This window comes from Gossypium arboreum, chromosome 10 (assembly GCF_025698485.1).
Source record: "Gossypium arboreum isolate Shixiya-1 chromosome 10, ASM2569848v2, whole genome shotgun sequence".
NCBI lineage: Eukaryota > Viridiplantae > Streptophyta > Magnoliopsida > Malvales > Malvaceae > Gossypium > Gossypium arboreum.
In genome coordinates, this window is record NC_069079.1 from 4847622 (window position 1) to 4961819 (window position 114198).

The 114198-nt window shown below is 31.5% G+C and overlaps 12 protein-coding genes across 19 annotated transcripts; 6 read left to right on the forward strand and 6 right to left on the reverse strand.

Annotated features, from left to right (window-relative positions):
• Window positions 1–14647: 14647 nt before the first annotated feature.
• LOC108487391 (histone H4) lies at window positions 14648–15233 on the reverse strand. Its single transcript, XM_017791723.2, has one exon. The coding sequence runs from the start codon at window positions 15147–15149 to the stop codon at window positions 14838–14840; it is 312 nt and encodes a 103-aa protein (XP_017647212.1). The 5' UTR covers window positions 15150–15233; the 3' UTR covers window positions 14648–14837.
• A 656-nt stretch (window positions 15234–15889) lies between these two features.
• On the reverse strand, window positions 15890–17284 carry LOC108487577 (uncharacterized). 2 transcript variants are annotated; one of them, XM_017791949.2, is made up of 2 exons: window positions 17093–17284; window positions 15890–16317 (listed from the first exon to the last, which is right to left on the reverse strand). In XM_017791949.2, exon 2 carries the CDS (start codon window positions 16276–16278, stop codon window positions 15994–15996), a length of 285 nt encoding a protein of 94 aa, XP_017647438.1. In that variant the 5' UTR covers window positions 16279–16317; window positions 17093–17284; the 3' UTR covers window positions 15890–15993. The 2 variants fall into 2 exon arrangements, with proteins under 2 accessions (XP_017647438.1, XP_052876660.1); XM_053020700.1 differs by lacking the exon at window positions 17093–17284 and adding an exon at window positions 16757–16981.
• A 3513-nt stretch (window positions 17285–20797) lies between these two features.
• LOC108489677 (ubiquitin receptor RAD23b-like) lies at window positions 20798–25084 on the reverse strand. Of its 2 annotated transcripts, XM_017794371.2 has the most exons (12): window positions 24718–25084; window positions 24422–24583; window positions 23807–23845; window positions 23623–23711; window positions 22704–22881; window positions 22484–22618; window positions 22308–22373; window positions 22153–22200; window positions 21651–21760; window positions 21494–21572; window positions 21271–21389; window positions 20798–21041 (listed from the first exon to the last, which is right to left on the reverse strand). In XM_017794371.2, the coding sequence occupies exons 1-11, from the start codon at window positions 24781–24783 to the stop codon at window positions 21273–21275; spliced, it is 1089 nt and encodes a 362-aa protein (XP_017649860.1). In that variant the 5' UTR covers window positions 24784–25084; the 3' UTR covers window positions 20798–21041; window positions 21271–21272. The 2 variants fall into 2 exon arrangements, with proteins under 2 accessions (XP_017649860.1, XP_017649859.1); XM_017794370.2 differs by having other exon boundaries at window positions 20798–21389.
• LOC108489103 (ATPase 10, plasma membrane-type) lies at window positions 24702–80029 on the forward strand. Of its 2 annotated transcripts, none has more exons than XM_053020695.1 (22): window positions 24702–24712; window positions 74269–74367; window positions 74560–74636; window positions 74761–74880; window positions 75041–75157; window positions 75240–75377; window positions 75462–75600; window positions 75678–76060; window positions 76191–76310; window positions 76409–76528; window positions 76629–76751; window positions 77043–77147; window positions 77321–77465; window positions 77635–77796; window positions 77944–78182; window positions 78271–78303; window positions 78396–78477; window positions 78570–78730; window positions 78819–78992; window positions 79073–79255; window positions 79340–79509; window positions 79586–80029. In XM_053020695.1, exons 3-22 carry the CDS (start codon window positions 74571–74573, stop codon window positions 79680–79682), a joined length of 2877 nt encoding a protein of 958 aa, XP_052876655.1. In that variant the 5' UTR covers window positions 24702–24712; window positions 74269–74367; window positions 74560–74570; the 3' UTR covers window positions 79683–80029. The 2 variants fall into 2 exon arrangements, with proteins under 2 accessions (XP_052876655.1, XP_052876656.1); XM_053020696.1 differs by having other exon boundaries at window positions 75059–75157.
• On the forward strand, window positions 27436–38819 carry LOC108488087 (uncharacterized). The gene is made up of 23 exons (XM_017792397.2): window positions 27436–27648; window positions 27959–28039; window positions 28329–28504; window positions 28796–29050; window positions 29395–29519; window positions 29772–29816; window positions 29905–29986; window positions 30065–30133; window positions 30219–30389; window positions 30491–30556; window positions 35939–36007; window positions 36096–36215; window positions 36360–36439; window positions 36616–36846; window positions 37132–37241; window positions 37385–37491; window positions 37550–37591; window positions 37929–38051; window positions 38136–38184; window positions 38274–38335; window positions 38520–38581; window positions 38683–38734; window positions 38787–38819. Exons 3-23 carry the CDS (start codon window positions 28346–28348, stop codon window positions 38817–38819), a joined length of 2112 nt encoding a protein of 703 aa, XP_017647886.1. The 5' UTR covers window positions 27436–27648; window positions 27959–28039; window positions 28329–28345.
• LOC108488088 (fasciclin-like arabinogalactan protein 14) lies at window positions 39870–40950 on the forward strand. The gene has a single exon (XM_017792398.2). It carries the CDS (start codon window positions 39916–39918, stop codon window positions 40948–40950), a length of 1035 nt encoding a protein of 344 aa, XP_017647887.1. The 5' UTR covers window positions 39870–39915.
• On the forward strand, window positions 42881–47370 carry LOC108488525 (putative glucose-6-phosphate 1-epimerase). 2 transcript variants are annotated; one of them, XM_017792805.2, is made up of 8 exons: window positions 42881–43182; window positions 44380–44454; window positions 44999–45055; window positions 45136–45296; window positions 45449–45589; window positions 46203–46305; window positions 46403–46502; window positions 46701–47370. In XM_017792805.2, the coding sequence occupies exons 1-8, from the start codon at window positions 43084–43086 to the stop codon at window positions 46931–46933; spliced, it is 969 nt and encodes a 322-aa protein (XP_017648294.1). In that variant the 5' UTR covers window positions 42881–43083; the 3' UTR covers window positions 46934–47370. The 2 variants fall into 2 exon arrangements, with proteins under 2 accessions (XP_017648294.1, XP_052876659.1); XM_053020699.1 differs by lacking the exon at window positions 42881–43182 and adding an exon at window positions 44230–44286.
• Window positions 48565–50165, reverse strand: LOC108487531 (uncharacterized). Its single transcript, XM_017791899.2, has 2 exons — window positions 49624–50165; window positions 48565–49011 (listed from the first exon to the last, which is right to left on the reverse strand). The coding sequence occupies exons 1-2, from the start codon at window positions 49703–49705 to the stop codon at window positions 48803–48805; spliced, it is 291 nt and encodes a 96-aa protein (XP_017647388.1). The 5' UTR covers window positions 49706–50165; the 3' UTR covers window positions 48565–48802.
• On the forward strand, window positions 61078–64814 carry LOC108489612 (4-coumarate:CoA ligase 1-like). The gene is made up of 4 exons (XM_017794275.2): window positions 61078–62201; window positions 63774–63972; window positions 64058–64271; window positions 64356–64814. Exons 1-4 carry the CDS (start codon window positions 61203–61205, stop codon window positions 64573–64575), a joined length of 1632 nt encoding a protein of 543 aa, XP_017649764.1. The 5' UTR covers window positions 61078–61202; the 3' UTR covers window positions 64576–64814.
• Window positions 65577–66761, reverse strand: LOC108488810 (small polypeptide DEVIL 22-like). Its single transcript, XM_017793096.2, has one exon. The coding sequence runs from the start codon at window positions 66267–66269 to the stop codon at window positions 66093–66095; it is 177 nt and encodes a 58-aa protein (XP_017648585.1). The 5' UTR covers window positions 66270–66761; the 3' UTR covers window positions 65577–66092.
• A 1-nt stretch (window position 80030) lies between the features above and the next one.
• On the reverse strand, window positions 80031–82782 carry LOC108489104 (triacylglycerol lipase OBL1). Of its 3 annotated transcripts, none has more exons than XM_053020697.1 (5): window positions 82210–82782; window positions 81698–81882; window positions 81522–81555; window positions 80669–81393; window positions 80031–80573 (listed from the first exon to the last, which is right to left on the reverse strand). In XM_053020697.1, exons 1-5 carry the CDS (start codon window positions 82538–82540, stop codon window positions 80340–80342), a joined length of 1509 nt encoding a protein of 502 aa, XP_052876657.1. In that variant the 5' UTR covers window positions 82541–82782; the 3' UTR covers window positions 80031–80339. The 3 variants fall into 3 exon arrangements, with proteins under 3 accessions (XP_052876657.1, XP_052876658.1, XP_017648877.1); XM_053020698.1 differs by having other exon boundaries at window positions 80669–81237; window positions 81698–81942; XM_017793388.2 differs by having other exon boundaries at window positions 81698–81942.
• A 15426-nt stretch (window positions 82783–98208) lies between these two features.
• LOC108489360 (protein STRUBBELIG-RECEPTOR FAMILY 6) lies at window positions 98209–104375 on the forward strand. Of its 2 annotated transcripts, none has more exons than XM_017793865.2 (16): window positions 98209–98623; window positions 99331–99463; window positions 99561–99632; window positions 99715–99780; window positions 99887–99958; window positions 100057–100128; window positions 100238–100309; window positions 100390–100455; window positions 100568–100630; window positions 100721–101025; window positions 101739–102022; window positions 102322–102593; window positions 102858–102990; window positions 103459–103598; window positions 103701–103857; window positions 103952–104375. In XM_017793865.2, exons 1-16 carry the CDS (start codon window positions 98521–98523, stop codon window positions 104105–104107), a joined length of 2166 nt encoding a protein of 721 aa, XP_017649354.1. In that variant the 5' UTR covers window positions 98209–98520; the 3' UTR covers window positions 104108–104375. The 2 variants fall into 2 exon arrangements, with proteins under 2 accessions (XP_017649354.1, XP_052875916.1); XM_053019956.1 differs by lacking the exon at window positions 98209–98623 and adding an exon at window positions 98670–98876.
• The last annotated feature ends 9823 nt before the right edge of the window (window positions 104376–114198 follow it).

Here is a 114198-nt window from a genome sequence, read left to right on the forward strand (position 1 = left end):
ACCTAACCAGCCAACTGGTGACTCGAAGATGATACCAAAAATGCAATTCTTGATGTACAATTATGCGCGAAATAAATTTTTTCCCTAGGACAATCATCTAAACAAATATTAAAGTGCAACAATACAACTATCATCAACTTATTTAACTAGTTAGTACATGGCAATTTTTACAAAAACTATTCAATACCAACCGTTAGCATAGAATTAAACAAGTAGTTACTGATAATAAAGTATACAAGAAGACATAATGTAACTCTTGGCCGAACATTAACTAACAAGTATATATATATATATATACAAGGTTTGTCTAAGTACAACAAAAGAATACGAAGTCAAAAGAAGGTCGTGAGCTACTAGAGACAATGCTCAAAAGAGATGAGGCTAGGATTGGGATAGAGGGTAGAGGGAGAATGGTTTCTTAAAAGGGAGCGAGAGGTAGAGAAAGATCCCATTTCTGCTATAGTTGTGAGCATTTATATCTTTAGCTATGGCTTTGATATTACATGTGTCATGTGCCTATTAGTAGGTAAAAAATAAGTGGCCAAGTGATTTACTATTATAGGCTAGGTAGGATAGTGATTGGACATGCTATCAATCATTTTAGATAGGAAATGGTAGATAAAGTTAGGCGTGGTGATTAGCAAGTAGGGCATTCATGGGTGCTAACTCGAGGAATGCTTCTTAGGGGGTGTGCCTGTGGCGTCCATCTAAGGGGTATATCTAAGGGGTTAATCGAGTTCACTGCTCGATCCCAAGGATAAGGGTAAATAATTGCCCCCAATCAAGAGGGAGTTTTACTTTGGCCTTCCTCAAGACACTACTGATTTAGTGCTAACAAAGGATAAGTTTTTGTGAATAATAACAAATGTCCAAAGTTTGAATTGTTGGACTGTTGTTGGTTGGCTGCACGTTTGGTCCACATCATTACAAAAGATGCGTGTTTACCCAAGTTTTAATAATGGTGCATTAAAGTGCATTTTCGAGAAATCATAGTAATTATTACTTTTGTTTTGAATGTTTGGTATTTTCAATTTTTCAGTTTTTACTAGTGTACGGGCCCAAATTTGCCCGGCCCTTTAAAAAACCTAATAATGATAATAAAACTCAAAATTCAATGTCCAAATTACAAACAATTAGCAGACCTAAATTACCCAACCTAAACCCAACTAAGCCCAAACCCGGATGGCCTGATAGGCCCAAGCTTAAACTGAATCCGGCCAAACCTAACCCTAGCTCTCTCTCGAGCGCCACACCTCACGTGCCTCTGTCAGCGTACCCACCACCCAAGGACTGTCGCCTTGCACCAAAATGGAAGCTTTTGCCTGTTGACCTTCCTTAGCCCTGTAAAACAATCTAGAAACTAGCAAGAACACAGCATAAGGCAACACGCAAAGGCAGACAAAAAAGAGGAACATAAATTGGAACAATAGGTATTCGGCTATATAGCTAAGAGCAAAAGATGTAACCTTTTTTTACACGGAGATTGAAATAAAAAAGCAGTAAAAAAAATCAAAAGGTGATTTTGAATCTCATTTTCCTTTTGATTTTGCTCCTATTTCGTTGATATTTGTTATTGCATGCAAAATAAAATGAATAAAAAGGGTAAACACTTATCTGTTTTAAGAGGGCTTCGAATCATCATTTGCTTGGTAGAAATCGAAGCTTAGATGAGGCTTATGAGGTTTAAGCTAGCAAAATTCTTGGGTTTGTGGTCGAACGAGGTCAGAACGGGCCATCGCATGTCACCATCCGTCGTGTAGGGAGGCGAACGGGGCGATTAAGTGTGGAGCTTTGATGTTCGGCCGATTGAAAGGGGAATGAGGCTCAGGGTTTTTGTTTTTCTTTTGGTGGCTGAGTGTTTAGTCTAGGGTTTCTTTTTCCTTTTAATTTTGTTTTGTGGAGGGCATAAAACGGCACCATTTGAGGCCTATTCCAGTGGCTCCAAAACGATGCCGTATAGGCTTTAACCATGCGACCCGACTCGATTGCCCCTGGGATCCGAGTGTTTTAGCGGTGAGGGGATAATTACATGATGGGTCCTCCCCCTTTTGCATGAGCATTCAATCGCCTTCATTTATTTTGTGTCATTTTTTAATTTGGTTCTGTAGTTCGCGCATGTTTGCAAATTGGTCCATGCCTTAGCGTAGCGTTTTGGGACATGGAAAATTTCCAGATTTGATCCCTGTTAATTCGCACGCGTCGCACGTTGGTCCCTCTTGTCTTCCCAATAATTTATTTTATTTACAGATCATCCCTTTTATTTTAAATTTATTTTAATTAAGTCATTATCTATACAATGTTTATTTTTTTTAAGGAATTCTCTTAAATCTTTTATGTATCAAGATTATTTTATTTTGTAAAAATATCATTGCTTTAAAATTTCCATGTTATATTGTCCTAACATTTTGTGTAATATTCCATTTAAATATTATTGTATATATATATTTGTACATGTATGCTATTTTAATTGAACTTTTCATGTAGAATACTTATTATTTTAAAGTTCTTAATATTTTCATACATATGTTGACCTATTTTGATAACTCTATTTTGTTTTTATAAAATCGTCATTTTTAAGTTCCTTTTATATTATATTAATATTTTATGTAATATTTCATTCAAACGTTTTTATGTTTGTACATGTATGATTTATAGTAAAACTAGTTTAATCCTATATACATATTTAATCCCATGTTATTCTCGCATATATATATATATATATATATATTTTTTTAAATTCATTTATGTATATATATGCTTTTAAATCTATTATATGTATAAGTGTTTCCTAATCTCATATTTCATTATATATTTTACTCTCCTTTTATATTCTATGTATATTATTAATCTCATTTTATTTTGCATACGTAATTTCTTTTAAATTTATTTACATAGTATGTATTGATGTTATTTAAAGAAAAATTTCACATGTCTTATGTTTTTTTTACATTATTATTATACGTATATATATTGGTATTTATATTTGATCTATATATCACTAAATTCGTGTGTTTATACATATAGTTTTATTATATACATAATTATGTTTTTTTTAAATCATCACATATATGACTTATGGAAAATTAATTTAGTCTTATATACGTTATTATGTTTTTGTGAACCTATTATGTATATTTCTTAAAATTATATCTTATTATGTATCCTTGCTATACTTTCACATTCTACATATTATCAAATTTTTCTTTATTGAGTGTATTTTAATAAATATTTTTACATGCATATATTATTTAACTTAAAAGTTTTCATACTATAACGCATATTTTAATGAATACATAGATATCTTTTGTTTGTTTTACAAATAGTTTCAAATTCAATAATTCATTTATAATATATCATGTGTTCATCCTTTTAAATTTGTCTTATACATATTTCTTAACTTTCATTTTGTTTTGCATATTTTGCATTTGATTGTGTTGTCTTAGGTTGCGTATATTATTGTTGTATATTATTTTCGTCTTGTATTACTATTATATTGATTATTCTTCATTCATGCTTAGGAAATTGATAATGTTTTTTAGATTGGTTGAATTTAATCGTTTATCTTGTTAGTTGATTAAATGAACTATATTATCTTCATTCATTCATCATAGTATTTCATACATGCATATTATCCCATGTTTTATGTTTCCTTTTTGGTTTACAAATATCACTTTATACTTTCCAACTCTTTAAAACTAATTATTCCATTTTATTTCAAGTCAAATTGATGAATTTCAAGCTAGTTTTATAAATTACTCGTTTAAAAATTCCTTAAAACGAAGGCAATGTTTGATGTTTGAAAATTCGGGAAATCGTGCCCTACCGTGCTGGGTTTCAATTTCCCGTTTGTTCAAAATAATCGAACCTTCCTTTAGAATTTCATTCGTGTTTTTTTCCTAAATTCTAAAATAAGGCAATGTTTGACGCTTGGAAATTCGGGGAACCATGCCCTATCGTGCTGGGTTTCGATCTCTTGTCTGTTCAAAATAATCAAATATTCCTTTAGAATTTCATTCGTATTCTTTACATTCTAAAACAAGGCAATGTTCAATGTTTGGAAGTTCGAGGAATCGTGCCCTACCGTTATGGGTTTCGATTTTTCGTTGGACTAAATAATTGGGCATCCTGTTGTAATTTTCAATATATGAATTTTTTTTTTGAAATCAAAATTTATCGTGTTCTCAAGGGAATAAAGGATTGTGTCCTATCGTGTTGGATATGATGCTGCATTCCTTTGAAACAAGAGAATTTTGACGATCAACTTGAGCTATTCAAATGTTTTCGAAGAAACCATATTTCAAAAATAGTTTCAAATCTCAGACATAGGGACAGTACTTAATCAATTTGGTACCAATTTTGGGCGTAATGAGGGTGCTAATCCTTCCTCATACGTAACCGGCTCTCGAACCCGTTTTCTCAAATTTATGTAGGCCAAAATTGATTTAAATGGAATAAAATGTTTTATCAGGTGAGCCAATCACGCCTAAACAAAAGATTGGTGGCGACTCCGCGTTTTGTTTTCACAAAAGTTGATCACCGTTTTTAAACCTAAAAAAATGGTTTCAACAACTAGCATTTGGGATACCACTCTTACTGTGTTTTAGAAGAGTCTTACAACTTAGGTGGTGTAAAAAGTGCTCAAACGTTGTACTTTATCATGCTTACTAGAGGTTTTTTTTTTTAAAAATTCTAAGTTTTCATATCTATTCTTTAGTCTTCAACTTAAGATTTTGTTTTTTTGGCACAGTTCAGGGCGACTTGCTAGGTTTTTCTCTTGGTAAGTTTGATTATTTGTTTTCTCTTGGTAAGTTTGATTATTTGTTGTAGCTTTTTAGGGTTTTATTTATACACTATTAGAGAAAAATGGTGGAAGGTAAACAGGATAGAGGGGCATGTAGCAATATGGGTGATAAGGGTCAAAGAAAGTTAATGGTAAAGAGGCCGTAAAGGAATGTCTATATTGACGTCCTAGTTAAATGTGCCATTGAGCATAACGAAATGCAACAACTATTGAGAGTTGGCATTTTGGTTTTAGGGTGTGTATGTAACGCCCCTAACCCGAATCCGTCACCGGAATAGAGTTACGGAGCATTATCGGAGTTACCGATTCATTTATCAGATATTTCATTAATCCAATATCTTTTCTTTACCACGTTCAAGTCTCGTATTCAAGTCATCCGGATCTTTATAAAGAAATTTAATCGTCGTTTTCATTTATTTCATGTTATAATACATTCAACTAATGCTCTAAACAAAATCATCATTTTGCCCCTAAACTTTTAATTAATGACGATTTCATCATTAGGTTAAAATAAAATAAAATTATTGCAATTTAATCCTTATTTCCAGCCGTTATTCTCACACAAATTGATAACAACCTATGAATTCTATAAAATGTCATTATTTTCCATAATTTCAACACTTTTCAATTTAATCCTTAAAACATGTTTTTCCCTGATCTTGAGCTAAATTAATAATTTCATTCAATTTTGTAATTTAAATAATAAAATAATCCATTTCATGCAATTTGGTCATTTCTGACATTTTTACAAAATTACCCATAAAGTTTTACTTTTATTCAATTTAGTCCCTGAGCCTAAAACATGCAAATTAACCATGCTAGATGAATATTCATACATATTTTTCCTTCTCCTCCTCTCCATTCCACATCCTTAATTTATATAACATGCAACAAGTAACATTATCAATAATTTCACTATTTACTTATGTATATTCAAAACTGTCCATTTGCGTCATAGTCACTAAATTATTTATATCTTAAGCTAAAGAACTCGAAATTAAGATCCGCTAATTTTCCATGAAACTACACTTACTTATCTTATTACCATAAAATTTTCAGAATTTTTGGTTTATCCAATAAGTACAGTTAATTCTTAAAATTTTCCCCTGTTCTGCTGTCTAACAGTTCCGACCCTTCTTCACTAAGAATTAATTATCTCATCGTACGAGATTCGGATGATGTTCCCGCTTATTTCTATTGAAAATAGACTCTTTAAGGATTTTAAACATATAAATTTAATCCCTTAATTATTTTTCTCCAATTTTTTATGATTTTCTAAAATCAGAACAGAGGAACCCGAAATCATTCTGACATTGTCTCACAAAACTTATTATATTTCATGATTTACAATTCGATTGCTTACACCGTTTCTTCTATAAGAAACTAGACTCAATAAGCTTTAATTTCACAATTTTTCATCCTCTAATTAGATTTCTAAAATTTTTTGAGATTTTTCAAAGTTAGACTATTGCTGCTGTCCAAAACTGTTTTAGTGCAAAATGTTGATTTTCATTTTGCCCCAAATTTCACAATTCATACAATTCAGTCCTTACTTAATTAACCCCTAAATTAAACTAATTTTCTCAATTAATAATTTTCCTAGACATTATAAGTTATTTCATAACTATTGAAATTCAGAATTTCCACATAAAACTCTAACTTCAAACTCTTTTACAATTTAGGTCCCAAACATTCACATTCTATTCAATTCTTTCAATAAAATCAGCATATAAACAATTTAAAGCTCTAATTCTATATCAAATTATCATATACTTCTAGCACATATTCATAGAAACTTTCAATTTCTTTCATAGAATCAAGAACTAATGAATTCAACAAATGGACCTAGTTGTAAAAGTCACAAAAACACAAAAATTTCAAGAAATAATCAATAATTGAACTTACTTGCAGTAAAATATGAAAAACCAGCTTAAGGGAACTCTCCATGGTGTTTTTTCTGATGAGAATGCAGAAAAATAAAGAGAAATCTCGATAATTCCACTTTAGTCCTAGCTTTATTAAGTAAATTTTGCAATTTTCCAATTTTGCCCTTATTTTCTTGGTGATTTCATGCTCTTGCCGTCCAGCCCAAATAGACCTTGGGTATATTTCCTTTTAAACCCTCTTTCTTTTATCATTTAAGCTATTTAATCATTTCCCACAATTTTGCATTTAATACAATTTAGTCCTTTTTGTTCAATTAGCTATCAGTACTTTAAAATTTCTTGACGAAACTTTAATACTAACTTATTAACACTCCATAAATATTTATAAAAATATTTATGGCTCGATTTAAAATTCCCGAGGTCTCGATACCTTGTTTTCAATTCTAATTATTTTAATATATATATATTTTTGTACATTTCACTGTTTCAAAATTTTTCCTAACTTCACATTTAACTTATACTCACTAAATTAATAATATTTCCTACTCATTTGTCGGATATAGTGATCTCGAATCATCGTTCGACAACCAATTTAAAAATTAAGTCACATTAAGGTAAGTTTGGTTTTGGTAATTGGGATACGTTTGATACTACCTCTATTATTACGAGTATGGTGGGGTATAATAATTGTAAGGGTCATAATAATAGGTTTTGATATTTTGGTTTGTCTAGGCTTGATTGACATTTTGACTTTGATTAGTGGGTATATTTGTTTTGAGGTTTGCCATCGAAAAGATATCATAGTAGGAATGAGACTATGCTCATTGCTCCAATTATTGATGTTGGATCTGATCAGCAAGAGAATGAGATGAGGATAGGTGGTTCACCTCGCTTAGAGTAAGGCAGAGAGTAACCGAAGACGGTGCTTAAAAGAGATTAGTTTAGGATTGAGAAAGAAACTAGGGGGAGAATGGTTTCTTAAGAAGAGAGAGAGGAAATGAGTCCTGTATTTCCTGCTGGAGCTGTGAGATTTTATAACCTTAGTTGTGGTCCGAAAGTGCCATGTGTCAAGTCTCTATTAGTGCATCAAAGGCAAGTGGCCAAGTGATCCGCCACTAAAGGCTTAGGTAAAGGGATGATTGAACATGCTTTCAATTATTTTATATGGGACATGGTAGTTGAGGCTAGAAGTGGTAATTTATAAGTGGGGCCCTTACAGGTATTAAGTCGATGACCGCTTTCGAAGGGTTGTGCTTGAAGGGTCTATACTAAGACTCCTTCTGAAGGGTTCATCAAACTCGATACTTGGTCCCAAAGATAAATGTACAATAAAAAAAACTTAAAATTGGTGAATAAGATAAAATTAGTTTTTATTATTTATTTACTAAAAACTAAAAATACATAATTTTTATATTTATGAATTAACCCGATGAATTTAACTTTTATTAAATTCTGAATGACAAATTATTTTAGTTAACAACTCAAGACATAAGGTAATATACATCCAATATTATTTGCATTCAATTTAGTAGGTAAAAATTTAGAAGAAAAGTTTGAATATTATTATTTTCTTTTACACTATTATTAAGGCTTGAAATTTTTATTTTTATAATATTTTATAATCAAAATAGTTAATATATTTACAATTTTATTGTTGTAGTATTTCAATTATCAAAACAATTAATATATTTACTTTAATAAATAGTTAAAATAACCATTTCAAGAAATTGAATAATATTATGTTTATTTAATATATTTGCATAAAACAAGTGGTTACATATTAATAATTTACGCTACATTTGTTTCACTGGAAATATTTTTGTAAAATAATTTTATAAAATGGATTGATTTTCTAAAAAGATGATATTTTCGATATTTAGATGATTTTATGTAAAATATTTTTCATAGCTTGGGAAAATTTTCCTAAATAATTTTCTAAAAGTTGTTTTAGTGAAACAAACACAAAATAAAGATATATTACACAATTTATAATAGCATTTCTCTTAACAGTCAAAATTTATTTTATAATAAGATAATTTTGTATAACAATTAATATCGTATATAAATTACCGACTGAGTCTTAACTCAATTGGTATGGGTATTGTTACTAATACAGGAGGATGTGGGTTAAAGTGAGCTAAAGCACGTTATACTCTTACTTATGGGTTGAGGAGAGGCTAGGGGTAGTTTTAGCTATTGTCTAGAGCAAAGCCTGAACAACAAACACGACTGGCACGACTCGAGCCTAGACCACATTTGGGACGATGAACACCCTTGACCATCAGGCCATCACATAGGGTTTTAATTAAAACTTAATTTATTTACATATATGACACAAATGCTCAAATTTATATATGGAAAATATTTTGTACACTAGGAGTTTTTAAATTGCACAAGGTTAAGGGGCTGACAAGTGTACTATAGGAATATAGTAAAATATTTTAAAACAGGACACATGATTTTTAAGACTACTTGTGGAATAAAAAATACTACTAATGTATTAAAAATTAACTCAGTTATATAATTAAAATATTCATAATTTATACTATAAAAATTTACTATTAAATATTTATAAATATTAAAATATATTTATTATTATATTAATATAAATATTTTTCAATAATATATTAATAGTATTATATAAAATTTAAAAATATTACTGTTAAAATGTACTATTAAAATAAAATTGTAAAGTTAGAAGGAGAATATTTGTTACACAGCAAATGTGAAGTTTTAAATTCTACAAGTAGAGTCGAGAATTGACATGTGTCATATAGGGTATAGTAAAATATTAAAAAAATATATTTTTAAAAAATTTATCACATGATAATTTTTAATATTGCTTATAGAATAATAATAAAAAGTATAAGTACCAAATACTAACCTATAAATTATTATATTATTAAACATAAATGATTAAATTTATAAGTTTAATAATATTAGATACTAATATTTTAATATCTAAAATATTTTTTAAAATAAAATAATTATTATAGTAATATTAAGCTCGATTTAAGTTAATATTTTTATTAAAATAAAATTACTCATAAACAAAAAAAATTAGTAAATGATATAAAAAATTTAATAAGTAAGTGATTTATCAAAATTAAATTTATTTTTATTGCTTGCAAATTATTTTTCATTGATAAAATTATTTTTCACGAACACAAAAATAAAAATAAAAATATTTTTGAAAAATAAATGCACTCTTCATTCATCAATGATGGTCTTAATTATATTTTTTAAAATCTGGGCAAGGATTATGTTGAAGTTGATAGGAGGACAGAGTGGTGGCAGTTTAGAAGTTAAAGACAATGATAATTGTTTTCACAAATCAAATCAACCTTCAGTAGAATTAAATTAATTTCTACATTAGATGATGATTGTATATTATTTTTTCTTTCCAAATATAATATTTAACCCCTCTCTCCCTTCAAATGCAAACCCTGCTGCTGCACTTTCACCCTACCAAACTACAATATTTTAGTCATCACAACAATTATTATACTAAAAAAAAACTTTAAAAACTTCTCTTTTTTTCTCCAAGTAGTTTGCTTCTTATCTTTTGTTTTGTTTAACGACGATACCAGTTTTTAGCTTAGCTATCGTCCGTCTTTTTCCTTTTCCATCAACTCTTTCTTTCTTTCTTATTCTCATTCACTACACACGTCTTCTCTCTTTTCAGTTTACTGATTAATTTTATGGGTATCTTCGCAAGTTGTAATGGACATGTGATAGTGTTTGTTGTTTGCTAAAACTCCATTGACTACTAGCAGTTTTTTCTTGGAAAGTGGATGGTTTTTGTCAACTTTTTAATTTGTTTATGATTTGAGAGAATTTCAAAATAATAAATTATTTCACTTGTCGATTTGGGCTCGTGTTATCTTAAATTTTATATGTTTTTATATTTGTTTTTTAATTATTTAATAAGTCTTCAGTTATAAAAGTTTTTGTCTATTCTTATAGCACATTTTTTTAGCCATATTTATGCATGTAATTTTAGTTTTACAAGTGATTTTAGGGATGACTTTGTTGGTGTCTTCTCTAGTTTAATGAATGCGTGATTCGTTTATCAATTTTGCTCGCTACTTTGGACCATTCGGGGCTAATTTCATTATCGAATTAAGTGCTTAAGTTGTGACAAAGCCAAATACCAAAGTGTCATTAATGCTCTCTTAATGCTGAGGCTAAAAACTTTGTTGTGTTGATGGAGCTTGTCCTTCACCATCTACAATGAGTGTTTGCTAATTTTTTTCTCTCTGAATTGTACGATTCCTTTAAACTGATGAATAAAAATTTCAAAAACTTTTTAAATATATTTTTACTATATCATTTAAAAAAATTCCCAAAAAGAGTATGTCACTCTCACCCACTAAATAATATTGCTTATGAAGTTTAAACTTTAAATAGTTTTCCCAAATATTAATGGGATAAAAAAAAAAAAGAAAAAGTTAAAAATGACAAAATACAAACTTTCTAATGCATTTTGAATCGATTCATTTTAAATGAAAAGTGGATAAAATGTTGGGTAAGGTGGGATTTTTTTAAATAGTACCCACCTCCTCTTACCTCCTACCTCAATCCACTATATAAATTTACTATTTTTCCTTTTATATATAACTATTATAGTGATAACTGTGTTAAAAAAACTTACATATTTTCAGTTTAAATATATGTTTTAATAATTATGTGTAAATATTTACTTATCTTTAGAACAATTAAAATATTGTAAATAACTAATAAAAATTAAATTAAAGAGGAATGGGGCGAGGCAAAAATACATGCTGGCTTGAAGGGGAGGTTGACAGGGCTCCCTAAAAAGTAAATTTATAAAAGTTTAAGTTTGTATATGGTAAATTTGTAATTTGCCTTCTTAAATGATAAAAAAAGATTTAATTTTTTAAAAAAATTATAAAATATAAATCATTAAAAATAATAAAATTATATTAATCTCTCAGAAAATATAAAATTTAATTTCAACAATTAAATTTTTTTTTCCTTCACCTTTATAAAGGGAATAATGACTTTTAGTATAACATTTATCATAAATATGAAACAAATATATTAATGGTGAAACGATAATAAATTTAACAACATTCACCTGATCTGATTTGATGCGATCCACCTCCACTGGTAATGTAGAAAGAATAGGTGGCCTACCCGAGAGACTTTTTATATATGTTTAAAATATTGGATAGAAAAGTCATAAGAGATTGCATTCCACTGCAGTCGTTTTCGGATGTAGGTGCACACAGTGCAGCCATTTATGAAAATCGTTTTTCACTGTAAAATGGTTTTCAAAAAAAGGTTATTTGTTAATGTTGTCCCACTTTCTACCCCCATCCTTTTCTGCAATTGGATTCATCTAGAATGAAAGCGCGTGCTTGAATCGTCACATTTCAATTCCTTATAATTTGGTCCTACTAGTTTAATTATGCTCTTTGTTTCTCATTTTCTAATCAGAGAGGTGTGGAGTTGATTGGCCTTTGTTGATTTTTATTTTTATTTTTTTTAACGTACGTTTAGGGTTACGTGAATTTGTGGCCCTATTCTATCAATCATCTTTCATGTCCTCAATTATTTAACCCTTCTCATTTTCGTACCAGATGTTAGCTCTTTTCTTCTTCTTGTTTTTTTGAGGGTCCAAATGTTTGCTTTTAATATGATTGTTTATGGTATTATTATTGACTATCACTTAATTAATGCATGCATTGACTGCTCATTATCCAAACCTTTTATCCAAAGTTTAAAGTTGAAATTTCATATTGATACTGGAGTTTGATTAAATTATATATTGATGGTGCGGTACAAGCCGTGTCTGGTCTAGATGCGGTTGGGGGGGTCTTAAGGTATGAAAATGGAAATTGGATCATGAGATATGAGAAATTTTTAGGTAAATGTTTTGAATTGCGGGATATTCTTGATGGGCGGACCCTTAATTTGATGATTCAAGTTGATAGTTTAGAGGTGGTCAAAACTATTCAAAATTCCTCCTTTATAGTTTCAAACTCTAGCCTCATTAGAAGAATTTTTAGCGAATATTGGACATTGAGTCATATAACATATTCCTAAGATAATAAATGAAATTGCGAATTGCTCCCTAAATATATAATCGATAACTGTTTTCTTTTACATCAATTGGCATCTAAGCTGCAAATATAAATATAATACACTTTTTTTGTATTTGAGGATGTAAGTTTAAATATTTAGAGTTTTCATGAAACACTAGTAAAAGTTTTATGTAGGATCCTATATCAAGAGTTAGATTGCATTTTGCTTTCTTTACTCAGAAAATGAAAAAAAAAGAGTCATTATACATTAGATTTAAGGGCAAAATGATTATTTTGTTAAAAATTTCATACATTTCTACTGTTAAAAACTAGCCTTTGTATATTAGTATGCTGTATACGTGGCACGCCATGTGTCACTGTCTTGTTATTTCTTTATCCACACTAATTTTTAATAGTACAAATATATGAATTTTTTAATAAAAGAGACCAATTTACTTTTTGATTTAAAGCATACGGATTAATTTACCCATTTGTTGAGTAAATGAAACAAAATACAATCTGACTTTTAGTACATAGACATTCATAATGCTTTTACCCGCAACAATAAATGGATTAAGTCAAGTCACAACAAGCACATAATCAATAGATTAATGATTTAAAAATCATTGTATTTTTTGAACATACAGCATTATTGTGGTTCAATGGGCTGGTTTTATGAAATTGAATATGAAAACTGTTTGGGGTAGATAAGGCAGGAAGATAGGATTAGGTGCCGCAATAAGAGATGAATTAGGTTCTTCAGTAGCTGCTAAATCATGGGTCAAAGGAGGAAATATGCGAATTCTTATTACGGAAGCTACATGTACGCGTGCTTTTAGGTATTAAATGGTTAGCTGAAATTCAGAATATTTCTTTCATTATTATTAGCCATTTTACAGGTAGCATCAAACCCTAATATATTAAATTAAGGGCTAATTTTCATTGCTGTCCCAATAAAATGTGCTTTTTAAAAAATATATTTCTGAAAAATGTAGTAGAAAATATCGTGAAAAAGTGTGATTTATTAATATTTAGTATTCGTTATTATTGTCAAAATTATAATTAAAGGTTAAAATATTTTTTAGACATGATAGTGGAAAGTTAAAATTAATAAAATTATATAATATTTAAATAATTTAATATAACGATACATGAAGCATAAATTTTAAATGCTTTTAAATATAAAATTAATGGTACATAAAATATTTTAAAATCTTGAATATAATAATACATTATATTTAAATAATTTAATATAATAATACATAAAATATAATTTAATTTAATTTCTATATATTTTAAATAATTAATATAAATAAAAGTATTTTGATAATTATCGTTTCCAAACGTAAAAGTTAAAAGCTAAAAGCAATTAAATCCATCTTATTTCGAATTAAATTATTAGCTGAGTTTGTAAAATGAATAGGAAATTTACAAACTCGTCCAATACAATGAATATGATCGAAAGCCAATAATTTCTTTGTGGTATGGACTTCAACCTCAACCCAAAATTTACATTGAGAAGCCCATTGGTGTCTGTTTCTTACAAGGCCTAAATCAGGTAGCCTGTAATCATTTCGGCCCATCTTTAACCAGTTTGATGAACAAATTCTCTTCTATTTTTTCAAATATAATGATTTCAGCAAGGTGAAGATGGAAGTAACCATTTCTAATACCAGAGTAGTCTGAGCTATCATATGTTCAAAGTTCAGTAATCTCCCACTTACCTCAGATTTATATGTATATTATACACTCTTACAATGTTTGCTAACCGCACTTATTAGGAAAAACCAAAGACATACAGGCGAAATAATAATTCACAAATCAACCATACGTTTCCTCTTTGTCAATCGAGATTCCTTAGTATGTCATTGCGTTAAAAATAATCTTGGAAATAAGAAAACAACGACCGATTAATGCAAGAAAGAGTTCCATTTTCAAATTTACTCTTACTATATTTTCTTAGAAGCCAAACAAGGAAACCGACAATACAAACGCCAATGATTTGAATCAAAAATCAACTTATGCTACTTGACCCCCCCCCCCCAAAAAAAAAAAAAGGAACAACGAGATCTAAATCCAGCTGCTTTTGTAAAAGAAAAGTTAGCCTCCAAAGCCGTAAAGAGTTCGGCCCTGTCTTTTCAGAGCATAAACTACATCCATTGCAGTAACCGTCTTCCTCCTAGCGTGCTCAGTGTAAGTGACCGCATCACGGATCACATTTTCAAGGAAAATCTTGAGAACGCCACGCGTTTCCTCGTAAATGAGACCACTAATCCTCTTCACTCCACCTCTTCTAGCCAACCTCCGAATGGCCGGCTTCGTGATCCCTTGAATATTGTCTCTTAGTACTTTCCTGTGTCTCTTCGCACCTCCCTTTCCCAATCCTTTGCCTCCCTTCCCACGACCTGACATTTTCGTTCCCTCCTTTTTCTTCTCTCTCCCAAAGCGAAATTTTGACTTTGATTTGAATTTTAACAAAGGAACCCAGGCTTATTTATATAGCAAGATTCATTGGTTTATAACCGTTGGATGGTTATTTTAATCGGACGGCTTAGAGCATTGATCCGTGCGATCTGGCGCCTATTGGCGCGGGATAAGCCGGAAGTAGAAGGTTTGTGATTATGGATTTGGAAAATTTTCCAAAAACCGCGCGCCAAACACGTGAGATAAGCATAAGCGTTGTTTGAACTGCAAGTGCAAAAGCCCGGTCCTCTTGACCCATGTAGATAGAGTCGGACACTTACACCGACTTCTACTTATGAAAATTAAAACCCCTAAACCACAACTTCTCCGAAAGGGTTTCTTAATTTCTTTCCTGCAACAGATCAGTGCAGAGCTTCGATTTCTTTGCCATCAATTTTCAGCCATGGTATCTTCTCTATCTCTTTCGGCCTTAAATAATTAATTATTAGGTCAAATTGAATATATGCTCACTGAATTTTGCTTCTAGTTGTTTCAGCTTGTTAAGGTGTACTTTGTTGGTATATTAAATTTGAGAACTTTTTGTTCCTAGTGAATTGAGCCTTGATTTTCTTAGATGATAGAATGCACTAATCAATTTTAATTTAAGAGTTGAGAAGTCAATTTTCACTCGTTCCTTGGCTTAGGGTTTTACTTGTTTGTGTATAATAATATCGAAAAAGAAAGGTCGATTTTTCTGCTGCAATTTACGATGCTTTAAGTATATATATTAAGATGCTCAGATTATAAGTTTAATTAATAAAAGCAACTTGTAAAATACATAGCATGAAGAATGTCACAGGAATTTGAGTTTCCCATGGGAGACAGTGGAGCTTACATGCTGCAGATTACATGTTGCTTTCTCTGTTCCTTTCAACCCAGAACATGTATCCGTGGCCCCTAAAGTAACGGCAAAATAAAGGTAGATAGTACAGAGGAATGCTAACAGTCCCAATGCTGTTAAGAGGAACCTATGCCTCTCAACAAGTGTCGACCAGCTACCGAATTCATCTCTCGAGGATTGCCTCCTCGTTGATGCTGACCTTCGAAGGGGAGATGATACAATTCCGTCCAGAACCATTTCTTAGAGAGACGATTAAAAGTCCTCAACCAATGTGATCTGCAATCATGCAACACCAGAGTTAAAAAGACAAAAGGCTCGAAAGACCACAAGATCCTCATGATCAAGCATGATCCTACTAACAAAACAATGTAAAGAAGAGATGCAATTATAAAGAACTTACATTAACCAAGTGTTTATGTATATATATAAATATATATATATATACAAACAATTTTCACTCTTTGACACTATCATATCTACTGAGGCATACATCAGAATATATAAAAGATTAACAGTCTCTTAACAGATTACGAAACATATTTAGACCAGTCTAACTCGAATCCGAGCTTGAAGCCTGATAAAACCTTCAAATGTGTCAAAAAGCCAGGAAACCACAACTGTCAAACAAATATATACATGTATGTGTGTGTATATATACTTATGTATGCATAAATGTAAAGAATTTAGGTTTGACAATGTTGAATTGTGATATCACCTGAAAACCCTTGTATGCTTCAATTGTTTCTAAAAGATGGACGTAGAACCCTAAACCGTCCCTAATTGTGACAGATCGTAACAGATCCTTTCTATTTCTTGATCTCAAATTCCCAATAGTGAAATCAATCATCTTGTTAAAACTCAGATCCTTAAAAGCCGAAAAAGGGAAAAAAAACAAATTCCACCACAAACAATTAACCAAAAATAACCTTGATGATCAATGGATATTTCCGTCAAACGAAGGTCAAATTCAAAAACTCATCTCTACCATCAACAAAATAAACAAATCCCAGATCTGTAAAACAGTAAAAAGAAAAGAATAGATAACACTTACAGATGAGAAAATCAAGGCAGGAAGATCAAAGGGAAGAAGCAAACAATGAGTATTTATATTTAATCGATCTTTTTAAACCCTCTTCTCCATTTGTCTTCTCCTTTATTTCTCAGTGGAAGGGGGACGTTACCATAGAAACGAGAACAAAACAACAAAACTGGTGCTTTATGGGCAAATGCCTCCACCAAATACGAAATGAATTAAAGTTTTTTTCTTTGTCTAATTATGCTCTCAGTCCCTGTATTCTTCTCATATTTAAAATTTAATCCATAACTTTTTATTCTAATAATTTACTCCTTCTACTCCTTTGATTTAATATCATTTTAGTTCTTTCTTCTTCTTTTTTCGCTTCATCTAGTCTTTTTAATTTTTTATTTTGTCAAAATATCCAGAATTGGATGGAAAAATTAACAGTCAATTAACTTTGATAAAATAGATGATTGATGCTGATGTGGCATCCATGTGGCAACCAGCCACATCATTAATTAATTATATTTAAAAATAAAATACTAAAAAAAAAAAAAAAACTCTAAACGTTTTATCGTTTTAGCACCATTGCTGGAACTTGCTTAAGATTGCCGCTGCTGCTCAAATAGTCAACACCATCTCTCATTGTCCTCCATTCAATCCAATGTTAGCAACAAACTAAATCTCGTCTCTTTTCTTTTGCTTCTTCATTTTGGTTTTCTGAAATCTTTCTTGAAACCTTACCACATCTCCTCTCTAGCCTCGAAAAATGGAAGTTCGATCTCTTGAACCCACCTTCGGATTATCTTTTGATTCTAGACATAGCCTTCTCTCCACCAAGACTTTCCTTTGACCTCTCAGATCATTAAAAAAAAATACTCGAAGCGTATAAATTGGATTTGGGCGAAAATTATTGATTGCTCAAAAAGATTACTGAAAAGTTTTGCTTCTTGTCTTAAACCATGTTTTTTGCTGATTTAGGCTTTAGTTAAAGGGATGGGTTTAGGCGATCAATGAGGGAGGAGAGATGGAAAGAAAAAATGGAGGTTTTACTGACTGTGGGACTTATGTTCTACAGTTCTGGTATGGAGGTTTGACAATGGGGTGTTGTGTTGTTGGCAACGATGGTGAAAACAATGGGAAACAAAACCTGATTGATGATTCAATGAACAAATTTTATTTTTCTTTTAGAATAAAAAGTTGCAATTGAGGGGGGAAAGGGGTTTGTGGGGCGTGGCTTGAAGTCTTTTACTTGGTAGGAGAAGATGGTGATGATAAAGAAGCAGGAGCGAATATGTTTTTTGAATTTTTTCTTCTTTTGATTTTTTTTTCCTTCTGAATTTTACAAATTATTATATATAATTTTTGAGTTTTTTTAAATTGTTATACATTTTATATTTTTTCTAATTTGAAATTTTTACCTATTATTTTTAAATTATAATTTTATTATTTTTGAAATGTTAATATTTTTTTAATTTGAAATTTACATGTGGATTGCAATATTGCAATATTAGATGCCATCTCAGCATCAATTTTGGGCAATTTGACAAAAACCAAAAGTAAAAAGACTAAATGAAGGGAAAAGAAAAGGATTAAAATGAACTTTTTATATAGTTTGAGGATAAAAATTATTATGCCTTTTTAAAATAAAAAATTGGAAATTCAGAGAAGGAAATAAAAGTGTTCAATATTAATTGATTAGACAAATAATTTTTATTTAAAAATATACATAATCCGATTTAATGTGCAAGGACTAAAAATAAAAAATTAAATTTCAAATGTGAAAAATTATATTTTTTCAAAAGGAAAAAAAAAGTGAAAAGGGTTTTAATTGGGCCAAAATTCGGAGGACGGTTTTGAACATTTTGGAAAAGTCCAAAGGTGGTTTAATCATAACAAACAAAAACCCGAGGAGTGTGGGAACATGGATAGTGCGGTCCACATTTCTCCACCATTTGGCGTTTTCATCTCGTTTTTATGATTTTTGTTTTTTTTCTTAAGTTAAATAACCCTAAACAATGAATACACATAAAATAATATCACTAGATGCACAAATATCATTGTTTGTCAAAAATATCCAAATAGTAAAAAACAAATAGAGTAATAATAACATTAAAAAATTTAAAAACATGGATCAAATTAATTTGACGATAAACATAAATTAATTAATAAACTATTGTCAAAAGCCTCAAAAACTTGCTACATCAGATGCATAAAAAGTTGAATATTAAATGACCTATCGTCGTTAGTATTTGGAAGTCTAATTTTACGAAGACCCTTTTAATTATTTTTACTAAAACATGGCGGGCAACAACTACCATAATTTTTAGATAAGAGAGAGTAAACTGAAACTAGAAAAACTAAAAACTTAAAGAATATTTTCAAAAAAAGTCACAGTCTATAACTAAATTAGATTCTAGTGCAGTTACAAAGATCAAGTTTTGATTTAAAAAGGTTGAGGTACTAAATTTTATGAATTAACAGAATTAGGTTAATGATAAAAAGAAGTTTTGTGTATTACTAAGCTAAGTTTTTATCTCATCTATTTAAGTTTTTTATTAAATATTTTGCTTTAATCATAAGATACAAATTTGGTTGACATCTCTTTATCGATATAAATTATATAATAGAGATAAATTTAAGGCAAAGTTAGAATTTAACTATATTTAATATATAAATAATTTTTATAACCAATTTTCATATAATAACAACCTTAACTACTACCAAATATATGGCACAAGTGAATGAAAATTATACAATAAATATGTTTATACGCAACGGTTATTTACTTATTTACTAACCTTGAGCACTTGTAATGGGAAATAGTTTAGAATGTTTCTTATCTAGTGTGCCACCATAATAAAAGATATCTTGCATGTCCTCGGAGACTGTTAGGTTACTAAAGAAATTTAGCTGAGCATAGTGCTCAAAGATCGTCAATCAGACTTTTTCTTAGGTAGTTTCTTGAAATGGGTTGAGCGAAATTTAGGAAATCGGGAATGGGTGCCAAGAGTTAAGGTCCCTTGGGCTAATCTCTTTGGTTTGATAGCATGGCACTTGTGGAAAAACAGGTATTTATTTGTTTTTCAAGAAATTTTATAGAGTTGTATGGAAACCATTAAGATATTGGTTAATTGTGCAAAGCAATATATTGACACTTAAACGTGAGACTCATTTAGAGAATGTGATTTAGATTCGATAGGAACCTTAAAAGAAGTATCAATTTTTCCAGATAGCAATAGTCTACTTTTAGAAATATTTAATCATGAAATTTTACACCAAAAAGAAAAGTAAAAAAAATATACACATGATGATGTCATATTTGGTTCAAAATTATGAACAATTTTTATTAATTTATAAAAGTATGAAAAGATACAAACTTCATCATAATAATATAAAATACTTTGTAAATAAAATAATTTTTTTATAATCCCTGAATTGAGACAGGACTAGCTGATAACACAAATACAAATAACATTTGTTGCTTTGTTTATTTTTCCAATTATAGTATGTGATTTTCAATTAATCATGTTTAGCTAATATTAACTATTTATCAATTGAAAAATTTAACAGTTTGTATATTATTAAAATCAATATAATAAAATATATTTTTAAATAAATTTACCAAATTACAAAATTATACCTTCTAACAAAATCAACCAAATAAGACATATTCAAATATATCCATCTAACACTCTGTCATATTTTGTTAAGGAAAACTACATTGACAATATGATATTTATCCAACTAAGTTAAAATTTGACTCTTTAATTTGTAAAATCTTGATTTCAAATGGAATTTCAAGTTATTACTGTTGGATTTACCAAATCCAAATCCAAAAATTTAACTCAATCCCAAGTTACCTTTAAGTGGATTTCTTTTTAATCCATAATTAAATAAAATCTCACAATAAAAAAATTAGAAATTTAAATTTTGCCCCCTGAAATTCATTCATATAATTATGTTGATCCCTCCAAGAACCCTGTATCATCAACATCAGAAACAACAATAGGTTACTCTACAGAACATGTTTTGACGAAATAAAATGAATTTTTGATAAGCCTATATATTAGAAACAATTTTGATCAAACACTCATTAGTTTATCAATGCTTAATCCCTAATAGTGCCCATTCAAACATGCCAAATTAAATTAACTCATATCCATCTACTTCGATCAAAACTATGAATCAAACCAAGTTAAAGATTCCACCTTCAGTCCTCAAAATCTCCACCATTTTCCAACAAATAGTTTGCTGCCAATTCCTCGTTCCGATCACAAGCCAAAAAGGCTTCAATCACAAGGGCTCTATCAAATCCCATTGCTTCAAGCTACAAACAAAAAACGAAATACTAATCATTAAACGTTCAAGTTGATCCAAATAAAATAGATTACAAAAAAAAAAAGAAAAAGGAATAGCAACTGGTTAGCGTACTCGTTCAATGGCCTCCTGTTCTGCCGGGGTAACATTGACAGCATGAGGCATTTCTTGTTCAGCCTGATCAAATATATCCCTGAAAGCACCAGTTTTAAGTTTTTAACAATGCTAAGTTGATGCATAGATGGCATGACGATATCTAGTAAGTACTCACCCTTCAGAACCTTCAAGAGGCTCATTTATTAGCTGAAGAAATTCTGCATGATGCTCTTGAATTAGTCTTAAAAGCTGGGGGTTTTGCTTTCCAAGCTCTTGTAGCATAGGCTGCAATAGAAGCAGATCATGCATCTACTGAATAAAACTTCTACTGATGTTTTGCCTGTTATTAAGTGGTGTTATCATGCATCTACTGAATAAAACTTCCATATGGTTCTACAATCATGTTGAACCTTCTATATTTCATCAATTTGTTTTAGGGTAGATGCTTGTATCATATAGCCCAGTTGCGTTTTGCTCTTCCTGCGTACTTGACTAATCCACATACAGTTGTCCATGTATATGCCTTTATTGAGCTAAAGGTGGGAGTTAAATGATATTATCTCAGATCTATTGAACTTGGTTTCCTGTGATCTTATATTCAATTTGAGATCCTCCACTTATTGCAAATAGGTTCTAGGTTCAATGCTTAATACTAGTTAAAACATAGAGATACGAACCTGCAGAATTTGTGGGTTCGATTGCACCATTGATCGCAACGCTTGGAACTAAATGCAAGCAAAGATGCAGTTAGTATTTGTAAAATAAGTTAAAGTAAAATAAGTTAAAGTCTTCACAGTAGAGGAGAAAGCAAAAAAAAAAAAAAAAATGAAACCTGTTGGTTGTTCCGGAGGAAATCCAGGGATCCATCTCCACCAGCAGCAGCCCCAGAAAGTGTTTCCTAGTATTATCTCAGCAAGTTAGGAATAAAAATAATAACCAACAAAAATCACCCAAGAACCAATAAAATTTACTGTGTAATTGAAAGACATCAACAATATAACGTTTTACCTGAGGAAACATATTCAAAGGTGAAGAATTAGGAGCCCCTGAAACAGGAGCAGCAGGGGCAGCACCAGTTTCAGTAGTCTGACTTGTAGAAAAATGAGCCACTGGCACTGCCACTTCTGCTGATTCAGGAATCCCCTGAAGATAAAACAGTACCATAATCACATAAAAATTAATGTTAGAAAATAGCCTTAGATGCATTCATAAAGTTTTTTGGACATACAGAATATAGATAATCCACTGCTCGCTCTGGGTTGTTATAAGCAGCCCGAAGTGCACGAGTTACAGTTTCTTTGTCCCAATTGCCTCCACCCATATCCATCAATTGTTGGATAGTCTGCTCAAGATTATTACCAGCAACTAAATTCGAAGCAGCTTGACTATAGGTATTGGTTTGTTGACTGCAACAAGTTAAGACAATATTTTCCAATTAAAAAAATCTTCAGAAAATACCAGAAAGGAGATGTGGTAGAGAGGTAGAGGGAACTTCGATATACATTCTTTAAAGGAAGAAAGAAGGACAAACAATCAGATAACACCTGGCAGTTTCTTACAACTTCTAGAATGGAGAATACTTCTAGTATTGTTGGTCAATAGACAATCAAAATAAAACAGACAACTATATACCTATTACAATAACAAAGCTCATAATAAAAGTACCAAGCAAACTAAAAATCAGTGCATTATTTTTCAATTAACAGTTGTACTGCTGAGTTCAGGAAAAAAAGTTAACAGGTCAGAATTATGCAAGTTCAAAGCTGCTCTTACGAAGCCAACCTAGGAGGAAAAAAATATGACCACCACATCTTTTATTTTTTCGGGTTTCAATAAGGGGAATAGCAATTGTCAACTTCAGTACTGAGACATGGAAGAAATAATATGTCAACTTTCCGGGAAAAATATTCCTAATCTAATCGAGAAGTAATGAAATAACTGATTCTTCATATAATTGTTAGGTATACAACAAACAAAAAGGATGAGAATGTAAGTAATAAGTGCTGTCTTAGCTGCATTGCCAGCAATGTGAGTCTTTTATTTGGCCCCCTAAATGAGACCATAATGAAGTTCTTGAAAAGTTGAAAATACCAACCAAATGGAAATCAAGGAACTACCTAGGAACAAAAATATCTGAATGAACTTACGATGCTTGTGCAGGAGCTCCTGTGGCAGGTGTAGAATTTGAAGAAGGCGCAGAAGCAGGAACAGTGGTAGATGGAGTTGATGAAGCAGGCTGTTGGGGAAGACAATCAAAAGGTTGGTTATATACATAAACTGGAACATAATGCTCAACCTAATAATAAGAATGATTAACACGAATACGGAAACCTGAGCAGAAGAGGCTCCAGTTGAACCCAAAGACTTGCTCTGCCAAAAAACACCAATGAATTGGAAATATATAAGAAAATAATAGAAACTTCAAGTGCATACAAAGAGGTCCGGATAAACCAGAATAATTTTAAAAAAAAAAATTATTCAGAGATATTAAACTACTTCACTCTATAGAAGAAGATAATAAAATGCAATCATGAAATATGTCACACTGTTTTTTGCAGAATAAAGCCTAAAACTTCCAATGAAAGCTCTCTAGTATACCATAAACATCACTTTCAAACAACCAGGGCAGCTTGTTAACAGGAATTGCAAGCAAATAACTAACAAGTATCCTCAGGATCCAATCTGAGTCTTCCTTTAGGTAAATTCCTTGCTAAAATCAATTCAATTGCCAAAATTAACCCTCCATAAGGATAATGAATTCATTAAGCTACCCAGAAATTATATTACTTAAAACACCTTTTCATCAAATTCCCATCATGGAGATCATATCACATATGCAAGTAGCTATCAAAGTAAAGGAAAAAAAACACACTAGGAAAAAGAGAATAAAAGTAAATATATATATATATATACTAATAAAAAGGTTTTTTTTTTTTTAATATATACCTTGCTAAGCATGACAACCAGAAAACCATCTTCAGATACTTTATTTTCAGCTAAAGTAGTTTCATCTTTCAAAACCTTCCCATTATGAATCAACAGCTGTTGCCCACATGGATAATTGTCTTTCCCTTGTATATCCTCTATGTTTTTCTTCACAGCCATAACCTGGTTTAATAAAAATAGCAAATAAACAAGAAATGAACCTTTCAGCCAAAATTTTAAACCCTAATAGTACCATAATTAAACAGCGACACAAAAGTGGGAGGATGTAGTGAGAAGTAGAGAGATGGGGGGATTACGGTATCATTGGGCTGAACCCTAATTTCAAAGTGACTGCCTTTTAGGGTTTTGATGATGAGCTTCATTCCGGCGAATTGAGAAAGGGGCAGGCAGGTGGCTTCAAATTGGGGATTTGAATCACAGAAAGGAAGAGACGGAGCCCTAGAACGGGGTTTTTATAGTGATCCTAAAATAATCAGAATAAAGGGTTGTAGGCTGCCTTTTTCTAAAATACTTGCCTAATTTTTTTTAATAGATTAATTTTACTTATTTCTTTTTCTGAAATTATAATTTACTTAAATTATCCAAGGAAAATGAGGGAGCTTTTTTTGTTGCAGAGAATGAATGAGTGAGGGGGGTAGCTCCAAGAATTTGCCTTCGCTGTTTTGAGAATCCCCTACCTCGTGCTTTGCACGTGACTAAAATCTTGCTTTTATTTGTGATAAATATATATTCCATAAATCAAATAGGTAGAAGTACTACACATGTAATTGAAAGTATATTTTAATTATTCTATTTTTGATATGAGCACAAAGATTTTTCTTTGTTAGAAATCCAGCAAAATGATTTTTTTAAGTAATTACATTAATTCATTTAACGAAAGGAACTATATAATTCAAGAAAAAATAATAAATATTTATTGTAAATGGTGAAAATTAATTTTATTAACACAACAAATGTTAGAATTAATAGAATATCATGACACGTTGACAATTGACTTTGTCACAACTCAAGATTTACATACATTAAGTGATTGCAAACACTTAATACGATAAGAAAATTAACCTCGGATGGTTCAAAGCGGCGAGAAAAAATGGACAAAAGAGTCGAGCATTCACCAAACTAGAGAGGACGACAATAAAACTATCCTTAAAACCACTTGTAAAACTAAGGTTACATGTATAAACAACAATAAAAAACGTGCTACAATAACAGAAAAAAATTTTAAAACTGAAAACTTATTAAACAATGAAAAAAATATAAAACTTAAAACAACACCAGTCTAATTTGACTCATAAAATTATTTATTATTTTGAAATACTCTCGAAATAGAAACAGATTAAAAAGCTGACGAAGAGCCACCCACTTTCCAAGAAAAAACTACTAGTGGCTAATGGAGTTTTAGTGAACAACAGAGACTATCATTTGTCCATCACAACTTGTGAATACAATAAAAATATCCATAAAATAAATCTACAAATTGAAAAGAGAGAAGACATGTGGAGTAAATGAGGAGAAGAAAAAAATAAATGGTTGGTGGGAGGAAAAAAAAAGATGCGCAATGATCAACTCGAAAGATTGACACCGCCACTTGACAAAACAAAAGACAAGTAAATGGCTTGAAAAAAAAAAAGAAACAAGTTTTTATTAGCACAACTTTTTAGCACTAAAAAATATGTTAATTTTATAAAAAAAATTTAAGTTAGTGATATCACACAAATTCAAATTTTAAAGACAATATTATTAATAAGGATAATCACAAGGTACTAAATATATACGGTAAAACGGATATGAATTTCCTTTTTAAAATCCATTGTTTAACTTATAAACAGTATATGAAATTAAATTAAGTTCAATATAACTCTATGAATTTAAATTATAATGAGTCGAATTAATATGCTAAATTATATTTTAAACCAACATCTTAAAAATTAATTCAACCCATCTAATAAAAAATAATTATTTTACTTGTTTTTATAATATAAATTTTTATTTATATAATAATATAGATAAAAAGCGACTAATTTAAACACGTAAATTTAGCTGTATGTAATATTAAAAACTAGTTAATTTGAAAGTGTAAAGGAATAAAATTCAGTTTTCACCATATAATAAAAACCCGTAGAAAAATTTTGTCATATAGAGTGTGTTAAATTATTTAATGCATTATCATTGGAAGTAATTTTAAGTAAATTTAATTGTATAATTATTTGATTATATATCATTGTTGCAATTATACATAGGTTTGTGTTTGACATCTTTGGGGCTCTGGGTGAAACAATAAATTAGACCCCTTTTTTTTAAAAAAATAAATATATATATAATGTAATATAATAAAAGTTGAAAAATTTTGAGGCCTTAATAATAGCAGCGGAGGTAGAAGTTTTTTTTAGGGGGCCGGAATTAAATTACATATTTTTATGATTGTAAAAATGCAATTTCACCATCTTAATAGTCTATATTTTTATAATTTTTAAAAGATTAAATTAAATTTTTATTATTTTGAGTACCAAAGTATAATTTTATTATTACTAATTTAAAATTTTATTAATTATAAATAGCTTAAATGAGAAATTTTCTATTTTAGGGGAGTCGATGCCCTTGCCAGCCCCCTTTCACTTCACCATTGCTTAAGAAATAAGCATTTGTGATGAAAAATTGAAAGTCATGGGAATTTAATTAATTAATTATAGTTTGGAATTTTTTTCCTAACATTATAAGTTGAAAAAATATTTTGTTTGAGCCCTTTCCAATCTTAGGCCTTAGACAACTACACTTTCAAATAACTTCCAAGATCGGATCGGGCCTGATTATACAACACAGTGTTTCCATACATAATTAATTTATAAATATAGATATCTAGAATCACACATATTAATTTAGTTAGATAAAGAACTAAAATATCACTATTTTATAAAATAAATTCTATTTTTATTTTTTAATATAAAAATAAAAATAACTTTATAATAAAATCTATTTTTATAAATCTATTTGTTATATTTCAGGTAAATACAATTTATTTGGGAGAAAATGAGTAGTGATGTCGAATAACATAGGTTTAAATGGACAGATAGGGAAAAAAAAGGGAAGGAAACGGAGGAACCAAACACAAATGGCGGGATTCTTGCATGCAAATGTTATTTATTTCTCAAGTTGAGCGGCGACCCGATACCCTCGCTCTCTCTCTCTCACGACATGACGAAGACGACAATAACCCCTCCGTCCACAATGTCTCTTTCTCTTTTCCACCATTATTTTCTTGTTCACTTCTCTCACCTATCAATGAATGCCAATTACCTTTCACATTAGTCAATTATATACCTTTCAAACCTTTTGGTTTCATGAATATCTCTCACCTATCAATGAATGCCAATTACCTTTCACATTAGTCAATTATATACCTTTCAAACCTTTTGGTTTCATGAATATCAAATATTTCTTCCTATAATTGTCTTTTTAAAACCCCTTTTTTTTTGCTCTGGGTTTTCTTTTCTATGTTTACATATCATGGTGACCACTTTGTTTGCTCATTGCATGCAGAGGAATTTTATTTTTAATCATGGGATGTGGATTCTAAATCAGCTGCTACATATTTGAGGGTTTCAATAGACTTCACTTCGGGTTGGTTTATTGATGTTGAATTTTTTTTGTCTCTATTATGATATTTTTTTATTGAAATTGCTCTCTTTTTGGGACTAATTCCTTCATAATTAAGCACTTTTGCTTAGTATTTAAGAGAAATGAGGTTAACTTGTATGTAATTCCATTGATTGGTTTTTCATTATTAATGCTAGCTTGTAACCTGCTGCAATGCAAATACTTCATCATTTCTATGGATTTGCATTGGATTTTATGCTCTTTTGAGGAGATTGAAAACCTTTTTCAATGTGTAGTTTTGTGACATTGTTAGGAAAGGTGTAAACTATAATGGAGAAGAAGAAATATCCAATTGGGCCGGATCATTATACATTGTACGAGGAGGTGGGGCAAGGTGTTAGTGCTTCCGTGTACCGTGCTGTCTGTATACCCTTTAATGAAGTTGTTGCAATCAAAATTCTTGATTTTGAACGTGAAAATTGTGATCTGGTAAGCCCTTCTTTCCAATTCTGCAGTTTTTTTTTTGTGGGTGTGTGTGTGTTTAAAGTTGTCGTTTTGTTATCTGGTTGGGGTTATATGTTACGTCAAATTGGATGAAACATTATCTCTTTAGCTACACTAGGATGAACTACTTTGATGAACTTAGAAAGTACGCATTTGTCTTGCTTTTCTTGTGATTATTGAAGAATGATACTAGATTTCTGTAGATGCTGCATATATTCTATTGGAGATCTATCAAAACTTGTTGCTTTGACATTTTTCTCTAATCCACTTTCTCAGAATAACATTTGTCGTGAGGCGCAAATAATGGTCTTAGTTGATCATCCAAATGTTCTTAAATCACACTGCTCCTTTGTCAATGATCATAACTTATGGGTTGTCATGCCATACATGTCTGGGGGATCTTGTCTTCATATACTGAAGGCTGCATATCCCGATGGTTTTGAGGAGGTAGTTATAGCCACAATACTTCGTGAAGTGTTGAAAGGTTTAGAGTATCTTCACCATCACGGGCACATACATCGGGATGTTAAAGTAAGTACTTGGTCTTCGTTCGCATAATTTGAGTTCAATACACTTAATCCTTGGTTTTTAAAACCAAACTCTTAATGTTTGGGTTACAGTTTTAGCTTACAAGTTAAGAGTTACATACATTCTAAAACTCAGTAAGTGAATATATTATTTTTGCTCAGAAAAAGGCAATTCTTATTTCTACAGTATTTATTTGAGTCGGTTATTTAGTATTGCAATGGGAACCATTTGATTATCATGATTAGCAGATTGTGAACTCCATTAATTTCATAATATCTAAAGCAGTTGTTTCTCATGTGCGAATGAAACACTTTGGTTCTTAGCTCCTCAATGGTCTTTTCCAATAGGCTGGGAATATTCTCATTGATTCACGTGGTGCAATCAAGCTGGGAGACTTTGGTGTTTCGGCTTGCATTTTTTATTCGAGTGATAGGCAACGCATGAGGAATACATTTGTGGGGACACCATGTTGGTATGCTTACACTTCCACATTTATATCCTTAGATAAGAATCCTGAGTGCCAAATACTTTTGTGGTTAACTCAGGCCAACTATATCTTTATTAATCCATAGAAATATAGATCGTAGAATAATCAACCAAATCCTATTCAAATAGCATCTTAATTTTGAACTAATGTCCTACTGGACTTTTTCATCGAGTAAAAGTGTCAAAGGTTCAGTGCTTCTTATCATCCGTAATCTAATTTCCTCTTCGTTGTTTGTAGGATGGCACCCGAAGTTATGGAGCAACTGCATGGTTATGATTTCAAGTCAGTCTATTGTTTTCTCAGAAAAATGTCTCGTTCATGCTCCTTAAGTAACATTATGTTGATGGTTTATTTGGTAAAATCCCTGCAGGGCAGATATCTGGTCGTTTGGTATAACTGCACTAGAGCTTGCTCATGGCCACGCCCCATTCTCAAAATATCCCCCAATGAAGGTAGATAGATTCTGTGACCCCCCTTAGCACAATTAAAACCAAATTTATGTTTATTTAAAGCATATCTGTTGTTCTTAGGTGTTACTTATGACCTTGCAAAATGCACCCCCAGGCCTGGATTATGAAAGAGATAAGAAGTTTTCTAAGGTAGGTTACCAATCAAACATTTTTAATAGTTGGATTAAATTACATAATGTTATGCGTTCATCTTGTGTTTCTCTTCTCTTTTCAGTCTTTCAAGCAAATGATTGCTAGTTGCTTGGTGAAAGATCCTTCAAAGAGACCTTCAGCCATGAAATTATTAAAACATTCATTTTTTAAGCAAGCGAGGTCAAATGATTATATAGCAAGGACACTTCTAGATGGATTGCCTGTTCTTGGTGATCGTATCAAGGCATTGAAGGTTAGCATGCTATTTTTAATCATATGGCTCTTATTTGTATAGCCTTACATTATGTTTCTGTTACTATCTTATACTTATAACTTTATCATTTTTAAAAATAGAAAAAGGAAGAAGATATGCTCGCACAAAAGAAAATGCCAGATGGTGAAAAAGAAGAGCTATCACAGGTTAGAACTTTCAAAATTTTAATTGAAACAAGTGGATGTTTCAATTCTCTTGTGCAGTCGCAGACATCTTTGTTTTTATTGTGGCTATCTGTTATGTGCCTTGGCGTAAGATCTAGTCACAGGTCTAGACGAGAAAGTATCCTTGCTTTGACCTATGGTTACTTAAAGGCAGATTCGTCTTTGATTGAACCCCCCTTCCTAAACTAACGTTTGTGATAAAAAATAAACTCCCCTTTTATTTCATATTGGCAGCCTTTTTATAGGCTGTTAATTACAAAGGAAAATCCTAATCTAATTCCTAATTTAAAGTCCTAATAGAATTCCTAATTTAAAGTTTATAAGGAAATAAAAAACCTAGTAAAACTAAAATTCCTAAAGAAATTAAATAAATGTAGAATTCTAATTCCTATTCCTCCGTTGATATTATTTTCCAATGAAAACATCTATATCATTACTCCCCCTCTCGGAGTTGAGCTTGTCCTCAAGCTCAAATTCAGGATAAGCTGCTCGAAAATTATCAATTGGTTCCCAAGTGGCATCTTCTTAAGGACATCTTGTCCATTGCACTAATAGTTCCCGCCGACCCCGATTAAGCCTAGTATTAATAATAGCTTGTGGAGTAGGCAAGGCCTTACCATCATATACTAAGGGCAAGTCTCCTACCGCATCTGGTTGAGGTCCCTTGTATTCTTTGAAGAAAGAAACATGAAATGCATCATGTATGCTGCTGCCTGTAGGTAATTCAAGCTGATAGACCACTGATCCTATTTTGTTCAAGACTTTAAAATGACCAAAATATTTTGGCAATAACTTGTGATGCTTCTGTTTAGTTATCGTCAATTTTCGATACTGTTGAAGCCATAACCAAACCCAATCTCCGACTTTAAAATTCAACTTTCTGTGCCCCAAATCATAAGTGGCTTTCATTCGTTGCTGAGATTGCAAGAGTCTATCCCGAGCATTGTGTAAAAGTGCATCCCTATCTTGTAGAGCCTTATCCACAGCTTCAATCCTTGTAGAACCAGTTGAATAGGAGAGAAGTCAAGGTGGATCCCTACCGTATACTAATTGGAAGGGAGTGGCCTTTAGGGCAGTGTGATATGAGGTGTTGTAGCAATACTCAGCCCATGGAACCCAATCGACCCACTGTCGTGGACGATCACTAGAGAGGCATCGTAGGTACATTTCTATTGTTCGATTAACTACCTCTGTCTGACCATCAGATTGGGGATGGTATACTGAGGAAAAAGTGAGCTTAGAACCACTTTGACGAAATAATTCCTTCCAAAACAGGCTGAGGAAAACTTTATTACGGTCTGAAACTATGGATTCCGGCAAGCCATGAAGTCGAAATACCTCTGTAAAGAAGACGGTAGCAACAGATATAGCAGTAAATGGATGGGACAAAGGTAAAAAATGAGCGTACTTCGACAGTCTGTCCATAACCACCATAAGTACCGATTTCCCTTTTACTTTGGGTAGACCCTCCACGAAATCCATAGAAATATCAGCCCAAACATGTTGTGGTATTGGAAGAGGTTGAAGTAAACCTGCGGGCTGTAAAATTTTCCATTTGTGGCATTGGCATACTAAACAATGTTGCACAAATTTTGAGGTTGCAAGCTTCATTCCTTTCCAAAAAAAATCTTGGCGAAGACGATGCAATGTTTCCAATTCCCCTTCATGTGCCATAGCATGTATAGAGGAGATAAGAGTGGGAATAATTGGTGAGGTAGGTAAAAGATACAACCTCCCTTTGAAGAAAATCAACCCATCTTGTGCAACCCAATCGGGCCCCAACTCTTCTTATAGAATTCTTTGTTGGAGTTGTGATAATTCTGGGGAAGCTTCTATTACTCGTCTGATGGCTTTAAGAATTTCAACTTGAGGGAATGAAACAGTCATAAGGTGTGGTAAGTCTTCGTCTTTTATAGATAAAGCATCTGCAGCCCTGTTCAACTTCCCTGCTTTATATTCCACTCGAAAATCAAACCCCATTAGCTTGCTGATCCAATATTTTGTGGGGATGTCGTAAGTCGTTGGTCTAACAAATACTTAAGACTGAAGTGATAAGTACGGATGAGGAAATGCCTTCCCCAAAGATAGGGTCGCCAATGAGTCACTGCCTTTGCCAAACCAATTAATTCACGTTTGTAGGCAGCCAACTTAAGGTGTCGATCTGTAATCTTGCAACTGAAAAAGGCAATGGGGTGTCCCTTTTGCTGTAGTACAACTCCAAACTCGCTGTCCGAAGCATCACATTCAACCACAAATTCCTCCGCAAAGTTGGGTAATTGCAAAACTGAGGCTGCTGAAAGAGAAGTTTTTAATTGGGTGAAAGCAACATCAGCTTCCTTAGTCCAGTTGAAGGCATTTTTCTTTAGAAGAGATGTTAAGGGTGCAGCCACTTGTCCATAATTCTTGATGAGTTTTCTGTAATATCCTGCCAACCCAAGAAAGCCTCGTAGAGCCTTGGTAGTTTTAGGAGTTGGCCAATCGGTGACATCTTTAATTTTAGTGTGATCAACCTCAACCCCTTCACCATGGATAACATGACCGAGGTAGGTTACCTGAGACTCTCCAAAGAAACACTTGGATTTCTTTAAGAACAACATATTATCCCACAAGAGTTCAAAAACTAATCTTACATAATGCATATGTTCAGTCCATGTTTTGCTATAAATTAATATGTCATCAAAGAAGACTAAAACAAACTTACGCAAGTAAGGGCGAAAAATGTCATTCATCAAACTCTGAAATGTGGAAGGGGCATTGGTAAGCTCGAATGGCATGACAAGAAACTCAAAGTGTCCATGGTAGGTTCGTAAATTGTCTTTTCCACATCAAGAGTTGCCATTCTAATTTGAAAATATCCCGATCAGAATTCAATTTTGTAAAATATTTTGCCCCATGAAGTTCATCCAGCAATTCATCCACGACAGGAATCGGATATTTGTCTTTAACAGTGCAAGCATTAAGCTCTCGATAATCGATGAAAAAACGCCATGACCCGTCATGCTTCTTTACTAATAGTACTGGAGAAGAGAATGGTGATCTACTAGGTCGAATGATTCCTTGTTGTAACATTTGGTCACACTGCTTCTCAATCTCATCCTTTTGAAAATGTGGATATCGATAAGGCCTGACTACAATTGGTCCCGTTCCTGGTTTGAGAGTTATACGATGGTTACATTTGCGATTAGGAGGTAACCCGGATGGTTCTTGGAATAAATACGCAAATTCTACCAGTAGCTTATCTAATACTATATTAGTTAAATCCTGTCCCTGTATCAAACTGAGTCGTGGAACTTCCTCTGGGTGCTGCCCTTGCCAGAGTATCTTCTTCTTGTTTACTGCAAATTGCATAATTAAGGAGCTGAAATCCCATAAAATTAGACCAATGGTACACAACCATTTAACCCCCAAAATCATATCAAACCCTTCTAATGGTATTGTATAAAAATTAGCTTGAAAGTTGTCATTGGCCACAACGAACTGTACTGATTTACAGATGCCAATGATAGGAACCCGTTCTCCGTTTACCACACATACTTGCAACCCCCTTTTCTTTTGTATTTTCAGTCCCAATCTTGGCACTAGTCCTTTGCGTAGAAAGTTATGTGTACTGCCTGAATCAATGAGAACTAACATTGTTTTTCCTGACACCTTTGCTGGTAGTTGTATAGTAGATGAATTGCAAGTTCCTCTAATAGCATGTAAGGAAATTTCAAGATCATCTACCTCATCATCTTGCTCATCTTCAATATCTGGTACTTCTATCCAAAATAGCCTTTTACATTTGTGCCCCATAGAGTAAGACTCGTCACAATTATAACACAATCCCTTAGCCCTTCTTTCCGCCATCTCTGCTCATGTCAATCTTTTGATAAATGGTGCGGAAGAACCTATTTTGCTGTTATTCCCCATTGGTTTCGTTGTTTGTCCTCCTCCCTTTGCAAAGCTCTTAGTTGTTGGAATAATGGAATTGCTGCCAGTGTTTTGAGAAGCTGACCAGTTTAGATTGGTTTGAGATAACATCTTGGAAGAGACTTTTTGTTTCCGTTCCAAAGCTCGAGCCATATTCATTGCAACTTCAAGGTTTCCCGGTTGTTGCATCTCGATATCAATTCTAAGTTCCTCTACTAATCTGGCAGTAAAAAGGTTTACTTGTTGTCGAGGTTTAAGATCAATAGTCCTAGCCAGTAGTGATTGAAATTGACGTTGATATTCTTCTACCGTCCCAGTTTGTCTCAAGTTTGCAAGTTCCCCCAAGGGGTTATTACTCATAGGTGGCCCAAACCTAACATGACAACACTCTCTAAAGCGCTTCCAATCCAGATTTGCCTCCTCTTCCTCGATTTGATCAAACCACAATTGTGCTTCTCCTAAGATATGAAATGAAGCTAAGCCGACTTTTTCTTCTTCGTTGGTCCGTTGATTGCCAAAAAAATTTTCGCATCTTTTTAACCATCCTAAAGGATCACCAACACCATTATAAGTGGGAAATTCCATCTTGGAGTATCTTGGCACCATGCCCCCACCGTGTTGTGAATCTGAATTTCTTTTCTTGCTTCCACTGCTGCATTGTTCTTCATTATTTTTTTTCTAAATTCTCTTTTGTTGTCTTTTGGACCGAAAGAGATAAAATCGCCATATGCTCCTCTAATGCTTGTTGCCTTGTAGCTATTTGTTCCATAAATGCCTCCAGCTTGGCTGTCAAAGTTTTTTCGTCACCCATGATAGCTGGCTCTGATACCAAGTTGTTATGCGCCTTAGCGTAAGATCTAGTCACAGGTCAAGACGAGAAAGTATCCTTGCTTTGACCTATGGTTACTCAAAGGCAGATTCGTCTTTGACTGAACCCCCCTTCCCAAACTAACGTTTGTGATAAAAAATAAACTCCCCTTTTATTTCATATTAGCAGCCTTTTTATAGGCTGTTAATTACAAAGGAAAATCTTAATCTAATTCCTAATTTAAAGTCCTAATAAAAAACCTAGTAAAACTAAAACTCCTAAAGAAATTAAATAAATGTAGAATTCTATATCACTCCTAATTCCTATTCCTCCGTTGATATTGTTTTCCAATGAAAACATCTATATCACTATCATCAAGTCATGATTCTAGAATTCAAAATTTTGGTTAGATTCATAATACATGAAGTCAAACTAGGGTGTTGCATTTAAACCAAAATATTGTACTAGTCATATGTGGTTGGCAATGAGAAGGTTTATATTTAATCTTTGAATTATTATTTTGCCTATATTTATTTTACTAGATTGAGGCGTGTTCAAATTTTTTGCTCATCAGTGTAATATCTTGTTGGCTGGGATTTGAAAGATCCGAGTTCATGACTTTTTGGTGCTTTTGTAATCATGAGCAGAATGAATATAAACGTGGGATAAGCGGATGGGATTTCAATCTTGAAGATGTGAAAGCTCAAGCTTCCCTGGTATAGTAATGGTTACTTTCCTGTTTCTTTTGGTGAATAACTTTTTAGGCGTTTTTAAAGCTTTTTAGAATTTGTAAATGCTTGTCAGATCCAAGATGAGGACCTTATATATTATACCAACCAAGGAGGGTGCTCAAATTATTTGCCTTCATATGATGGACGAGATAAGCTATCTGAATGTCAGACCTCTTCTCAAGCTACAGGCAAGGTATTTAAAGATATACTGTGTCTTTTATTTTTGGCAGGTTTATTGTAGGAATATAGGCTTTATTAGTTTTATCATTTTACGTCGTAGTTCGTCTTTTCTTCTTATTTTTCCTAGATTTCTTTTGGGTGGTTCTTGATGGTCTAGCTTTCACAGGAAGATAATGATCTGGTCCACAATCAACCAGCTCCTTCTCTAGCAGTTGATCCAACAAGAAGTATTGCCAAGTATGTTATTGAGACAGTATTTGACAGTCTTGCTATATTTCATTTTTACCTCTATGTCATTTTTAATCACTTTTGTTTAAGTCTAGTTCATTGAGAACATAGCAGTAGTCAGTAGCCATGCTTATTTTCGTGGAAGTAACGCCAATTACATTCTTTCTTTTTTTATCCAACATTAGATTTGAAAGATCTGATGATGACTCAAGCAGTGCTAGTGCCTCTTATGAACTGAATGTGACTTCACTTTCTGATAATGATCATGTTGAAAGTAATCTGGCTGAGAAGCCTGTCCTGGAGACCAATGGAAAATCTTCTGATAACATGATCAAACCTTCTCATCAAAGGACAACACCATTTTCAGGGAGCACCAGTATACCAGAAACCAGTGTTCTCCCAATTAAAGGAGAAAGGTGTGATACTTTGCTTACATAATTCTTTTTCTTGGTTATAATACTTAATCCTATGTTACACCGCTAGTAGGTCAACTTAATTTGCTTCTGCCATTTTGTAAGTTTCCTCTACCAAGGATTTGTTTTACAAGCTCCATTCATATATCTAAACTGGTATTAAACTATCATCACCTACCATATTTATACACATTAATTATCATAATATTTTTAAATATTTTCATTTTCATCCATGTATAGAGTTTATCATGTTATATTTCTCTAGCACTCATTTTATCAAGGTTTCAGTGATAAGCAAAACCAGCAGCACAACATTTCTGGTGGCAATGGAGCAGCAGTTTCTGCAGGAGGAGAAGATACTATTTCTGAACTTCCTTCTAAGACATCTAAATCACAAGGCAAGTGTTAACTTTTCATTCTCTAACTTCATTCTCTAACTCTTCAGTCTCCAGGTCTTATGATTTGGTTGATGATTGGTTAATTTTCTCTCTTGCCATTTCAAGTTGATTTACTTCCCCCAATAAATAAAGTGTCATTGCAGGAGTGAACAGTGATGATGAGAAAGCAAAGCCACCTATCGTTCAGCAAAAGGGACGTTTTAAAGTTACATCCGAGAACGTTGATTTGGAAAAGGTGATCTATATCTTTGTGGCTCGACTGTAGCTTCTACTGTCATATAGGAGATGAATTAACCTTCTCTTTTCAGGTTGCCCCATCTCCTATACTGCCAAAGAGTCGCAGCATGCAGGTTGGTACTTCAGAGGTCAGCACATGTGTGCCAAATTGCCTATTAGAACCAATTCTAGAATCTCATTTTATAGTTCTCTGGTAAATGCGCAATTAGGTTTTTGATTTGATTTATAATTAACTAGCAATCCTTGCAAAGCTTTTGTAGCACAATAGTTAGTTCTAACAAGTATTCGTAAAAGAAGATATATAGTTACAAGCAGAAAAGCTTACGGCCCATATCGAATCGATGTATATGTTGTGCCTTATTCAAGCATATTGTCTGGAAACAAGAACATATCTATACTCTTATTTTGTAGCTTATAATTTTTATATTGTCAAAATTATGGGTTATGCAGGTGTTAAATACAAATTCTATGGTTTCACTAGCAGCAACATCTGACTCTTCATTATCAATCCCTGCTGCCAATCATCTTTTTCCACTGTTGCAGTCTGTTTTGCAGACAAACATTCTTCAAAGGGTATATGTTAGCCAAATGTTTTTTTGACATTTCTACTTTATCTATTGGCTGATATTGTTCTACTTGGCGTGTTTTTGTCAACAGGAGTATATTCTCAATTTAATGAAGCACGTTTGTGCCAGTGAACCTATAGGTGCAACTACTTAAAATAGTCCTTCTATTCCTCTTTTTTTATAAATTCAAATTATATTATCTTAAATTTATTTTATCTCCATTGCTTAGCTAGTCGTGCACTAGAGGGAGTATGTACACCGGCTAATGGGGCAGTCACAGAGAAATCTTTGGTAATTTTTTTCTCTTTAATTCACATTTTCCGTTCGATCATGGTTGATGGGTTGGTTGCCGTCATTATTGTGCTAGAATACATTCAACTTTATCCTACACCATTTTCAAGCCACCTATGAAACTACATGACTTCAATCTTACACCAAAAGATGTTATTGATTAAACAGTTTTCTTGAATTGCAGCTGGAACTAGCTCATGATAGGGAAAAGGAGTTACTTCATGAGATAACCGAGTTACAGTGGAGGTATTTCAATGTCGTGAAGTGTGATTTCTTTTTCCATCAGTTACTTTACCATCCAAATACCAAAAGAAGGTCTCTAAACCTTGTTTTTGCTATATATGCAGGCTCATCTGTGCTCAAGAAGAATTGCAAAAATACAAAACAGAGAATGCCCAGGTTAGTTTCTGAAACAGTTAGCTCATTTGTTCTCAATTTTCTTAAACCGTAGCTGCCGATTCCAACCATGGAATTGCAGGTGTAATTTTATCTCGAATTGGAGCTGCGATGCAAGTAGAACCTTTTCTCCAACCATATGATTCTAAAGAAAGCTAAAAGGAGAAAGATTTAGAAACAAATATGAGCAAGATATATATATGATGTAATTATATGGAGCTGGATGTTATTGTTTGTGTCATGCGCCCTTAAATTGTTGTAAACTACTCTATTATATTTTCTTCTCTAGATCAGCATATAAGTTGTAAATACTAAACATAGTTTTAATCTTTAAGTCTAGTGATATTTATGTACTCCCCATTTGGTAAAATTTCCAAATGTTGATAAAAAGTTTAAGCTTGAAATAATCATGATTGAAGTTTCATGGATCAACTTGGAATAATGAAAAAATTTTATATTTTCATATCTTTTTTACTGTTCATGTTTGTGGTTCGTGACTGTCCCTTTTAACAATGTTGTCTTCAAAGTTCGAATTTGAGTCTTCCCCTTACAATGTTGTCTCTAAAGTTTGTATCTTATCATTACATCTAACAAGTGGATATCACTTTTTAGTAAATTCATAATTTCATCTCATAATGGTAAACTAATCACTTTGTAAAGGTTATCAAAGTAAAACTTTGCCTATAAACAGAGTTAAAGTTCCTTGCAACAATTCCATCATAACACAAAAATATACACTCACGATGCCATACCCATTTGTTTATTGTTAACAATATCTTCAACTGGGAATGGTTCGTCCCTGTTCGGACTATGAGTTTAGATCAAGTGGAAAATGATTAAGCGATATTAGATTTCAGAGTCTCTATACTTAAAAATGAAAAGTTGAAGCAAGCCATGAGCATGCGTGTGTATTGTATATATATGATGTAGAACAAAGAGCCAAAGTTCAAGGGCTTGAATCGCGATATTGAATCATCTCATAGTCTTGTCATAAGGTGCTAGATTTAGAATTGAAAATAAACCTCCACTATCTGCGCTTGTTTGGCCGAATTAGACTCAACCTCACAAAAATAGACATTGAATTTTAATCCACACGTTTTTAGTATAAAAACCCATCGTCTTAGCCCTTGTTATCCAACGACAAACAGTTCATCATATCATTATAAAAAAAGAAAAAAACAATAATGTCGACTTCACCAGTAATTACTTTATTGTTCTCCCTTTTCATTGTATTACTATCACCAACATATGCTTTTAACATCACAGAAATCCTCAAACCTTACAAGGACTTCAATTTGTACAATTACCAATTGAGTTCAACAGGATTGGCAATTGAAATCAACAACCTACAAGTCGTGACCGTCCTTGTTGTTGCCGATTATGATTTGTTCGCATTTAGACACTTGCCGGGCGATGATGTTAGGAGAATCTTGGGGTTCCATGTGATTTTTGGTTACTATGATCCAACCAGGCTCAAAAGCTTGCGATCCAGAATAACCCTCACCACACTTTACTCAGGGGCTACCTTGACCGCGAACCGCGAGAGCAATGGTGAAGTCACGTTTAGATCGACTACTTCAAGTTCTAAATTGGATGCCACATTTATTCACACCGTTGAACTTCAACCCCGTAGCATTGCAGTATTGCAAGTCTCCCCTTATATAAAAACATCAGGCGACCTACCTTCCACTCCACCATCACCACCATCACCATCACCACCACCACCACCACCACTACCACAACAATCACCAACGTCGCTTCCCACCACTGCTTCCCCTCCGAGGAAAGCCTTAGCACCACCTCCGACCAGTCAAGAGAAGAAATCCCCAACCCCCCCAACTTCATCCCCCAATAAATCAGGCAATGCAACAACTTCACCCCCCACTAAAGAAAGCAATAACACTGCACCAGCTGCATCAAAGACTAAACCCAACTCCGTATCATCAGGACCCCCGCCGCAAGAGAACCCAACTACACCACCACCAAAGGCTTTTTCACCAAGGAAGGCCCTCGCACCGGCTCCTAGTGACGAAAACGAGTCTCCGGTTGCATCCCCGCCTAAACCAAGCAGTAGTACACCATCACCATCACCAGCTACTGATGTTCCTGCTCCAGCTCCTGATCAGAAGAGTTCTACTACACCTATGGCTTCCGGGAATTATCTTGCCTCCATCCTTATGATTTCGACTGCGGCTTGGTTATTTTTTCCCATGATTTGATGGATATTTTGGCTTGTTTTTTGGTATTGTGACTCATATACCATGATCCAATGTTCCAAGCTTTCAGATTTATGATCTGAGACCTATCTTTTTTGTTCCTATTTCTTTGAGTCCCAACTGAAGAAAAATAATGCCGGGTAACCATCATTATTCCACTCCACATATCTCAATTTAATTTTCTTCGGTTCATAGAAAAAAATCTCAATTCAGGTCAGAGAAAAAGAGCTATCAGCATCAATGACAAAAATCATAACTGATAATATGATAGATTAATAATAAGTTCCTACACAACAGCAAATCAAATGATGCGAGATTTTTAATAAACATAAGCTTCAAAAATGTTTTGCATGCATGCAGAATGCAAAAATAGGAATTGCAATCAAATTCATATCTTTTTACATTAATAATAATATTCACCAATTGAGTTAAACTCATTCAATAATTTTAATCAATTTTAAAAATAAGTGAATAATGTATTTACTTAATTTAATAAATAAATAAATACATATGATTATAATAACTTTTATAATTAAAAAAAAGAAGAAGAAGTTATAAACTGTCATTTAAAATAGGTCCCATATTTTATTGATATTAATTTGATTAGAAAATTTGATCCTTTTATATCATAAAAAAGCTATTCTGTTTAATAGATGCCCTTTTCAATAATTTTTATTTATTTATTTAAGGGTAAATTAGGTTAGAAATTATCCAATTAGGACTTTTTGTTGCAAAATGGTTATTCAATTATTTAATTTTATCTTTTTATCACTCGATTATTTTAGATTTTTAGGTATTTTCATTTTACACCAGCTAGTTGGTGACGAAAAGACAAAATTAAATAATTAAATGATATTTTATAATTTTTCATAGTTGAATGGTTAAAAAGAAAAAAATCATAATTGGGAGACTAGTAATGTAATATATCCTTTATTTAAACATCAATGGAAAGGTTATTTTATACAAACATTGGTGGAAAGTTTTAATGTTACTTGATTTATATATTTTATAAAGTATAGTGAAAATTAAAAGATATATTTTTGACAATGAGATACCATAATATTTGAATTTTATTGGAGTTAAAATTTTCTAATGAATATAATAATAATGGCCTTTTCTTTAAAAAATAATCTAAAAACTTAATTAATTACTAAAATGACCTATTTATTACAATTATCGTCGGTGCCGTTTGACACACTAATGGTATTAACCTACTTTTCCCTCAATCATGCTTTAATCATTATAAAAAAAAAGTGGTGTCTCTTGATATATTGACGACATTAGATTGAAGTATGATTATATAAAACATTTAAGGACTTGATGAAGCAATTACCCTTTCTAAATTAGCTAAAGAAATGGGTGCCAGATATGTCCCATTTTAAAATTAAATTTAAATAGCCCTTAAAATTTATAAGAACAACAAAAAATATATCCTTCTCAATCAAATTAAAAATGGGACAAACCTAATATGTAAGTAAACCAAAAGTTGAAAAGTATTTAATTTGCCGCGGCACCTTTATTCAGCTAATCTAAAAAGGATAATTGCTTCATAGGTCTTTATATAATTACACTTAAGTCCAATGCCACTAATGTGCCAGTTTTTTTTTTTTGTAATAATTAAAGCATGATAGAGGGAAAAGTAGGTTGATGCTATCGGTATATCGACGGCATTGACAATAACTATAACAAACAAGTGATTTTCAGTATATAATTTTTTTCAAATAATTTTCATAATTAATTAATTTTTAAAATTATTTAAAAAATAATAATAACTATTGTTTTCAACGAAATATTTTAACTATTCATGCAAATTTTAAACACTGTCCGTTTGTAATTTTATTTTTATTCTACTTTAAATGAAATATGCGTCACCTTCTTACAGTAATATTGTTATTATAATAATATTTTTACAGACATAAAAATTTGAAGTTTTATCAAATATATATGTGCGTGTCTATTTTAATTTTAATTAGATAAAAAAATTGTCCTAATGATCTGATGTTGCTTAAATTAGTAGAGCCTCCGAAAATCCACCAAAAAACTCCACTTCTCGCTCTCTTTCTCTCTCTTTTCCCCTTCCTTTTTTGTTTCTTCAAAAGAACGATATCAATCTAAAGAAATTTTAAGAACCGCTAAATGGCTTCAGCTTCAGAGAATATTTACGTCGAGCATGTTAAAGGCGTCAATGGTCTCGATAAGGTCATCTTAAGGGAGATTCGCGGTTGGTCTGCTGAGGTTTTCCCTTTCCTTATCTCTTTCTCTCATTTTCTACGCTCATTCCTTTGCATTTTGTTACCCGATCATTCTTGTCTATGTTTTTTTTGGAAAGAAACGGTTCGTTAGTGACTTGAGATCGGAATCTTCAAATCTTTGTTGAAATGTTAACCGCATTGCCAGAATTACCTTTTCTTTTGAAGAGATTTACGTGATTTGTTTAGTTAATTATTCTATTTATAGATTTGGATCCTGCTGTTATCTTAGCTGTCCGTACAATGGAAATAAACTCTGATGGTTTAATCTTGTAATTGTTTTGCTTGATAAAACTTATATATATATATATATATATAATTCGTGCATTGAATTTAGATCAAGAATGATTCATTCTGTTGTTGTAGATAGTGGGAAACAGGCTGATCGTGTTTTGCATCGAACCAAAACGAGAACGTATGAATCAAATGAACGAAATAGTAGGAATGCTTCTTGAAACCGTATTAAGCACAGGTTTACTATTTGTGCATGTTTTAATTTATGAAAACTTTCCATCGGGAGAAACTATTTGCTTGCGAGGATAATCTAGAATGTTTACAGGACAATAACTTAATACGGTTCTTTGGCAAATTGAAACTTTTTTTTATGTTTTAAAGTTGCAAGAGTTTCTGCCATGTGTATAAGATGCTTTAGAACTCCTTTGTTCTTCCTTGTTACTGTATACTGGCTGGAATGCACTTGTGCAAGTGCGATTTCTTTTATCAAAAAGTCATAGTGACAATATTAGTAAAACTGTTTTTTAATGCTCCGAAAAGGGAGTTTCAAACATCCTCAAGTGAGTTAAAACATGTTTCTCTTGGATCATAAATAATCAAGTCAACGCCAAATTATTAAGTTCTCTTATGTAGTTAAATTAGCACGTCATGATCAATGAAACCTGCTTGTGGAGATTTTGATCTCTACCACCTGTGTATAGATAAAACCCACTTTAGTATCCCGCAAATAATGAAGCCTTTCAAGTTTTCCCCCTTCTAATGATAGCATTAAGTCTTAAAATTATTTGTTTTATTTGAATATGGACAATTTTGTTAGAACTAGTGTTGACCTTAGGAAGTCATGGATGCTTCTTACGTAGTGCTTCCCCCCCCCCCCCTAACTCTTTTCCTTCCTTTTAACCTGAAAAACTTTATGATTTCTTGTATTGATTCTATTTTTCTTAAACAGGTGTATCTCTATGGGGGTCAAGTCACATCTTGGAAGAATGAACGTCGGGAGGAGTTGCTCTTCCTTAGTAGTAAGGTATCTGTTTTAGAATTATTCTTGTTAGAAACCATTAGCTTAAGAATTTAAATTAATTTCAGTTACCTCCTCTCCTGATACTAACTATCTAAAGTTCTAAACTTCACCATTCGTGATAGTCTTAGAATGCGCACGCAATGGTTCATGAAATAAAATTTACCGCGTTGCAAATATATACTACTAAAAGTTACCATTGATGGTGCAGTTTGATGATTAATTACTTCTACTTATAGTATTTTCCAAGTGTCTGATTAAAACCTAATTCTACGTTGTGAAGAGGTTAGGGTTCAAAAAGCTGTTTTTTTATTTTGGGGGGGGGGGGGGGGAAGGAGGTCTTTGAGGGGAGTGTCAAAATGCCCGCCACATTTGTACACTTACCTTTAAATATAGACAAGGTTTTTAATTTTTCTTAAAGAACGAAAGAATTTCTAATTGAAATAATTGATGCCTATTGATTTTTATGTAGGAAGAGAACTTGCAATTTGAATGGATCTACCAACTATTTGTGGTTGGCTTTTCAATTAATCGTGTGTTCTTTCTGCAGGCTCTTTTTCAGCCACCTAAGCCTATTCGTGGAGGTATACCAATCTGTTTCCCTCAAGTATGTGCTCCAAGGCTATATCTTTTCCTTTTTGCAATTTTTATATCTTTGATTCAAATTTAACCATTCTAGCCATGCAGTTCGGAAATCTCGACTCTCTTGAGCAACATGGATTTGCAAGAAATCGACTTTGGAGTGTTGATCCTGATCCCCCACCATGTTCATCACATACTAATAGCAGGGCTTTCATCGACTTAATTCTTAGGCATTCTGAAGAAGAGGCGAAGATCTGGTCTCACAGGTGCATTGCTCTATATGAATTTTGATTTATTTAACACAGTCCCTGAATTGGCATCCTGATTTTATATCCTCTATTCCAGTTTTTGTCATCTGCAAGTGAGATGGATACTAAAGTCCTATCAAGTGGACTAAGGGATGTGCAATTGTGTGCAGGTATGAGCTTCGGTTAAGGGTAGCTCTAGGACCTGCAGGTGATTTGATGCTGACTTCCCGCATTCGAAATACAAACACTGATGGAAAGTCGTTTACATTTACATTTGCCTATCACACCTATTTTTTCGTCACTGATATCAGGTATAAATATATTTATCTAGCAATCTAGTGGTTTTTAGTAATGAGAATCTCTGCATTTAAACACAGATTCATGCAACTCTAATTTTAGCAGTTGCAGTATTTTTTCCCCTTTTCAGTTAACAATGCTAGTGTTTTCTTAAGCCGTGGAAACAGTATGATATGGTGAATATTTGATTAAATCGCCCTATAGCCTTGGCCCTTATTCCTTACGTGGGGGGGAACTAGACTGTCAAAAGCAGGAGTATAAATATGAGATCAAAGTCGTACTAAGTCACTGAACATAAGTAGTTTTTTAACGCAATTGATTTATATATTCTTGCTTTCTTGTCTTCTTCATGCCAGGTAAGTGAATTTGCTATTTTGCATAGATAAAGTAAACATCTTGCAACACATGATTATTTTATCTTGAATTAAAGTTAAGTTATGATTAGAAGCAATTTTTATTTGTTTCACCACATTGATATCATACATGGAAAGTAAAAGCTCTGTTCTTATTTTTGTTATTATTTTAAGAGTAAAGAAAAAGTTCTGTATCTAGGTGTTGTTCTTATGCTATATTGCTTGGACTTATTCTTTGTTCTGTACGATTCAATTTGTATTTACTTTTATTTAGTGAAGTGCGAGTAGAAGGACTAGAGACACTGGATTATTTGGATAACCTGCAGAACAGAGAGCGGTTCACTGAACAAGGGGATGCAATAACATTTGAATCAGAAGTTAGTCTAAAATTTTTAAAGCAGGCTTATGTTTTCTGTCTTTTCAATTCTAATTTGTATACATTTTTTTATGTTTACCGTTCTTGTTGATGAAAAGGTGGATAAGATATATCTTAGTACACCAACAAAAATTGCCATCCTGGACCACGAAAGGAAGCGAACATTTGAGTTGCGAAAGGATGGACTTCCCGATGCTGGTGAGTTTATTGTCTTTATAAGCTTCCATCCTAATTTACAGCACCATGGGTAGGAGATATGAATTAGTTGACAGTCAAAGTTCCATTTTAAGCTCGACGAACCGTAACATCTTTTACAACCCATGCTTTATTGGATAAGCATGTAAATTATTGGTGAGATTTGTCGATTACAGCTTGGTTCCTCTGTCCTTATTTCAGTCGTGTGGAATCCCTGGGACAAGAAAGCGAAAGCAATGGCTGATTTCGGTGATGAGGAGTATAAACATATGCTTTGCGTAGAGGCTGCTTGTGTGGAGAAGCCCATCACGTTGAAACCTGGTGAAGAGTGGAAAGGAAGACAGGAGATCTCAATTGTTCCATCAAGTTACTGCAGCGGACAACTCGACCCGCGTGGACAACTCGACCTGCGTAGGGTAACCTTTGGTTGTTAAACACTGGCTTTTGCTTCAACATCCTTTGTACAGTTCAAATCGCAAAAACACTGCCGATTCAGCATCCACAATTGGTGCCAGTCACCAGCCAAGCATTTAATTTACAAATTGTCCCTGTGCCTAAAGTTTTGATATGAAGGGTATGGTAATTTTGCATATCTGTTTCTTTGGGGGTTTTGATTGGTTACCTCTCCATTCTTATTCTTTCATTTTTATTTTTTTTGCATCCTTCCAATTTCTTCTTATAGTATTAACTTTCTGAGAATTGTCCAAGCGATTTATTAGTGTGTCAGTTTGGTAATAAAATCCTTTGCTTCTATTCGTGAGATTATTTGCAATAACTGTTACCCTTGCTTTGCTTCCCTGATGATGTATGTTTGTATGTATAATATTGTGAGCCGTGTATTTGAAAAAATAAATTCCTTTTTTTTTTTCTAGATGTTAATATACAACAATTTAGTACTATGTAGATGCAAATTTCGTTGATAAAAAGGAAGCAGATTCATATGTGGGTGGGGAATTCTGATTTGAATTTCATTGCTTCAAAAATTGTTTTTTCTTTTGGGGGGGGGGGGGTGATGTGTTTTTGTAATGGTATCTATGGGTCATTCGATCTGGTGTAAGTGGAACATCTTTAGTAGGGTCATGGAAAGTGAGTTTTTGAAAATTGTGTAAATAAAATTATTTGTTGTTTTGAGTTTATGAACTGTGGGATGTAAATGGATAATGATGCGGTTATTAGAGTAATTTCATTCAATCGGTGAGTTAGGCTGATTAAACCAACCGATCCCCACATTTAACAACTTTAGGAACGGGGTAAGTACAGTAAATGATGAAAAAGCATACTTCATGAGATTCCATAAGATACATCATTGTAAAGAGTACGGATATTCATAATCGAGTCTATTTCTAGATCAGATCAAGTCATAATTTAATTTTAAAAATAATTTTGAATTTGATTTACCTCAATAAATTATTGTAATATTTACATATTAATAAAATATTAAAAAAATTTACAAACACTAATATAAATTTCAAGTAGGTTTATACACTTCTATAATTTTTGTATAATCAATAATTTAACAATCCAACCATTGTATTTTATATTTCATCCGTCCATGACAAATTTAGAGTAATTTAATTTTTTAGCTGTTTATGTAAATAATTAAATTTTAGAACAATATGATAAAGATATCAAATTCATTCGATGATTTACATAAATATAATTATATTAATTATTACAATATTAATTGTATAAAAATAATTTTATTTTAATATTTATAAAATATATTTTACATTTTAATTTTTATATTTTTATAATTCATTTAAATTAAATCAAAGTCAAAATTAAAAATCTTTTATCCGAACACAACCCAAACCAAACGCTCCACTCGACAATTCGTAATTGCGTCTATATTTTTGTGACAAATAATTAGGATACCGAATTTTAGTTTAATGGTGGACAATACCAAAGCTCTTTCGATAAAGAGAGATGGGGCCTAAAAGATTCAAACAATACTTCCATTATTTGAATAAACTTTGAGCTTAAAGCTCAGCACACCATTGAGTTCAACAAGGTTTGGATTTGATAAAAGTATCACATATATACAAAATGTCTTCATCCGAAAGCATTTCCTTTTAATAGTGATACACCAACTTAATATTTCCATTTGAACAAGGTTGGCAAAACACCTATATGTACCATGCCACTGCAACGCATACCGGCCAGCAGGCCGTCCATCGGGGTTCTAAAACAACGATGCCTATGTAAAAAGCATTGCAGGGGACAGTAGGAACAAAATTTTATTACATATAGTATACTATAATATCATCATCAAGTACCCCAAATCCAAATGGCTATCAACAAAATCAAGCATGATCGGCCGACAAGGATGTGGATGAAGAAGTGTTGTTAGAAGAAGACCATACAAAAACTCGCCAAAAGGGTCGTTGCTTGCGCTTGGGATGATGATGATGATGATGCTCAGTTTCGGATCTTCTCAGCATCTCCCACATCACCTGCACATCTTGGTACCCACATGTTTGTATATCATCACGTAGTTTCAATAGCCCTGCACCTGCCATATCCCATCACCATCATTTATATCAGTAAAAACCAAACAAAACTATGGGTTTTCTTCTTCTTTTTAATTGTTTTAGTATTAATTATGATGGTGTTTAGATGAGTGGTATTGGCAGTGATTGGGCCAAAATTGAGCACTAAAGAAAAGGGTGAGGTAAGTTGTTTTCACGCCATTGCTAACTTTGGCAAAAAAAAAAAAAAAAAAGTTGCACTAAAAAAGAAGTTGATCCTATGCCTTTGTATTGCAAATGGAACATGAAGCCATTGGTTAGTATGGGTTTCATAGTGGACTTTATCAGCTTGGATTTTTAAGCATATTGATGACACCCATCAATGAATATCTTAAAACATGCTTTTGGTGTATATATATATATATACTGCATATATCCGACGCAATAGATTCTTAGAAGATTTGACACATATGTAATATATCTTTCCTAATGAACTAAATACATAGGGATTTGAAATAGGTTTAAGAATTAAGAGTAAATATGCATTATATAAACATATACATATAAATAATTTGTATAATATGCCAAAAAAAAGGGGTCCAAAAGGAAAAGCCGTATTTTGTGGAAAAAGGGAGGAGGGGGTGGATGAAACGCACCGTTTTTGCGAGCTTTGAGAGGAGAAGAAACAGTAAACCAAAATCTACGAACAGGGAAAATCATCTTATGCCAAAAATCCATGAATTTCTCTTTCACTCTTATCTTTCTCTTGCTGATTTTGATCTTCCTCTTCCTTCCTCCTCCGCCTCCACCCAGCACTCTAAACGCTATCGTTTTGAACCCTGCCAGACCTCCACCTTTTATCAAGAAGAACAAGCTTTATATATACAGCTTTTACCAAGGTCCAGAAGGAAGAAGAAGAAGAGAGGTATGGGGGTTAAATCACAGGAGAATGAATCCCCAATCAATAAATACAGACTACATACGAAAGAAAAAGAAGGAAAAGTGTGAGGGGTTTTAAATACAAGGAAGAGGTCACTTCATCATTGTTACAAAGCGAAGAACGACACGTGACTATTATATATGGAGTTGATGACAGAATCACAGAGAGAGAAACCAAAAGCTACATTATTTTGATTTTGGTTTTGGTTTCAACGTATTTTCACACTTTACAAAATGTTTGGTGAGAAAGGATGGTATCAAACACCTAATTATTTAATCCATCATTTTAATAATTCTTTTAAAATTTTAGATTTAAAATCCAAATCTTAAACCCAAAGGCAGGGCCAAAATCAAAACAAATTTAGGGAGTAAAAATTAAATGGTAATATTTATGATAATAAAAATATAATTTTATTATTTTAATAAATTATATTTTAGGGTCAAATTATAATTTTATTTTTATTAAATATTATAAATAGTTTAAATAAAAAATTTATTTTAGGGGTTAGGCTCCTATCAAGCCCTCTAATTTTGCTCCTACCTAAAGATTAATGGTTTAATGTTCAAAGTTTAGAGTTTAGAATCCATGATTTAAGGTTTAAGATCTATGAATCTAATATCCAAGGTTTCAGGATATAAAGTTTAAGATTTAGGATTCGAGTTTAAGATAAAAAAAATTATCAAAATAATATATCAATAACATAAAAATACTAAAATAACATTAAATAATTAATAAAAATAAAGAATAATGTGGCATATTTATTTTCCTTTCAATATCCATCTCTTACTTACTACACCCTTATCTTATATTTTTATTACTAAGGGATGTCGGCTTCATATTTCGCCCTCCTTTCCAATTTTTAGTTCTCGCCGTACGACCTTTCAAATCATAAAACAACATGCATATATTAATTACAAATATAAATTTTAAGTTATATATCTAACTAAAACAATTTAGATTCAACATTATTACTACAAATAATATTATACAAAAATAAAAATAAAAATAAAAATAAATTTATTGGAGCATTGTATGAAGTAAAGTCCATATGATTGAGTGATGAGAAAATGACGTAGAATATAATAAAAAATATATCATCAATATAATAAATATTAATTCATTTAAAAATATCTTAAAACCCTTTATTAATAAAAAAATATACTGTCAAAAAATCATTATTATTAAGTTATAAAAGAAAAAACTTTTTAAAAGCAAATAAAGGTATAATTTAGAATAAAAGAAAAGTAGTAAATTTTAAAGTTTGAATGTAATATATAGAAAGGACTAAATTGAAAGATAAAATTGATTTAAATAAACTCGGGGGGCGGTTTAGCTGTTTGAATTAAATTGGTAGATGATAAATTAAATGATATAATTTAGATTTGCTTTTTTAACCTATTGGCTACCAAAAATTAGTGTCGGCAGTGGCCTTGGCCACGTAGCTAATAAGGGCAACGGATATGGTATGAAAAAGATTGGTCATCAAACGTGCCTTTGCTCATTTTTGATAATGACTTTGGCCCAATCATATTTTGACATGTATTGTCTTAGGATTCTTTTGTGTTTTTTGTCCATTTGCACTATGCTTCTTTCATTTTTCTAATTTATACAACCACTAAACTATTTTCTTTTTTCTTTTCCTGGAAAGTCTTTCTTAATGGCCATTACGTTATTTATTTCTTTGGAATTATTTTTATTTCATGATTTAATATTTTTGTGATTTTACTTTTACTTAAAAATTATGTAATTTTACGATTTTTGAAATCGTCTTATTCTATATAAATTTACTTATATATGGATTCTCAATTGATTTATTTTAGTTTAAATCATATTACGTGTGAGTCTTATCTAAATTCATCTTGATATAAGTTCAAACATATTTTAATTAAAGTCATTTCAGGTGCTAAACTAGAAAATTTTTTAGTGGGGCGAATTAAATTGTAATTTTTACGATAATAAAATATAAATTTATCATTTTAATAGCCAGATATTTATCATTTTTAAATGATTAAATTAAATTTCTATTATTTTAAGAAAGCTAAAGTGTAATTTTATCTTTATAAATTTAAATTTTATCAATTTTAAAGAGCCTAAAATAAAAATTCTCCATTAAATCATATTATTTATAAAAAAATAGGGTTTTAGATCATATAATTATTGTCCTCATCCTCAATTTTACCAAAAAAGTCTTTGTGTTAACAATTTGTTTTTCCTTTTTAACTAAAGAAAAACATTTATGATTAAGTTTGAATCATCCTTAAGTTAATTAATGTAAATGTTTGTTTTAATATTTGCGATTATGGAAATAAAAATAAAAATATTAAAAATAAGAATTTAATTTTGTCAATAAATAAAATTTTTATTTTCTTAATTAGTTGGAAAGTATTTTCCATAGTGAAAGCTTTTCAATTTTTGTGAAAAACAATCAAGAGAGGCATGTCTAATTTGCAATCCAACATTGTCTAATCAGAGATTAATCTTACAAATTACATTCGAAGAATAGATTATGAGAATCTTTGTCTCTACCCACAATTATTTAGTAGATCTGGTGCTGATGAGTGACTCACTTCTGGCTGTTTTAAATCTTATCCCTTTCCTCCAACACTAAATGAACGTAACCCTAAAGCTTATAATTTCCCTTATACTTGATGTTTGCATGTCTAAACTAGAATATCGATTCCAATCATCTCTACTACAGGTTTAGAAATATACGGTACGTTGATTTAATTTATTGACTATTTATTAATATATTTTAATAATTAAAATTCGATTTTTTTGTCAATAATCACATTTCATAAATAATTTATAAATATCATTTTCTATTTTTTTTTAATGAAATCAATGGTACATCTTGACTCTAAATTAGATAACATCATAAACGAGTGTCCTACATTTGAAAATTTTAACTCATTAGGGTCAAAATTAAATTTTTATTTTTATTACAATAGTAAATATGTAATTTTGAAGGATTAAACTAAAATTTTATTATTTTTAAGAAGAGTTAAGGAATAATTTTATATTTACTAACTTTAAATTTTAAAAATTTAAAGAACTTAAATAAAAATATTTTCATTTAGAGCCCCGCTATTCCCTAGATTCTCCCTGAATGTTTCCATTTCACTTATGTCATTTGGTATGTTAATTAAACATAGGTATTGATACAAATTTAAATTCAAAATATATGAGTAAAACTCTACTTTAAAAGGATCCTTTCAATCGATAAATGTTAAGTATAATGATAAAATATATTATACTCTTAAAAAAGAATATGAGTTTAGACCTTATAATTGATATTATTAAAAAATAACAATAAATATTAATTATATATATATATAAACAACTCCTCAAAATAAATAAATAATTTCCATAATTTATTGCTGACTCAATACCAAAATATATTGAAAAATAATGGTTTACAAAAAAATAAAAGCATTAATGATCTTTAATTGCATAATAACAAGGTTTATGTATAGAAATACAATGCCCTCATTAATACAAAATTGACCAATTTATTTCGGTATTTGTGTTAGTTTTTTAAGGGTAAATTATCAGAATAGTCACTTTTGTTTTTTCATGGTTACATTTTAATTATTTATATTTGAAATGTTACGTTTTAGTCACTTACTTTATTGTATTATAACATTTTAGTCACTGAGTGTTAATTGTTGTTAACAGTGTAACGGTAAGCTAATGTGACATATTAAATTATCATTTCAAATGAAAATTTTAGGTTAAATTATACAATTGATCCCTATATTTTTTTTCGTTTTGAGCAATTTAAAATTTTTTCTTTTATATTATAAGAGATGGAAAAGAGAGGAAAATAGAGGGAGAAGTAAGTTAAAAGAACATAAAAGGAAAAATAAATTGCTCAAAATGAAAAAATATGAGGAACAATTATTACCTAAAATTTTTGTTTTAAATGCATGCCACGTCAGCTTACCGTTATACCGTTAAATAGTTCAATGACTAAAATCTTATAACATATTAAAGTAGGTGACTAAAACGTAATATTTCAAATATAAATAACTAAAATATAATATGAGAGAAATAAAAGTGACTATTTTAATAATTTATTTTATTTTTTAAATATATTTAAGGAAGGAATGAAGATTGTAGACTAAAAATGTGACGGTGAGCCAAAACCAAAAGCTCTCTAGCTGGTGTCGTGAACTTCAACTACCAGGGAGGGAAAAAAATTAAAAGAAAATGTAAATAAATGGTGGGGTAATGTCACCTTTTACTAACATTTTCAAAGTGTTGAAGGCTGGCTCTTCTTTGTAACCCATCATCCTTTGTTGTTGTTTTAATATTCGATTACTTGTTCATTTCAATAAATCAAGTGTGTATTGGGTGTAACTAAAATGAAAATTTCCAATCTTGGAATTGCTGTAATTGTAATACAATTCACATTTTTATGTATTATACACTAATTATCATTAATTTAAAATTTAAATAAGATCTTATCAAATGGGTATATGCGAGGCATATAACGAAATGACAGTCAAGGGAGCTCGTGATATTAACTCGCACGAGTCGAAAAAAATTTGTAATCCCAGCTCATATATTTGCATGAAGGGAGCTATAAAGTCTAGCAACCAAAAACAATAAATGTGTTCAACATATCTGAAATTTATTATTTTCAAATATTCCCTTAAATGAAATAAATCAACATACACTATAATTGATGTAGAATATATGAATTATTTTTTATATATAAAAAAAGATAGACATAATCATTGTTAAGGACTTAGGGTACGACGTGGGTCAAAGGAAAAATAAAAAAATAGATATTAAAGTTAGACGTAATGTTCTTCAAGACATTTAACATATCTTGTTAACAATGATTTGGAGGATTTACTAAATCTAGGAGAATATATTATTTTTGTTAAACAATAATTAAACACAACCATATTTTAATCTCGTAATTCTTCAATGGTACTTCAAAAAATCGAGCTCTAATTTTATACATGTGATTAAAGTGGGAGAATCATTATTGAGAAAAGGCTGTTACATTGCAAACACCCACCACCCAGAAAAAGTCTTTGAAAATAAACCTGTATCTGTTTGAAAAATAAAAAATGTTAGTCAAATTAGACTGCTGTGTAGTTGGTTTGAGGGTACATGAATAAATGGAGGAAAATAGAGGCAAAGGTACTAATTATGAAAAGGTCGTGGGCTCATGTCGTGGCACAACGATTCTTTCAACATAAATTATTCAACTTTAAATTAAATGTGTCTGGGTTTTCCTTCGAAAAAAAAAATCTATTTTATGATTAAACCGACATATAGCCAACAATCAAAATGCCTATATTGTATTACATAAAAGTTAGGGTTAAATTTCTAGCATCCCTTATCCTTTCCATTACTCCCAATTATAAAATAATTTAAAATTAAATTAAATAATAATCCTTAATATATATAAATTAAAATAAATTAATTTGAGATGCGGTTGTGTAAGGTAAAGAAAGTGAAATATGATTAAATTTAGAATGATAAAATAATCTAATCTAACGAATTTCGATTTAATGAAAATATTTTATATATAAAAAAATTCGAGTTAAGGTGAGACAAAATCTCTAATTAAAAAATTCGTTAGCTCAAGGTTGGATATTTTTAATGCAAACTGACAAGCTTTATTAAGAAAGAAAGAAGATTGAAATAGTTATAACATGTCCCAAGAAACATATGGGGAAGCCAAAGAAAACAAAAACTAAAAAAAAAAATAAAAACAGGTTATTTCCTCTTCTTTATCTTAAGGACATTTTCATGCCAGTATAGAAACTTCAGAACACAAAGGGGAAACAATGACCATATTCAAGTATGAGAAAAACAAACTTCTGCTAGAAACTCATTTGAGACGATGAAGGTATTGCCGCTCTGCCTTCGCCATCTCCTAAATCACTGTCAGGGCTTCTTCAATCCACCAAACATCCCGTTTAATTATGACAAAATCCTTCCTTCGCGAGCAGGTGAGCTACGATCAATTCCCCCCTCTTGACATGCTGGAACTTGATTCTTTCAAAACCCACAAAATTATTTCACGTCCCAATTAATATTACTAATCACCAATCTGTCAATGTATATCGCCTTCTATTTCCATAAATTGAAAATCCATCATTGAGCAAATCTACTTGCTTGTTCCTTGTAATAATACATGTACTTAATGCTTTAAGATCTTTATAAAAGCACGCATTGAATTTTATGTGAACAAAAAAGTTCCAAAGGAGGTCGTTACCACATTAGCACCTATGACGTATGGTTTAAATTTTACTTTATTAGTGTTTCTATATGATATAATAATGTGTTTTTATTTAATGTTGTTAAAATTAAAATAATGTAAAATATTCAATAGTTCGAATCCAGTGAGTTGAAAATATTTTATGCTTTAAATATAAAATTTCTAAATAAAATGGAATTCAAGATAAGGTTATATAAAAATGGAATAAGAGTGGTGAGAAGCAAAGGCCGAAGCATATGCTTATTCTCATGAGCAATTAAGACATCACGGAATCAAAGGCCACGTATCACGTGCCCAACGCCACATCACGCCAACCATGAAACTTTGCCATGTTCCTTGCTGTAATTGCTTAATCAGTGATTTTATTTTTGTGAAATGTTAAATAATCAAAGTTTATTTTGAATCTTTATCCTTGTTTTTAGATAAAAAGACAAAATCTAAATAATAAAAAATCGAATATAAACAGATACCATCAAATACAAAGGAAAACAATTCTTATTTTAGTCTAAAAATTTAATTAAAAATCTTTAATTTAAACTCAACTCTAAAATCTTAAAATTTTAGAATAAAATCAGATAAGATCAAATGCAAAAAAGATTATCAAAATTCTTACTTTTGGTTTAAAACTTATTAGATAAGATGAGCAATAAGAACCAATGTTAGTGCTCTTCTTACTTTCTTCTTTAAGCATTCCCAACCAATAGAATCATGTTGGAATGTCCAACTCACTAAACAAAATTGGAAGAGAGCAATTTTTTTAGTTCAAAATTTGATAAGATAAACATCAAATGCTTCCAAATAATGTACTTGGAACATGTTGATGTTGTACAGTTGTTGGGTTGTTCAGCCCAGATTTTGATGTTGTGGTTACAGGTATTTAGTGTTTTTTTGCTCTTTAGGCAAAAATCTTGGAAGCATGTTTTCTGTTTCAGTCTTTTTCGCTATCTACCTTCAGCTTTTTAAAGTCACACCATCGCTCTGTTTCAAGTGTGGTCTTTATCTTAATTTTTTAGCGATAATCTCCTCCTATATGTAGACCTGCCAAGATCCTTTGGTGATTTTAATGAATCAAACTTCAGCATGATCATATATGTTAGATGCCTATTTTGGTTGTGACTTGGCTTGATGATATTATTGGGGGAAAGTGAGTTGGGCTTGATTGCTCTAAATTTTTGAAATTCAAGGTAGATGTGTCGGAGCGTGTATTTTAAGATGATTTTCAATACTTAAATTTGCAAGAGGTATCATTTATTCATATGTCGTCTTGGTGTCACTCATTAGTTGTTTCATTGGTCATGTTGACATGCTAATCTATTTAGCGATTAGTTTATATACCTTACAATTTCAATTTTTTTAAAGCATTTTTATTAATGCAACTAAGTTTTGATAGCTGACTTATTCCCTTATTAATAGATGATTATGATGGTATTTGAACTCCTATGAGTTTGAGCTTTATTTGAATTATGACCCATCTTAATATTAGATTAAAATCTTGGTCATACTTGTTGGTATAACAATATAAAGTGGACCATCATTTATCACACCCTTACAACTTAGCTTGTTTCCAAGTTTTTCTAAGTCCTCCAATCTTCAGTGACATCCCTGTACCACTCTGGGCCTTAAGGACCCATTTTTGTAAGTCCAACAATCTTCAGTGACATCCCTATACCATCATATGAAACTCAAAACCATTTTCGTCTCCTGTCATATACGTTGGTCTTGTTGTGGCATCCCTATACCATTATGGGCCTTGAGGACCCATTTTTGTCTTGAGCCTTCGGCCTAACAAATAATTGTTCCCAAAACTTTTTAAAAAGAAAAAAAATAGTAATACAAGGTTAGATTGTTCATGGGCCAAGATCGAATAAAGAAAAAAATGATAGTATAAGGCTACACCTATCCACGAGTCAGGCCACTTGGCTCTGTCTAAAAAGTGGAAAGGTTTGAGTAAAAATAGGTCTGAAAAATAAGCTTTACCAAAAAAAATGAAAATGGGCCAAGCCTTGAGTAAGATTTTTAGCTCGGGCTCGGTTCAACTTGAATTTGCAAAAAAAAAAAAATTTACTATTTTTCATTGTTTTGCTACCATTTCACTGTTATGTTACCACTATTTTGTTGTTATTATTTAGATATTGTATAAATTATTTTATTGTTAAAATTACTATTTGTTTGTTAAGTTGCACTTATCTTAGTGTAATTTAAGTATAATGAATTTTTTAAATTTATTTTCAATTTATTAGAATATTTATTTTAATATTTGTAGTGTTTTAATGTATTATATTTTTACTTTTTATATAAAAAATTTAATATGAACAACCTGAATCGAGTTCAATTTTAATATTTCATTCAAGTCAAATTTAAATAAAATTTTAAGTTTATTTTTTAAGCCAGATAAAACCAAACCTATCAGACAGGATTAAATTTTTGCTAGGGTCCGAACACCTCTGACACGGCAACATTAAAAGCGATACTGAAAAAGTGAATAGAAACGAAATGGGGTGACATCAATGTTGTAACAATTGGATTGGAAGTACAATTCATTAGGTATTTTATTAGGTTTTTTTTGTCCAAAAATTTGAATAGGTTCTTTATTAGGTTTTTTGTCCAAAATTTGATTAAGTGGTTGACTTTCAGTTCATTTTTTTAATGAATTGGTTAATAATAATTTAAAATATTTAAATATTTAAAATTTAAAAATTTAAGAAATTTTTTATAAATAAAGAAGCTAATTACAATTTGCCATGATTAAATTTATAGTAGTCATCACTGCTTTCTTGTAATACACCTCTAACAATCTGATTATGAAGATACTTATAAATTTTCAAATTAACAGGATTACTCTTGTTTAATTCTGTCAAAGAATCTATAATCATATTCGCTGATTGTGAAGTGTATAATATATTTATGGATCAATCTCTTATTAATTGTTATCTGATGATTTACACTAAATTTAATCTATCCTCCTCGGATTGATCACAAATTGTTATTCATTTCAACTAAAATGTCACTCTCCATAACAAAAACATAATAAATTTAACCTATAGGTGCAAATGCAATCCCAATCTAACAACAGAATAGAGAGTGAGGTGAGAAGGCCATTATCTTGCTGTGATGCTTCATTGTAGTTTCTAAGTTGTTGTCTTTTCTCCTTGACTTGAATTTTTCAGTTCAATTATTTCCTGGGCATATACTATTATTTTATTTATATCCTACTTTTTTAATAATAAAATAAATATGTATTCGTTAGTTGGCAATCACGTTTGATTTACATGTGAATTCAACATTATTATACTAAATGTACATTTTATAAAATTCAATTAATTAAAATATTTAAAATAATGAAAGTCAAATTTTAAAAGTTTGACTTTAGAAATATTAATTGTGATATTTTTTATGAGTTTCAATTTATTATCTAAATTCAACAACTTCAAAATTACAACTCTATACAATCATCTAAGCGTATTCGGTATACCCCAATTAGGATTTAATCTTTCTATCTCGATTTAGCATAAATTTATTTCTTACTTTTATAACACTATAAGCTGCTACCATTGATTAAATCCATGACTTTGATTTTTTATTTTAACCAATTTAGGCATAATTGACATGTAAATATATTATCGATTGAATTTTCACATAACTTTAATTATGTAATTGAATATTTTTTAAAAAATTAATGCCTTCACTTTAATGCCAACAACTAAGGATGTTATCAGCTTAGACTTACTAATGATATTATAAAAATAACGAGATCAAAGCATGAGAAACTAAAATAGAAGGATTAAATTCTAAATTATATCATTATAGAGGAACTAAAACTAGAATTAGACCGAAATTTGGGTTTTAAATTGGAGTGATGGTAAAAGATTAGAGGTGGGCTTGTATGGGAATGGGCTTGGGGTAGTTGCTTGACGACAATCGATAAATAGCGGTAGGTGAAGGTGGAAATGGATGGTCCAACAATGACCAATGTATTGCGGGAAGTGGTAGGTAAAAAGCCGTCATGAAAATGGTCATATCCTTTTTGAGTCAGCTTGCCATCTTTCTAAACCAAACATGGACCCCATCCAACCGAAAACCCACTCTCTCACCAACCCTTTGCCCCTTCTTTTAGTGTCCATAGATTTTAGTTATAATATACTCATATTTGGTTATATTTGAGTCATACAACACAACTTATTGATTTGTTTATGTAATTCAAACACTATAATCATATTAATTATCCTTCTCTCATTATGAATCAATAAGCATAAGTAGTTCCTAATAATTTGGATTTGGAGTGAATTTAGAAAATTTTTAATAGGGTCGGAATTTAATTTTAGTTTTATAATTTTTGAAAAGATTAAACATAAAATCTTATTTTTTGGGAGTTTTAAAATACAATTTTACTATATATTAATTTGTAATTTATTTATTTATAAGAGACTGAATTGAATATTTTATTTTGAGGAGCTAAATACAGTTTTACTATATATTAATTTATAGTTTGTGTATTTATAAGAGAACTGAATTGCAAATTATTTATTTTTGGGGTTAAAGTGTAATTTTAATATACATTAATTTATAATTTCTCCATTTATGAAATGATTGAATTGATTTTCTTTTCATTTTGGGACCAAAATCCTATTGCTCTTCAAATTCTCTTCTGAATTAGATTGAATTCGAATATTAAAGTTGTTATTATTAAAAGACTTTATAGATAAAAATAATTTTAAGGGTTTTTATTTTTATTTTCATATAACCATTAATATCTTCATCTATTTTACAATACGAAAGTAATCCAATGTTATTTGAGCAAAATAGTATTCCACGAACTATTTTAAGGTTTTAATATGGAATTCCCATCCTCTTTCCTAATCTTTCCCTCCAATAACCAATGAAATTCCTATCCTACCCTTTCACCAACCTCCCCACCAACTTTAATCTAATTACTATATCAATATCATTATTAGCTGCCATTTCCTTTCAGGCTCCAATAAACGTACAAAGCCTAATTTTTTTTTTCTAAGTTTATAGATTTATCTTTGTAGCTCAACTCCCCACCAAGTTCCCAAATGGCACCCCAAGCTGAAGTGCAACAACAAGAAATCACTTACCGATCAAAGCTTCCCGATATCTATATCCCTAAGCACCTTCCTTTACATTCATATTGTTTCCAGAATCTGTCCAACGTTGCCTCCAAGCCCTGTTTGATCAATGGAACCACGGGCAAAGTCTACACTTACGAAGAAGTTGAACTCACTGCTCGCCGAGTGGCTTCGGGGCTTAACAAGCTCGGCATCCAACAACGCCAAGTGATCATGCTTTTGTTACCCAACACTCCGGAGTTCGTCCTCTCTTTCCTTGGCGCTTCGTTCCGCGGCGCCATTGCGACTGCAGCTAATCCTTTCTTCACTCCGGCGGAGATATCGAAGCAGGCGAAAGCCTCGAACGCTAGGCTTATCATCACGCTAGCCAGCTACGTTGACAAAGTAAAGGAATTCGCACAAGACAACGATGTCAAGATCGTATGCATTGACTCAGTCCCGGAGGGCTGTTTACACTTCTCCGAGTTAACCCAAGCCGACGAGAACGATCTCCCTGAAGTCGATATCGTCCCCGAAGACGTCGTAGCGCTTCCTTACTCGTCGGGAACCACGGGGCTCCCTAAAGGGGTGATGTTAACGCACAAAGGTTTGGTCACGAGCGTGGCGCAACAGGTTGACGGAGAAAACCCAAATTTGTATTTCCATAGCGAAGATGTGATCTTATGTACTTTGCCAATGTTCCATATTTATGCCCTGAACTCGATCATGCTCTGTGGGCTACGTGTTGGGGCTGCGATTTTGATCATGCAGAAGTTCGACATCGGCCTACTGTTGGAGCTAATACAGAAATACAAAGTAACCATTGCTCCGATTGTGCCACCGATAGTTTTGGCCATCGCTAAGTCATCGGAAACTGAAAATTACGATTTGTCATCGGTGAGGATGTTGAAGTCCGGTGCCGCTCCGTTGGGTCAAGAGCTTGAGGATGCTGTAAAAGTCAAGTTTCCTGGTGCCAAATTTGGACAGGTATGGACGTTTTAATATTTTTACTTGTCTTATTTATTTGTGTTAGTTATAGTCGGTCCAACTAATATTTTATCTTTTGGGCAGTATTTTTTAAATTTAATTTATTTTAAATTATAGGTTAATGTGTCATCATTTATTTCATTAACAACATAAAACCTTATATATTATCAGTAATTTCATTTTGGATATATCTTATAATTTTTTTAAAAATATATTTATTTAATTTCATTTTAGATAGCGTGTCCCTATTTGATAATGTATATATTGAATATATTATTCAAATCGGTTGGTGTCGATTTTATTATTGAAAAGATATTGGAAATTTTGATTAGAAATCAAATTAAATACACATTTTACTGCAGGGCAACCTACCAAAATAGAAATAATATTAAAGGATTTTTCAACCTCTCATTCATATTTATATTATATCGTATTTTTAAATATACGGTGCATGATACAAGCCTATAAGATAGTGTTCCTACTAAAGAAAATGTATATCTCTATTTCTATACTTAAAGATTGAATTAGTATTACTTTCAATTAAGTTTTAATTCAGTATAAATTTACTAAAAATTATTTATTTTTACAAGTAGTTAAATATTATTTTAAGAGTATTTTTATTTTTATATAAAATTTAAAAGATATATATATATATATATATATATTAATTATAGGATTCAATAAAACGATATGAAATCTATTCTTTCAATTTTACCATCTCAATCAAAGGCATATTTAGAATTTACATCACTTTCTATAAATTTATTAGATAATTAACTTCATCCTCATAGTGGGTACATGTCATAATCTAGTGTATAGTACTATTTTGTGAGTGAAAAATTAGTTATTATAAATAAATAAAAATGAAAGAGGACAAAATAACTAAATATGAAAATATATTTAGTAACAGAAAAATTAATTAGCATAACATCGATATTTCAAGATTAAAATTAAAATGATTTAAAATTTAGAGACTAAATAAAAATAAAGAGAATAAAATAACTAAATATGAAATTATATTTAATAACAGAAAATTAATTAACATAACATCGATGTTTCAGGATTAAAATTAAAATTATTTAAAATTTAGGAAAGTGAAAGTCATAATTTAGAAATCTTTGTAGCAATTATCGCTTAATGTATATATATATGTAAAAGAATTGGAAGACGACACCAGCTTTTCTACTAGTTAGTAGTAAGGCTCATTACTGCAGGGGTCAAAGCTATGATGTTGTACTTCCACTAAAAATGATAGTGGATATAGCCCCAATCATCACTCACCTAATCCTCTTTCCCAACACATTTTAATCAAATAATATTTGGTTCATGTCCATAGGTACGACCATTAACCCGAATCTTTTACCTTTTTTTTCCACTATAATTTTGGTGGAGGTGGCTGACCAACCTCCTATGTGATATTGCCGTTTGCTTTGATACCTTAGGCTTCTTCTTTTAGGCCCACATTGAAATGGAATGAGAATTTTTTTTCAACAACCTTGAAATTACACCAACTTTGATGAGGTCGACATGATGTAGCACATTCTAAATTTAATTGTTATTTTGTTTTTATAGGGTTATGGAATGACAGAAGCTGGACCAGTTCTAGCAATGTGTTTGGGATTTGCCAAGGAACCCTTTGAAATGAAATCCGGAACTTGTGGGACTGTTGTAAGGAACGCGGAGATGAAAATCGTCGACCCCGAAACCGGTTTGTCCTTGCCGCAGAACCAGGCCGGCGAGATTTGCATTCGAGGAGATCAGATCATGAAAGGTACATTTGTAATTTCTCATGTTTCTTTGAAATTGAGAATAAAACATGAACAGCATTAGTTGAATGTTTGGTTTTTTCCCCCCAGGATACCTTAATGACCCTGAGGCCACTGCTAGGACCATTGACAAAGATGGCTGGTTACATACCGGAGACATTGGTTACATTGACGACGATGATGAACTCTTCATCGTCGATCGATTGAAGGAATTGATAAAATACAAAGGGTTTCAAGTTGCCCCTGCCGAGCTCGAAGCAATGCTCATTGCTCACCCTGAAATCATCGATGCTGCTGTCGTCGCGTAAGTTTTAATAACCACGAAAGTATAAGTCTCTATGAACAGGAAAAAAAATTGTTTTAACATCAAAGCTAACTTTGATTTCAGAATGAAGGATGAAGCAGCTGGGGAAGTACCTGTTGCATTTGTGGTGAGATCAGATAAATCTCAGATCAATGAAGATGAAATCAAGCAATATATTTCGAAACAGGTGGTGTTCTATAAGAGAATAAGCCGTGTGTTCTTCATTGAAGCCATTCCAAAGGCACCATCAGGGAAGATCTTGAGAAAAGAATTGAGAGCTAAACTGGCTACTGGAAACTATTGATTATTATATTTGTTTTCTGAAATCTTCCCCAACTTTTCCATGAAAAAACTGTTTGAAATAATATACAAAGAGTGTATGGGTTAAAAATAGGAACTGTTTATATATGTTCCTTAAAATCTGGATATATATATATACACAAAGTGAGTTTGGGAAGATTGTAAAGTTATGAGATGAAAAGATTCAATTTGCTGAAAGAGGATGTAATGATTAATATCCTTTGCTTTTCATTTTCAGAAAAATTTAGCCATTAATGTAAGTTTTGACTGAAAATTGAGACCACAAAGACTATAATTTACAAATTACAAATTACACGTTATGTTGTTTGGTGGCTTTCTCCGACAGGCCATATCAAAGGATAGATAGAGACAGAGGTTAGCACCGTATATTAAAACGTAAGAGACAGGCTTATTCTGATGCATTAACTATGCCTTAGAAACAGCACGATCTACTGTGGTTTATGGCATGAGGTCCCCCAATCGGAGAAAAAAGAGAAGTTTTCAATCCGAAATCTAGCATTGAGTTATCTTGCTCATGTTTGGTTGCCATGCTTGTTTTGAGGATAGACAATTAGCATTCAATTCCATGTGCTGAAAAAGCTGGCAAATCGAACAAGCTCTTCCTTTGTAAGTACCAGATCCAGTTCTTATATTTATAGGTCTAATTTTGTATTCCATCGCTTCGCTTTAAGAAAACTAAAAAATTATTCACTATACTTTGAATCTTACTATTAAACTGCAGCCTAACTAAGGAAGTTAAGTGAGATGGTAATAGTCTCTCTTACCTTAACCAGTGGTCAAAGGTTCGATCATAGCCTTGGGTATGGAACAGCTTTAAAACTCGTGGCTAACTTCTATCCCTTAACGGGCCTACAGAATGCAGAAAATTAGTTACTGAGTTTGCTCCAGTAAATACCTTGAAAAGGAGAATTAGTTACTGGGTTCGTTCCGGTAAATACTTTGAGAAATCAAAAGTGTTTATCAACAAAACGGACTAACTTGTTAGCTTTTGCAAATTAGAGGGATAGAATTCATAATATACTTCTTAAGTGATCGCTCAAAGATATGAACTACAATATTACATAGCTCAACCATTACAACTGTAAGAAGTGCTTCATCTAAGGATTTTTATTTGCTTCATAGCACTTCGACGATTACCCAAAAAGGCATTTGATGGTTAGGTAAGTGAAGGAAAAAAAAAAAAAAACCCAAATGCAAAGTTTGCCATTTAACCTTATGATGGCAACAAGTAAACAACTATTCTATGACATATACCAAACTCCATGAAAATCATGCTTAACGTCAGCTTTGGTGAAAAAGCAAGAGTGCAGCCATAAAATTTTGCTCATATGTTCCTTTTAAAACCCCAATGGGATCACTCCCATTAGGTCAAAATGAAAAAAAAAAAAAAAGGAAACTATGAGCAAATTTGTGCCACACTGTAGCTCCCATATGGAACCAAACACAGGTTAAGCTTTGATCGATGAAGCCTGTAGTTGATGGTTCGGTTTTGCTTGCTTGCTAATCGTCGCCATGTATGTACCAACAAAGGAGCATAGTGGCACATCGGCGCAAGATGTAGAGTCGAGCACGTTGCTGCTTAACCAATGAAGCACACTTGGTGGAAAATCCATGTCGCTTTCTCTTTGTAGAGGCCTTGATTCCACAGTTGCATTGCAGGGAGTGAAACTCAGCCATGGCTAATAAAAAAAGCAAAAGAACAAAAAAAGAAGCTCAAATCGGAGCTTGGGAGTGTGTGGGATTAAGGGCAAAGTATATATATACAATTACAGTCCCGAAAACCAAGAAAGGTTAACTGCAATATGAAGGAAGCAAATGAACATAGTCAGGCACACGAACTGAGGTATATATATATTTGGTGGCAGAATAGTTTTATATACAAGAAGAGTGAGCGTGGCCTTTTAGGCTTTATAGTTTATATTTGCTTAATTCAATATATAAGTATAATAATAAGGTTGATTAGAGAAGGGGAAAAGGGTGGAGCATGAAAAGGGGAGGGATGTTTAATGAAGACAAGGCAATGGATTTGGCTTAGCGGGGAAAATGGCCTGAATTTTGAGACAGGAGGTTGGTTTGGTTGGATTACTTGGGATTTTTTCTCCACCATGGCTCCTACTCCCAATTCTGTTTTCTTTTTCTCTCTCAGCTTTGCATATGCATATATACAATTGATTCAGATTTTTCCTATTTGAGAGAATAAAATCTTGAGCAATCTGTCAGAATCCCAGTGTCATTTCATTGAAGGTGAAAGAACCAAAATAACAACTGCTTATGGTACAATATAGCAGTATGCATATTCTTTTATGATGGTAAATTTTTTTTTTATGTATTTTGAAATTTCTAGATTTTTTTATTAAATTAATATGAAAATAATAATAAAATTATTTACTAAAATAATTTGAGACCTTACTTTCGTAATTAATTCCTTTTCATAATATTGTTTTAATAAAAATCAATTGTCCAACTTTTTTTTTGTCGAAAATTTGTTGATTGCATGTTAAACCCCAATTTCATTATATTTAATTCTCACTGGTATTTTACAAATACACCTATTGATTGAGTTGATAAGGTTGATTTTGGTTCGACTGAATTTCGGATTCATGTTAATTCAAGTTGTTTTGAGTGTAGGTTACTTAGGGTTCATGCCATTCGGGTTTTAAGGCATAGGTTTTTTTATTCAAATCATTATAAGTTTGAATATTTTGAGTTTTAATCACTTTAAATTCAAATCATTTTAGGTTAAGATTATTTTAAATTCTAATTGGATAGGTTGAAATTGTTGACTTTGTATAGATTAATCGAACTAAGCGGGATTTGAATTCAAATTGACGGAATTGAATTTTCAAGTTCAGGCTAAAATTGACTCTTGAAATCTATTTAAAAAATTATCATATTGATATTGTTAAAGTTATCTCAAGATTCAATAGGTTTGTAGCCTAAGGTTTAGTTTAGATGGATGATACGTTTACTTCCGATAAGGTTAAAAACAATAGTGATAGTAAAATTAATTATTATAACTATAAAGTAAAAGATTCTACTGTACCACAGATACAACCCGTCTAAAAAGCAAGCTAAGATTGTATATAGACAAACATAGAAAATTTCCATAGACAAATAATAGCAAGCATTGCAATGATTTAATAAGACTTCATCGAATAACTTATATTACAAGTTGATCTATATGCGATGGATGCATGTATGTCCCTCGTTGAGTGAACTAAAAGCTATCATTTCCCAATCTCTGCTGAAACCGAGTACAAGGATAAGTACATAGGGTTACAAATCCATAGATTTCTGCCCACAAAAATCTTACTCGCTTTTGCATGTTCGGCTAACATTCGTATCTCTATTTTTTAAGAAAAGGTTAAATTCAGCTATTAGTCTCTTGTACTTTGTGAAAGTTGTGGATTTAGTCTCCATATTTTAATTTAATCAATTTTAGTCCATATACTTTTTGAATTTTGAAATTTTAGTCCTAACCCAAATAGTAGCAGTTAAATTCATTTGGTTAAATTCAATTACTAGTCTTATATTATGCATGCAATTGTAGGTCTAGTTTATATTCTCTGGTTGGATCATTCTATGTCACTGTGCTTTTTGAAATTTGAAATTTTAATTTTGATGCAAATTACAGTTGCTAATCCATCAACTGAAATTTTAGTGAGTAATATGTGAAAATAACAAGCTCGCATGGGATAACACATATAATGATATGTTTATCGCATCATATTTTGAAAATAACTTAACTTAACTTAATGAATTTAACAGTCATTGTTTGGTGAGGATTGAAATTTTAAAATTTAAAATGTACAAAAACTAAAAATGATATAGGGACTAAATCTATGACTTTTACAAAATATATGGACTAATAGAAAAATTTAACAAAAAAACTATACACTAATCGCGTTTATTTAGGTGGATGAAAATTTTGACTTCAGTGAAATTAAAACAAATGATAGCGGTAAAATTAGTTATTATTATGGTGGGATTAAAACAAGCATCTTTTTGTCGAGTTTGATTCAGGATATTTTAGAAAGGACAAGATAATATGGGAATCTGTAGCACCTCAATGAGTCAGGATGTTTTTGTGGTTGCTTATTAGAGGCTGTTTTTTGACAAACTAGGAGCGTACTAGAAGAGGTATGAATCATTTTCCCTATTGTGAACATTGCGTTGCTATATTGGAATCTGCTTTACATGCTGTTAGGGACTGTTCTTCTGCTCAATCAATTTGGAAAGCAGTTCTCCCTGTGAAATTTTGGAGATGTTTTTTCAGCCTTTCTCGTAAAAAGTGGATCACGTGGAATTTAAAGAATGAGGGTAATTATGCTTTTAATTGTGGCCAATAGGAGGTTTTTTTTTGGGATTACTTGTTGGTTTATTTGGAAAAGCAGAAACGATGTCATTTTTAACAGGGCGAATGGGAATACCAGTGATATTATTTCTTCCGCAATCACTTGGACTAAATCCTTGCAAATTGGAGGTGCAAATAGATGATGGGCATGCACTACTATGTTGTTAAACAGTTGGCAAAACTAGCTATTGAATGGACCAAAATTAATGTTGACGGTTCATTATCAAGATGCGGTTCAAGAGCAACAATTGGTAGAGTGGCTTGAGGACCAAGCAGTGACTGGTTGTTTTGTTTCAAGATGTCAGTAAGTATCACAGATATTTTCCAGATTGAAGCCAAAGTTGTTTTCAAAGGCTTAAGACTAGCTTGGAATAAAGGGTTTAGGCAAGTGGAATTGGAGAGTGATAATGCTTTGCTTATTGAAATTCTTCAAACGATCGGTGAGCAATGTTGTTGAAATCCAGCTGATTCATGACTTGTGTCTCAAACATTGGAGAGTAAAATTCAAAAGTATCCAAAGAACAAATAATAAAGTGACGAATCGTTTAGCCAAGATGATTAGTAGTGACATTGAGCATTTTGTGGTTCTTGAGGAGCCGCCGCATGAAATCAAGACCTTATTAGAAGAGGATACTCGTTCGAGTATTCTTGAGGAGTCAATTAGTAATTAACATATTTTCTTGTATCTAGGCTTGGTCTATATTTCCTTCTACCAAAAAAAAAAAAAAGATGACTGTACAAGCCCAATTATGTCCGGCCCAAACTAAAAGACTAAACCCAATTTATAAACCCTAATAGCCCAAGCCCACTATGTTAAAAAATTTTCAGCAGCCACCAAAGTTTTCAGTTGCATGCCTTCAGCCACCAACCTTCTCACGCGCGTCACCACCGCTCGGGGCGCCAATCACCGGCCTTCCACGCCTCTGACACTCCCATGACCTGCAAACATTTGGAAAAGATGAAAAATGGCAGCAAGAAGCACAAGCAGTAGCAGAGAATAAAATAATGATATTTTAATATGGGAATCGGCTATAAAGCCAAAAGGAAACTGATTGTAACAAAGGGGACAGGCACAATAAATTAAAAAAGGAATAGAGTTTTCGAAAGGTGAATATTTTTGGATGTTTCAATCTTCAATTTTCTTTGTTTTTTTTATATATTTCTTCGTTTAAGAAACAAGAATAAAGGAAAAGTAGTAAAAGGTACCTCCGATTCACTGCTTGGGGTGCTTCGACGAACCGACCGGGGCCTTTCCTCTCCTCTTCCGTTGTGGTGGGCCGCAAAGGCTTCGTCTTCGACCTCCGTTCGGAGAAGGAACAAGGGAAGCCCACCTCGTGTGATACCGGTTGCCGAGCGAACGTGGAGTCACCTTCCGATGAGCCCATGACCGGCCATGGGGGAGGCTAAGAGGAGAAGAAAGAGGGAGAGAGAGAGAAGGAATGCTATCTGTTTCGTTTTCTTTAAAAGCACCAGGGTAAAAAATGGAATAAACAAAAATTGGGCTTTTTATTTAATTATGAAACGGCACCATTAAAGGGGGGGGGGCCAGCGTGTTTCCCTTAAATGGAAATTACCCACTTTGGTCCCTTCCCCTTTCCTTGATATTTGTTTTAGTCCTGATTTGCCTTTTTTTTGTTTTTTTCTTTTAAATCTAGCCCGATTATTTTATTCCCTCTCTGATTTTATCCCTGGACTAAACATACGAAATGCAGCGTATTAGACTTGGAATATTACTCAGTTGGTCTTCGTAAGTCTCGGTAGCGTTTCAATTTAGTACTTGGTGGGCCTTTTTATTATTTCAAATTTATACCTTGAAATTCGATTCATTTCCATCTATATCCTAAATTGTTCAATTCATTCTCTTTATATCTCTCTTAATTTGTTTTAATACACGTTTGTTCATACCATTATTATTTATTGTAACTCATTTTAATATGTTGTTTATTCTAATTATTACTATTTATCTCAACTTACTTTATGTATGTATTATTTATTTATAATCCTTACTTATTATATTTGTATATATATATACTATTTATTTTAAGTTTCTATATGTTTGCTATTATTTCAAAACTTTTTTTGCCATATATTTATTTCAAATTATATTACGTTGTTTATTCTTTAGTTATTATGTATTATGTATTTCTAATAATTTTTTTATGTATCATATCTAAATCGTTATTATGAAATATATTGATATTGTCTATTTTAATCCTTTTACGCATTATATATTTTAAACTTCATATTTATAATTTTAAATTAACTTATATATTATTTAGTTCAAAGTTATTTTATACCTTATTTCAAACCCATTCTACTTATTCCATGTCATCTATTTTACACTTTTAATTATATATATCACCCATTTTAAAATTATTCATATGAATCTTTTGTAACTTGCTTTATATAATATAGGTTTTAAAATTCTCTTACATCATTCATTCTATAAACCTGCATTATGTGTCATTCATTTTAAATTGTTTTATTATTTATTGTAAAATTTTATATATGTTATCAATTTTAAATCGTTATATCTATTTTATATATATACTAATTATTTCTTTGACGTATTGTATCTTACCTATTTTAAATTTTCTTTTACATATATTCTATTTTTGTGCATTATTGATATTATTTTTTCTTTCTTTTCACATTATTTATTTTAAATTCATTTCTTATCATCATAAAATTTGTTTTATACTTTATTCATTTTAATTTGCTTTATTTTATTATTATTATTATTTTTTTAAAATGGCTATATTTTATTTAATTCATTTGTATTTGATTACTAGTGATTAATGACTAAGTGATATATGTTATGTGAATGTTACCATTGTATGTATTATATTTAGTTTATTCGTATTTTCATTATTGTCATTTGCTTGTATAAACATTGTATTTCATGTTGTATTATCCCGTGCTTTACGATATATCTTTGTTTTATCTAGCCTAAGTCGTATCATACATTAAGCCCAATACATTTATCCAATAAGTCATTTTATTTTAATCTAACAAATACACGTCGTTTAAATATCGTACTCGTTACTATTCAAAAATGAAATTTTCCAAATAAGGCAATGTTTTGCATTTTGGAACATCAAGGAATCGTGCCCTAACTTACGGGGTTTCGATTTCCTTATTGTTTCTAAATAGCCAAATATCCTTTTCGAGTTTTAAAGCACCTGAAATTCTCATTAAAAGTAAAGACGACCTTGTGCTCGGGAGTTCATAGTATTGTGTCCTAACTTACGGGATGTGATACTCCGATATCTCGAGATAAGGAAATCTTTAACAATCGTTTTGAGCTAATTCAAGTGTTTTAATCCACATCAATGAAAAGGATCGTATTTTAAAAAAAAAAATTCTCGATTTTTTTAATTTTCGATGTTTAAGATATTAATTAATCAATTAGGTACCAATTTTGGGCGTTACGAGGGTGCTAATCCTTCCTCGTATGTAACTGACTCCCGAACCCGTTTTCTCAAATTTCGTGGACCAAAACACCGTTTTAATAAACTAAAACGTTTTATTAAAGCAAGGTGATCCGATCTCACCTAATAAAGACCGGTGGCGACTCCCGTTTAAATTTTCACTTTCAAAACCAAATTCGATTCCCGTTTCCAAAAAATGGTTTCGACAATGACCATTAAGGATTATGTGCATACAATAAATTCTTAAAATTTATGTTTAATATTAAATTTTATTTATGCATTTTAAAAGTTCAAGTATCAATTTAGTGAAAAAAAAAGAGAAGAAGCAAATGCTTAATTGCTTTTTTTAAAAAATTGAAAATTTTTATATCCTTAAACTTTTTATTTCAAAAAAATGAATTACGAAAAATAAATTAAAAAATCCTCAAATAATTGAAATTGTTTTACACAAATTCAATTAATCGTCAAATTATTCTTTTAAATTAATCTATTTTTGAAAACTATTTTCAATAAATCAAAATACCCAAAAATTTTACCACGCATTTCAAAAGAGAATTATTGTACTTTCCTTTTAATGTTGTTGGAATTTTTGTTTTCATAGCTAATAATACTAATAAGGCCATAAATAAGTTTTTGGATTTTAGCAAATATAAGAGAAGAGGCCTACTCTTCCCGGCCCACGAGTCTTAATTTTTTTATATAATTTTACTAATATTTTAATACAATTTTCTATATTTTCTATATTTTTATAATTTTAATAATTTTTATGTAATTTTAAAAGATAAGAATCAAACTAATAGAAATTATAAATGTTGCATGATAAAAGAAGATTATTCTACTTTTTCTAATCTAATCATTACGTCAAAATTGAAAAGGATGAAATTATTAAATAAAAAATATAAGAATTTAGTGACTCAAAAGAGTATAATAAGGATATTTAACATGTTTCAATCTTTCCTTTTAGTTATTTCCCTTTTGTTTCTTTTTTTTTTTAAATCTCACATATATTTGACAGTATAAATTTCGATCTACCAGCAAGAAAATAAAAACAAAACACACACACAAAATATATATATAAATATGGACCTACTCTCATCTACTTTTTTGGTTCCAACCTAATTTATGTAGTTTGATCTTTTTTTCTTTTTTATACGTTATAATGTTATTTTAAAGTTTGACATAAATTTACAACTTAAAAAATATATCATACTAAAAAGAAATCTAACATATCATCTCAATTTCAAAACACTGTGAATCATGGAGATAAGGGCATGCAGCACCTAAAATAAAAATTAATAATGGTAAAATTATATTTTATCTTCAAAATAATAAAATTTGATTTAATCTTTATAATTTTATAAAGATATAAATTATTAAAATAATAAAATTATATTTTTTACTATCATAAAAATATATAATTTAATTCCGGACCTCTCTCAAAAAAAATTTTCTGACGCTGCCTCTAATGTCAATGTCAAACATTATTATTATACAAAATAAAAAGTCTTTAAAAAATTTATTAACGGGAAGATTGGAAAATACATGCAAAATAAGCACTTGCCAACACATCACCTACCCCTCCTCTACTATTAATTAATACTATATAGTATGTGAAATATGCAACCGCCACACATATGATTAACATGCAAGCACGTTAAAGCCTAAAAATTATATGCAACATAGCATAAGATTTTTTGGGTTCGGGTCATAGTGACCGTTAGGTCTAGAACAGCAAGGTTTGAAAGGTAGTTGATAGCCAAAAAATGGTGACGGTGGCGCCAAGGTTTAGGGTCAGGTGATATACCAGTCAGGTCCCAACAACCGGTCAACAAAAAACAAAACATTGGTTATTATTGCCCCTTTATTATCTCTCACTTCACTTGTTTGCCTTAGCCTTCTTCATACTACACAAACTCCGCTAGCTCCACTAAAACAGAGGAGAGGAAGCTTCACTTTGCAGGCTTTACTGCTCTTCACTTTTCCATAAAAAGTAAGTTGTCAAACTGGTTCCAGTGCTGTTTGGTTTTAGCAAACTGTGCTTTTTTCCCCTTTAGTTAGAACTAATCAAATGGTTGTCCTGCTGTTCTGTTCTATATGATATGCTGTCCGGTCATACTTAGCAGTTATAGAACCTGATCAATGCAGTTTGACATTATTCATGATGTGTATGTTGTTTAAACAGCTTGAATCATCATGAGCGAGGAGCTCGACAAACCGTTGCTGGATCCCGAGAATTTCAACCGGGAGGGGATCGATTTGGTGAGTTTAATGTACTTTTACTACTAGAGTAGATAATGCAGATTTCCGGTATTTCTGGAATTCAGAATTTACATGATACTAAATCAGATATATATATATATCTTATGTACTCTGTTTTCGAAAGGAACGCTTACCGCTAGAGGAAGTTTTCGAGCAACTGAGAACATCCCGTGCAGGACTTACATCGGAAGATGCTGAAGTTCGAGTCCATATTTTTGGTCAAAACAAGCTCGAGGAGAAGCCCGTAAGCACCAGTAATTTCGGATATATGTATAGTTTCAAATTTTCAGTTAAAATATCTGTAGTTCTAGTTATAAAATTGCAATAAAGTAAGACCTTGCAGCCTATTAGGTAAGCTAGCTGTAGTTTATCTGGTTTGGTTTGAAGCACTATGACAATGCTAGCTTTTTATTATAATCCAGGAAAACAAGTTTTTGAAGTTTCTAAGCTTTATGTGGAACCCATTATCATGGGTTATGGAAGCTGCAGCAGTGATGGCCATTGTCCTTGCCAATGGTGGAGTAAGTTATATATCTTTCACCATATACTTTTCAAAGCTTGAATGGTCATCCTGATAGCTTTCTGGGGTTTGTTTTGTTTCAGGGTGAGGGTCCTGACTGGCAGGACTTTGTAGGGATTATATGCCTTCTGATTATCAATTCAACAATCAGTTTCATTGAGGAAAACAATGCTGGAAATGCTGCAGCCGCACTCATGGCTCGTCTGGCTCCTAAAACAAAGGTCTGCAACTCTCTTCAAGTTTCTTTAATGCCTTTGCAAATACAACAATGTCTAAATTTTCATAATTATTTTTCTTTTATGCAGGTTCTCAGAGATGGTCAGTGGCAAGAAAGAGATGCTGCTATTTTAGTACCAGGAGATATAATTAGCATAAAACTTGGAGATATCATCCCTGCGGATGCTCGCCTTCTTGAAGGCGATCCACTTAAAATTGATCAGGCAAGTGCTTTACTTGATTGTGATAAAAATCAATTAAATAACTGAATATATATCATGTAAAAGTTTCTGTGTTGCAGTCAGCTCTTACGGGTGAATCCCTTCCGGTCACCAAGAGAACAGGAGATGAAGTGTTTTCTGGTTCAACATGTAAGCATGGTGAGATTGAGGCTGTGGTTATAGCTACTGGAGTTCACTCTTTCTTCGGAAAAGCGGCACACTTAGTTGACTCCACTGAAGTTGTTGGACACTTTCAGCAGGTCCTTACTTCCATCGGGAATTTCTGCATCTGCTCCATTGCGGTGGGGATGGTTCTTGAAATTATCGTCATGTTCCCGATACAGCATCGTTCATACAGAGATGGAATTAACAACCTTTTAGTTCTCTTGATTGGAGGAATTCCTATAGCTATGCCAACTGTATTATCTGTTACTCTTGCCATTGGTTCTCATCGACTGTCTCAACAGGTACAACTCTTATTCAATGCACATCATTTTCCAGTAAAAATAAGCTAAAACATCCAAAACAGCTCAATGACAAACTGAAATACTTATTCTACATTGTTTACAAATCTACTGTTTGGTTTGTTTTTTTGAGGGTGCCATTACTAAAAGGATGACTGCAATTGAAGAAATGGCTGGAATGGATGTTCTATGCAGTGACAAAACTGGAACTCTGACCTTGAATCGTCTAACCGTTGATCGGAACCTTGTTGAGGTACAATAGCTGGACTTCAAATATTTGAAACTCCTAATTCTTGCAATGACTCAATTTTCAGATAAAGGTTAAATAGCCATGTTCACCTTTTTCTTTAGGTTTTTAGCAAAAATATGGACAAAGACTTGATTGTTCTGCTAGCAGCAAGAGCCTCCAGACTCGAAAATCAGGATGCTATTGATGCAGCTATCATTAACATGCTTGCAGACCCGAAGGAGGTAAGACAACAACAAAAAAGGTTCAATTTCAAGGTTCTCCTTTTCATTTGATTCTTTTAGATGTTCATGTCAAATAATGAAAGAAACCTTGCATATTCAGGCTCGTGCAAACATCAAAGAGGTTCACTTTCTTCCATTCAACCCAGTCGACAAACGTACCGCAATTACGTACATTGACTCTGATGGTAATTGGTACCGTGCTAGCAAAGGAGCTCCCGAACAGGTATTCATCTCCTTGAAGAGAACAGACCCAACATTACATGATGAATTGGTTGCTAAAATTTGCTTGATCATAATCACTTTGAAATCGCTAAAATTTGCTTGATCATAATCACTTTGAAATACTATGTAACAAAATTATCCTTTTGTTTCTTATATCTAACATATGAATGCCGATCAATCGTGCAAATGCTTGGCCCTTATTTGCTACATTAACCACTTTGAGCTGTCTTTATAGCTATCTGGTGCAACTAATCTCTCTTCTTATTCTTCGTCTTCATCTACTGTATATCAGATACTAAATCTTTGCTTAGAGAAAGATTTGATTGCTGGAAGAGTGCATGCTATAATCGACAAATTTGCTGAGAGGGGCTTGCGGTCTCTTGGAGTTGCTTTTCAGGTATGTTATCTTTCGGGATGTGTTGTGGTTGAGAAGATAAGTTGGTTGCAGAAACTACATGTCATCAATGATATGATTACGGAAATGGAAAAATATGATGATGATTTGAGTTTCCACTGATCATTCAAGTTCCTTTCTAACATGTTCATGAACTTACATGATCATCTTCTCAGGAAATTCCAGAAAGAACCAAGGAGAGCCCTGGAGGTCCCTGGACATTTTGTGGGCTGTTGCCTTTATTTGATCCTCCAAGACATGATAGTGCCGAGACCATCCGTAGGGCCTTAAACCTTGGAGTTGATGTAAAGATGATTACAGGTAAATATGAAGTACTTGCTAGGTTGAAATAATCAAATATCTAGGATCTCTTTACACTAGTCACTTGATTAATTAGGCGAAGGCTGAACTCATGGACTAACTCAATATGCTTCCCAAAAGCAGGATTGTTTTAGAAAAATACTGATACGTACTTTACATAATAATATAGGTGACCAGTTGGCCATCGCGAAGGAGACAGGAAGAAGACTTGGTATGGGGACAAACATGTATCCTTCTTCATCATTGTTGGGTCGCGAAAAGGATGAGAATGAAGCTCTTCCAGTGGATGAACTCATTGAGAAGGCAGATGGCTTTGCTGGCGTATTCCCTGGTATGGATCTTTTAAGAAACAGAATCATAAATAGATAGATTTTTAGCGTAAGAATGGATGAATTCGCTTTGACATGTATATGTTCCATCTTTCCTAATTTTGTGATTTCATTCTCTGGCTCGGCCTACATTTTTATACATCTTTAAGAACACAAGTATGAAATCGTAAAGATTTTACAAGAAAAGAAGCATGTCGTGGGAATGACCGGAGATGGGGTGAACGATGCACCTGCTTTGAAGAAAGCAGACATTGGAATAGCAGTGGCAGATGCTACAGATGCTGCAAGGAGTGCTGCAGATATAGTCTTGACTGAGCCTGGCTTAAGTGTGATAATCAGTGCTGTTTTGACAAGCAGAGCTATATTCCAAAGGATGAAAAACTATACGGTGAAGCATAGATATTTATTCCCGAAAAAAAATAGTAGCCAGTAGTTGATAATTGATGCAACACTAACTAGCCTGCTCGAATTTGCAGATATATGCTGTTTCCATAACCATTCGTATTGTCGTAAGTTAAAATTCTCACATTTCCTACATTTTTCATCACTTTCATGGACTTCTACTGATCTTTTTTTTCCATAAATAACCATACTGTTGCAGCTTGGTTTTGTGCTTCTAGCTCTGATATGGGAATATGATTTCCCACCTTTCATGGTTTTGATAATTGCAATCCTTAATGACGGTAAGTTTTCGATCTATGACAACCATTCCTTAAGATCTCTAGTCAGGAAAGTCATATTAGTGCTGAAAAGTTTACCTTGGATTCTTAATCAGGAACTATAATGACCATTTCCAAGGACCGAGTCAGGCCATCTCCGACCCCAGACAGCTGGAAACTTAATGAGATATTTGCAACCGGCGTTGTCATTGGAACCTATCTTGCTTTGGTTACTGTCCTGTTTTACTGGATTGTAATTGATACTGATTTCTTTGAGGTACTTCTATAATACTTATCCTCTTTCTCTCCCCAACAGTTTATTTGGGGAAAATAATTATGTTCCCTAAACATTATTTTTTCTGCAGACTCACTTCAACGTAAGGTCTATATCCGACGACACCGAGCAAATTTCATCTGCAGTATATTTGCAAGTCAGCATCATTAGTCAGGCTCTCATCTTTGTTACTCGGAGTCGAAGTTGGTCATTCGTTGAAAGGCCTGGTGTTCTCTTGATGTGTGCATTCGTGGTCGCTCAACTGGTGAGGTTCTCAGAAAAAAACTCTGTTTAAGAATCAATGGCAAATCAGGCTAAGTTTTATATCCCTTTCTCAATCTGCAGGTGGCTACCTTAATTGCGGTATATGCACATATTAGCTTTGCTGATATCAGTGGCATTGGATGGGGATGGGCTGGTGTTATATGGTTATACAGTTTAGTTTTCTATGTTCCCCTAGATATCATCAAGTTCACAGTTCGATACGCATTGAGTGGAGAAGCCTGGAACCTCCTATTCGACAGAAAGGTCAGTGTACTCTTCCTAGTTTCATACTTAATAGGGTTTAAATCTTTCCTTGAAGAGGCTTTTCATGGCATCCCTGTGCAACAGACTGCGTTTACTTCAAAGAAAGACTACGGGAAAGATGACCGGGCAGCCCAATGGATTCTTTCTCAGAGGAGCCTACAGGGCTTGATGGCTGCAGACTTGGATTTCAATGGAAGAAGATCGAGATCTTCTTTGATAGCCGATCAGGCTAGGAGGCGTGCTGAAATAGCCAGGTAATTAGTTATCAGCTAACAACTTAGCAATGATCATTTATGAAATGAGCTTTGCTGAAATGATCCTTTAATGCAGACTTGGAGAGCTACACACTTTAAGAGGTCATGTAGAATCAGTTATGAGGCTAAAGAATTTGGACCTAAACGCGATCAAATCGGCTCATACGGTCTAAAAAACAAACGTGAATATCATATTTGTCGGTATTCTGGTGTGAAGATAAATCCGGCAGTGGTTGCTCACATAAGTATTGCTACATAAACCCTGAAAAGACATCCATCATTTGTTGTCCAAGAGTCACTAAAAGTGGAATCAAAGGATATCCAACAGGTCATCTTTAAGTGAACAACTCCTGCCATATCTCATAGTATGTATTGCTATTTTTTTTTCTACACAGAAGAGGACTGTCTGTCTTGAGATTTCAATATTCTTCTTTTCATTTGCATAAATTTTTGTAATAATTGGTCAAATCCCAACATAATAAACTACTTGGCACAGTTGATTTTTTTCTTTCTTTGACAAGTTTTCTTGAATTCTTCATGATCCATAAACTAATGCTTCCATTATTGAGAATTCGAGTCATGGCTTAAACCTTTTTACATCAACAAAGAACATCGAAATCTTTTCTGCAACAAATTCACTGTTGACAAGTATAGTAGTGATAGGAACTGACGGTTAGAATGCTAGTAGTAATACATGGGGAGAAAAGCTTACACACTGAATTGCGAACAAGAGAAAATGTCAAGGCAAACACAATGGCTGGACCAGTTGCAGGCATATCACTAAAATCATTTGCAGGAAAAGATTCTTAGTGGGAGGACATATGAATAACTCACGACTTTCCGAGTCTCACAGAGTTGACATAATTTACCGAGCAATGTGCTGCTATACCAGGCATTGACAATCCAAGTACCCTAAGAAATATGGAGAACCATCCTTCTTTGTACTCGGGCCCATGAATGTATCCCATTGTCAAGCTTCTTATCAACTCCCAAATCGCAATGAGATGTTCTGGGATCATGTGTGTTATCCCAAAGTAATTCTTATTTGGCTCCTCATCCATTTTCTTTAAAAATGAGAACGAATAAAAGAAGAAAATCAACTCAATATGATGAAGAACATGAAGAATTGTCTAGGTTTAATGCTGAATTCATTTTTTACCTGCTCGATATAACAGCTGTTGTAATAAAGGCAAACACCGAAATGCTTATACAAAAAGGTTTTATCATCATAAGGCAACCTCGGCACCAGGTCATTGCAGTAAACCACTCTGAAGTACTTGGGGACTGGGTGATTTATATGAGCTTCCATGAACCTCCCAAGCTGCTTGTTCCCAACTCTTGGCTGTCCAAATGTGTATACGCCCAGCAACTTTTGAAGTAGATTTGTCTCCTCGTGCAGCACAAGCACTATAGGAAACAATATCGCGAGAGCCCCCCCTAAGCTATGGCCAGTGACAATATATTTTGCATTCTTGTGCTCTTCAAACAAGGTCTTGAGCTTTTCTCTCACCATATAGTATGCAGACATTTCCACCATTTCTGGGGGGATGCCCTTTTTATCAATACCAGCAGATCGTTCGGAGTGGGGACCCTCATTTGAGGACTCTACTTCTGCAGCTTCTGGATAGCTGTGCTTTGTGCTCCTCTTCTGAAGATGATAATGAAAAGAAGCTGCATCTTCTCTATTGCCCACACCTAATGCCTCTAGAAATCCCATATGAAGCTTTCCTAAAATCGGAATTTCATACCAAGAGTAGTCAAAATCAGTACTCCAATCATCAGCATCAAAAGGCTCCGTGCCACGAAAACTGATCAATATTAGAGTTGCATCCTTTGGCTTGTCACATAACAGAAAAACTTGAGTTGATTTCTTCTTTTGGTAATCTATGAAATGATTGCCAATCACAAAGGGAATTAATGCACCATTGAACAAAAATTGACCTTAAAACAAACAAGTACCACCTTGAAGTAAAATCAGGTCACACAAGTTACATTCAGAATGTGTCTCTTACCATCCCAGCAATCGTAGAAGTCCACGAAGTGCATCTGCATACGTCACAGGCATGCCGATTTCAAAGTCATTAGTTGCTTTCCAAAGTTGGTAGAACTCATAATTGAATCAACAATCACCAGAACAACATAAACGAAATCAAGCGAGGTCAGAGAAGAGCAATAGAGGAGCTTATACCTTCCAATGATGAACCACAACATTCCTAACGACTTCAGCATTTTCATATGCAAGCTTGGATGCCATCATACACAGGTCCATTGTAGCTCGGTCATCCAATTCAACATTTTTTATTCCCTCCCCTGGAGTAGAATTATGCAAATCTCCCACCAAGTTTTTGGCCTGGGAAAGGTCCATTCTCTCATCTAAGTGTCCAATAGTACTAATAAACGTCTCAGTGCCTCTCTTTGGTATAACTATATCTCCTGCATCTCATGGTCATCTTAGTAGCCATAAATGTCATCAAGGCAAGAATCTACAGTAATTTGAGATTGCATCTCTATTCTCAACCAACATGTTATTCAAAATGATGGGTTTTTCTTGTTTCAAACAAAAATGCAGCAGTGGACCTCAGTTACTAAAAGAAACATGATATTTTTTACATGCATCAATCTACTTACAAATATGAACACAATTACTGACATTACACGTGTGTCTCATACTGAAAGAAAAAGGGAGAGGGGATTAATTACCACGGAGAAGATTGTAAAATAAGCCAAAAAGCGAGCCGTTCTGAGAAAGAAGATTGAGAAAGAAGTCAACCCCATAGCCAGTTAACTCCATGGGTTTGCCGAGAAAATGAATGATCCTGCGTGCTACGATAGACACCAAAATGATCCAACGGTGGTCAGCCGCTTCGCCACCCACCACACCCTGGTCTGAGCTTTCCAGGAACTTCGACCCACACTCTATATCACCCCGCAATGAGTATTTCAACACGTCCCAAATCCCACCCTTGTATGGTCTCACAATCAGGTACCTAAAATCCTCACCCTGGATTCCAGTGCCTCTTGCCATTGCCATCAACTTGTTTGTTTTCTACTTGGTTTTTCTCGAAGTGTCTCGTTTCAGTTTTTGGGAGACTTCTGCTTAGGACTAATATGACTTTTTCTCTTCTTTTAAAAAAAGAAAAGAAAAGAAAAAGAAAAAGAAAAAGAAACACAGTTAACATTAATTGAAAATGTATTAATTGAAGGCAGCTGTCTTTACAAGGGGCTAAGTTTTTGGTCAGGATAATGCAAATGGAGAACTCCAAATTCATATATGGACAAGAAATATCATCGCTTTGCAAGAGGTAAAAGTTCCATATCAGTCCCTGAACTGTAACTTGGATTGCATTTTAATCTTTTAATGAAAAAATAGCAAATTAACTTTTATAAGTTAAATGAACAGTCAAAAAGTGCCTTTTAATACTTATTTTGGCCTTATATATATGACATACTAACAAACGTTATTTAATTTCTCCTTTTCTCTCTTTTAAGTAAATTTACCATTAATTTTTTATTACATATCTTATATAAATAATTTCAGTTTTATAAATAAAAATAAATTCCCATTAAAAAATATCAATAAAATTTATGAAAATTCTCTTCAATAATAAAATAAAAAACTTATAATTTTTTTGAAATTTTCAATAGAAAAATTTCTAATGCATTTTAGAAATGCAAAATATTTTCCAAATTTTAAAATTAAAATTTTCTAAAATTTACGAAATAAATAAATTTAAAATTCATCTTGTGGATTAAGGGATAAATATATATATATACTTAATTTTGATACAATGTATAATTTTACACATGAATTTTGATTTTGTGTAATTATATATAATACCCAAAATTTTTACAGTAAAATATTATCCGTAATATAGTAAAATAAGGAAATAAAGTGACAAAAAGGAAAATTTTGAGTTATGTCAATATTGGAAAGTATATTATGATATATTAATTCAAGAAAGGACTAAATTGCAAAGATGAGAAAAGTCTTGTTGCACAAGAGTAAATACTCAAAATTTAAGGGGTTGAAGTGTAAATATAAAAAAGTTAAAGGACTAATGGTGAAAATATTTTAAGGGTGGAATGATCTAGAAACCAAGAAAAATTGATAAATTAGGACCAAATTGAATAGGTAAAAAATTATGAGGGACTAAATTATAATTTTACCAAATTAAGTGATGACTCAAGGATGGAATTCTAAAAGATCATGAAGGGCAAAATGGTCAGTTAAGTAAGAGAGAGAATTCTAGAATGTAATGATTATGTTGATAATATTTTAAATTAATTAATTAGATAAATATTATTTTATTAATATTTTTATGAGATATTTTTATTATTATATTATTATTTATTTAGTATAAAAGGAAGGAAAGATGAAGAATTATCATCACCTTTCATTTCCCATGCAAACCCACGTAAGAGAAGAAGAAGAAAAGAAGTTTTTTTTTTTTACAATTTAGTCTTTCTACTAAAAATTTATTATTTTCACCTAAAAATTGAAAAAATTTCCACAGTCATCAAGAGAGAAAGATAGCAAGAAAATGATGGGGAGCAAGAATATCAAGTTAGATTCAAGAAATAGAAGCTGGAGAAGAGAGAAAAATCAAGTTAAAGATTGAAGTCAATAAGAAAAGGTAAGAACATCAAGATTTTGATATATTTTTAAGTTTAATATTGTTGAAAAAGCATGGAATTGATGTTGATTTAGAGTTTTCTTATATATGGTCTTATGTTCTTGTCATGTTAGTGAAGAGAAAATAAGAAAAAGTGATGAGAAATAGTGTAGAAAAAGAAAATAAGAGTGTCATAAACATGATAATTAATATCTTGCACTAAAACAGTTCTACACAGCAGCAGTAGTCTAACTTTGAAAAATCACCAAAAATTTTAGAAATCGAATTATAGGATGAATAAAATATGAAATTAAATTTTCTTGAGTCTAGTTTCTTATAAAAGAAATTATGGAAGCAATGGAATTGTAAATCATGAGATATAATAAATTTTGTGAGACAAGGTCAGAATGATTTCAGGTTCCCCTGTTCTGACTTTAGAAAATCATAAAAAATTGGATAAAAATAATTAGGGGCTTAAATTTATATTTTTATAATCCTGAATGAGTCTAGTTTCAATAGAAATAAACTAGAATATCATTCGAATTCTGTATGAGAAGATAATTAATTTTTAGTGAAGAAGGGTGAGAACTTTCAGATAGCAGAACAGGGGTAACTTTAAAGAATAAACTGTACTTATTGGCTAAACCAAAAATTCTGAAAATTTTATGGTAAGAATATATATGAGTCTAGTTTCATGGAAATTTATCGGATCTTAATTTTGAGTTCTATAGCTCCAGATATAAATAATTTAGTGACTATGACACAGATGGACAACTTGAATATTTATAAAAGTAAATAATAAAGATTATAGATAATGTTACTTACAAGTGTGTTATATACATTAAGGATGTGGAATGGAGAGGAGGAGGAGGAAAATATATATGAATATTCAGCTAGCATGGCTAATTTGCATGTTTTAGGCTTAAGGACTAAATTGAATAAAAGAAAAACTTCAAGAGGTAATTTTGTAAAAATGTTAAAATGACCAAATTGAAGGGAATGAATTGTTTTATTATCTAAATTAATAAATTGAATGAAATTGTCAATTTAAGATCAGGTGAAAATTGGGAAAATGGTAAATTCCCAAAATGTCCCTGAATCTTGATTTTCTGCAATTTCGCTAGGTAAGTTCGTATAACTTGAATTATATTCTTAAATGCTTGAAATGTATGTTTTTTATATGAATATTAATTGAATGTTCATTGTATGAAAATTGATGAAACATTAACATATTTGATAAAAAGGGGAAGAAATCCCGATTGAATGAAAGGAAAATTTGATGGATCTCTAAAAAGGAATTGACGGCCCGGACGGATGATCCTATCCTGATATAGCCCTTCTGAAGAATACGTGTAAATGGATTTAGCCCGAACGAGTAATCCGAATTAGGGTCTGAATTTAGCCTGGACTGGTAATTCAGATCCAAGCTCATTAGAGTAATTGTCGTTGTAGGGGATTTAGCCTGGACTTTAGCCTGGACTTTTAATCCCGACAATACTCTATGAGTTTATATTACAGGGGATTTAGCTTGGACTGGTACTCCCACTATAAGGATGAGGTTCGCGGGAGTGTGCTCTCTGATATGAAATGTGTAAGACCATGGTTGAAAGATACCATGGCAACCTGATATGAAATGTGTAAGACCATGGTTGAAAGATACCATGGCAACCTGATATAAATGAATAAGACCATGGTTGAAAGATACCATGGCAACATGACGGGAAATGAATAAGACCATGGTTGAAAGATACCATGGCAACGTGACATGAAATGGATAAGACCATGGTTGAAAGATACTATGGCAACATGACAGAAAATGAGTAAGACCATAGTTGAAAGACACTATGGCATCATGTCAAAGATAAATAAGACCGTGGATGGGAGACGCTATGACATTTATTGAATAATTGATATTCAGGTAATATGTATCAGACGACGAATCGTTAAAATGAAATGGTTGTGTGAAATATTTACAAGAACTGGTCATATGAAAATATATGTACAAAATAGTTGTATGGAATAATTATGAAGATAGATAAACGAAATAAGTATAAGTGCATCCAACATAATTTATGTTAAGTTTGATATAAACTATTACCGGAATAAACATTCAAAATATATGGAAATGATGGAGCATGAAACATTGATATAATGAAATGATTGATATATACTTATGAAGAAACGGTAAGAGAATGATATATTTCATGTTCATATATGATTATCTCTGATATGTTGATACAAGGAAATTATGTAAGTAAAGACAATTATTAAACTCAAGTATGACATGTCGAGAAAATAAGTATATCAATGTTAAATTTATATGAAATATGTGCAAGTATACTAACAATGATGTTATTTGACGCTTAGACAAGTGCCAAGTTATTGATTGAATGGTAATATGTTTAATTATAAGGAGCATTGAAATGGTAAGTACTTAGATGAAAATATAATTTAAGATTTAAAAAAAAATTCTATGATCCCGATTTAATTCCGGTTGGTTTCTAATATATGTTTGGGGCTTCGAGGGCCCAATAGAGAGACGTTATGATTATCTTCAAAATATGAATAATAAATGACTCAGAATTATCTGAAAATGTTCAGTAAACTCCGGTAATGCCTCGTACCTATTCCGGTAATGGATACGGGTAGGGGGTGTTACATTATATGTGTGAAACTATAATTGTGGTTCAAATGTATATATAAAATTTTGATTTTGATTCAATTGTACATGTTTAATTGTACATAATTAAATAAATAAATATGTAAATATATTTTTTATATTGGATGAGGATAATTATTTGTGTATGAATATGTAAACGTAAAATGTTACTATATCGTTAATGGTGTTGGTGGTTTGTGAAAATTGAATCAAATTAAAATTTCATGTATAAAATTGCATACAATCAAATTCCATGTATAACATTACATATTGAATGAAAAATCATATATAATTTTGAGATTTATCTTTAGGAATTAATATAGATGAGGTGTTCAGTCTTTGATTTCAATTTTTTATTGTCATTGGCTAGAATTTTTATTAGGCAGTATTTGAAAAGTCATCTAGTAATTAAATTTAAGCGTAATTATTGTAATTACACAAGGAGGACATATTTAGGTAATCGCCGTAATTGGTGGGTCCCATCGAATTGGGTATAATTAGAGCACTTAATTACACATTTTAGTTCTTAAGGGAGTGTGATAATTTGGAAAAATTACACAAACAATTACTCCCAAGTCAATTTTAAAAATTTTATTTTTATACGAGTTTATAAAAATTATATTATAAGTGTGAACATATATGAGTTTTAGGATGATTATAACAAAAAATTTATATTATAAAAATCATTTGTGTACTTTATAAAGTTATAAAAAATTATATTATTTAAGTCTTTAAAAAATTCTAAAATTAAAGCAAAATTTTTATTATAAAAATAATTAACATGTTATAAAAGTGTTATAATATATTTATTTATAAAATTTATGATAAAAAAGTATTGACATAACTTATTTATGTGTTCATACTATATATTATAAAAATAAGTAAAAATATTATATTTTTATCATAATTTATTTATAAAAATAACTTTCTAAAATTATTGTAAAAATTATATTATTTATAAAAGTGTTATGGGACAATTTATAAAGGTTGGATATTATAAATTTTGTATTATTTTTACTTAATTTACTTGTTATAGAAAAATGATATAATCTATCATAAGCCTTTCTAAATTAAGTTTATATAAGTTATTAAAACTATAGATTATTTGGATTGTGAACCCAAATATTATAAGGTCGATACTAATTATGTAAATTACAAAAGGTTTCCATATTGTGGGGTATGACATTATTTGAGAGAATGGTTTTGAATACAAACACGATAAATAGTTTGCGAGCTCTTTAATTTAAGACATACAAGGCTTCGAAATGTGGTTGAAATGTTGTTCTACAAAACTATTTATCATCTTAACAACATCATTTTAGTATAATAATAATAATAATAATAATAATAATAATAATAATAATAATAAAATGGTTGGATTGTATTAATATTGCATATTTGATAGTTTCAATATTAGGTGGAATTGAGATGATCCATACTTAGAAAAATACATAGAAGAATAAAGATCTTGATAATCTTAATGATGCATATTTAAATTTAGATGATGATGATGATAAACCGGTCAAAGACCGATAAATGATGATAAGAAACAAATGTTAAATATCAAAAGGGAGTAGAACAATGAGATAAAATTGCATATGGTATTTTTCTAGTTATTTTATCAATAATCATATTATCAACTGCTTTTATAGACTAACATAAAACATATGATGATTTGATTTTACTTTTTGTTACTAGTTTAAAAATATTTTTATGATGCTAAGAATTTTTATAGTAATTAATATTTTTAAAATATATAAATTATGTATGTATAATTATAATTTGTACCATCAAATATGAAGACGGAATTATAATATAATTACACTTTATCAGCTAAATATATTTAAAATTCATAATTCTTTATATTTTTAAATATTATTCTGATAATTACAGTCTGTATTTTCTAAAATTGGAGCATGGTTTTATGAAGAGTCATTATACATTTAAAGTGGGAAATTGGTGCGCTACAATACTCAACATTTCTGTTTCTCTAACTTATTTTGTGTTGATGAACAAGGTTAGATGCTCAGTTTTATTTCCACTTTTATCTATCGATATGCCGTAACTCCCATATAATATTAGTTCTTATTTCTCAAATCATGTATTCGGATTTCTGAAATTATCATTTTATTTATAATTTTTGAACTTTTAACTATTTTTAATTATTAAAATATTTAGTGATATGATGTATGAGACAATATACGATAATTTTCGTAATGAAATATTTAAGCACTAAAATAAACTTTTGAGGATACAATTTTGACGGATGAACTATTTCATACCTTGACCTAAGGTAAAAGGATCATTTTGTCCATTTTATTAGTAAGGGACCCGAGCTGCAATCCGGGCTATACTATGGGGATTGCTATGATATTTTTTCCTTTTATTGTATTATCAATGTGATTATCCAACATCGGATTTTTTTGATAAAATTTATAATTAGAGAGTCTAAATCTCCTTTAAATGTCCAATTGCCCCCGGTGAGAGACGTTTATGATGGGTTTCGGTGCAATAGCACCACAGTCAGCTGTTTGGGTGCCATTAATTTTGGCCGATGAATGCGTTGGAAGTCAAGTTTTGGACCGGAGCATGGAGCACTAGTAAAGATGAAGCAACTACAATGAGAAATACTTTTACCACTTTATCTCTTATATGGAGGTTGGGTGAAGGTAGGAAAATTTGTTAGGGGTTGAAATTAAATTGTCTATATCTTTATAAATTTTAAAAAATTAAATTAAAATTTTATAATTTTTAGGGGATTAAAGTATAATTTTATTTTACTAATTTAAAGTTTTAAAAATTTAAAAATTAAAACAAAAAATTTTCATTTTAGGGAGTCGGGCTGCCAACCCCTAAATCCACCTTTGTATGACAGTTATAAAACATATATATTACATAATAATGTGAATTTAAAATAATAGAAAATAAATAAATTATAAATTTTATTCTTTTATATGATGATGGAATAAATATATAAATTTACTATCATAATTAATTATTATTTAATATATTTTAATTTTTAATATAAATATATAATTTGAGTTTTATAATAATTTAATAATTATATAAATTTTAGATGAATTAATTACAAATAAAATAATGGATATATTAACAATAAAAATACAAATATAATTAATAAAATGTAATTATTTTATTAATAAAATTATTATTTTAACATAAATAAATTTTAATATATTTTTATTATATAATATAAAATATAATTTCCTTAATAGTCATTTTCTAATATCATAATTTTACCTTTACAACTTTAATGAAATTCAATAAAATATTTCATCGAATCTCACTATTACAAAATTCAATTTCACACGAATAATATTTTTAACCACGCCAAAAATTCAAAAACATTCCTAAATTTTAATTGAAACGTGATTGTGCATGTAAATACGAGAAAGAGCTTAATCGTTTGTATAAAAAATGCTTAGAAAAAAACAAAACAAAGTTGAAAGTTGTTTGGGCTAGAAAAAATAAAAATCAAAGTTTGTTGAGATTATGATTTAATTTTTAATTAATGGATATAAGTTATATTAGGCTAATTCATGAGCAAAATTTAGCATTTATCCACCACAATTAAAGAAATAAAAGAGTGACCGTCACTGTATTTTGGGATATTATTATTTTTCTTCCCTATGAATAAAATAAATAGAAACAAAATTGCGCATACTTATAGCAGTGGCACTTCCCATGTGATCAGGTGAGTTGGGAATTTTGTTCAATAGATTAGGCCCACTTAGGAAAAAGCAGATGTCGCCTCATGTCACAGGGATGTTCCATTTACTACTTTATTGATAGTTAAATTTATTATTAGACTAATAAAAAATTATATAAGTTTATCATTATTAATCTAATTACAATTAATTAGAGAAGGATCAAAATATTTAATTTTGAAAAATTAATGAATAAGTTCAAAAATAAGAAAACTTAATAATCTAAATAAAACTAAAGCAATAGTTTAATAATTATTTTTAAAGTTTACCCAAAATATAATATCGAGTATAGATATTAATTTTATTTTATATTTTGAAAATCTTACAAGTGGCTTTTTTTTTGAAAAAAAAAAACCCGAAGGTCAACTTCATTTTATTGCATCTCGAATAATAACATTGTGAATTTCTAAAAGATAATCCATATTAAACATCAAATCACATCTATTCTTAATAGCAATTTTACAAAGCATATCCGCAACTTCATTACTATTTCTATCAATCCAATTAAAATGGATCGTATCAAACTTTTTAATAACCTTGCATTCTTGTTTCACGCAACAGCCCAAAATTGTAACATTCTTATTATGGTTTTTGATTGTATTACTAAAAGTAGGATTCTCAGACTCCATAATAATCTTGATCAAATTTAAACGTAAGGCCAACTTTAAACCCACAATCAATGCTTTCAGCTCTGCCCAAACAGCATCGATGGCCTTATTATTTTATTTTTGTTTTTAAATTGTGTACCAAAATAAATTATCATGCACATTAATTGTTTGTCAATTTAGAATTCGCATCCAATGAATTAAGGAAAAATAAAATATCCAAATAATTATTTTAAAATTGATTTTAAAATTTATTTTAAATATTATTTTGGGGCGAGATATAATTTTATTATTATTATATTTATTTGTAGTTTGATAAAATTTAAAGAGATTAAAGGGACAAATTTATCATGTTAGAGGCGAAAGTCACTATCCCCTTTCTTCCACTCCTCCACTAGAGCCCAGCCTATTAACTAATGACATACATATGTTAAAGGTACAATTTTCATGGTGTGTATGCTCGTCATGTCATGGGCTAATGAGGTTGAGGGCTCGCAAAGTGTTGACTCTATAAGTATGTTTAGTTGACAATGTCATTTTTTAATCAAGAGTATGATTTAGTAGTGATGTTACCCTTAAAATAAAAATTTTCTCATTTAAGCTTTTTATAGTTTTAAAATTTTAAATTAATAAATATTGAAATTACACTTTACTTCCTAAAAAACGATAAAAATTTGATTTGATCATTTAAAAAGTATACAAATATAAGCTATTCAAATTACGAAATTATAATTTTACTATTGTAAAAATAAACAATTTATTCCGATCCCAAAATATTTTCTAACTTTGCTGCTAGTATTATCTTACAAGATCAGTAGGATGCAACTTGAACTTTCAAGATACGGGTATAATAAACTTATTTTCTAAAAGAAAAGGGAAATACATAATGGAGGAGGAGTATTGAGGAAATATATACACATACACACACTGACACCATAGCTTAGGCGAAAAGAAGAAGATTGAGAAAATAGTTAAAAAGAGTTCGCTTACTTTTATTAAAAGTAATGAAATGTACGGGCCGAGTGGATGGCAGCTTCAGCTTTGCTGTTTCTTGAAGATTTGGTAATTGTTTGGGCCCTTTCAAAGGATGGAGCCTTAAACAATAAAACTGTTTCGATAAAAGGGGCCCAAGCAGCCCATGATTCATTTTTACGTCTTTCTATTTGCATACGCATCGGAACCTACAAGCTTGGTTTTTTTTTTTTTTTTTTCTTAATAACAAATTTAACTATTAACGTTTACATATTTTATCAAAATAATTTTATTATTTTTTGGCCATTAATATTTGTTCTTTTCTTAAACTGCTTTCTCTAACAGATTTGATAAAAGTATCGTTAAAAAATTAAGTGGATGATGTGGAATATTTTAATGAGATATAATTTATTACTTATGTAACCCAATAAAATAATTACATGTAAAATTTAATAAAATAAATAAATCATACATGAAATTAAAAAAATAACTCTTAATTTAAAGAAAATAAACGTAATTATCAAAAAAATGATTTTAAAATGAATGCATCTGAACGTTTAATGAGAGGTTTCAAAATATAATTAATAAATCAAACTGAAAATACTGAATATGTGCATTCATTTTGAAAATTTTTAGACAATTATGTTTATTTTTTAAGTTAAGAGTTATTTTTTAACTTCGTGATTTATTTATTTATTTTATTACTTTCGCATGTAAATATTTTATTAGGTTATCTAAGTGAAAAAGAAAAAAAATTGATGATAAAAAAGACTCAAAATAGAATTAAGGTCATTTTGACAAAACATATAAACGTTAATAGTCAAATTTATCATTAATTTTTTCTTTTTGAGCTCAACACCTTCTTTTCTTTTCTTTTCTTTTAAACATCATATATTTCTCCTCTCTCTAAAATACAAATAAAAGTTCTAGTTTTAAAACATATAAATTTTAAAAAAAAAAGTTAAACACGTTCATTAGCTATATCATTTATATTACTTATGAAATATTTAATTAAACTAAATTAAAGATTTGGGAAAAAATATTATTTTATATTTCAATAATTTTGTAAAATTTAAAAGTAAATACTTTAATCTATAATCTCAAAATAAATTTCAATTAAATTAAGAGTTTTAGTATCCAGATTAAATTTCTAGTGTCAAATTTATATTTCATAATAATCAGTAAAAATAACATGAAGTATTTATAATTAGGGATAGATTACATTTGGACACATTTATTTAAAAAATTAACAAATTAATTTTTATATATTTTAAAACGTATAAATTAATCATTACATTAAAATTTTCTATTAACTAATGATGGAAAATTGTTGAAAATTATTTTTATGGGTAAACCATAAAATAGTCACAAAACTATGCTTTTGTTTTATTTTGGTCGCCTAACGTTTTTTTTTACTTAATCACTAAACTTTTGAAATTAATTATTTCAATCATTTTGAGCTGATACGGGCCTTTTTATTGGTCTAATAATAAAATTATCCGCTTAATATATATACATATTCTATCAATTTCATCCTAAATATAATAAATTTAACAAATTTAGCTCTCAATGTTTACAAAATTTATCATTTTACTTCTAATTCTAAAAGAAAATGGCCTTCAACATTTACAAAAAATCTATCAATTTTTTAAAAAGAATTATTTTGATGGGTTATAAAGGGTTAAAATGATTATTTTAAAATTTTTAGAGTTAGGGTTAAATTGAAAATTTTTATAAACATTGAGACATAAATTTATTATTTTTTTAGAATTAGAACTAAAATGACAAATTTTGTAAACATTGAAGGCTAGACTTGTTGGATTTTTTATATTTAGAATCAAATTGATAGAATGTGTAAACATTAGAGGGCTAATTTTGTTACTAGACCAATAAAAACATGAGTAAAATATTTAATTTCAAAAATTTAGTAACTAAATAAAAATTTTAATTGTTGGAAGACCAAAATAGAACGAAAAATATAGTCATGCACCACATTTAACAGAAAATTTTAACGAAATGACAAATACATATTTTAAAATATATAAGAATTAATTTGTTTATTTTCTAGTAAATTGACCCAACATTATCCACTCCTAAATACAAGACTTTACTGTTATTTTTACCTGTACAATCTAATAAAATATAAACTGAAATAATTGAAATAATATTTCATGACAAAAATAATAATTTAAGCTTAATTCAGTACCATAAAAATATCTATTATAAATCAAAAGGCAAGAGCATTAATTGAAGAATAAATTAAATAGAAATCAAAGTATCACCGACACATGCAGAAATGAGGTAGCAAGTGGTATCTCAAACTCAAAAACAAGGTTTTATAATAGTAATAAAAAATGCCACATGGCGTAGAAGTGGAAGGCAACATCATCTTTGCCTGTCCCTTTTTGACAACCCTGTTTTTCCTACTCTTTTTATTTATTTTAATTTTATACTAATTATTTAATTATCCATTCATAACATAACAAATACCTTTCCTTATTTTCATACTCAACACAAGGTTTAAAGTGTCATTGTCATTGAAAACTAAAATCACTTAGATATGTTTAATTTTATATAATTATAAATTAATAAACATGTTCAAAATTAAATATTATTATGGTGATATTTCATATTTTTATTTAATGTTTTGAATTTGTTTATATTTCGTCCAACATTAGTTTCACCATTGTTTTATTAACTGACAATTTTGCTTTTATTACAAGAATTTGGTTTATAGGTTTGTTGATTTTAACACCGAAACTAGTTTATTTAATTTTGTTATTTTGAAAGCTTAAGCAAATCATTTCATTTTTTTTTTCAACAACCTTTGAAAGTGACTTTTTTCCATTAAGTCAACATTTTAACGTGTTTCTAAGATTCTTTTAATGATAAACGTGTTCTTGGTAAAAACAAAATTTCAAGAAGGAAGAAAGAATGCAAAATATTTAGTCTCTTAAATAACATATATAATAAAATTTAACATACTAAATAAAATTAATTTTTTTATTTTTACTCTTAAAATATATAATAATTATCTATATAATCTTTTGATTTTAAAATTTAAATGTTTAAATAATTATTAGATTATAGCATAACTATAATAGGAGAGAAAATTTATGTAACGATTATATTTATAAAAGAGTAATGTAGAATTATTGATACAAATAAAGGATTGTCATGGTTCATTCAAAAGACGAGGGAATTGTAGTTGATTGTAAGTAATCTAAATTAGAAGGGAATGGTAATTTTTTGGGGGAGTCTAAGTCGGAGGAGAGAGATAATCCCTAAGAGTGTTAAAAAGGGAGATAGCCAATTCTTTTTGGGACGGCAAGTGTTGCCTTTTGGAATGGTCTCATATTCACTAGAATTTAGCCAGCTTAATAATGTCATTTTCCTCGTAGGTATCAATTGTCATGTTAAGGCAACAGATAAATGCGACGAACAAGTAGCAAGTGTTCTATATATAATGAAGACGTAAAGCCCATAATGTAGGCTCACAAGGTATCGTCTTATAAGGCCAGTGGTACGCAGGGGCGAAACCAAAAAAATTTTTATAGGGTGAGCCCAATAAAATTTTAGTTTTTTATAGTTTATATCTTTATAATTTGTAAAGGATTAAATTGAATTTTTATAATTTTGGAGAGGCCAATTTTACCTTTACTAATTTAAAATTTTTTAAAAAAGTTTAAAGGCCTAAAAAATAATTTTACATTTTAGGGGGACAAGGGCCTATGCTAACCCCTTTGCTTCACCCGTGGTGATACGTGGGATGAGTTTGTGATTTGTAGGTATAACAAAAGCCTCAATAAGGCTTTAGTTAGTGACAAAGCCATATTATAGGGGTCAATTAACCCCCAAATATATTGGTTATAAATTTTATTTTTTATATTTTTTATATAATTGATGTATTAATTCAAAAAAATTGATACTACAAAATTTAAAATTTTATTTTATATAAAATAAATGAATCTCTCTACAGCCACTGAAATCTAAAATTCCTAATTATTTCATTTACTTCCAACACTCACTTTTCTCAAAATTATTTCTTTCTTTTACACTCTAGAAGTTTCACAATATAAGTGTCCAATCTTTCATGCTTTATTGATTAATATCTAAAAAACAAGATCATGTCTTTTTTATGATAGATTGAGATTTTATGCAATATTTAGTTTTTATTATTAAATGATGTTGGGATTATTGATCTTGTATGAATTCTTAACATAGTGTTTGGGTAATAAAATTTAGACGATTAATACAAATCCTTGAAAAAATTAGGATTGATTAATACAAATCCTTGAAGAAATTAGAATTGATTAGAAATTTAACATTTTCATTTAAAATTGTTGTTGTTAGTGTGATTATCGTGAACATTACATTTGAAAATTTGATATATTGCATTATTGTGACACCAAAAACACTTAAGTTATGTTTAATTTTGAAAGAATATTACTAGTGAAGTAGAGGAATATCATGAAGAAAAAATAAGCATTAGTTTATATAATTTTTATAAATGTTTTAGTTAAAAAATTCACCTCACCATCCAAAGTTTCTAGCTCAAGACCTGACTTTAGTTAAAACAATAAATTTAACATATTAAAATTATGATATTTCAAGTTCACGTATTATCTTGCGTATATATTTCTATAAATTAAGTATTATTTTATAAAAAAATATTTTACTGACTCGAACAATTTCAACTCAATCAAACTCTCAAATAACAATATAAATTCTATTATAAAATTTATCTCAAGAATGAGCTTAACATTAATTCAATTCCTTAAAAAGCTAACATTAATTCAAATAAAAATTACATAAAATAAAATAAAATAAAAGGAAATTGAGTGTCTCAATTCTAAATAAATAACTAGCCACCGGAAAATTAATTTACTCAGCTAAAATGATATATTTCATAACTTAAAATTTTAACTTTTAAAAATATTATTACTTTAAAATGACAAAATTAGAAATGGAGTAGTTAATAGCTTTGAGGAAATGGCTTGGTTTTTTGGGCATAAAGAAAAAAAAAAAAACAACAAGAAGAAGAAGAGGCCTACAATCGACTTTTTAAAGATCTACGAGAATTGAGAACCTTCAGAGCCCCCACCATTAAATACCCAATAAAAACTCATGTGACATAATTACGACATTAATGCAGGCTTTTATGTCGCACACACCAAATTAAAGGGTTTCTTCAAGCATTTACGTAAATTAGGCAACTGAAAATGGTTGGGACTAATCACAAATTTGAGCTAACACTAAATTTAGGCTTTCTTTGGCAATAATTTTTTTAAAATTTTCTTAATAAAACTTATAATAACTTTAAAAAGTTCCAAGAAAGTTGTTTTGGATGAATTTTGGTAAACCTCAATGTTATATAATTATGAGATTTATAATTATTAGTATAATATTTTACATTATGAAAATTGTAATAATTTGTACAATTAATTAATGTTTTGTATACTTGTTTAATTACACAATAAGTTATTGTAAATTTTAATTGCATAATATTTTATATGATTAAAATTTTAAAAAATTCGAATTAATTTAATAACATGATATCAATTCAATTATACCAGCATATAACAAAGATAATTACAACATGAACGGAGGTGGGAAAACAACCATAAAATTTTCTAGAGATAAATAATTTGTGGAACTTGAAAATGGAAGGGTATAAAATGAAATATTCCAATTATTATTTTATGAGTCATTCAATCTTTAAAGCAATGCAATATATCATGTCTTTATTCTATTTTTTTTGTCCATATAAAATATACCATGGGCCATATATTTGATGCCAACTACTACCCTTAAAAGCTGTATAATCATCATCACAAAAATAAAAAATAAGACCCTAACCCAAATACCGTGTGAAAGTTACATCAGTACAACTGGTATTTTATCATTGGGTAAAAACAATATTATATCAATATTTAGAATTATTAGATGTAATAAATCTAAAGAATGTAATCAAACATTTTTTTGTTGTTGCAAAAACAGTGTTTCAAGGAAAAGGACCACCTACCAAGGGCATAAACATCTGTTTTAACTTTTTTTCAATTTTTTAACAGTTTCAGTAACGTAAAAAAGAATAAAAACAAAAACCCAAATTACAAAATAGGGAATTTGTGATGCTTTGTAGTCACTGTGTGTATATATATATTAATATTGATGTTAATGATAATGATGTAGACATAGGCAATGGTAAATATAAAGCATATGTGTGGCTTTGGATTCTTCTGGCAAATCGTGCCTGCCAGCTTTTGCTTGGTTATGGTATGGACTTATGGCTAAATAAGTATAAAATCTCTAACAACAGAAAATAAAAAAATATATATATAAAGAAAGACGAATAAGGAAAAAAGGGTGTTAAAGACCAAAGGCCAAAGCCATTTTTTTTTCTTTTGGTTTCTGGGAAGAGACCAGTTTGGGCAAAGATGGTGAAGAATTGGAAAAAGGCTTTGATTTTGGTGCTGTTTACAGTCTGCATTCTGGGGTTTAAGCCAAGATGTGTTATTGGCGAAACAGATCAAGCAGATGGTTAGTGTTACTTTGTTTTACTTTTCTGCTTTATTATGTTTTAGATTCATAGATTTTTCAGTTGCTTGCTTCTTCTTTTTTTATAGTTTGCCAAATTTGTGATCTTTGGTTTTACTTTTTTTGGTTACCTTTGCTTTTCTGATATGTTTTATCTGTTTTGAGCCGCTTGTGGCTTCAAATGGACTTGTTTAATTACAATGCCATTTTAACTTTGTTGGTGTTGTTTATAAAGTTTTGACCTTGCTTCTCAAAGGTGAGTTCTTTTAGATTATGGAGATTAACTAAGGATGAGGAAAGTTTGGGTTTATTGTTAGTTAGTTTAATTCATAACTTGCTAGTACACGAGTTTCTGGACAAATTTACAATCTTTTTAGCTCTTCTCTTAATTGCTGCTGACTGGATCCAATGCAATCTGCTGAGGGCAAGGCTTTTGCTTATAGATGTCAATAAAATCTGTTTCTTTTAATGGTCTACTCCAATTGGTAATGATATTTTATCCTGCTACTTCCAAAACCAATGTTTCAAAATGTTGGAAGGGCAACATTGAGGATTGGGTTTGATTCGCATATTTACCTCCTTTTCATTTTTTCCCTTCATTAAGTATCTTCTTAGGACAGTAACATATTTTAGTTTCGAAAAGGTCTTTACTCTCTGGAAAAATGTTGTTTTCTCACTTATTTTCTGCACGTGGGATGTTCGATGTGCAGCTTCTGCTCTAGGGGTTATGTATACCAGCTTAAATTCACCACAGCAGCTAACAGGTTGGACTGCTAGCAATGGTGATCCATGTGGGCAGTCCTGGAAAGGTGTTACTTGCTCGAACAAACGCGTCACTGAAATGTGATATTCTGTTTTCCCTGTTTTTCCTTGGTGACATCTTAGCCTATATCTTGCTGATATCAACTATACTAGGTTCTTATATTGTCCTTTTTATCAGTAAACTGTCAAATCTTGGACTTTCCGGGTCGGTGGGTTACAGCTTTCAAAGTTTGACATCATTGAAAGAATTGTAAGAAACCTGTAATCTTTAATTATGTGTTCATTTGTTCTATGTTTATTTGATTCATACTGATATTTGACAAAACATGCAGGGACTTGAGCCACAACAATTTTGCAGGAGATATACCATATTTTACTCTTCCGAACTTGCAGCGATTGTATATTTCATTTGCGCATTTGTTGCCTTTCCTATTACTACCTCTTTTTTTTTGTTTTTTTTTTCAAAGTTGATTTAGATTTAATATAATGTTCATTTCCATGCAGAAATCTCGAGTATAATCAATTTACTGGCAGCGTCCCTTTTGCCATCAGTCAGATGCCTTCTCTTCAGTACCTGTAAGTAATATTCCAATTATTTGTTTATTGTCATGAGGTCCGTAGACATTTAAACTCTAACACATTGTCTTTCTTCTTTTCCATTTCTGGAAATTCAGAAATCTTGCTCATAATCAGTTGCAGAATGCGCTGACCGACATGTTTGGACCACTTTCTTCCCTCTCCACACTGTAAGATGTTCTCCTACCAACCACGAAGCTGATAATATATATTTTGCCTGTGTTTAAGCTAATTTAGATGAAAGAGCTAGTTGAATTTTATCTTTATTCCTTGATTCAGGGATCTCTCTTTCAATTCTCTGAACGGTGGTCTCCCCGAGAGTTTTAAGAATCTTACCAGTATAAACTCTATGTAAGTATTAGAGGAGACATCTTTTATAGAACATCTTTATATGATGAATTTTCCTCATGTATTATTTACCCTTCCTATAGGTACTTGCAAAACAACCAGTTTTCAGGCACTATTGATGTCCTCGCAAATCTTCCCCTCGATACTCTGTGCGTAACCAGTATATCATTTCAAAAATGCTAGACGTTATATATTTTTTTCTTATAATGCAATGGACCCTATAATACTTCACTTTTTGATAGTTGTATTTATGTCTCGCAGAGATGTTTCGAACAACCGTTTTACTGGCTGGGTACCTGATCAACTGAAAAGTATCAATTTGAAGTAAGCATATGACTGCCTTATCAAGTGTTGAGGTTTCTATATGGTAAGAAAATTCTTTGTGATTTCAATCTGAATAATCTTTTATGACAGGAAGGATGGTAATTCATGGAGCTCAGGGCCTGCACCTCCTCCTCCACCTGGTACTCCTCCTGCCACTAGAAATAGAAAGCACAAATCTGGCAGCGATGGTTCTGCATCAGATAGTGGTTCTGGTGGTGGGAGTAGCAGCTCAGGAATTGGAGGTGGAGCCATAGCTGGAATAGTGATATCAATCCTTATTATCGGGGCTATAGTAGCGTTCTTTTTGGTGAAGAGAAGATCCAGGAGGTCATCCTCGGATATCGAAAAGCTCGACAATCAACCCCTTGCTCCTCTTGCTTCTAATGAAGTGCAAGGTACCACTTGCAGTCTATCTGCAATTCTGCATGGTGGCCTAGTTACATGTCACCATAAATCTATCGTTGCTGTATTTCTTAATGAAGAAATTGTGTGTCCTTTAACTTTTAGCTACAAACAGATATAACATTGTTCTTGTAGTTATTAAATCTCTTAAGAATATATAGGAATTTCATTTTAGAATTTATAAATTTAGACTCCATTTGAAGCATGAGATATGCTGAGTGTATGCTTGAGATAGTTGAAATGCTGATAATGTAAAAAATTCTCTTGGCCACACAATTTGGTGGGCTTTTCTTCATCTCTCATTTTTGTGAATTCTCTCATGGATTCAAGCTTTTTGCTTTGATAAAGGCTTGTTATAAATGAAACCAAATCTTAGCAAATAGAAGACATTGATGCCTTTTAATGTCTTGTTTTTTGGCATGTGGGGAGGGGGAGGGTAGACTAAGACTGGGACTATATTATGTTCACAAAATGTCTGATTTCATCATGTCAAAATGCTACCAAATGCTGCCTGATGCCTATTGAACCGTGTGACTTTTACAAATTCTAGGCCGCTTTTGACTCTGCATAAATTGTACAAATTTAGTTTGCTTTTCATCATAGTTTATGTTAACTTTTTTCTTTAAATCTTTCAGCTTTGAACACGTGTTTAATCCTCTTGATCTCATTATTTGTTTCTCTTCTTATTCTTAAAATTGTATTGCAGAAATAAAATCAGTCAAGTCCTCCTCTTCACTTGATAGCCAGGCACTTGATACACCCATTTCAATAAGCCTTCGACCCCCTCCTATTGACCGTCACAAATCATTCGATGATGAAGAGTTTTCTAAAAAGCCTGTTGTTGTTAAGAAAGCTGTACCGGCTCCTACAAATGTTACATCATATTCGATAGCAGACCTCCAGATAGCTACTGGCAGTTTCAGTGTTGAAAATCTTCTTGGTGAAGGGTCATTTGGACGTGTTTATCGAGCTCAATTCGCTGATGGCAAGGTAGAATATTCCAGCCTATAAAATCCAAAGCCATGTCAAAACAAAGAGAACGTAATCTATAGTTTTTAACATGTTCTAACTTGAGAAATACTTTTTTCATCTGCGATCCGCATGTTTAATCTTGTACATGAGACTTTTTTTAGCTGTGACTGTGACCTTTATGTGAGGCACATGAGATATCCGCCTTTATCGCAATTAAATTTTTTGCCCGTAGTTTGTCTTGTACTTGCCTTAATTTTTTTTAGAAATGTTATACTCAGTGCTTACCTAGCAGGTATCTTGTGTTTGTACTGCCATAGGTTCTTGCGGTGAAGAAGATAGACTCATCGGCTCTTCCCAGTAACATGTCTGACAATTTCATGGAGATGGTTTCAAATATATCCCAGTTGCATCACACAAATGTAACCGAGTTGGTTGGCTATTGTTCAGAGCATGGACAACACCTGCTTGTCTACGAGTTCCACAAAAATGGCTCACTCTACGATTTCCTACATATATCAGATGAGTACAGCAAGCCATTGATTTGGAACACCCGAGTCAAAATTGCTCTCGGGACTGCACGTGCATTAGAGTAAGTTGAAACTTCAATGATGGGTAACGATCTATTTTTTATTGTCTCATTTTAGATCATCTTAGATCATCACTGATGAGGTTAAAAATGTTGGTGTACCTGGTGATGTCCAATTGGTTATAACTCCAAATTAACTTGAGGAATTGCCTGTTAAAATCTGATATGTACCATGTCCTGAGTAAAATTCATGTAGGAAGTTAGACTTTTGTTCCCACAGTGATTATTATCCCTTGCGAATTCATGAAAGGATGATTTTTCCCCCAGGTACCTCCATGAAGTTTGCTCGCCATCTGTTGTTCACAAAAATATCAAGTCAGCTAACATCTTACTTGATGCTGAACTCAACCCTCACCTTTCAGACTCGGGCTTGGCGACGTTTATTCCAAATGCAGATGAGGTAAATTTTGTACATTCTATAAGTCACTGTTCCTACAAGAACTAATATGATTCCATTTTATGTTAGTTATTGAGTTTCCCACTAGCTTTACAAAACTATGTTGTCCATAATTTGTTTTTGAATTATCTTGCCTCTTTTGTTTGATAAAAGTCCTTCATTCCACGCATGTTGACTAGCATTTGTCAAAGGATGTGCTGGCTATTACCATCTCGGACTTTGTATGTTTATATCCTATTCTTAACATTTTTTTTACCGCAAATGAAGCAACGTTTAGAAAAATCATAAAATGACTTTGTATTCTTCCTTGCAAAAGAGTTCATTATATTTGGTAACATGAACTGAACTTAGGGTGTTTCATGGTCTATGAATAATATGGTTCTTTGTATGACACATGATGTTTGCTCTAGTGCGTAAAGGTTTCAATGGTTGCTTGCGCATAAACTGAACCCATCTCTTTCTGGTATGCAGGTACTAAATCGTGACGATGTGGGGTCTGGATACAGTGCACCTGAGGTTACTATGTCCGGACAGTACTCTCTTAAGAGTGATGTTTATGGTTTTGGAGTGGTTATGTTGGAACTTCTCACTGGACGTAAGCCATTTGACAGGTGAGGAATGATCTATGAAGAATAGGGTATTGCATCATTCAGGGTGTTACCTTCATCTTAGTTGACCACAATTCTAACTACTATGCTGAGTGTTTTTTACAGCACAAGGCCTAGACTGGAGCAATCTTTGGTTCGATGGGCAACACCTCAACTCCATGATATCGATGCTCTATCCAAGATGGTTGACCCGGCACTTAAAGGGCTTTACCCAGTTAAATCTCTCTCACGTTTTGCCGATGTGATCGCTCTTTGTGTCCAGGTAATGTCTTTGCTGAAAAATGAAAGATCACTTGTGTTCTTTTTGTGTTCTCATATACGCTAAACCGATCCTTTTACTTGGTTATTTGGTGCAGCCGGAGCCTGAGTTTCGGCCACCCATGTCAGAAGTGGTTGAAGCATTGGTTCGACTAGTGCAGCGAGCTAACATGAGTAAGAGAACAACAGGGACAGACCAAGGTGCATCTCCACGAATCGGAAACCCCGATGATACACACGACTACATGTCTTAAATGGTTGCACAATTCTTGCTTGATTGTTTTGGTGACGAGGACTCTGAGATTGTAATCATGTTTGAATGGTTTTTTTTTTTTTATTGTAAAATAATTATACATCCCTTTAGTTTCAGTTTCAATTCAGCTCTTCAGTTTGTAATATGTTGCTATATAGTCCATTTGGTGACACCCATCCATTGAAATTATTTCACCCTTCTGTACATGTTGAACTTCTAGTGTTTCCTTTTTTTCTCAATACAATAATAAGGCCCAGTATGTCTCTTAATTCTCAATTTTATTTTTTAATATTTATTGTATATACGCATTACACAGCATTACATGCTCATTCCAAGCTACGTTAATTGGGTATATATTTTTGGTATTCAATTAGATTGAACGAATAATGAGTCCTTAGCTCTAGAAAATCCAACCCCATACCTTAAATTTGACTTATATCGATATTATTATAAAAATTAATATTTTGAACTTAAATCAAATTGATTATAAAACATCAATAATTTAAACTTTAAAGAAGGAACTGTAAGAATGTTTTCAACTTATTTGAACGCTAAATGATTTGATTGAAAAACTCCATTGATAAATCTAAATTAATACAGATTTAAAATTGACTTCGATTTTCTTAAGAATTTGATTTTGAATGATGATATTAAGAAAGTTCTTTTTGATATGGCCCCGTTGAAGGCTCTGGGAAGTGATGGGTTTCATGCACATTTCTTCCAAATTTAGTGAGATTCTGTTGGAAAGATAGTTTGTGAGTAGGTTCAGAGAATTTTTGCTGGTAATAAGATTGAGGAAGATCTTAATAATACTTTAATTGTGCTAATTCCTAAGAAGGATCATCTGGAGGACTTTAGTCAGTTTCGGCCAATCAGTCTTTGCTTGGTTATGTATAAATTGGTGATGAAGGTGTCGCAAACAGATTCAAAGTGGTATTTCCAAATTATATATCATCTGAGCAAGTTGGGTTTATTTCTGGACGTAATATCTCAGATAATATAATTATTACGCAAGAAGGTAGAAACTAGATGGCCATCAAGTTGGATTTGGAGAAAGCTTATGACAGGATCAGCTAGGATTTTATTGACGCGACCCTTATAGCTGTTGGGATTCCCGAGTTCCTTAGAAAGGTAATTATAGGTGCTATATCTTCATCCTCTATGCAAATTTTACGGAATGGAGTTCCGTCTCAATGCTTTAAATATGTGAGGGGAACTAGACAAGGCTGTCCGTTATTACCGTATTTTTTCGTCCTGTGTATGGAATGTTTAGGACATACTATTCGGTCTGAGATATCAACAGGAAGATGGCATCTGATTTGGATTTCTAGATAGGGCCGTATTTATCTCATTTCTTTTTTGCTGACGATCTTGTGATCTTTGGTAAAGTAGAGATGGATAAGTTATTTTGTTAAAGGAAATTCTCAAATGCTTCTGTGATTTTTCTGGGCATAAGATCAGTGCAATGAAGAGTAACATTTATTTCTCTAAAGGTGTTGATAACAACTTATGTGACCGGATTAGTCAATTCTCTGGTTTTCAGAAGGTTCTTAATCTAGGAAAGTATTTGGGGGTGCCTCTCCTTCATGATCGAGTTACTAAAAACACTCTGAATTTTATAGTTGAAAAGTGAGGAGTAAACTTCAGAATTGGAAAGCCAGAAAACTGTCATTTGCGGGGCATGTCACTCTCGCCCAATCAATTCTTCTCACTATTTCGAACTACTTCAAGCAGTCCTTGCTTGTTTCGAAAGGGGTTTGTGATGAGATTGAAAAAATTGCTAGACAGTTTATTTGGGGAGTATCTACTGGCCATCCTAAAAGTGCTTTGGTTGAATGGGAGTCCATTTGTGAACCTAGATGTAACAACCTAATTTTCAGTGGTATCGGGAATAGAGATTTGAGATCACTAAATCCGATGGGTGAGTTGAAAATTTAATAAATTAATACGTATGAGTCAAATGTGAATAGAAAAGCATTTGTTAATTAGTGAATTTGGTGATTTAAAAGAATTAATTAGGTAAATTGGGTCGAGAATGAGGTATCGAGACCTCGACGTCATAAATCGAGCCATAAATATTTTTAGAAATATTTATGGAGTATTGGTGAGGTAGTAATAAAATTTAGTTAGAAAATTTTGACGTTTGGGTGGTTAATTAAATAAAAAGGACTAAATTGAAAAGGGTATAAAAGTTACTAAAAGAATTAAATAGTTCAATTGTCAAATGAGGAAGGACCTAAAGTGCAAATAAGCTCAAAGGAGTTATTTTGGGCGGCAATAGCTGAGAAAAATAAGGAAATGGGTGAAATGAGGGAAAAATTGGAAAATTGACAAAATTGGCTAAATAAAAATGGGACTAAATTGGAATATCTAGAATTTTCTTCATTTCTCTTCATATTCATCAGCTGAAAAACAGCCATGGAGGAGGATTCAAGCTGGTTTTCATACTCTAGCTTCATGTAAGTTTAATTCTTGCTTTCTCCTTGACATTTTTATGTTTTTGGACTTTTACAATTGGGTCCAACTTACTATTTCATTAGTTTGTGATTCCATGTCTAATTTTTGAAGTTGTTATGGATGAGTGCTGGAAGTATATGATGATTTGGCATGGAATTAGAGATTTAAATTGTTTATATTCTGATTTTATTGAAAGAATTGAATAGAAAGTGAATGTTTGGGACCTAATTGTAAAAGAGTTTGAATTTAGAGTTTTATGTGGAAATTCTGAATCTCAATAGTTATGAAATAACTTATAATGTCTATAAAAAGTATTAATTGAGAAAATTATCTTAATTTATAGGTTAATTGAGCAAGGACTGAATTGTATGAATTGTGAAATTTGGGGTAAAATGAAAATTAACATTTTGCACTAAAACTGTTTTGGGCAGCAGCAGTAGTTTAACTTTGAAAAATCACAAAAAATTGTAGAAATCGAATTAGAGGATAAATAAAATATTAAATTAAAGCTTATTGAGTCTAGTTTCTTATAAAAGAAATTATGTAAGCAATGGAATTGTAAATCATGATATACAATAACTTTTGTGAGACAAGTTCAGAATGATTTCAGGTTCCCCTGTTCTGAATTTGGAAAATCATAAAAAATTGGATAAAAATAATTAGAGGCTTAAATTTATATGTTTAGAATCTTGAATGAGTTTATTTTCAAGAGAAATAAACGAGGACATCATTCTAATCTTGTAAGAGAAGATAATTAATTTTTAGTGAAGAAGGGTTGGAACTGTCAGACAGCAGAACAGGGGAGACTTCAATGAATAAACTGTATTAATTGGCCTAACCAAAAATTATGAAATTTTTATGGTAAGAAGACATATGAGTCTAGTTTTTGGGAAAATTTATGGATCTTAATTTGGAGTTCTGTGGCTCAATATAAAAATAATTTAGTGACTATGACACAGATGGACAGCTTGAATATTCACGTAAGTAGATAGTGAAAATTATGGATACTGTTACCTACAAGTGTGTTGTTTATACTAAGGATGTGGATGGAGAGGAGGAGGAGGAAAATATAAAAAAATATATGAATGACTCGTGTATAAATTGATCACATGCCCGATTATAATCGATAAGTGTTGGATTAGAAATGATATAATGTTTTACTTGGTATATTTATTATGAAATTATGATTATCGTTATAATACAAAAATTGAACTTGTGAGTTTATATGACTAAATTTTAGTGATTATTTGTTAATTTTATGAATTTCATGATGTGTTATTTCATATGTGTTGATGATAAAATCGTGAATAATGTAAAAGCATGAAAATTGAATAAATGATCAAATTGAGCATTTCATTCAAAGACAAGATGAATTGAAGGAAAAGACCATGGTTGGACCATGGCAACAAGTGATAAGTGATAGCTTCGGCTACACTTATCTGATCAAGGAAAAGTGAAAGTGATAAGTGATAGCTTCGGCTACACTTATCTGATCAATGACAAATGACAAGTGAAAAGTTGTAGCTTTAGCTACCTGATCAGTGAAAAGTGGTAGCTTCTGCTACCTGATCAGTGAAAAGTGGTAGTTCCGGCTACCTGATTAGTGAAAAGTGGTAGCTCCGGCTACTTGATCAGTGAAAAACGGTAGCTCCGGCTACCTGATCAGTGAATAGTGGTAGCTTCGGCTACAAGTGACAAGTGATAAGTGATTTCCGTATAAGACCATATTTGGGATATGGCATCGGTGTGATATATGCTACTATATAAAACCATATCTGGGATATGGCATCAGTGAGATATGTGATTCATGTAAGACCATAGCTGGGCTATGGTATCGATATATGAATATGTGTAAGACTATAGCTGGGCTATGGCATCATTATGTGAAGATGTGTAAGACCATAGTTGAACTATGGCATCGAGAAAACGAAGTACTCAATTTCGCATTTACGCTCACTAATTTGACAAAGTTTGGTAAGTGTTACATGGAATTATGTGATACAAGGAAGTACGAGTTGATAAGATACGAGTATAGAACTTGGTTGATAAATGAATTCATTTGTGATTATATAATTGTTCATCTTGAATGTACTGTCCATATGTATTGATAATTCAAATGTTTTAATAAATAAAATTCGATATGGAATAAATTAAACACGAGATAAATAATTATAAAATTGAACTCTAATTCATGAAAATGACGGTTATTAATATATGGAGACATGGACATTGATATATGAATATGGAAAATGTTTGATAAATGTGTTTATTCATAATTATAGAATTATATACCTCATGTGTACTATTTGCATAAAGATGATATTTCAAATACTTTGGTTATTTAAGCTTAAATAGGAAATAGTCCTAAATCAAGATAAGTTGTTATGAAAATATATTTAGATTACGAGATATGGCTGATATATGTTGTATGATTACATAACGTGAAATTGTGTATATATATGAGAAATTGAATGAGAATTAAGCCTATAGACGTTTCTTGTTATTTATATGAAGTGTACGACTGACAAGGGTGATGAAGTTATAAACAGAGAGTTACACGGGTTGAAAACACGAGCGTGTGACTCTCCAAAGTGTGAAAATTTTCTAAGTGTTGCAAAAGTTTCATATGTTTACAGTTTGGTCCCGAACCACCCTGAATGTATGTTTTGGGCCCCGTAGGCCCATATAAGGGACGTTAAACATATGTATGAAAGTTTTTAATTTAGAAAAAGCTTTTATGGCTGGTTTTTTTTACATGATTGATCATATTAAGTTTGGTAATGCCTCGTACCCTATTCTAGGCTCGGAATACGAGTAGAGGGTGTTACACTAGATCTCGTGGAGGACTTGGGTTTCGGTATCTGCATGACCAGAATATATCTTTCCTTATGAAAATTGGGTTTAATCTTGTTTCTCGAAAGGATGCTTTATGGGTTTGTGTTCTTCGTTCGAAATATGGATGGAATAATCATATTACTGATAACATTTGCAGGAGCAATTATTCTTATCTTTGCCGCTCCCTATCTAAGGTGTGACCTCTTTTTCGAGAGAATCTCATATGGTCTATTGGTGACGGTGCAACAAGCCACGGCTAGAAAGATTCTTGGATTCCTGATGTTGGTCCTCTTCTTTCTTATGTCCCGGCCAACTCTAGTCTTGATCTAGAATGTTCATTGAGAGATTAGGTGTTCCCTGATGGTACTTGGAATCTGGATATGCTTCAGATATGGATACCTGAGGACATAATTAAGTGTATAGCTAGTATTCCTCCTCTTCATCCTGATGGGGGATTGGATAGAATTATCTGGGCTCGATTTGGTTCAAGGTCCTTTTCTATTCGAAGTGCTTATTGGGCCTTTAAAGAGAGTTCCTGAAATACTAATGATGATGATTGGAAAGTCGTTTGGAAATATCAAGGCTCTCAAAGAGTTTGTCTTTTTCTATGGCTTATAGCCAAATAGAGGCTTCTTACAAATTCTAAACAATTTAGGAGAGGTTTTGGACAAAGTAGTGCGTGTCTTCTTTGTGGGCACGACACTGAGGATATTCTACATGTTCTCTGTGATTGCTCCACGGCTAAGAAAGCTTGGAGGCTTATTGTTCCCGCAGAGAAGCTTTCCAGGTTTTTTTCTGATTCCCTTCAAATTTGGTTTTACACTAATCTTTGTTGTCATGATAAGTTGCAGGATAAGGAAGTTACCTGGTCGCGGCTTTTTGGGATAGTTGCTTGGGGACTCTAAAAATATTTTCTTTTATGTTTTATTGTATTATAATTTATTTAAATTACTAATTAAATCTATTTGTGCTTAGGTTAGAGTTAATTTAATGCTAGCCTCCATTGAGTACGATCCTCAGAGTACTTACGGACATCATTTATTTCATATCTTTTGTGCATAATTCTTACTCTGGATATTGGTGTAACACCCCCTAATCCCAAACCGTCGCCGGAATAGGGTTACGAGGCGTTACCGAACATATTGGTTAATTTACAAAAAAAATTATGAATAAACAACAAATATATTAAAATTAAACCATTAAGTCTCTTTTATGAACCCTCGAGGCCTAAATCATGTATTATAAATGAATAGGGACTTATTCAAGTACTCCGAAAAATTTTCGTAATATAATAATAATAATTATTTTTTTAAAAAAAATTTCAATATAACCCCTTTAGAAACATATAACCTTCCCTGCAATTTCAAATTTGCAACTAACTCAACACAACAACAACTCAACAAATACAATCTTCATCCAAATCATATTCGTCTTATAACAATATCACTAATCCTTATTTTATCTAACATTATATCCATTCATACTTTCAAGTAGTATTTAAACATCTTAATTAATTTCCATTCATATCATATATCAACTTATATTAATTTAACTAATATATTCATGAGTTGATACAAAACATAGTCACATCAGCTCCTATACATGCCATATAAACCATTTAAAGTATTTATAACAAAATCTACCGAAAAATCGAGATAGTGTGACTTGAGCATGATGATCCGATCTTCTGACCCTCCTGTTAATCTACAAAGAGCAATAAACATTACAGGTAAGCTAACTATAGCTTAGTAAGTTCGTCGGCTTAAACCATAAACCTTACCAATATTAGTTTCAAAAATTCAAATCATATGGACATTTCAAGTAAGTTACATTCATCCTGTAAATCATAATCTCATTTTAAAAATAATTACATAATTGAGCTCAAAAATAATGATAACATTATTTACATTTCTTTTTCCACACGTTACAATTACGACTTACTGACTTGTCAATTTAAGGAACGACTTACGGATTTGAGTACATCGTGATCTGAAACCCGAATCTAATCAAGCACAAAAGTGCTAAACGGAAGCCATATATAATCAAGCACATAAGTGCTAAACGAAGTTAGATACTAATCAAGCTCATCGAGTGAATCGAAACCCCAAAAGGGTTAATCAAACTCATATGAGTTAACGGAAGCTCGTAAGAGCTAAACAGAAAGCAAACACGAGTTCGCAACAAATGCTAAATCTCGGTTTACTTGGGTAATTTATCAAATTCATCTTTTTCACCAAACGATCGTACTCATTTCTTGCGCTCCGTTCCTCCAATTACTCAGTTCAATTTCGTAACTTTTGTACATGATTTAATTATTTTCAACAATTAACATACATAAATATTAATCACCATTCATAAAATAACATTGAAATTTAATAATTTAACTGCATTTAACTTACCGGAACAATTTGCGTGAGTTGTAGAGATTTCTTGAACTATTCCGAATTTTCTTTTCCTCGTTTATCCTCAATTTCTTGATCTATAATATAAAATTTTCACTTATCAGTATTGACTTCACATTCATTCTATTTCACATCCTTAATGTTTATAACCCGCTTACAAGTAACATTATCTACAATTTTACTATTTACCTATGTATATTCAATGCTGTCCATCCATGTCATAGTCACTAAATTATTTTTATCTTGAGCTACAGAACTCCAAATTAGGATCCGCTAATTTTTACTGAAACTAGACTCACATACCTTCTTATCATAAAATTTTCAGAATTTTTGGTTTAGCCAATAATTACAGTTTATTCTTTAAAGTCACCCCTGTTCTGCTGTCTGACAGTTCTAACCCTTCTTCACTAAAAATTAATTATCTCTTCATACAGAATTTAGATGATATTCCCGTTTGTTTCTTTTGAAAATAGACTTATTCATAATTCTGGACATATAAATTTAAGTCCCTAATTATTTTTATTCAATTTTTTATGATTTTTAAAAGTCAGAACAGGGGAACTCGAATTCATTATGACATTGTCTCACAAAATTAATTATATCTCATTATTTACAAATCCTTTGCTTGCACCGTTTCTTCTATGAGAAACTAGACTCAATAAGCTTTAATTTCATTTTTTTTCATCTTCTAATTCGATTCCTACAATTTATGGTTATTTTTCAAAGTTAGTCTACTGCTGCTGTCCAAACTGTTTTAGTGCAAGTTGTTTATTACCATTTTTCCCCTAAGCTTTTAATAAATAACAATTTCGTCCCTACTCAATTAGCCTCTCAATTGAGCTGATTTTTCTCAATTAACACTTTATTCTATCACCTTTAACTAGTTTACAACCTTTAGGAATCAAAATTTCAGAAATAGACTTTAATTCCAAACATTTCCACAATTAGGTCCTAAAAATCAATTTCCATTGAAATTACCTAATAGAATCATCTCATAAACAAATTAATGCTTTAATTTCATTCTATTTCATCATAAAATTACAGCACTCAACTATTGTGACTTTCAATTTCATCCATGAAATCAAAAACTAATGAATTTAATAGTAGGACCTAGTTGTAAAAGTCTTAGAAACACAAAAATTACAAGAAAAAGGCAAGGATTAACTCACTTGGTGCAAAAATTATGAAATACCAGCTTAGAGAACCCTCCTATGGCGTTTTTATCTGCTGAATTGAAGAGAAATAAAGAGAAATCTAGATATTTCCTATTTAGTCTTAGCTTTATTTAGTTAATTTTGCAATATTCCAATTTTTCCCTTATTTCATCAATTTTCCTGCTGATTTCAAACCCCCTGCCGTCCAGCCCAAATAGACCTTGGGTCTATTTCCCTTTTAAACCCTCTTTCTTTTATCCTTTAAGCTATTTAATCATTCTTCATAATTTTACATTTGTTACAATTTAGTCCTTTTATTCAATTAACCATCGAAACTTTAAAATTTCTTGACGAAACTTTAATACTAACTTATTAACACTCCATAAATATTTATAAAAATATTTATGGCTCGTTTTAAAATTTTCAAACTCTCGATACCTTATTTTCGATTCTAATTTTTTTTTTAAATATTTATTTCTAGTACACTATTCGCTATTTCAAAATTTTTTCTAACTTCACATTTAACTTATATTCACTAAATTATTAATATTTTCCTACTCATTTTTCGGGTTTAGTGATCTCGAATCACTGTTCCGACACCACTGAAAATTTAGGCTATTACAATTCTCCCTCTCTTAAGAAATTTCGTCCTCGAAATTTGTTACCTGAAAATAGGTTTGGATATTGTGCTTTCATTGATTCCTCTGTTTCCCAGGTTGCTTCCTCCACACCATGTCGATGCCACAACACTTTAACTAATGGTACCTTTTTATTCCGCAGTTCTTTAATTTCTCGAGCTAAAATCTTTACTGGTTCTTCTGAATAAGTCATATCTGACTGAAGCTGAATTTCTGTATGCGGAATCACATGTGAAGGGTCTGATCTATAACGTCTCAGCATAGACACATGGAATACATTATGAATCTTCTCAAGCTCTGGAGGTAAAGCTAACCGATATGCTACAGGGCCGACTCTTTCAATAATCTCGTATGGTCTAATAAATCTTGGACTTAGTTTTCCTTTTCTGCCAAATTGTAATACTTTTTTTCACGGCGACACCTTTAAGAACACTTGATCACCCACATTAAACTCTATTTCTCTTCTTTTCAAGTCAGCATATGATTTCTGACGATCTGAAACAGCTTTCAGACAATCTCGGATAATCCGAACCTTTTCTTCAGTTTCTCGAATTAAATCGACCTCCACTAACTTGGATTCACTCAATTCTAACCAATGCAATGGAG

Bases quoted from the DNA above. Each gene is read 5' to 3' on its own strand.
- LOC108487391 (XM_017791723.2), bottom strand. From the start codon at position 15,149: ATGTCAGGTCGTGGGAAGGGAGGCAAAGGATTGGGAAAGGGAGGTGCG.
- LOC108487577 (XM_017791949.2), bottom strand. From the start codon at position 16,278: ATGGTTCTGGACGGAATTGTATCATCTCCCCTTCGAAGGTCAGCATCA.
- LOC108489677 (XM_017794371.2), bottom strand. From the start codon at position 24,783: ATGAAGCTCATCATCAAAACCCTAAAAGGCAGTCACTTTGAAATTAGG. The intron at 22,201-22,307 runs GTTTCATTTTTT...GCTTGCATTTAG, and splicing joins TCCTCCGGAACAACCAACAG to TTCCAAGCGTTGCGATCAAT. The intron at 21,390-21,493 runs GTACGCTAACCA...TTTTGTTTGTAG, and splicing joins AACAGGAGGCCATTGAACGA to CTTGAAGCAATGGGATTTGA.
- LOC108488087 (XM_017792397.2), top strand. From the start codon at position 28,346: ATGGAGAAGAAGAAATATCCAATTGGGCCGGATCATTATACATTGTAC. The intron at 30,390-30,490 runs GTTAGCATGCTA...TTTTAAAAATAG, and splicing joins ATCGTATCAAGGCATTGAAG to AAAAAGGAAGAAGATATGCT. The intron at 38,735-38,786 runs GTTAGTTTCTGA...CTTAAACCGTAG, and splicing joins ACAAAACAGAGAATGCCCAG to CTGCCGATTCCAACCATGGA.
- LOC108488088 (XM_017792398.2), top strand. From the start codon at position 39,916: ATGTCGACTTCACCAGTAATTACTTTATTGTTCTCCCTTTTCATTGTA.
- LOC108488525 (XM_017792805.2), top strand. From the start codon at position 43,084: ATGGCTTCAGCTTCAGAGAATATTTACGTCGAGCATGTTAAAGGCGTC. The intron at 44,455-44,998 runs GTATCTGTTTTA...TTCTTTCTGCAG, and splicing joins TGCTCTTCCTTAGTAGTAAG to GCTCTTTTTCAGCCACCTAA. The intron at 45,590-46,202 runs GTATAAATATAT...ACTTTTATTTAG, and splicing joins TTTTTCGTCACTGATATCAG to TGAAGTGCGAGTAGAAGGAC.
- LOC108487531 (XM_017791899.2), bottom strand. From the start codon at position 49,705: ATGGATTTTTGGCATAAGATGATTTTCCCTGTTCGTAGATTTTGGTTT. The intron at 49,012-49,623 runs GTGCGTTTCATC...GGGATATGGCAG, and splicing joins TCTCAAAGCTCGCAAAAACG to GTGCAGGGCTATTGAAACTA.
- LOC108489612 (XM_017794275.2), top strand. From the start codon at position 61,203: ATGGCACCCCAAGCTGAAGTGCAACAACAAGAAATCACTTACCGATCA. The intron at 62,202-63,773 runs GTATGGACGTTT...TTGTTTTTATAG, and splicing joins CTGGTGCCAAATTTGGACAG to GGTTATGGAATGACAGAAGC. The intron at 63,973-64,057 runs GTACATTTGTAA...TTTTCCCCCCAG, and splicing joins AGGAGATCAGATCATGAAAG to GATACCTTAATGACCCTGAG.
- LOC108488810 (XM_017793096.2), bottom strand. From the start codon at position 66,269: ATGGCTGAGTTTCACTCCCTGCAATGCAACTGTGGAATCAAGGCCTCT.
- LOC108489103 (XM_053020695.1), top strand. From the start codon at position 74,571: ATGAGCGAGGAGCTCGACAAACCGTTGCTGGATCCCGAGAATTTCAAC. The intron at 76,752-77,042 runs GTATTCATCTCC...ACTGTATATCAG, and splicing joins GCAAAGGAGCTCCCGAACAG to ATACTAAATCTTTGCTTAGA. The intron at 77,797-77,943 runs GTATGGATCTTT...TACATCTTTAAG, and splicing joins CTTTGCTGGCGTATTCCCTG to AACACAAGTATGAAATCGTA.
- LOC108489104 (XM_017793388.2), bottom strand. From the start codon at position 82,540: ATGGCAATGGCAAGAGGCACTGGAATCCAGGGTGAGGATTTTAGGTAC. The intron at 81,556-81,697 runs GTATAAGCTCCT...TGACGTATGCAG, and splicing joins TTGTGGTTCATCATTGGAAG to ATGCACTTCGTGGACTTCTA. The intron at 81,394-81,521 runs GTAAGAGACACA...ATCATTTCATAG, and splicing joins CTTCTACGATTGCTGGGATG to ATTACCAAAAGAAGAAATCA.
- LOC108489360 (XM_017793865.2), top strand. From the start codon at position 98,521: ATGGTGAAGAATTGGAAAAAGGCTTTGATTTTGGTGCTGTTTACAGTC. The intron at 99,781-99,886 runs GTATATTTCATT...ATTTCCATGCAG, and splicing joins CTTCCGAACTTGCAGCGATT to AAATCTCGAGTATAATCAAT. The intron at 99,959-100,056 runs GTAAGTAATATT...CTGGAAATTCAG, and splicing joins ATGCCTTCTCTTCAGTACCT to AAATCTTGCTCATAATCAGT.